At 42.5% G+C, this 104003-nt stretch overlaps 2 protein-coding genes, 2 long non-coding RNA genes and 1 pseudogene across 22 annotated transcripts, besides 3 other annotated features; 3 read left to right on the top strand and 2 right to left on the bottom strand.

Moving 5' to 3' along the window:
• Window positions 1-680: 680 nt before the first annotated feature.
• Window positions 681-4600, bottom strand: LOC105377938 (uncharacterized). The gene is made up of 2 exons (XR_942860.3): window positions 4455-4600; window positions 681-808 (listed from the first exon to the last, which is right to left on the bottom strand). It is a non-coding gene; the product is annotated as an uncharacterized LOC105377938 (long non-coding RNA).
• On the top strand, window positions 3504-55430 carry SLC22A16 (solute carrier family 22 member 16). 11 transcript variants are annotated; one of them, XM_011536206.3, is made up of 9 exons: window positions 3504-3595; window positions 23100-23217; window positions 26510-26589; window positions 33127-33244; window positions 37342-37873; window positions 41270-41397; window positions 44156-44265; window positions 48847-48946; window positions 55032-55430. In XM_011536206.3, the coding sequence occupies exons 1-9, from the start codon at window positions 3543-3545 to the stop codon at window positions 55242-55244; spliced, it is 1452 nt and encodes a 483-aa protein (XP_011534508.1). In that variant the 5' UTR covers window positions 3504-3542; the 3' UTR covers window positions 55245-55430. The 11 variants fall into 11 exon arrangements, with proteins under 11 accessions (XP_011534508.1, XP_011534511.1, XP_011534510.1 ...); XM_011536209.4 differs by lacking the exon at window positions 26510-26589 and adding an exon at window positions 6708-6876; XM_011536208.4 differs by lacking the exon at window positions 26510-26589.
• Window positions 24427-24939: an enhancer, noted in NCBI's record as "NANOG hESC enhancer chr6:110776381-110776893 (GRCh37/hg19 assembly coordinates)". NCBI's record gives its function as "activates a minimal SCP1, AML or CMV promoter by ChIP-STARR-seq in naive H9 embryonic stem cells {active_cell/tissue: H9 hESC(naive)}" and the evidence as "EXISTENCE:reporter gene assay evidence [ECO:0000049][PMID:30033119]".
• On the top strand, window positions 39824-40045 carry RN7SL617P (RNA, 7SL, cytoplasmic 617, pseudogene; annotated as a pseudogene).
• A 4556-nt stretch (window positions 55431-59986) lies between the features above and the next one.
• LOC105377936 (uncharacterized) lies at window positions 59987-64473 on the bottom strand. The gene is made up of 2 exons (XR_942856.2): window positions 64330-64473; window positions 59987-60569 (listed from the first exon to the last, which is right to left on the bottom strand). It is a non-coding gene; the product is annotated as an uncharacterized LOC105377936 (long non-coding RNA).
• Window positions 64474-64541: 68 nt separating this feature from the next.
• DDO (D-aspartate oxidase) lies at window positions 64542-91796 on the top strand. 9 transcript variants are annotated; one of them, NM_001368172.1, is made up of 6 exons: window positions 64542-64650; window positions 66651-66826; window positions 71675-71783; window positions 75167-75343; window positions 86775-86910; window positions 91285-91796. In NM_001368172.1, the coding sequence occupies exons 2-6, from the start codon at window positions 66655-66657 to the stop codon at window positions 91321-91323; spliced, it is 633 nt and encodes a 210-aa protein (NP_001355101.1). In that variant the 5' UTR covers window positions 64542-64650; window positions 66651-66654; the 3' UTR covers window positions 91324-91796. The 9 variants fall into 9 exon arrangements, 8 of the variants coding, with proteins under 8 accessions (NP_001355101.1, NP_001355099.1, NP_001355102.1 ...); NM_001368170.1 differs by lacking the exon at window positions 91285-91796 and adding an exon at window positions 69540-69607 and having other exon boundaries at window positions 86775-88333; NM_001368173.1 differs by lacking the exon at window positions 75167-75343.
• Window positions 70542-71041: an enhancer, noted in NCBI's record as "H3K4me1 hESC enhancer chr6:110730279-110730778 (GRCh37/hg19 assembly coordinates)". NCBI's record gives its function as "activates a minimal SCP1, AML or CMV promoter by ChIP-STARR-seq in naive H9 embryonic stem cells {active_cell/tissue: H9 hESC(naive)}" and the evidence as "EXISTENCE:reporter gene assay evidence [ECO:0000049][PMID:30033119]".
• Window positions 71042-71543: an enhancer, noted in NCBI's record as "H3K4me1 hESC enhancer chr6:110729777-110730278 (GRCh37/hg19 assembly coordinates)". NCBI's record gives its function as "activates a minimal SCP1, AML or CMV promoter by ChIP-STARR-seq in naive H9 embryonic stem cells {active_cell/tissue: H9 hESC(naive)}" and the evidence as "EXISTENCE:reporter gene assay evidence [ECO:0000049][PMID:30033119]".
• Window positions 91797-104003: the final 12207 nt, after the last annotated feature.

The following is a 104003-nucleotide window of genomic DNA, read 5'->3' as shown; positions in this document are numbered from 1 at the left end:
ATCACTCTTGCATTCTTGTGATAAATCTCATGTGCTCATGATGTACTTGTCCTTTTAAATATAAAGAGACATCCAATTTGCTAAAGTTTTGTTGAGAATTATTGCATCTATGTTCATATAGGTATATTGGTGTATAGTTTTCTTGCCTTGTAAGGTCTTTACCTGGTTTTGATGTCAGAGTAATGCTGGACCATTCAGTGATTTGGGACGTATTCACTCATCTTCAACTTCCTTGAACAGTTTGTGCAGAATCAATATTATTTCTACCTTAAATGTCTGACTCTGGGGCTTTCTTTCTTTTCTTTTTCTTTTTTCTTTTTTTTGAGGCAGGGTCTCACTGTGTCACCCAGGCTGGAGTGCAGTGGCCCAGTCACGGCTCACTGCAGCTTCGACCTTCCAGGCTCAAGTAATCCTCCCACCTCAGCCTCCCAAGTAGCTAGGATAACAGGCGTGCACCATGATGCCTGGCCAAATGTTTTGCATTTTTTATAGAGATGAGGTTTCACCATGTTGCCCAGGCTGGTCTCAAACTCCTTGACTCAGGCGATCCTCCTGCCTCAGCCTCCTAAAGTGTTAGGACTACAGGTGTGAGCCACTGCACGTGGCCAACCCTGGGGTTTTCTTTGTGGAAACATGTGTTAGTCTATTTGCATTGCTATAAAGGAATACCTGAGACTGGATAATTTATAAAGAAAGGAGATTTATTTGGCTCATGGTTCTGTAGGCTGTACATGAAGCATAGTGCCAGCATCTGCTTCTGTTGAGGGCCTCAGGAAGCTTCCAGTCATGGCAGAAGATGAAGCGGTCCCTGAATCACATGGTGAGAGAAGGAACAAGAGAGAAGGAGGAGGAAGTTCCAGACTCTTTCAAACAACCAGATATTGTGTGAACTCATAACTGAGAATTCACTCATTACTGGGGAGGATGGCACCAAGACATTCATGAAGGATCCATGATCCAAACCCCTCCCACCAGGCCCCACCTCCAACATTAGGGACTACATTTCAACACGAGATTTGGAGAGGACAAACATCCAAACTATATCAGAAGGTTTTTAATTGCATATTCAATTTCTTTAATAGATGTAGGCCTATTTTGGTTATCTATTTCTTCTTGAGTGTTGTTAGATTGTATTTTTCAGTAATTTGTCCATTTTATCCATATTGTGACATTTCTATCTGGTGTAATAAGAATAGTGTTCATATCAAAGTTCAATTTCTCCATATCTTTTCCAGGTAACTCTCCCTTTGGTGCTTTGAAGCAATATGGCGTCTTGACTGGCTGCCATGGCCCCCACCTTTCCTCCTAGGCTCAGCCCTTGACATAACTACTCCTCACTACCCTCTCATCTTCCCCCCACCTTGTATCCCTCTAGCATTCCTCACCTGAAGAACTTAGGCTTTCTTAAGTCTCTTTAGTTAGCAGGAAACTATCTAATTTAAAAACCCTCTCCAAGTTGTTTATTACTTAAGGGATTAGTCCTTCCAAGAGTATTTATGTTTCAGAAGAGAATGTCTAGATAGGATTGTGCATAACAAAAATAAGTCAATTTTTAATGGTGTTATTGTAGGCTCTGTGACAAGTAGGGGAGGGAAGCACTTTGGGAAATGGACTCTCCTCTCTTTCAAATATTATTCAAGTACAAGTTTGCGCCTGTTACTCTTCTGCTTTAAGACTGTCTACAGGGAGTTCTCCTTGTCCTTTGGTCAAAGTAAAATGTTCAACACAGCCTTGCAAGATCCTGCCGCTTCTCGGAGCCATCAGACCCACTCTTGATGCTCTGCTCTGGTAGAGCTCTGCCCTGGCCCTCAAACTGTTGGACTTCTCTGAGAAAGCGATAGGTGTGCTCAGATTTTAAGGATGAGGTGGAGAAGTTCAGAGAGAGGGCATTTGCTATGGAACTGAGGCTACCAAAGTGACGAAGAGAATGCATCCCTGTTCTCTAGGAACTCAAGGTTTAGTGGCCTTATAGAGTGGAATAGCACGCCAACAGTGGGGCCAGTGACTGCCAGGCTGACTAGAGAAGGCAACTCTCACTGTGGATATAGTCGGAAACTGGCTTTTCTGCTTCAGCGCTGTGGACCAGCAATTGACCTTTCTTCCCTAAAGTTCATTCACTTGATACCTTCCAGAAGGAAGGTCACCCCCTGCCTGGGTTGGCTATGGGCCAAACCCCTGCCCACTCCAAAGTGTGGCTTGGAATGCCATGGTCTGCTTATTAAAAATCAGATTTCGGGAGGCCAAGGCGGTCGGATCACGACGTCAGGAAATCGAAATCATCCTGGCTAACACGGTGAAACCCCGTCTCTACTAAAAATACAAAATATTAGCCGGACGTGGTGGCGGGCACCTCCCCGCTACTTGGGAGGCTGAGGCAGGAGAATGGTTTGAACCCGGGAGGTGGAGCTTGCAGTGAGCCGAGATTGCACCACTGCACTCCAGCCTGGGCGACAGAGCGAGACTCCGTCTCAAAAAAAAAAAAAAAAAAAAAAAAAAAAAAAAAAAAAAAAATCAGATTCCTGTTCCCCAGGCATCCTGAATCATCAGGGATGGAGTCTCAAAATAAATGTACATTTATTTATTTTTTATTTTTGTATAGACGAGGTGTCGCTATACGTTGCCCAGGCTGGTCTCAAACTCCTTGGCTCCAGCAATCCTCCTGCCTCGGCCTCCCAAAGCACTGGGATTATAGGCCTGAGCCACCACGCCGGCCTAATTGTACTTTTATTTTTTTGAGACGGAGTTTCACTCTTGTTCCTCAGGCTGGAGTGCAATGGCACGATCTTGGCTCACCGCAACCTCCGTCTCCAGGGTTCAAGCGATTCTTCTGCCTCAGCCTCCCGAGTAGCTGGGATTACAGGCATGTGCCACCACGCCCGGCTAATTTTGTATTTTTAGTGGAGACGGGGTTTCTCCATGTTGGTCAGGCTAGTCTTGAACTCCCGACCTCAGGTGATCCGCCCGCCTCGGCCTCCCAAAGTGCTGGGATTACAGGCGTGAGCAAGTGCGCCCGGCCTTAAATGTACCTTTTAAACCAAGTTCTGCAGTAGATTCTTAGGCATTAAAGTTTGAGAGCCATGTTTCTGAGGGGCGTCATGCTGAAGGCTATATATTCTTGCGGCCCCCGGACCGAGCCTAGCCCTTGCATTCCCACCCTGGGCTCTCTCTCAGCGACAACTTTTCCCAGGCGTCGGGGCTTCCCTCGAGCGTGGCGACCCCGCAGACATGGTGCCAAGAGCCAGGGTGGGCGGCGGGGCGGGTGGGAGAGCGGCGGCGCTGGGGGCGAGGGCACCATGCGACCGCGGGCGCCGGGACCACAGCGCGCCGGGAAGGAGGCCGAGGCGGCAGGAAAAAAGCCGAAGATACTTGGGGGGACCGAGGGGCCAAGCGACGGAGGGAGGAACAGAATACAGCCTCGCGCTGGTCCCGAGCACTGGGACGCGCGGGGAGAGCAGGAGGCCGGGCGGGGAGGTTCGGGGCGGGGCGCGCTACCCGCAGTCCCCGGAGCTCGGCTAACTCGGCGCCCAGTGCACGGCCGCACCATGGGGTCCCGCCACTTCGAGGGGATTTATGACCACGTGGGGCACTTCGGCAGGTATGGGGGAGGGGCCCCGCGGCGCCACGCGGGAGGCGGCGCCGAGGGGTCTGTTTCTTTCCGTTGCGGCGGGGTTCTCGCGCGGCGCTCGCGATCCGAAAACATCTCCACTTCCTCCTCACCCCGCGCAGTCGGGACACGGGCGTCCAGACGCCGGCCCCTAGCTGGGCTTCTCCTCTAGGCCTCTGGCAGCGGGACCTGGCATGGTGAGCAGAGGCGCTGGGCTCGCTCGGAGTGCGCCTGTTGCCGGGCAGGAGGGACCTGGTGCGTGCTCTCCGCGGCAGCAGATGCTGGAGGCATCTGGCTGGAGATCTGGCTCGAGGGGCCAGATCTCACTCGTAGGGGGTGCCTGTGCCTGGCCGCCCGTTTCTCTAATCCGCCGCCACTTCCCTAGACGGCTGCTGCCCAGTTCTGCCCTGCGCCTCCGTAGGGCCTCCCTCTGTGCCTGGCAGGTGTTCCCCAGGGACAACCGTTAGTCAGAGTTGGTTGCCGTTTATTAAAACCTAATACGTGCCAGGTACACTGTACCTGGCGCTTACACATAGTTCTTCATTTGATGTTCACCGGGACCCTGCAAAGGAGGTGTTCAAATCCTTATTTTAGTGATTGGGAAACAAGCTGGCGGGGTCAAGGACTCATAGCCAACGCATGGTGGAACCACGTTTAACCTCCGTACACCCTCTTTTCATTTGTCAAATTGATTTAAAAAATTTAAATTATTCATTCGTTCGTTCACTCATGGACAGAGCTCCTCTATCTGACTCAGAGTGTTTTGAGAGGGGAGGTAGCCGGGTGAGGGGCCATGCAGCGTTATGGCCGGAGATTTGGAGCTGCGTCTCGATCCTGGCCTGCTACTTACCTCTGATATGATTCTGGAGATACTTTGTGTGTCAGTTTCCTATCCAGAAAACGGGAATCAGGCTTAGCAAAGAGATGATGTGGTGCTGTTCTTCAAGGTGGAAGGTTGCATGCGTTTTGGTTTTGATTCCCAGTGTCTGCAAAAAGGAGCTGTTAGGACAGAGGAAACGGGCAGGAAGCCCCAGCTGTTCCCTTCTTCCTCTGCTTGCATCATTGAACGCTGCCTTGTGCCTGGCTCGGTCATAAGCCGTTGGTACATGTTACTTCCTTTAATCTTCACTACAGCCTTATAAGGTTGGTAGTATCACCCTCTTTTCACAGATGAGAAAACCAAGGTTTCTGCCTAAGCACAAATCTAATACTAGCAGGGCAGAATTGGATGCCATTGGATGCCCATCACCTCCACAGCCCACACTCTCAACCATGATGCACTCCTGAGCACGGTTAGGTGACGGCTCCTCAGCTGGGCCAAGCTCTTTATGTATGATCTCATTTCATCCTTCTGGAAGCAGAATAGCACAGAGGTTAAAAGATCAGTTTTAAGGCTGGATGTCTAAGTTCCCACTCTGGCGCTACCACACATTAACTATACGGTCTTGAGCATTTTATTTACCACTTTCTTATCTGTAAAATGGGGCTAATAATAGTACAAATGTTTTCAAATAGGAGTAGTGAAAATGTGTATATGAGGACTCTGCATGCAGTTTCTCATCCTTACAGTAACTCAATGAGGTAGGTGGTACTTACATCTTAGTTCCCCTGTGTTTTTTAGGGATTAGCTGAGGTAATTATATTAGTTGGTGTTTGACTAAAGTGCCCAATCAAACAGATTCCTCAAATGGAAGTTTATGCCTCTCCAGTAACTGCCCACAGCAGGATCTGTGCCACGAGACCATTCAAGGACCCTGGCAGGTGGGACAGCTCTGTCATCCACTGCATGGGGCTCCCTGTCTGTGCCTGGAGCAGCTGCGCACCCATGGTGACAGCTCACTACGGTGAAGAGGGGGCAAATGGGTTTGAGGAGACAGCTCTTAGCTGGCCACCATAATGTATGCAAAAGTCTTATTATTCAGTAAGTTCTCAATAAGTCATGGCTATTATCATTACCTGAGTTCCCATATTGGTGGTCAGGGTTGACTCGTGAAAGCAGCTTACAGGAGGGAAAAGGGTAACAAACCACTGCTTATATAGCAGAAGATGAAGACTGTGTGACTGCAACACAGTACCACATTTTTCTCAGGTATTTGTTCTAATTGGTATCTATTCTTTATAAACAGAAAGGAAAGTTATTGTGATGATTATTTAGTCCTCTCTTTAAGGGATCCTAGTGAAAGTGTTAAGTAGAGCAGTGGTCCCCAACCTTTTTAGCACCAGGGACTGGTTTTGTGGAAGACATTTTTTCCACAGACCTGGTCCCTAACCTTTTTAGCACCAGGGACTGGTTTCGTGGAAGATATTTTTTCCACAGACCTGTGGTGGGGTCGGGAGGATGGTTTCAGGATGGAACTGTTTCACCTCAGATCATCAGGCATTAGATTCTCATAAGGAGCACTCAGCCTAGATCCCTCGCATGTGCAGTTCACAATGGGGTTCACGTTCCTATGAGAATCTAATGCCGCCGCTGATCTGACAGGAGGTGGAGCTTAGGAAGTAATGCTCGCTGGCCGCTGCTCACCTCCTGCTGTGTGGTCCAGTTTCTAACAGGCCATGGACCAGTCTGGTCTATGGCCTGGGGCTTTGGGACCCCTACAGTAGAGAACCCTGATTACCTCTCATTTCTCATTGGTCATTTCTAGAATAAGGAAGCACTATTCTAGTCACCTTTAAAAGGGGAAAACAGGCCAGGTGCGGTGGTTCATGCCTGTAATCCCAGCACTTTGGGAGGCTGAGGCAGGCAGATCACGAGGTCGGGAGCTCGAGACCATCCTGGCTAATGTAGTGAAACCAAGTCTCCACTAAAAATACAAAAAAATGAGCCTGGCATGGTGGCGGGGGCCTGTGGTCCCAGCTACTTGGGAGGCTGAGGCAGGAGAATGGCGTGAACCCAGGAGGCAGAGCTTGCAGTGAGCCGAGATTGCGCCACTGCACTCCAGCCCGGGCGACAGAACGAGATTCCGTCTCAAAAAAAAAAAAAAAAAAAAAAAAAAAAAAAAAAAAAAAAAAAAAAAAAAAGGGAAAACAGGATACCTGAGAAGAACTAAAATACCATTCCAGGATTTCTCCTGAAACCATATCGTTTCCATAAACTTCACAGCTTAAGCTCCATATGAAAAGAAATTGAGAAGACTGAAATTTAGGCACCTGTGTTGGGAGGATCTGAACCTGGATCCCTGAGTTAGTTGTCCTGGGTTAAGAGGAGAGACGGTTTAAAAGTTTAGAGTTGGAATGTGGAGCCTGTGGCAGACCTTCATCAATGGATAGAGGTAGGGTTTTGTTTTGTTTTGTTTCAGTATATAGAGTTTTTCTGGCTCTTTTTTGACTTCAGTGTGTGAACATCATAACATCTATCATTTATATACAGCTACGGTGTGTCATAGAGTGCTTTCCATGTGTTAACTCATTTCATTCCCACAAAGCCCATAGTTTAGATGAGGAAACTGAGGCACAGAAAGGCTAAGGATCTTGCTCATGGTCCCTGGTGGTAAGTAACAGGGCCAAGATCAAACCTTGGCAGTCTGGCTCCAGAGTCCATGCTCTTAGCCATGATGGACTCCACCAGTTATGCTTTTATATGGAATGGTATAATCTAGGACTGAAAGCAGTTTTCTTCATCCGTCACTCAGATTGCATGGGTCCATTCCCTGGGGCTTCTGGCCGCCCTTGCTTTTCCTCGCCTCTGGGTTTTCTGCCGATTGTGTTTGTGTGATTATTTTTCCATTAGAGTGTCATATCTATAAGCCTGTTGTCCTGGTGGACCCCTAGGTTGGGTACATGCATGACACCTCTGAGGGCCAAGAATCTTTGTAAAAGAGAGAGTGATGTGTTAGAATGCTAGACGCCTAAGGAAATGGGGCTTGGTTTTTTTTCAAGAGGTTATTCTTGCAAAAGGGAAAGGGAAATTTGAATTGAAGGAGTGCTTAGGACCTTTCTAGCACATGGAAAGTGTGTTTATGTGAACTAGCATGGCTTGATTGGGGGCCACTTAGTGGTTTATTATTTTGGGGGTATAAAATATGAGAGTGAGAGAGGCAGGAGGTAAGCTTACAGTCATCTCCATGAGTGTTTTTGCAAAGTTTGGGTATCAGAAGTTTGGGTTTTGCAGTGCAGAGGGTGGATTGGAGGGGCAGCGAGTGGGGCAAGGGGGCCAGTGAAGACCTAGATAAGAGCCCAGGTGAGAGAGAAAGAGGGTCTGGAGAGTGGGAGTGTGGGCAGGGAGAACCAGACAGTTTTAGCAGGTGGAGTTGATGGGAGCTCTTGGCCCTAAGGCATGAAGGAGAAGTGAATGGGACCACATGCCCCTCCTAGCCCACCCCATGTCCCATGCCCTGGATTTCTAGTTTGTGTGGGTGATGGTAGCCTAAACTCAGAAAGTTACCCTCCAGGCGGGGCAGGCCTAGATATCGAGCTCAGTTTGAGATTGGTTTACCTTGAGTTCCTTGTGGGAATTCCAGGTGGAGACATCAAGTGGGAAGTTGGGTAGATAATCTGTTGCTCAGGGAAAATGCCCCCTTGTCAATATGGATCAGGTGGCCACCCAGGGCTGCAGTCCAGCTGGACCAGTGCCTTGTGGACAGATTAGGCATGCCTGGCACCTGTTCCAGCTGTGCCTCAGCAGGGGTGTTGCTGAATAGTTTTCCCTCTCCCTGGGCGCTGTAGATAGAAAACTTTTAAATTGATATATTACATATATGCAGAAAAGTGTCCACCATAATCTACAGCCTGATGAGTTGTCATACAGTGAACACACCTGTGTTACCCCCACCCAAATCATCTCCTCTTATGCCTTCTCCCAAGCCCTACTCCGTCCCTGTCCCCCAAGCTCACTACTGTCCTTACATCAACGATACTAAATGTTACATAAGTGGGGTAAAAGGCACTTGCCCTTTGGCTTCTTTTGTTCCACACTGTGTTTGTGAGATCCACCCATATTGTGTGTCACAGAGGTTAGTCGATTTTCACAGCTACATAGTATTTAATGGCACAAATATTTCACGGTTCATTCATTTACTGTCAACAGACGTTTAGACTGTGTCCAGGTTGGGCTTATATGAGTTGCCTTTCTTGCATTTGTCTTTTAGGGTAGGGTTATATTTTGCTTAACGACAGAGATACTTCTGAGAAGTTCATCGTTAGGTGATTTTGTTGTTCTGCAAACATCACAGATTTTATTTACACAAGCCTAGATGGTACAGCCTGCTACACATTTAGGCTCTATGGTATAGCCCACTGCTCCTAGACTACAAACCTGCACAGCATGTTATTGTACTGAATACTGTAGGCAATTGTAACACAATGGGAAGTATTTGTGTACCTAAACATGGAAAGGGTGTGGTAAAAATATGATATTAATATTATAATCTTATGGGACCACTGTTGTATATGTGGTTCATCATTGACCGAAACGTCGTTTTGTGGCATGTGGCTCTACCTGTGTATGCATTTCGCTGGGTAGATACCTAGGAGATGCTGTCACAGGCGGTGCATGTGGTCCCCTGCCAGAGAGTTTTGCAAAATGGTTATAACAAATGTCACCCTCACAAGCTGTTTATTGGTTTTTCAGTTGCTCCACAACAATTGTCCAGTATTTTGAATGTCAAACCTTGTACCAGTACATAGTTTAACCAGAAAACTAGATATCCTGGGGCAATGTTTTCATCCGTATCAGCATCTCCTAAGAAGCTTCTTAAGCTTGTAGGGGCCTTGACCCCACCTTAGACCTCCTGAATCACGATTGCTAAGAGGGGGACAGAAAAGACAAATCCTAGCTTCAGAGGCCTGCCAGGGTGGGTGCTGTGTTGGTGTATGTGTGTGTGTGCACAAGAGAAAAAGACACAAAGAGAGAAGGAGAGGGGAAGAGAGAGAGAGAATAGTTCTGGTGATGTGGTGATGACTGTGGGGGTCACTGGCTGAGGAAGAAAAAAACTGAGGCCAGGAAGGTAGAAACTAACTGAAGAAGCTGGTAGGATCTGAAGACTGGACGCCTGAATGGTGCTGGAAATGGGGTCAGTGGGAAGGATGGGGGAAGTAAGAGGGTGGGAGGTCATGCTCAGAACCTGAGCTTTTCAGTGGTGGAGCTGTTCCAGGTAGAGACTAGTTAGGGAACAAACCCAAATGCCTCAGGTAAACTTTAGGCAAGTTAAACATGCCTGCTGTTTGCAGGGGCTGTGTTGTCGTTTGCTGAGTTGAAATTTCAGGGATGGGAGTCAAATAATTATAAATATGTGCACCATACGTACATGATTTATGTTCTATTTCCAGTCATATTCATATGGGATTGTTATTATAGGGTGCTCCTTAGGCTCTCAACAAAATTTAGTTTCAAGAGGACCTGATTTTCATGCCTCTTATTGCCATGGTGTCTAGCGGGTAGATGCTGGCCCACCACAAGCCACACTGTAATGATCTGGATGGGGTGATTCTCAGACTAGGAATACTCCTTTAGTTAAAAACTACATGCTACCCTTTCCCTCTAGGATCTCCTAGGAGTATCTACACTTTTATCATACTTTCACCATAATTTCTTTAACCAGTCTCCTGTCAATGGACATTTCAGTTTTCTATGTTTTGCAGTTGCAGACACTGCTGAAAATAAAATTTATAAATTAACTTTGGGAGAGTTGATATCTTTGTGATGTTGACTACTGGTTACTTTTAGGGAAGTCAAGTTTTATTATTAACAAGAGCAGACAATAACACCCATTAGTGTAATGTCTTTTAGCAAAGCAGAGACAACTAGGTGCTTGATTTTACAAAAAATTAGTACATATGAACTGTTTCCTTAAGCAAGATTAATTTCCCACTTTATTTACATCAGCGATTCACTAAGCAAAGATTTTTTTTAGTTTGTCAGCTGGCTCACAAACTCTGATGTATGTTGGGATGATTAAATGAGATAATGAGTGTGAACATGCTTTAAAGTATGATCCAATATAAGGTGTTAGTATTTATTTATTTTTGAGACAGGGTCTCTCTCTGTTGCCCAGGCTAGAGTGCAGTGGCACGATCTTGGCTCACTGCAACGTATGCTTCCAGGTTCCAGCTATTCTCATGCCTCAGCCTCCTGAGTAGCTGGGACTACAGTCACCCGCAACTGCCTGGCTAATTTTTGTATTTATAGTAGAGATGGAGTTTCACCATTTATAGTAGAGATGGGGTTTCACCAGGAGTTCAAGGCTGGTCTTGAACTCCTGACCTCAAGTGATCCGCCTCAGCATCCCAAAGTGCTGGGATTATAGGCATGAGCCACTGCGCCCGGCCTAAGATGTTAGTATTATGCACAGTGACCAAGACAATGCTGAATAAGCTGCCACGTACAGTACAGGCAGGAGTGAATAGAGTAGAGTAAAGAGGGGAGAATTGACTTCTGCTGTGTAAGATGAAGCCCATCTACAATCTGTGCAATAGAAGCAGACTGGATGGCACTGTAGGGTCAAGGAGTCTCTTAAGAGAGCCATTCTTATTGCCTGGAAGATGCCTCTTGAGAAAATGACAGGGAAGGAAGAAACACCTTCTGAATGGACAAGCCTGCTTCCCAAGGGCAGGTGACCCACCAGCCATGCTAGGTGCTCACCCCCATGAGGCCACAGGCAATATAGCAACCCCAAGGCTCTGTGGTGACACGGCAGCCAGTGCAGGGGCTGGGGACGAGGGATTCTGACCTGCAGGTGTGAGGGTCAGCACCACTCATCTTCAAGCCAAGATGTTAGCCTGTGGGGTCTTTTGAGCAAGAGCAACACCGGCCTGTCTTCTCAGCCTACTGTTCCTGCCCAACCCCTCTGTCTAGGATGGACTGAGGCTGATTTCTTTTTTTCTTTTTCTTCTTCTTCTTCTTCTTCTCCATTTTGTTTTTTTTTTTTTTGAGACAGAGCCTCGCTCGCTTACCCAGGCTAGAGTGCAGTGGTGTGATCTTGGCTGACTGAAACCTCCGCCTCCCAGATTCAAGCAATTCTCCTGTCTCAGCCTCCTTAGTAGCTGAGACTACAGGCACGTGCCACTATGCCTGGCTAGTTTTTGGCATTTTTAGTAGAAACAGGGTTTCACCATGTTGGCCAGGCTTGTCTTGAACTCCCAACCTCAGGTAATCCACCTGCCTTGGCCTCCCAAAGTGTTGGGATTACAGGCATGAGCCACCATGCCTGGCCTGATTTCTGATCATTTTACTACTGGCAGGGACATATTAATGTTTTTGGAAAAAACAGAGCTAGCTCCCATTAGCCCATCAAGCACTGGGGCTCCAAGCTCTTCTGTTGGCTGCCCATCCCAAAGAGACCCTAAGAATAGGAATTAGTGTGTTCTTTCTCATCCTGGAGCTAGAAGAACACTACTTACTTCCCGCCTGCATTTTGCTTTGTAGTTTTCTTTCGTGGACTAGCTAGCTACAAGGGCCAATGCCATAGATAGAATTCAGTTTTGAAACTGTGGCCAACATGACCAGCCTGTGGTGTCCTGATAGCCACAAGACTTCAAATTCATTCCATTTAACCTATTATTTATCTACATGAGGTTCTATGAGAAGTGAGGAATGGTGGCTACATGCCAGCCTGGCAGTTATCTGTGAGGACTTGGAGAGGTCACTAGGTTGTGATAGTCTCCAAAGTGGGGTGTGTTCACCAGTGGGCGGTAGAGATGATCCCTTGGACTGCCACCAGAAAACACCCATTTTATATATGAATGTGTGCATAGAAGTCAATATGTACAAATAGAAGTTTATATTTCAATATACATAATAAGTTAATTTAGCATTATATGAATATGTGTGTGTATACATGTTCACTTTATATGTCTACATGCACATCTGTGCACACATACACTTTTTAAAATTTAACTGATGGGGGACCCAGGCTAAATTTTTGGATACACTGGCCTATTGAACATCTCTCTTTAGCAGAGTACTGAGTATGAGTCAATTTCAGCACTGTTCATTTTCAGCCCAAGGTATTCTCCAGCATTCTATAGCCACTGCACTACACACTGTGCTGGGTGCTACAGGAGATACTAAAGTGACTGAACCACAGTTTCTGCTCTGATGAGACTTTAACTCAACCTTTTATAGGACTTCTGTTGTTGGTTTGGTAGAGAAATAGAAAACATTCACCTGGTGTTCTTTAAAAAAATCAACATAAATAACAGAATGGTACTTCAGCTGCATATTGTGTTCATAGAAGAGAAGGAAGAGAAGGAAAAGTGGGGACTAGAAAATGCATAAATGAGTGAGAATGGGAAAGGCGGAAGCAAGTAAAAAGACAGGACTGAGAGAAGCTGGCAGTGAAGGATAAAGAGACTGAAAATCGGCATTTAGGTTGGAGGGAAAAAAAACGCAGAGAGAGAGGAGTATGAGAGGAACAGGCTAGACCAGCAGGTCTCAAAATGTGAGAATTCTTGTAGGTCTTTGAAGTCTGCAAGGGTAAAACTTTTTTCTAGCAATACTAAGATATTAGCTGTCTTTTTAAAAACTCTCATTCTCTCATGAAAGTACAGTAGAGTTTTCCAGAGGCTAGATGATGTGTAATAACTCATCAGATTGAATGCAGATTATCTATCTATCTATCTATCTATCTATCTATCTATCTATCTATCTATCTATCTATCTATCACATTTTCTTTATCCAGTTAACCACTGATGGACTCTTAGGTTGATTCTTTGGCTTTGCAATCGTGAATAGTGCTGTGATAAACAGACAAATGCAGGTGTCTTTTTGATATAATGATTTCTTTTCCTTTGGGTAAATACCCAGTAGTGGGATTGCTGGATCAAATGGTAGTCCTATTTTTAGTTCTTTGAGAAATCTTGATAATGTTTTCCATAGGGGTTGTACTAATTCATATTCCTGCTAACAGTGTATAAATGTTCCCTTTTCTCCACAGTCTCACTAATATCTGTTATTTTTGACTTTTTAATAATAGCTATTCTGAATGGTATGAGATGGTATCTCATTGTGGTTTTAATTTGCATTTCTCTGATGATTAGTGATATTGAGCATTTTTTCCTGTTTGTTGGCTGCTTGTATGTCTTCTTTTGGAAAATGTCTGTTTATGTCCTTTGCCTACTTTTTAATGGTTTTTTTTTGTATTAATTTGAGTTCTTTATGGATTCTGGATATTAGCTCTTTGTTGGATGCATAGTTCGGTTTGCAAATATTTTTCCCATTCTGTAGGTTATGTACTCTATCGATTGTTTCTTTTGCTGTGCAGAAGCTTTTTAGTTGAATTAATTCCCATTTGTCTATTTTTGGTTTTGTTGCATTTGCCTTTGAGGACTTGGTCATAAATTCTTTGCCTAGGCTAATGTCCAGAAGAGTTTTTCCTAAGTTTTCTTCTAGGACTTTTTGAGTGTCAGGTCTTACATTTAGGCCTTTAATTCATCCTTAGTTAATTTTTGTATATGGTGAGAGATAGGGATCCAGTTTCATTCTTCTGCATATAGCAAGCCAGTTTTTCCCAGCACCATTTATTGAATAGAGAGTCCTTTTCCCATTGTTTATTTTTGTTGATTTTGTTGACGATCAGTTGGTTGTCAGTGTGTGGCTCTATTTCTGGATTCTCTATTTTGTTCCATTGGCTTGTGTGTCGATTTGTGTACCAGTTCCATGCTGGTTTGGTTACTATAGCCTTGTAGTATAGTTTGAAGTCAGGTAATGTGATGCCTCTGGCCTTGCTCTTTTTGCTTAGGATTGCTTTGGCTATTTGGGCTCTTTTGTGGTTCCATGTGAATTTTAGAATAGTTTTTTCTAATTCTGTGAAAAATAATGCTGATTCTATAGGAATTGCATTGAATTTGTAGATTGCCTTGGGCAGTATGGTCACTTAAATGGTATTGATTCTTCTAATCCATGAGCATGAGATGTTTTTCCATTTTTTGTGTCACTTCTGATTTCTTTCATTAGTGTTTTGTAGTTCTCCTTGTAGAGGTCTTTTACTTCTTTGGTTAAGTGTATTCCTAGGTATTTTGTGTGTTTGTGTGGCTATAATAAATGGGATTGACTTTTTGATTTAGTTTGCAGCTTGAGTGTTGTATAGAAATGCAACTGATTTTTGTACATTAATTTTGTTTCTTGAAACTTTACTGAAGTTGTTTATCAAGTCTAGGAGTCTTTTGGAGGAATCTTTAGGATTTTTCTAGGTATAAGATCATGTTATCAGGGAACAGAGATAATTTCACTCTTTTTTTCAGTTTGGATACCTTTTGTTTCTTTCTTTTACCTAATTGCTATGTTTAGGACTTCTAGTACTGTGCTATTTAGGAGCTGTAAGAGTGAAATCCTTGTCTTGTTCTAGTTCTGAAGAGGAATGCATTTTACTTTTCCCCATTCAGTATGATGTTGGCTACGGGTTTGTTATATATGGCTCTTATTATTTTGAGGTATGTTACTTTGATGCCTAGTTTGTTGAGTTTTTTTTTTTTTTATCATGAAGGGATGTTGGATTTTATCAAATGCTTTTTCAGCATCTATTGAGTTGACCTTATGTCTTTTGTTTTTAATTTTGTTTACGTGGTGAATGACATTAATTGACTTGCATATGTTGAACCATCTTGGCATCCCTAAAATAAAACTCATCTGATTGTGATGGATTATCTTTTTGATGTGCTGTTGGATTCAGTTTGCTAGTATTTTGTTGAGGATTTTTGTATCTATGTTCATCAGAGATATTGGCCTGTAGTTTTCTTTTTTGATGTGTTCTTATCAGATTTTGGTATCATTATGATACTGGTTTCATAGAATTATTTATGGAGGAATTCCTCTTCCTTAATTTTCTGGAATGATTTCAGTAAGATTGGTTCTAGCTCTTTGTACATCTGATAAAATTCAACTGTGAATCCGTCTGGTCCTGGGTTCTTTTTTTGTTGTAGTTGTTACATTTTTTTGTTACTGATTCAATTTCATTACTCGTTATTGGTCTGTTCAGAATTTCTATTTCTCTTGAGGGGTTGTATGCTTCCAGAAATTTATTCATGTACTCTGGGTTTTCTAGTGTGTGCACTTAGAGATGTTCATAGTAGTCTCTGATGATCCTTTGTGTTTCTGTGTTATCAGTTGTAATGTTACTTTTATCATTTCTGATTGTGCTTATCTGAATCTTCTCTTTTTCTTTGTTAGTCTAGCTAGCCGTCTAACAATTTTGTTTACCTTTTCAGAGAACCAACTTTGTGTTTTGTTGATCCTTTGTATGATTTTTTTGGTTTCAATTTAATTGAGATCAAATCTTCTCTGATCTTTGTTATTATTCTTTTCTTCTGCTAGCTTTGTGTTTGGTTTGTTCTTGATTTTCTAGTTCCTTGAGGTGTGGCATTAATGGTTGTTAATTTGAGATCTGTCTTTTTGATTTGAGCAATTAATGCTATAAGCTTTCCTCTTAGCACTGCTTTTGCTGTATCCCAGAGGTTTTGGTATGTTGTGTCTGTTTTCATTCATTTCAAAACATTTTTTTGATTTCTGCCTTGATTTTATGGTTTACCCAAAAGTCATTCAGGAGCAAGTTGTTTAGTTTCCATGTACTTCTGTGGTTTTGAGAGTTTCTCTTGGTATTGATTTCTAATTTTATTCCTCTGTGGTCTGGGAAGATCCTAATATGATTTTGACTTTTTTTTTTTTGCATTTATTGAGACTTGCTTTATGGGCAAGCATATGGTGAATTTTAGAGAATGTTTTATGCACAGATGAGAAAAATGTATATTCTGTGGTTGTTGGGTGGAATGTTCTGTAGGTGTCTCTTAGTCCATTTGGTCAAGTTTATATAATCAAATCGACAGATCAAGCTCAATGATCTGTCATCATTGACAGCTTATTGCTGTCAGTATGGTATTGAAAGTCCCTCACTCTTTTATATGACTGTCTATCTCTTTTTGTAAGTCTAATAGTATTTGTTTTATAAATCTGGGTGCTCTGATGCTGGGTGCATATGTATTTAGGATAGTTAAATCTTTTTGTTGAATTAGACCGTGTATCATTGGATAATGCTATTCTTTGTCTTTTTTTTTTTTTTTTTTTTTTACTGTTGTTACTTTAGAGACTGTTTTATCTGATATAAGAAGAACAACTCCTGCTCCTTTTTGTTTTCCATTTGCATGACATATCTTTTTACCCCCCTTTACTTTAGGCTATGGGTATCTTTACATATTAAGTGGTCTCTTGTAGGTAGCAGATGGTTGGGTCTTTTTAAAAAAAAATCCATTTTGCTCATCTATATCCTCTAAGTGGAGCATTGAGGCTGTTTACATTTAGGGTTAATAATGATATGTGAGGTTTTGTTCCTGTCAGAGTTTTGTTAGCTAGTTGCTTTGTAGTGTCAATTGTGTAATTGCTTTATGGGATCTGTGAACTTTCTACTTATGTGTGATTTTACTGTGGCAAGTATTGTCCTTTCATTTCCATGGTTATAACTTCTTTAAGCAGTTCTTATAGAACTGGTCAAGTGGTGATTAATTCCCTTAGTGTTTGCTTGTCTGGGAAAGACTTTATTTCTCCTTCTTTTATGAGGCTTATTTGGCAGGATATAAAATTCTTGGGAGGCTTTTTTTTTTCCTTTAAGAAGGCTATAAATAGGCCCCCAATCTGTTCTGGCTTGTAAGATTTCTACTGAGACGTCTCATTAGTCTGACAGGATTTCTTTTTATAGGCGATCTGACACTTCTCTCCAGATGCCTTTAAGATTTTTTTCTTTAGCATTAAACTTGGATAGTATGATGACTATATGCCTTGGTGACATTCATCTTTTATAGTATCTCCCAGATATTCTCTGAATTTCTTGCATCTGAATGTCTACCTCTATAGCAAGATCAGGGAAATTTTCCTGAATTATTCTCTTAAATATAATTGCTTACTTTTTCTTCTTCTCTCTCAGGATTACATATAAGTCATACATTTGGTCCCTTTACATAATTGCATATTTCTCAAAGACTTTATTCATTAAAAAATTCTTTTTTCTTTATTTTTGTTTGACTTGTTAAAATAGAAAGATTGGTCTTCAAGCTCTGAAATTATCTTTTCTGCTTGGTCTAGTCTTTCACTATAGTTAAAGTTTAATATATCTATTTTGTCTTTCATGTCCTAAGTTTTTGGGGGTTGATTTTCAGCTTTCTTTTGCATCTCAGTGAGCTTTCTTACAATCCATATTTTGAATTCTTTATCTGTCATTTCAGAATTTTCATTTTAGTTAGGATCCATTGCTAGAGAGCTAGTAATGTTTGGAGGTGTCAAAACACTTTGTCTTTTTGTATAGCTGGAGCTTTTATGCTGATTCCTTCTCATCTGAAGGAGCTTGATATAGTTTGGTTCTGTGTCCCACCCAAATCTCATCTTTTAACTCCCATAATTCCCACGTGTTGTGGGAGGGATGTGGTGAGAGATGATTGAAACATGGAGGCAGGTATTTCCCGTGCTGTTCTTGTGACAGTAAAAGGGTCTCACAAGATCTGATGGTTTTAAAAATGGGAGTTTCTCTGCACAAGCTCTCTCTTTGCCTGTTGCCATCCATGTAAGATGTGACTTGCTCCTCCTTGCCTTCTGCCATGATTGTGAGGCCTCCCCAGCCTTGTGGAACTGTAAGTCCAATAAACCTCTTTCTTTTGTAAATTGCCCAGTCTTGGTATGTCTTTATCAGCAGCATGAAATTGGACAAATACAGAGCTGTTGCCTCCTATTTTTGAATTTGCCAACATTTGAATGAAACTTTTAAAGTTTGTATTCTTTTTTCACTTGAGGGTGTGGCTGTAGTATATATTGCGTATGATTGTTTGGCTTTGTTTCTGGGTGCTTTCAGGGGGCCAAGGGTCTCTATGGGTTCCTTGGTTATGGATATCATTTGTGTGGTGGCTTTCCCAGATGCTGCTTGTTGCAGTGATATGTAGGGTGTATGAGCTGACACACTATCTTCTGTAGGGCTAGGAGTGTGGAGGTCTCAGGAAGCTTATCTCATACACTAGCACTGTGCTCTTCTGACAGCAGGTTTTTTGTTTGATGATGCAGTTCAGTCTCTAGTCCAGTAAGTGACGCTTGAGGGTAAGAAGAGCTAGCTCACCCTCAGGTCATCCAAAGATGAGTGGAAGCCCCTTCCTTGATGGGGGTTCTGAGGTCTCAGGGGTAGGGGCCAGCAGGGGGCTGCACCAGCTCCTCATCCTGGGCAGACAAGAACATGATCCACTACCTATCATGCCCCTTTCACAGCACTCATAACCCTCAGTTCTTTTAAACACTGTCCTTTGGCTCCTGGCCACTCCTGAGGTCTGTGAGAAGGCTTCGATTGTGGCTACCACCAAAATGGCCTCGGGTCAGAGCCTCTTTCTCCAGTCCAGAACAGTCAGCTCTGTGGCTTGTCTGTCCTCTGTTGCAGGGACATTGCTACTTTGTGTAGGGAGCGGTAGATGGGCCCTGCCTTTTCTGAAAGCCCAGGCAGTACCACCTCACTTTCAGTGGGGATGCAGCCACTGTGAAAAGTGCTAGAAAGCCTTTCTTCAATTGCACGAATGCCAGCTTCCAGCAGGGAAAGCCTCTGCTGCATCTGCAACAGTGAATGGGTGGAGTAGGAAATAGTCCCCTCTCCATGTCCCTTCCCAGCTACTACTACCGCCCCTTTCAGAGATTGGTCCTGTGCCTGCATTTCCTTTGTCCCAAGGAGCACTTTGGTGGGCTGTGCTCCCCCTAGAAGAAACCTGCACTGAGGGCTAGATTTCTGGGGTTCCCGCAGCTCCCCAGGGTCCTGCTGGTCCCCCATGGTTGCCAAAGTCAGAGTGGTTGTGGGGTATGTTTCTGGGGGATCTGGTGATACAATATCACAAAGGCTGAGGTTGCTTGGGCAGGGCAGTGGCTCAGAACAGGTGCACAACCAGTATGGTGTCCACCATCTCAGTTCAGGCCTGAGGGGAGTGCCAGCACACCTGCATGAGTTGGTCACCTGGCACTCTATTCTCAGGAAGTTCCCAAATCACCACTGACAGCATTGCCCAGGGTCACGAAGGCAGAGGGGCTCTCCCACAATTTGGTAGTCAGCAGTTTGTTACAGGGGTGAGGTGAGAAGGGATGCACCCCTATCCACCCTTTCTGTAAGACTCCAGGCTCCCCAGGGGCCAGTCTCTGCCAGATTCTTGCTGTTTTCCTTTTCTCTGCCCCAGCTTCTTCCTGTGGGCTCCCTGGCAGACCTTGGCTCTCTTTCCTCCTCTCTTTCTCCATTTTAATTTCTAATATATAAAAGGTGATAAATATGATCCACATAAAGAAAGTCCTTTTGGAATCCTCAAAATTTGTAAAAATATAGAGGCTCTTGAGACCAAAAAGTGTGAGAACTGCTGAGCTGAGGGATGGTCAGAAGCATCTTCCAGTGAGAGGGAGCATCAGGATGCAGCGGGGTGGGCAGGTCTGCAAAGGAAGAAGGGCGATGGAGATCACATGTGTCAATGGTGCAATTTGACCTCAGTTTGATCGGACAGGACCTATTTCCTACCTCCCATTTTAATGGTTTTATAGGAATGTTGGTGATTGCCTTAACTGATTCTGTTTTCAATCTAAATAATTAAGTCACCTGTTCAAAGGTCTGCTATGCCTCTTAATTTCAGGGGTTGGAATTTTGTGGGGTAATCCAAATTTTATCTGTTCTATCCTGTTGTCCTGTGGGCATAATTGTCCTTATGCGGTGATTTTTTACTTCAGAAAATATGTCACTGTTGGTTTGAGTCTATAAATTTGGAGACTCTATTTTTTTAAATTTTTAAATAAACTTTTTATTTTTTGATAATTTTAGATTTATGGAAAAGTTACACAGATAGTACAGAGTCCCCATATGACCCTCACCCAGTTTCCCCTATTGTTAACATCTTACATTACCATATTTGTCAGAACTAACAAACTGATATTAATATGTTACTATTAACTAACTATATACTTCATTTGAATTTCACCAGTTTTTCCAAGTGTCCTCTTCCTGTTCCGGGATCCAGTCCCAGAGCACCACACTGCATTTAATTGTCTGTAGCAGTCTCTCAGTCTTTCTTTATTTTTTGTGACCTTGGCAGTCTTTAGGTATATTGGCCAGGTAACCTGTAGATGACCCCCAATCTGGGGTCTTTTTTTAAATTATTAAACTAAGGTTATGGTTTTTGGAAAGACAACAACAGAGATGAAGTGCCCTTCTCATCAGATCATAGGAGGGATACAGCATATCCACATGACGTCACTGGGGATGTTAACCTTCATCACTTGGTGACTTTAGTGTTTGCAAGTTTCTAGGTTTCCCCACTGTAAAGATACTATTTTTCCTCTTTTCCTGCTTTGTTCTTTAGAAGCAAGTTACTAAGCCTAGCCCACCCTTTAGGAGTAAATTGCGGGAATTAAACTCTACTTCCTGGAGAGAGGGAATGTCTACAGATAGTAATTGAATTCTAATGTAAGAAAGATTGGTCTCTTCTCCCTCTTTTATTTTTTCATTCATTTATTTATATGAGTATGGTGTATTGTATTTGTCAGGCTTCTCCAGAGAAAGAGAACAAATAGGATACACACACACACACACATACACACACACACATATATGAGACTTATTATAGGAGTTGGCTTACATGGTTATAAAGGCTGAGAAGTCTCATGACCTACTATCTGCAAGCTGGAGAACTAGGAAAGCTAGTGGTGTAATTCAGTCCCAGACTGAAGGCCTGGTGTAAGTCTTCATCTAATTCCAAAAACCCAAGAACCAGGAGCTCTGATATTTGAGAACCAGAGAATATGGATGTCCCAGCTCATGCAGAGAATAAATTTGCTCTTCCTTCACCTTTTTGTTTTATTCAAGCCCTCAAGTGATTGGATGATGCCCACCTCAACTGGTGAGGGTGATCTCTACTTAGTCTACTGATTCATACGCTAATCTCTTCCAGAGACACTCTCACAGACACACCCAGAAATAATGTTTTGCCAGCTATCTGGGCTTCCCTTAACCCAGTCAAGTTAACACATAAAATTAACCACACAGTATGAATTCATGTATATTTATTTTATGCTTTGGGATATACTATGCCATTTATTTTGTTGCTCAAATTGTTTCAGCTTCCAACTGGCTGTAGGGGCCAGCCTTACAGGGTCTGTGGGTTTTTCTCCCCATGTGTGGAGACGAGAGATCGTAGAAATAAAGACACAAGACAAAGAGACAAAAGAAAAGACAGCTGGGCCTGGGGGACCCCTACCACCATGACACAGAGACTGGTAGTGGTCCTGAATGTCAGGCTGCACTGTTATTTATTGGATACAAGACATGGGGGCAGGGTAAAGAGTGTGAGCCATCTCCAATGATAGGTAAGGTCACGTGGGTCACGTGTCCAGTGGACAGGGGGCCCTTCCCTGTTTGGCAACCGAGGCGGGGAGAGAGAGAGAGAGAGAGGAGACAGCTTATGCCATTATTTCTGCATATCAGAGACTTTTAATATTTTCACTAATTCTGCTACTGCTATCTAGAAGGCAGAGCCAGGTGTATAGGATGGAACATGAAAGCAGACCAGGAGCGTGACCACTGAAGCACAGCATCACAGGGAGATGGTTAGGCCTCCAGATAACTGCAGGCAGGCCTGACTGATGTCAGGCCCTCCACAAGAGGTGGTGGAGTAGAGTCTTCTCTAAACTCCCCTGGGGAAAGGGAGACTCCCTTTCCTGGTCTGCTAAGTAGCGGGTACTTTTCTTTGGCACTGACGCTACTGCTAGACCATGGTCCGCTTGGTAACGGGCATCTTTCCAGACACTGGCATTACCTCTAGATCAAGGAGCCCTCTGGTGGCCCTACCCGGGCATAACAGAAGGTTCACACTCTTGTCTTCTGGTCACTTCTCACCATGTCCCTTCAGCTCCTGTCTCTGTATGGCCTGGTTTTTCTTAGGTTATGGTTGTAGAGCTAGGATTATTATAGTATTGAAATAAAGAGTAATTACTACAAACTAATGATTGGTGATACTTATATATAATCATGTCTATGATCTATATATATCTAGCATAACTCTTGTTATTTTATATATTTTATTATATGGAACAGCTCGTGCTCGGTCTCTTGCCTCGGCACCTGGGTGGCTTGCCACCCACAGCTGGCCACTGGGAACTTTTTCAGGTTGCTACTTGGGCCCCTTTCATATGCCCTTATCCTTTTGTTTTTTGAGTATTTCCTTACTTTATGGTATTGTAAGATATTCCAGGCTTATTTTGTATTCTTCTTTTCCTGGCTTTAGAATCAGCCACTTTTTCTGGCTCCTCTCATTGGAGAATGGTATTTAGAAACTAAGATCTGGGCAATGGGTGTGCTTGCTGCTCTTGGGATGTCATTGCTTCTAGGCCTTCTCAGTAGATGGAGCTAAGTAATATATGTATATATACTAACCCACAGATATAAATATGTCTATAATTATTTCTATATTTATCCATTCGTGTATATGTTAAGATAAACATGATGGAGACCCTTCAAATTTGCTTATGTTCTTTTTCAGCCTATAGACCAGATATAATAATTAGCTTTTCTTCTCTTGCAGATTCCAGAGAGTCCTCTATTTCATATGTGCCTTCCAGAACATCTCTTGTGGTATTCACTACTTGGCTTCTGTGTTCATGGGAGTCACCCCTCATCATGTCTGCAGGCCCCCAGGCAATGTGAGTCAGGTTGTTTTCCATAATCACTCTAATTGGAGTTTGGAGGACACCGGGGCCCTGTTGTCTTCAGGCCAGAAAGATTATGTTACGGTGCAGTTGCAGAATGGTGAGATCTGGGAGCTCTCAAGGTGTAGCAGGAATAAGAGGGAGAACACATCGAGTTTGGGCTATGAATACACTGGCAGTAAGAAAGAGTTTCCTTGTGTGGATGGCTACATATATGACCAGAACACATGGAAAAGCACTGCGGTGACCCAGTGGAACCTGGTCTGTGACCGAAAATGGCTTGCAATGCTGATCCAGCCCCTATTTATGTTTGGAGTCCTACTGGGATCGGTGACTTTTGGCTACTTTTCTGACAGGTAAAATCAAATATTTAGGATTGTTGTATCAGTGTAGGGTTTATTTTCCTATCTGGTTTTCTTGGGACACAAGGAATTATGTTTAAAACTTGTCATTTTTATACTTCCTATCTAAATACCTACCTCTTTGCTGATCCATTATTTAGGGATGTATAATGATAAGGATAGGCTCTGAAGACAGTATACCTAGATCCAAATCCTGGTTCTACCACTTATTAACTGTGGACCCCAGGCAAATTGCCTAACTTACCTGTGTTTCAGAATCTTTGTCTATAGGCTGGTGATAAAAAATAATATCACTTACTTCAAAGGATTATTGCAAAATTAATACAGAAAAAAAGTACCCTGGACATATAATCACTCAATAGATACGGTTTATTACTTTGAATATTTTCTTCTCTTTAAATAGACTTGCTTTTTAATAGGAGTAGCCTGATCCTAAGCAGTATATCTGTAAAATTATGGGCTTGATATAACAGCCCCTTTTAGTCTTTTTGTGCTGCTGTAACAAAATACCACAGACTGGGTAATTCACAAACAATAGAAATTTATTTCCCATAGTTCTGGCGGCTGGGAAGCCCAAGATAAGGTGCCAACAGGATTGCTGACTGGGAAGGCTGTTGTTTGCTTTCAAGATGGTGCCTTATTGCTGCATCCTTTGGATGGGATAAATGCAGTGTCCTCACATGGAAGAAGGGATGGAAGGGCAGGAGAGTGCTCCCTTCAACCTTGAGCACTTTTCTAAGGGTGCTAAGGGCTCTACTGTCATGACTTTATCACCTCCCAAGGCCATCCCTCTTAATAGTGTTGCACTGGAGATTAAGTTTCAACATGAATTTTGGAGGGAATACTATCATTCAAAGCATAACCTGGCCATATATTTTTAAAAATTTACATTAAAATGAATATGTAATTCTTAAAATAAAGCAAAGTTTATCTCTGTATGAACATGGACCATACCAAAGCACAGAGATGAACTTATTTGGTCTCCATAGTTGTGGATTTTACAGTCATATGGTGGGCACTGAGGACCTAAAGACAATAGCTTAGATCAGAAATCCCTGCCCTTGAGGTATACCAGTCTAATGGGGCTGATAAACATGTCAAAAGAAAAATTAAAGGGCTTTGTTATGGGCAGGGCCATACCTCTCATAGTATGTCAAAGGTGCTAGGTATTAGTGTTTTCATTCAGCAAGCTGTTATACAAATTATCACTTGGGGCTTTTCTGTTGAAATGTGTTCACTGCTTGACTCTTGAAACTCAAAATATTTGCAACTACTTGTATGAAATGTACTAAAATACATTTGCTGTATGACAAAAACGGGATATAAATAATGCTTATAACACAGTCAGAGTACAAAATATGTTAACTGAAAATAAATTTAGTTCCTTTGTCTGAACTTGGTATAGTTATATAGACATATATTGAACACTTACAGTCACTTTGATAGATGCAGAGATGTGTGTGTATATATATATATAATATATAAATAAAAAATATATTAGTGAAATTATATATATATTTCACTAATTATATGTACATATAATATAAATATATTATATGTACATGTAATATATAATATATATTTATATATTATATATATTATAATATATATATTATATATAATATAACATATATTATATATATTATAATATATATATTATATATAATATAACATATATTATATATATTATAATATATATATTATATAATATAACATATATAATATATATATTATATATATTTATATATTTATATATATTTATATATATAAATGTATATAATAATATATATATTATATGTACATATAATATATATAAAATATATATACAAAAAATATATATAATATAAAATATATAATATATATAAATATATATAATATATATAAAATATATAATATATATAAATATATATTATATATAAAATATATAATATATATAAATATATATTATATATAAATATTATATATAATATATATATTAGTGAAAGCAAGTTTATTAAGAAAGTAAAGGAATAAAGAAGGGTCACTCCATAGGCAGAGCAGCCATGATATATATTTTTTAAAGTCCTTGAGAAGTTGCATACCATTAACTGGTATTCATTTGGATGGGTAGCTTGAATTAAAATTACTTGGGAGCTCCAGAAAAACCTTAAGCTAAAAAATTGGTTTGACATGGTCCCTGACTCCCAGTGTCTGTATTCTCTCGGCGGAATTTGTTGAAAGAGACAGCCTCCTTGCACCTCTTGTAGTCTTCTATACTTCTTGCTGGATGTGCCAAGATGGCAAGTCCCTGACCACTTTTTTATGTGGGCCATTTCTCAGAGTTGTCTATGCAGCCAGTACCTTAAAAGATGAGTGCTATGGCTTAGATATGATTAGTCTGTTCTCACCAAGGCTCATGTTGAAATTTGATCCCCAGTGTGGCGGTGTTGGGAGGTGAGGCCTAGTGGGAGGTGTTTGGGCCATGGGGGCAAATCCCTCATGAATGAATTGGTGCTGTTCTCATGGCAGTGAGTGAATGAGTTCTGGCTGTCACAAGACTGGATTAATTCTCGCAGGAATTGATTAGTTCCTGCAAGAGTGGATTGTTTTAAAGTGAGGACACCCCTCAGGTTTCTCTCTCTTTACATGTGTCTGCTTCACCTTTGACCTTCTCTGCCATGTTGTAATGTAGCATGAAAGCCCTTGCAAGAAGCCAGTACCCTTGATCTTCCCAGCCTGCAGAACTATGAGCTAAATAAACCTCTTTTCTTTATAAATTATCCAGTCTTAGGTGTTCTTTTATAGCAACATAAAATTAACTAATATGATGAGATAATGTCCCCTCTCTGCCACAAAGAGTAGGCTTCCTAACTGCTTGGTACAAAACCAGTGGATTCCCCACATCCAGTGCTCCTCCTCTCTAATTCAACCCACTATCTGTGAAGTGTCATCTGGACTCATTGTGGGACTTGGGGATTAGAGGACCTGAGACAAAGATGCTGCTGCCCTACTGCTTGCTAACGAAGTAAGTAATGAAGTTCTTTGTCTCTGACCCAAACATCTTGTGTTTTTGCCAGCATCCCTTAAACAGTACAGATTAACATATTAACTTAGAGTAAAATAAAATTGAATATTCTTTGTATACCCTCATCTTGGGCCTGAGAGGATTCTCATAAATTATTTTTCAAGGTGAATAAGTAGCTCAGTGAAAACCAAAAGACATAATTAAAAGGGACCATGAGTGAGAATCAACAGAAACAACTGGCAGCAGAAGCAGACTTCTGCACAAAGACTTCAAATACTAGAATTATCAGGCACAAATAATAAAATAACCACACTTACTATTTTTAAAGAAATAGAAGACAAGCTTAAAAATATTGATAAAAACTGGACATTGCATTAAAACTGACATAAAATTGAAGAATACCCAGGACATCTAGAAATACAAAGTGAAATAAGTGAATAACAAATCACCTGCAAAGTTTTAACAACCTGTCACACACAGCTACAAAAAATTCATGAAATGGATGATAACTCAGAAAAAGTCATCAATATTAAAGCTCAGAGAGACAGAGAGGTGGGAAATATGAGAGATTAAAATTTATGGAGGCTGAAAAGAGAAAAGTTCTGAAATCTACTTAATATTAGAAACTAATCAATGGTATTTACCACATTAACGTATTAGAGGACAAAATTCATACAATCAACTCAATACATATAGGAAAAGCATTTGATGAATTTCAAAATCCATTCATCATAAAAACTAAAAATAGAAGAATGCCTTTAACCTGATAAAAGGTTTCTACAATAAGGTTTACCATGAATATCTTACTTGTGAAGTTTAAAATATTAATTTCTTTTTTCTTTCTTTCTTTTTATGTTTAGAGACAGGGTTTTGCTATGTTGCCCAGGCTGTTCTCAAACTCCTGGGCTCAAGCAATTCTCCTGCCTCAGCCCTCCCAAGTAGGTGGGATTACAGGCATGCACCACTGCACCCAGCTCTTAACTGTGAAATGTTAAAAGCTTTTCCTTTGAGATTAGGAACAGACGAGGATGTATGAAACATGTCTTCTACTTAGCATTGTACTGGATAGTCTAGCCAGTGCTGTAAGGAAAAAGAGAGAGAAAGAGGTAGAAGGAAAGGAAGCAAGGAAAGAATAATGATTGGAAAGGAGAAATAAAAAGTCATTATTTGTAGTTATTACAATTTTGTATGAAAAAAGTCCTACATATGAATTATTAGAATTAATGAGCATTTAAAATTATATTTCTATATACCAGTAACAAATATATAAATTTTAAAAATGTCATTGCAGAAACCTAAAAATATGAAATATAAATGGTTAAATATAACAAAAAGTGAAGAAGGCCCTCTGTGGAGACAATTATAAACTTGAAGAATCAAATCATTAAAGTAAATAGATATATCACTAGACAAACAGATTGAGGCTCCCTTAGAGGTTCCTGGAATAGACTTGTGCATTCATAAACATAAGTATAGACACATAGGCATTTTATATTAGCAGGAAAAGGATCAATCATTAAGTGGTGCTGGGACAGATGTCTAGCTATATAGAAGGAAATACAACTGGATTCATTTTCTAACATTTTACAGTACAACAGCAGTTCCAGAAGGACTAAACGTGCATATGTGAAAAGCAAAACTATACGATTTTAGGAAGATAATTTAGGAGAATATTTTCAGGACCTAATGGAAGAAAGGGTGATTTTTCTAAAACACAAAAAACATTGATCATGAAAGAAAAAATGGATAAATTTGACTTCATTACAGGAATTTATGTCCACCAAAAGACACCATTAAAAGAGGAAAGACATGAATGTGTGCACACAAGAGAGAGAAAATATTTGCTTTACATATAACTAAATTATTAGTGTCCAGAATAGTCAAAGGATTTTTACTTACATCAATGGGAAAAAGACAATCCAATAGAAAAATGGGAAAAAGATTTGAAGTCACTTCATAGAAAAGAAAATCCAAATGGCTAATGAAAAGTTGAATTGACAGTGACATATAATCACACCATTTACTTTTGACCAGTTGTCAAAAGTCAGAAGTCTTGTAATACTAAGTGTTGGTGAGGATATGGAGTAATAGGATCTCTCATCCTGCTGGTGTGAATGCAAACTGAGAATCCAAATTGGGTTAACCTTGAAGACTGATTTGGTATCATATAGAGTTGGTGATGTGCACAGCCACATGCTCTGGGGCATATACCCTGAGCATGCTCTTGCACAGGTCCACAGAGGTACATGCATAAAAGTGCCCTCACAGCATTGTTCCTAACAGCCCTGCACTCTAAACAACCCAGATGTCCTTCAATTATCTCATGGACACATGTATTAAAATATATTCTTACAGTAGGATATGTGGACATGAAAATGAATGAGACACAGCTACATGAAACAACATAGATGAATCTCCTATACATAATGTTTGATAAAGGAAGCAAGTCATAAAATAATACATGTGGTATTGTCCTGTTATAGAAAATTTAAAATCATAATAGCAAAACTTACCTATACTGTTTATAAGCAGTAACCTGTATTGTTTAGCATTGCTTATAAAAGTAGTAAAATGAAACAAAAAACAAGAGATTATCACCAAAATTAGAAAAATGTTTCCTCCTAGAAAGGGCAAGGGATTTGTAGTCACAAAGAGAGGTGCAAGAAGCTATCAGGAGGCTGGCAATCATCTCTTTCTTGCCTTGGGTTGTGATTTCTAGGCATTTGATTTTTTATTATTCTTGAAACTGTACATATTTTATGCATGGTTATATATGTATAAAATATTATAATAAAAAAAGCAAAGAAATAAGATCTGATCCCACCCTTAAGGAGCTAACAGTGGAGAATATAGACTTTTGAACTGACAATTTCAATGAAATGTAGTAAATGCTTTTTTTTTTTTTTTTTTTTTTTTGAGAAGATGTCTAGCTCTGTTGCCCAGGCTGAAGTGCAGTGGTGCGATCTTGGATCACTGCAACTTCTGCCTCCCAGGTTCAAGTGATTCTCCTGCCTCAGCCTCCCGAGTAGCTGGGACTACAGGCATGTGCCGCCATGCCTGGCTAATTTTTGTATTTTCAGCAGAGTAGGGGTTTCACCATGTTGGCCAGGCTGGTCTTGAACTCCTGACCTCCAGTGATCTGCCTGCCTTGGCCTCCCAAAGTGCTGGGATTACAGGCATGAGCCGCCATGCCCAGCCGGTAAATGCTTTTAAAATAATAAAAACTCGCATTTATGGACAATTTATTATACACTAGGTACTATTCTAAATGTCTTATATATCATCTCATTTAATTATTTAAAGAGGTCTGTGAGATAGACACTATTGTGCCCCCCCCTCCTTTTTTTTTAACCAGTAGGGAAAAGGAAGCATAGAAAGTTCACATGGAAAATAAGGGATGGAGCTGGGATTTGAGCCCAGGCCAGCATCCCCAACTACTGCATCACACTGTTTCTGAATTTTTGCTATGAGACCCCAAGGAATGATCAATGGAAGTTGTCAGATGGAGAAGGCCCCCAAGGGAAAGGAATAGCTTTGTGTCATGAAACAACCTGGCATGTTCAGAGAATTGTGGGAAAGTCAGTGTGGCAGAAGTAGAGAAGGGCAGATTGTGAAAGGAAATGACAAGAGACAAAACCACAATGGGGATTATTTTATTTCTAGGAAGTGTGGAAGGTGTACTGACATGAGGTTAGGAAGACCAGCTGGGAAGCTAGTGGGATGAATGATGTAAGAAATGGTGAAGACTTGAGTGAAAGCGGGAAAAGCAGGGAGGAAAAGATGAAGACATATTTGGGAGGCATTTCTAAACTCACATAATCTGATGACGAATATGCAGGAGGGAGCGGAGGAATGTATTAAGGTTTAGAAGCCTAATGGAAGGAGATTTTGCTAACCAATTCAGGAAATACCAGGGAGAGAGCAGTTTTAGAAGAGAAGGGAACACGTTTGGATATATTCCAGTGAGCTTGTCCTATCCCTATTAAGAAAAACAAAGTCCTATCCCTATATTAAGAAAAACAAAGTGAAGATGTGTTCAAAGTTAATACCAATTACAACAGCAACAAGAGATTGCAGCTCTGCAGGACATTAAAGCAGAGAAGAGCAACTGGGGCCAGATGGTGGGTGGGGAGTTAATAGCCCATACTTAGGAATCAGAGCCAGGGAAGTGGATGAAATCACAAGGGCAGAGTGTGCAGCAGAGGACTTTAGGGAGTCCAGCTTTGAGGCAGGCGGGTCATCAGGGAGGTACAAGCAGAACCAGGTGAGAGGGATGTTTTACAAGCCAAAGGACAGCAGGGGTCTAACGAGTAGGCATGGTCAGTGGCATTAGAGAGGACAGGCAGAAAGGACCAGGAGAGGCAATGTGCAGGTCCCTGGTGACTGCAAAATGAGCTCAGAAAAGTTGGTTGCACCTGGTCATCATTGGCTGAGGAAACATGTAGGAGTTGAGGAAGGAAATACTCCCTTCTGATATATCTGTCAAGGGAGGAAATGCAACGTGGCTAAAGGAGCAATGGGGTCAAGAGAAGGTTCTTGTCTTTGGTTGGAGGAGACTAAACTGAAAGGAAGAAGTCAAAGGAGAGGGAAAAACAAAGGAAAAAGAAGTGAAGGGTTTCAGAGGAAGTGGGAAGAGGCACAAGCCGATACAAAGATTGCAAAATGATATTTGGAGAGAAAGGGGCATGTGTCTTCAGAGAGGCAGGAAGAGAAGGCTGAATGCAGATGCAGGTCATGTTGGTAAGTGGACAGAGCAGGAAGTTGTGGGTCTTCCTCTTTGATGGTCTCTGTTCTCTGCAGGAGATGGCTGTTCATCTACAGAGAGAGAAGTTGTTTGAGGTGGGAGAGAGGGTCAAGCAGTGATAGGTAAAAATAGTTTTAGGTGGCATTCAGGGATAAAATTAGATTGGGGAACATTCATATATAGGGCCAACAATCTCTACTAATGTGCAAAGGAGCAAAGAAGGCTGAAGTGTGAAGATGATGGTTTCTTATTTATTTGCATATCCTCTGCTGCACCAAGCAAATCTGTTGGTTGGACTCTCCAGACAATATTCTTTTGCCTTAAACTATTTGTCAGAGACAACCCATAGGAAGAAAATATTTGCTTATTATATATCTGATAAGGGTCTAGTATCCAGAATATATAAAGAGCTCTTACAACTCAATATTAAAAAAGCAATAGACTAATTCAAAAATGGGCAAAGAATTTGGATAAACATTTCTCTAAAGAATATATGCAAATAGCCAATACGCGCTTGAAAAGATGCTCAACATCATTAATCATTAGGGAATTGTAAATAAAAACCACAATCAGATACTACTTCACAGCCATTGGGCTGGCTATAATAAAAAAGGCAGACAGTAACAAGTAGTGGGGAGAATGTGGAGAATCAAAACCCTCATACATTGCTGGTGGGAATGGAAAAATGGGGCGGCCATCTTGGAAACCAGTTTGGCAGTTCCTCAAAATGTTACACATAGAGTTACCATATGACCCAGGAATTTCACTCTAGGTATATACCCAAGAGAATTCAAAACCTAAGTTCACACAAAATCTTGTTCATGAATGTTCAGAGCAGCATTATTCATAATAGCCAAGAAGAGGAAAATGAGCCATCAACTGATGAATAGATAAAATGTGGTTTATCCGTATAATGGTGCTACTCAGAGAGAAAAAAGGAATGAAGTGCTAATACATGCTACAACGCAGAAGAAGCTGGAAAATCTAATGCTAGGGAAAAGAAGTCAGACACAAAAGGCCACATATTGTTTGACTCCATTTATGGGAAATGTCCAGAACAGGCAAATCTATGGAGACAGAAGGTAGATGAGTGGTTGTCAGAGACTGGAGGGAGCAGGGAAGAGGGGGTGGCAGCTTCTGGGCACAGAGTTTCTTTTGGGAGTGATTAACGTATCCTGGAATTAAAGAATGATGATGGTTGCACAACCTTGCAAATATACTAAAAACCACCAAATTGTCTACTTTAAAAGGTTGAATTTTATGGCATTTGAATTATATCACAATTTTAAAATCTGTCAGATATTATTTGTTTTTTAAACAAAGAGATGCCTCTTTCAATTATGAAAAGATAGGGCAAGTAAGCACATTATTCTAGAAGAAGAAGGTAGCAAGACCTCTGTTTTTAGAGGGGCTTGGCAAGAGCTGTCATAGCCTTAGTGGACAGAGCCAGCCTGGCAGGGAAGATGATCCCACAGAGAGCCAAAGTCCTGAAAGGGAGAGGACAAATTCTCTCCTCTCTTCCCCCAATCCCAGGTTAAAGGGTCCTGCGGGGATGACTCAGAGTGATCAGGTATGTATATTAGCAACTCAGGTAAAGGCCTCTCCACTGAACAGCTGGTCTTTTAAAGAAGCCATGGAACTTATGGTTTGCTCAAAATAAATAAAAGAAAAACAATCAATACATAAGCTATTCAAGGTATATAGGTAATGCCTATCTTTTATGAATTGGAGTGGATGTTTAAACTGTTACAACTCTACCTTTCCTCTTCCACTGTGTGACTCTTATTTTTCAGGCTAGGACGCCGGGTGGTCTTGTGGGCCACAAGCAGTAGCATGTTTTTGTTTGGAATAGCAGCGGCGTTTGCAGTTGATTATTACACCTTCATGGCTGCTCGCTTTTTTCTTGCCATGGTGAGTTGTGTTTTTTACTTCTTTAATTCTGCTGCAGTTTTTCATAGGAAACCTTAACTCTCATCATTTTGCTCATTTAAGATCTAGTGAGCGAGATCAAGGACTCATCTTTGTCCACTCCACTGCAGAAGTCTGCCTACAGAATACCAATGCCTTATGTTTAGAATGGAACTCATTAAAGTGAAAAATTGTTGCTGGCTAGGCAGAAGTGTGTTTGCCTCTGTGTCGGGCATGTGGTCCACATGTCACAATTACTGAGGCATTATTTTCTTTCTGAGTAATCATATTGGTCTAGTCAGGGCCTGTTCACATGAGCAAACAGACAGTTGAGGTGTGTGGTTAAAGTCACTTGTATAATGTACAGGAAGAATGAAAACAGGAGGGCATTAGGTCCTTATGTTACCAGGAACGGCAGTTTAGTGGAAAGGGCACGAGTTTGAATACCAGCATTGTCATATATTGGCTTGTTAGTTGTATGATCAGTATCCTCTTTGAACCTTTGGTTGCAGTCTGTAAACTGTAGAAAAGAATCTGTGTTTATTATTATTATTCTCAGGATTCAGTGAGATTAAGTATAAACAACCGCAGTACAGCACCTGATTACAATGGTAACTTACTAGAAATGGACTAGCGAGCAAGGAGGCTGTTTCCATGCTCAGTGAGGCTTCCAGATAGATTTCCAACTATCAAGCAACATCAAGAATAATAGAGGGAAGTTTCCATCTGGAGGAGGAGCTTGTGATCTTGCTAAATGCAGAGCAGCAGGTTGGATGGTCTGAGGGTCTGGAGAGAAGCAAAGGGCTTCAATCTCTCTGCACCCCCTCAGAGAACAAGATGGGGTGTCAGTTTTGGAGTCTTTTTTGATGGATAGAAAGGGTTTCTAGCAAACCATACAGTTGGCCAAGGATAAGGAAGATGCATAAAAATAAATCTAGGAGACTGGAAGGTGTTGTACCTCATTAAAAAGTAAATATATATATTTAGGAATGTAAAGAGTTTTAAATACAAGATAGCAACCAGTAGTTCTGTTTCCACTGAGGACATAACTCTGTGACTGTAGAGTGAGATTTCACGAGAGAAACCTTCTGGTGGGACTGAAGGCTCCACAAAGGCACAGGTACTAAGAAAGTATAAACATCATCTTTTGGAAGACTTAAGAGGATATTTCTGAAAATATCTGTTTCAGTCTTGCAAAATACCACGCGTTGGCTTCTATACCCAAGGAAACAAGGCCACACCCATAGAATACATCCGTGAAATGTGGCCTTAATTTTCTGTGACTGTTTCCGTTGATGTTCATGGGGAATGGATTTGTGGGGGAATTCTGTGGATGGGAGATGCAGGCAGATTCATTTACTCAACACATTTATTGATCTGTCTACAGAGTGTAATGCTAAGTAAACCAGACCCAGCTGTCTCAGTAAGTCTAGTAGGAAAGGCAAGACGTTGATCAGCCATCTTCAAAAATAAATAAAATGTTGACAGTGAGGGCATAACATCAGTGGGTCTGGAGCGTTCACCAGGGTCTGGAGGGTCAAGGGTTTTCTCACTGTGAGGGATGGGTGAGAGAAGAATATTCCAGCAAAGATAGAAGTGGATGAAAGGGCCCTGAGATGAGAAAGAAAAGCCGGAATGTCTGGAGAATAGAGAGGAGGAGAGACGCATTGATGAGGCTGAAGGGATCAAGGCGGTTAGGTGGGGCTTTGTAGGATTGTCAGGATTTTGCTCTATCTCCTAAAGGCAATGGCAATCCACAAAAGGGATTCCAGGAATTCTGGCTGCTATGAGGGGGTGGATTCCGAGAAGATGTGAGTATTATTATCAGTGGAAGGGATGGGTGTGAGTGGATTCACAGAGTGTTTTGGAGTTAGTTGTATATGGATTTTCTGAATCCAATAACAGAGGAAGTTGTAGCTGACTCATGAGAAATAATTAGCATTGAAAAACCTGACAGGGACAAATATTACAGCTTAATTTAACTGGGAAATTTATAGTATTTGAAAGTTATCACAATCTTTGTTAATGTAACAGCAGCGCTTACCAAAAGCGACTTCTGGATTGTTAGATGTAGGGTCCCGATGATCTGAGTCTTGCCATTACAAAGTTGCACAGGGAAATAAAAGCTGTTGTCACAAAAATATTAAACTGATTATGAATACAGTAGTCCTCATCAAGCACCTCCCTGCCTCCTGCTAGTGTCAACCCTTTCTGACAGCAGGAATATCCTTGTAGGCCGGCCTCTTTGTGACTGTCCAATGCAAGGAGAAATTGCAGTTATTACAAGGGACACATGTTTACAAAAAGTCTTTAAAAGCAGTGAGGGAACAGGGGAACACTGCCTGAATCCTGCCCACAACCTTTGGCCAGTGGGGATCTGGCAGAGAGACCTGTTAACTTTTGAAGAAATTAACATCTGCAAGGATAATCACATAATGAGCCTTTGAAAGAGTATGATTCAAATATCTAATGATTAAGAGAAGCCTTTGGGGAGTGGTGCTCTCGAATAATTTTACAAAAGTTAATTGTATGATTTGTGTTGTAGAAGTCAAATATGAAAAAATTTTGTAGAAAAAATTCTTCCCCTCCTCCTCCCAAAAAACCCATCAATGGACTCATTCTTTGTTTATTTCAAGAATGGTCACATATTATATTCTAATCACATATTGTAATCTAATTTTTATTAAAGATAGTCATATTTCCAAAATAAAGTTTTTCCCCAGTTTTCCTTCTTGTGGTAAAGTACATATAACACAAAATTTACCATCCTAACCATTTTTAAGTGTACAGTTGAGTGATATTAAGTGCATTCATACTGTGGTGCAATTATCACCACTGTGCATCTTCAGAACTCGTTTTCATCTTGCAAAACTGAAACTCTGTCCATTGAATAATAACTCTCTGTTCCCTGTCTCCCTAGCCCCTGACAACCACCATTCTACATCCTGTCTCTATGAGTTTGGCCACTCTAGGTACCTCATGAAAGCGGAATCATATGATAGTTGTCTTTTTGTGACTGGCTTATTTCCCTTAGCATAATATTCATTGTATGCATAGACTACATTTTTCTTATCTATTCATCTATGGACGGACCCTTGGGGGGTTGCTTCCATGCTTTAGCTGTTGTGAATAATGCTATGAGCAGGCATGTGCAAACATCTCTTCCAGACCCCACTTTCAATTCCTTTGGGTATATACTCAAAGGTGGAATTGCTGGATCATGCTGTAATTGTTTTTTGAGGAATCGTCATACTGTTTTTCCTAGAGGCTGTGCCATTATACATTTCTCTCACATATTACACATGGGTTCCAGTTTCTCTACATTCCCGCCAAAACTTGTTATTTTTTTTTTTAATTAGCCACACTAATGTGTATGAGGGGGTATCTCTTTGTAGCATTGAATTGCATTTCTCAATGATTGGTAAAAATTTGTATTTCTTCTGTTTGAAATGTCTGTTCAAAGCCTTTGCCCATTTTTGAATTGGATTGTCTGTGTTTTTGCTGTTGTTGGATTTTAGGAGTTCTCCATAAAATCCCTTATCAGATATTTGATTTGCAAATATTTTATCCAGTTCTGCAGGTTGCCTTTTCCCTCCATTGATAGTGTTCTTTGATGCACAGTTTTAATTTTCATGAAGTCTAATTTGTCTTCTTTGCCTGTCAAAATAGAATTTTAATTAAATCAGTTTTTCTTACCACTAGTTAGCGTAAATTTTTTTGTCTCCATTTAGCAGTTAGGATTTAACAATAAGGACCTCCTGGATACAGATAACTTGATGTATGCATTTACAAGGAATGGAGAAATACATCCACAGTATAATGAAATATTTAGATGACACAAAAGACAATGTCTAACATTTATATCATAAATAATCTCTCAAGTTTTGCCATTTGGGGTGGGGAGGATGAGGGAAGATGAAAGGACCTATAAGAAAAAAAGATAGATCGGATTGAATGTCATTTTATACATCTGATAGGGGTTTCAGAAAGCAAGTCTTTGTCATTTTCTTTTTTGCCTATATGTGATTTGCAATGGGGTCAGACTCCTCAATAGTTATAAATGTGACCTTGAATATAAATCCCTATTATTTGTTTTTCAGGTTGCAAGTGGCTATCTTGTGGTGGGGTTTGTCTATGTGATGGAATTCATTGGCATGAAGTCTCGGACATGGGCGTCTGTCCATTTGCATTCCTTTTTTGCAGTTGGAACCCTGCTGGTGGCTTTGACAGGATACTTGGTCAGGACCTGGTGGCTTTACCAGATGATCCTCTCCACAGTGACTGTCCCCTTTATCCTGTGCTGTTGGGTGCTCCCAGAGACACCTTTTTGGCTTCTCTCAGAGGGACGATATGAAGAAGCACAAAAAATAGTTGACATCATGGCCAAGTGGAACAGGGCAAGCTCCTGTAAACTGTCAGAACTTTTATCACTGGACCTACAAGGTCCTGTTAGTAATAGCCCCACTGAAGTTCAGAAGCACAACCTATCATATCTGTTTTATAACTGGAGCATTACGAAAAGGACACTTACCGTTTGGCTAATCTGGTTCACTGGAAGTTTGGGATTCTACTCGTTTTCCTTGAATTCTGTTAACTTAGGAGGCAATGAATACTTAAACCTCTTCCTCCTGGGTAAGTAGTTACAGTATATTTAAATTTGGCAGTGAAGTGAGATTTCTACCATTTGTGTGTGTGTGTCTGTTTCTGTGTGAATTTGAGAAAAAGAATGTTTTTAATAGGCCCTTTAAAACCAGGAACAATACTGCCAACCATATTATTATGATATCTCTTAGTGTTATGTTGTAACACATGTACATATGAGGGGACTTCAACCAGTTCATGGAAAAATGGCATTAAAAGACAAAAATTTAAAACATAAACTTTCTCAACATGATTGCCATCAAGGTCAAGACACTTTTGTACGACATCAGCCATTTATTCCATCCTTAAAAAACTGAGGGTCCTGAGAATGTACCCATGTCAATGCAGTCTTATTTACACTATTAACTGAAGAAAAATGGGTGCCGCGTACAGACTTTTTAAGATTAGGAAACAGAAAGAAGTCAGAATGAGCCACCATGAGAACTGTTAAGGTGGCTGCCTAGTGATTTCCCATCAAAACTCTTGCAAAATTGCCCTTGTTTGATGAGAGGAATGAGCATGCCCATTGTCATGGAGGAGAAGGACTCTCTGGTGATGTTTCCCAGGCATTTTTCTACAAAAGCTTTGGTTAACTCTCTCAAAACACTCTCCTCATAAGCAGATATTTTCATTCTTTGGCCCTCCAGAAAGCTAACAAGCAAAATGCCTTGAGCATCCCCAACAAACGTTGCCATGACCTTTGCTTTCGACTGGTCCACTTTTGCTTTGACAGGACCATGGCCCCCCTTGGTAACCATTGCTTTGGTTGGGCTTTGTCTTCAGGATCAGACTCGTAAAACCGTGTTTCATCTCCTGTTACAATTCTCCAAAGAAATCCTTCAGGATCTTGATCCCACTTGTTTAAAATTTCCATGGGAAGTTCTGCCCTTCTCTGCAGCTGATCTGGGCACAACTGTTTTGGCACCCATTGAGTGGAAAGTTTGCTCAACTTTAATTTTTCAGTCAGAATTCTGTAAGCCAGACTAATTGAGATATCTATGGTATTGGCTATTGCTTCTGCTGTTAATCTCAGTCTTTGTCAATTAGGGCATAAACAAGATGTATTTTTTTCCTCAATGTGGATGCTCTGCCACTGTGGTCTTCATCTTCAATATCGTCTTGTCCTTTCTTAAAATAAGTTATCCATTTGTAAACTGCTGATTTATTTGGGGCTTTGTGCCCGTAAACTTTTCATAAAGCATCAATGATTTCACCATTCTTCCACCCAAGCTTCACCATAAATTTGATGTTTGTTCTTGCTTCAATTTCAGCAGAATTCATGTTGCTCTAGTGGGAGCTCTTTTCAAACTGATATCTTATTCTTCTTAGTGCCTCAAACTAGCTCCTCTTCAGACACGTTCTAAGAAGTTAGTACAAATTTCTTTTAGTGCAGAAAAAATCTGAAAACACATGCATAGTTTTTTCATAATATGCACTTTCCATTAACTTTTTTTTTTGGAAAAGGAGTCTTGCTCTGTTGCCCAGGTTGGAGTGCAGTGGTGTGATCTCAGCTCACTGCAATATCCGCCTCCTGGGTTCAAGCGATTCTCCTGTTTCAGCCTCCTGAATAAATGATATTACGGGCACATGCCACCATGCCCAGCTAATTTTTATATTTTAGTAGAGACAGGGTTTCACCATGTTGGCCAGGCTGGTCTCGAACTCCTGACCTCAGGTGATCCACCCGCCTTGGCCTCCCAGAGTGCTGGGATTACAGGCATGAGCCACAGCACCCCGCCGTCCATGACCTTTTTGAAAACTCCTTGTATTTTCCATTTGAAAAAAATGCATCAGAAGAATTTAGTCTCTCCCTTTCTGCCTTCTCTCCTTGCTCACCTTCTTCACACCCATCCCCAGCCCAGAGCTCCTCCCAGGGGTAACTTCTATAATGTTTGGGTTGTGCCCTTTCAGATCTATTCCTATGCATTTGTGCCAGACATTGTGGCATGTGCCTGTAGTCCCAGCTACTCGGGAGGCTGAGGAGGGAGGATTACTTGAGCCCAGGAGTTCTGGGCTGCAGTACTCTATGCTGATCAGGTGTCCACACTAAGTTCAGTATCAGTATGGTGACCTCCTGAGAGCAGGGAACCACCAGGTTGCCTAAGGAGGGGTGAACCGGCCCTGGTCGAAAATGGAGCAGGTCAAAATTCCTGTGCTGATCAGATCTGTTTCTACGCATTTTCATATATTTGTGCATATTAATGTTTTATATTTTAACATAAATGAGATCACTCACTATATATTGTTCTTTGTAAGTTGCTTCCCTTTTAAAATTTAATATGCCTTGGCTATCTGGCACCTCTCAACCTTCAAGTGTCCTTAATTTATAAATTTTAGTTAGTAAAATAACTTTTAAATACATGCAACTATAATTTATGTTGTTGTACTTCTTTCATTTTAATGGCAGGTTAAATCACTTTAGATAGCTTGAGATGTGACTCCTAGTGTAAACCAAATTTAAACTAAAACGTGAGAGAAATATTAGAAACCTCTTTTTATCCATCTAGTCTTAACTCCTGCTTATTGCTGTGTAGGCTGCCTGTATTTTATATTATCCTCAAAACATCTTGCTTCTAAATTTTTATACGTAGACATCGTGCCATCTCATTAAAGTGCTCTGACGGCACATCTGGTTATTTTTTCTGATTTCCTCAGCAGACACATCCGTTTTTGTTCATTATAGCTCAGCAGGAATTATGAGAGAAGTCGTTTTAAGAAAAAAAGATTTACTCTTTTTTTTGAAGCAAACTAACAAGTTTATAGAAAGAGCCTGTCTTGACTTCAAACTCATTCTCTATGACAATTTGAGATGGTGCAGTATCCCTAGAACAGAGTGGCCAATGGTAGGTGGGGTGGAGTGTGGATGCAGAAGCTTAGGAAGGCTAGAAGTTTAGATCTTCATGACATAGTTTTTTACTTTTGCCAAAGACATAAATTGTCAAAAAACTGGGCAATCTCATAAATACAAAAATGTTTCCAAAGACAAACACACATGGTTTTATATTATCTACCGTTTTGGATTTTTCACTTGTACTCTTGCAGATGGGTGCTTCTGTTCAATAATTCTCGGCTGTGAAATTTTTGAACAAGTTTTTATCTCCTGAGACAGTTTGGGGCTGGTGGGAATTTGGGCTCTGGCTTTGTGCCATTTGCAGGTGCCAGGCGGATTATGAGCATTAGAGCATTTCACAGGAAACGCTCATCTTTACTGTAGTGAGTTTAAAAGTGGCGGGGCTGGCTGCCTCGCAGCAATTCTTAGAGAGTTTCTAAAGGCCCCAGAAGTGAGGAGAGGGCTGCTCATGCCTTTTGGGTAGTGGGTTAGAAGACGGGGGTCCCCTTTTGCAGTCGGGTACCTAGACTTATAGAGGGCTGCTTGCTCAATGACAGGTGTAGTGGAAATTCCCGCCTACACCTTCGTGTGCATCGCCATGGACAAGGTCGGGAGGAGAACAGTCCTGGCCTACTCTCTTTTCTGCAGTGCACTGGCCTGTGGTGTCGTTATGGTGATCCCCCAGGTGAGTTATCTTCTGTTTTTTATAAGACAGTTATACTGTGACAGTTTGATGGGAAGAATTTAGCTTATTACAGTTAAGTATGAAGGTCAATTCAGAGTATGATTTGGGCAGAGTATATAATATTTAAAAATCTGTTTTCTTTAAAACATTCTTTTTCTGTTATATAAGTAATATATGTTCATTTTAGAAAATTTGAAGAGAAAAATGTAAAAAAAAAAGAAAAGCCTAACCTGGGTGCAATGACTCACACTTATAATCCCAGCAACTCAAGAGGCTGAGGGTAGGAGGATGGCTTGAGTTCAGGAGTTCGAGGCTGCAGTGAGCTCTGATCACTGCCACTGTACTCCAGCCTAGATGACAGAGTGAGAACTCATCTCAAAAAATAAAAAATAAAAAATAAAAAGTTCATAATCCTAATTCCCAGAGATGACCAGTGTTGTATTTTGTAAACGCAATAATCTTGTGTGAGGAAAGTCGATCACACCTTCCAGCATCATCATACTGAACATTCACTCATTTATTCATTCAGCAAACATTTATCCACCATCTTTTATGTGCCAGGTGCTGAGAACACACAGTGCATCAAGTTTCCGTAAATGTAACGAGAGGGCGTCTGGCACCCGTGTGTACTCTTTTGTCTAGGGTGGTCGAGGATGGTGCACCTCTCGGAGGAGGCGACATGTAATCAGAAACCTGAATGAGGGAGGCAGCCATGGAGACATCTGAAGGATATGAGTCAGATATTCAAGACTGGTAGAGTTTCAGTACACTGTTTTTCATTGCAGGAGATTAGTAGTTTCCAATGTCTGGTACGCATAAACACCCCAAGGAGCTTGTTTTTAAAAACAGTTTCTTAGTGAGAAACACTACCCAGAAATTCCTGAAATGACTTTCACATTCCCATATTTTGGCAAACTGCGTCCCTCAAAATACCTCTTGCATCCAGAAGTGCTTCCCCTCTTCCCAAAAAAGATGTTTTCAGATCTGTATTTTAATTCTTGATTTGCAAAATGTCACTATAACAGTACTTAAAATATTTTATTTAATGTTCTCCTGTGATTATATAATCATTAAGCAATAGTATATCAACATTTAGAGCAAAGCATTTTAAGTTTTGCATATCGTTTGAAATTTAATTTAAGCTAACAAGTGTCTTCCTTTTATAGTAGCACTTTACTTAATGCTTAGGATCGGTGAGCCAAATATTTTATGTAATGAAATTTCCAGGTGATTGATACACAACTAATTGAATGCAATAAAACTACTCGGGACAAGGAGGTCTCTGCCAATTTGAGAGAACTTCATCCACACCTTTAAAAAAGTAGTTTGTAGTGATGGTAGTTGAGTAGATGGCAGCTGCCTTTAAGTTGGTGAAGAGTTGGGGAACACCAGAACCTTTGAGTTCTACACTAATAGGGAAGATGAGAAAGAGGCTGATGGAGATTTCTAGAAATAGAGCATTAACCCACAACGACAAATCTCTCCCCTCCAATAAATTTTTCCCCAGGTGATAATGTCAACACAATACAAATACTAATTTAATTAACAATTGTTAATTAATTTAATTTACAATTGTAATTAAGGTGACATTAGCTCTTTAATAGAGGCATCCCAGAATCTCAGTGACTTAACATAAAGGATGTTTGTTACCTGCTCATAGAAAGTTCCATGTATTTGTACCTAGCTGGCCAAAGTGGGAGTGGTGAGTGGGTGTTTGTGTCCATGGAGTCATTCAGGGATGTAGGCTGACAGAGGCACTGCTGTCCTTAACACATCAGCCGCAAGGCCACCCTGGGTCTCAGCATCCAGTTGGCAGATGGGGGAGGAGGGAGATTTCGGAATATAGGGTGTCTTTGTTAGTTACCTTTGGAAGTGGAACACATTAGGGAGAATAAAAACCGAGGTGGAGGTAAAGGTTTTGCCATTGAGGAATGTATCAGCTGCAAACAAACAAACAAATGAACAAAACAGTCTGTACTAATAGTTACCACTTTCAAATATTTTCTGAAGATAATTTATAAGCCAGGGATTACTGCCACAAAGGGCACAATTTGTTTTGTTTGTTTTTTTTAAGAAAAGTAAATAGATTAAATAGAGACAAGATCTCACTCTGTCACCCAAGCTGAAGTGCAGTGGTGTGATTATAGCCCTCCGTAATCTTGAACTCCTGGGCTTAAATGATCCTCCTGCCTTAGCTTCTCCAGTAGCTGGGACCACAGGCATGTACCATCACACACAGCTAATTTTTTTGTTTTTCTGTAGAAATGGGGTCTTGCTATGTTGCCCTGGCTGGTCTAAAACTCTTGGCCTCAAGTGATTCTCCTGCCTCAGCCTCCTAAAGTGCTGGGATTACAGGTGTGAGCCATTAGGCCCGGCTCACAATTTGTTTGTATGGCTCCTTGATTCATTCTGCTGGATCAGTCCCAGAAGGAGTGGGGAAATTCTTGGTGCCACCAGCACTATCAGGGCGTGTCTCCTTCCAAAACAGTCTTCCCAACTGGCTTTCGTCACAGTTCAAACCCTCCAAAGTGGATGGGGAGAAGAGACACACTGAAACTTTCCTCCACATTTCGTAAAGATGGAAAGCTTTCTCAGACTGTGAGTAGAGTTTAATACATTCAAACAGAAAAATAAGGGTCTTCATTGTTCTGAAAAAATACTGAAGGAATTAGAATGTTTTAAGTAATGATTTTAAAGATTTTCTATTTTCCTTTAAAAATACCACTTGTGATGATCTATTCTGCTAAATTTTTTTCAGAAACATTATATTTTGGGTGTGGTGACAGCTATGGTTGGAAAATTTGCCATCGGGGCAGCATTTGGCCTCATTTATCTTTATACAGCTGAGCTGTATCCAACCATTGTAAGGTAAGGATGAATTGTTTTCTGGTTGTTTTCCTATTATCTTTCACTTGTGTGTCATTTCATTGTATTTGGCCTTTACATGTAAATGCTTCTTTTTTATAGAAGTTACCTGGATCTCTGAGATGGGAAAATGACATGCTGATACTCATTTTGAGTCTGAGGCTTTGTACCCTATTAGTGAGGATATTAGACGAATTATTTTGAAATAACACTCTATTATTCCAAAAACATTTTAAGTTTCAAGTACCATAGACTTCCACTGAGTCTCTGTATTGACTCAAAGGTAATTTCTCAGGATGTGTCTCTCGATGTTCTGATGCCAATTGTGTTAGTCTGAGTGGGCTGCTGTAACAAAATACCACAGGCTGGGTGGCTTAAACAATAGAAATTTATTTTCTCACAGTACTGGAGGCTGGAAGTCCAAGAACAAGGTGTCGGCAGGTTTGGATTCTCCTGAGGCCTCGCTCTGTGGTCTTCAGGTGGTGCCCTCTTGCTATGTCCTCAAGGGGTCTTACCTCTGTGTGCACCGCTGATGTCCCTCCCTCTTCATATAAGACACCAGCCATATTGGATTACGGCCTCACCCTAACAGCCTCATTTTAACTTAATCACCTCTTTAAAGACCTTATCTACAAATACCATTACATCATAAAGTACTAGGGATTCAGACTTCAACACTTGAACTTTGGGAGGGACAACTTAGCCCATAACATCAGTAATCATTGGCTCCCTGAGATTACCTTATCTGGAGGTTCTCAAAGCTGGCAGCTCGTCAGAGTCATTGAGGTATTTCATAAAAAATATCAGTCTTGGGTCCTTACACCAGACCTGCTGGATCAATCCAAGAATGACACTGGGGATTTTTTTTTCTTTTTTCGAGATGGAGTCTCATTCTGTTGCCCAGGCTGGAGTGCAGTGGTGTGATCTTGGTTCACTGCAAGCTCCGCCTCCTGGGTTCAAGCAATTCTCTTGCCTCAGCCTCCAGAGTAGCTGGGATTACACGTGCATGCCACTACACCCGGCTAATTTTTGTATTTTTAGTAGAGACGGGGTTTCACCATGTTGGTCAGGCTGGTCTCGAACTCCTGACCTCGTGATCCGCCAGCCTTGGCCTCCCAAAGTGTTGGGATTACAGGCATGAGCCACCACGCCTAGCCGAGACTCGGGATTTTTAACAAGTCTGCAGGTGACTCTGAGTTGCCACCCTGCCCGCCCCACCCGCCCCCCCGACACCCTTTGGGAATGTCTGATGTGATTCCCACTGATCTGGGAACCTCAGGGACTTCCAAGCTTTTACAAAGCTTTTCCAAACACATTTTACTTGGAAACTCTTTATGTGGTGAAGAGGACGGAGGTCCTTTGTGGAAGCTCTGTTGAGTACCTGGAATCCCCCCAGTGCTCCTGCCTTCTTGCTCCAGGGGGCTGCAGCAGAACTTCCAGGCCTTAACAGTACATCCTTTGTAAACCACACTTCTTGTTGCAGCCCTCATGTCCAGATAAGACAGCTGAGACCAGGGAGATCAAGTACCTGGTGCAAGACACACAGCTGGGACCCCAGCTATAAAGGGAAGGGATCTTTTCTCTGATTCTCCATTGGATTTTATTTTATTTTTTTTGAGACAGAGTCTCACTCTGTTGCCCAGGCTGGAGTGAAATGGTGTGATCTTGGCTCACTGCAACCTTACCTCCCAGGTTCAGGTGATTCTCCTGCCTCAGCCTCCTGAGTAGCTGGGATTGCAGGTGTGCACCACCATGCCCGGCTAATTTTTGTATTTTAGTAGAGACAGGGTTTCACCATGTTGGCCAGGCTGGTCTCAAACTCCTGACCTCAAGTGATCCACCCTCCTTGGCCTCCCAAAGCGCTAGGATTACAGGTGTGAGCCACTGCGTCCGGCCCGTCAGACTTTTTGACTCTTTTTTTTGCAAAATGATCCTGTATTTTAAAGTGTAAATAGTGATTAGGGTCACACTGCTGCCAAGAGACACTTGTCCCACAGATCTCCCTCTGTGAAATTCCGTAATAGTTTCCTATCTGCAGTCCTCCCTTAAATCCTCCAAGTGGCATTTTCCTAACACCTGCTTTATCAATGGAAGTTTTCATTTTCTAAGGGAAAAAATTTGTTAGCTTGGATAATTTCTTAGCCTATTAAAGACCCAATCTTAATGGCAACAAATAAACAAACAAGATATTAAGGTTTTTCACAGGAAACTTATTAAAAAATCTAACTGCTTAGCTAGTGGGTTCATCCCATTTAGGAGTATGTTATTTGTCATGTGTTACAAGTGTGAAAGGCAAGTGACTTTCTATAGAGATAAGTCCATATAACACCAGCCCAGAGATGCCTCCTCCTTGTCTCCACAAGCAGGAGGGATGTAGGACCTAGAAAATCCATTAGTCAAGAGATAGCATAAATCCTTCCCTAGGAATTTTCCATGCCCACACACCTGCCTGCTGAAATGCTAGGGCAGGCAGCCCTGTGGACCAGGATGGGTAAGTACATTTGTGTTGACTGTAGATAGATTAATGGATATCTAGATGGATGGATGGATGGATGGAGGGATGGAAGAATGGATAGATAGAGTAGGTACACATATATATCTAAGAAAAAAGTTTATCAGACTAATATGTGACCAGGGGTATAGAATAGCAGAGGAATAACTCCCTATGTAATTGTCTATTAGCCCAGTTGTCTGAGAGTAGAGTTTTTCTTCTTCCTCCATACTTCCCCTCTAGGTCACCCAGAGTGCTATTATTAGACCACTCTCGCAGTCTAATAATAAATACATCTTCTGTCCATTTTACAGGTTGTGGAACTGGAATTCACACAAGATTAGGGTCGTGGCCAAAGGCATCTGGCTAGTCAGTGACCCATCAGAACTCAAATCCACATCTTTTGGCCCTATCTGTCACCCAGTGAAATACATGAGAATTTTTATGGGAGACAGTGCTTAACATTAGCGGGGGATAAGTTGCTAGCAGTAGAGCTTTAGTAGCAGAGGGGAAGAAGGTATTTTGGGGTAAGGGCTTTGTGGACTCTTCTCAGATCATATTGTGAAAGTGGCAGCCCTGCACAGATGTACAGTAGCAGACAGGCAGAATAACAGATTACATTCTAGCACTTACAGGCTGACAATGGTGGAGACTAGTTGAATGCAATAGAGAGTGAAGTTGCATAATTGCCAACTTGCGTTGTGGCTTTGGCTCCGTTGTGGCTGACCCAGGGAAGAAGCTGCTCTAAATCAGGGAGAATATCTTTGTCATGTCCTGTGGGACCCTTCTGGCCTCTCAGGTGGATTTCTGCTCAGCCAGGAAAAGCTTCAGATTTTCCCAGTTCAGAATTCAGATTGGACCAGATCCATGCAGTGCCTGGCACATATTAGACTCTTGACACACATGTGCTGAGTGAATGCATGTTATATGCTAAGAAGGTGACAATCCCATCAAATAATGTCAATGTGCATTGCAATTATGAATATTATAGTATTTTTTAAGATCTTTTCTTTGTTGGCTTGGTTGTTGGTTTACAACCACAGGTACATGACCTCAAAAAAATCCAATATGTAAATATTTAATACAGGAAATCTTTAACCAACTCTATGAGCTCCCTAAACACCCTAACACTGCATGCAAAATTTTACTTATGTATGATTTCTTTCTCAGAAGAATGCCATACTTTTTATCAGTTCTTTATAAATGTGTGTGACTGGAAAAGATGAGGCACCGTTAATTTATAGAGGTACTTACTCACATAAAAGGACAGTCTTTCCTTACTAACATTCTATACATTTTCTCTAAGTAACCTTTAAAGAAAAGCACATTAAGATATTCCTTGACTCTAAAAAGTTGAAATAGAACAGTACACAGGTATACAGATACTTTGTTCTCTCAAATTCCCACTCCCTACCTGAAACAAATTCCTGCTCTAGAAGACCTTATTATTCTTAATGTTAGGCTGGATCAGTACACACAAGGGCCTCACCTGCACAGCAGATGAAGAATGGCTTACCTCCACACTCCTACCTCTTTTTTGTCATGAATTGTCTTGAATTATGTGCATGCTTATATACACCACTGTTTCACAAAATGTAGGTATTGTGATTCTTGAAAAATTTAAGTAAAATTATTTTCAAGCTTACGTTTTTTTACGGTCATGTGTTGCTTAATGATGGGCACCGTTTTGAGAAATGCATCCTTTGGTGATTTCGTGGTTGTCAGAACATCATAGAGTGAACTTACACAAACCTAGATGGCCCAGCATACTACACACCCAGGCTATGTGGCACAGCTTATTCCTCCTCGGCTGTGACCCTCCACAGCATGTTACTGCACTGAATACTGCAGGCAGTCGTAACACAATGGTAAATATTTGTGTATCTAAACATATTGAAAGATAGAAAAAGTCGAGTAAAAATGTGCTATTATAATCTCGCGGGGCCACCGAGGTTGACTGAAACGTTGTAATGCGCTGCCTGACCACCCTTATCCTTGCTGGGGAGCGTGGGAAAGGAGCTGCAGGAAGCAGGTCCCTCAATCCCTGGGTCACTTGTGCCTTACTTGTCTCAGCCTCTCTCCTCTGTTTCCAGATCGCTGGCTGTGGGAAGCGGCAGCATGGTGTGTCGCCTGGCCAGCATCCTGGCGCCGTTCTCTGTGGACCTCAGCAGCATTTGGATCTTCATACCACAGGTGTGCTTCAGTTTGCAGACCCTCCCCAAGGGGGCACGGAGGCAGTTTCTAATTGCCTATTAGCAACTTCTCTATTGTTATTTACTGAAAGCCAGTACATCATTTCCTAATGGGGTTTGTAGAAACAACCCCATTACCAACAGCTGGCCAGTTGGTGAGTAGGGTGGTGGCTGCTGTGCGATTGGCCATTGGTGGCCTTCCACCACTGCTGAGCTGTTCATTACAACTCTGCCTGCCACAAAAGGGCATGTCCTCACCCTTGCCTGGAAGCCAGGCCTGGGGAAGGGAGAGCTCTGGTCTCTGTCCTCCTCAGGGCATCTGCCCCCACCCGCTGGCCTGGCCTTGCCTCTGTGTTCCCACTGAGTGCCTGCTGGGCAAGGCGAATTCTGGGGGCTGCCTGCTCCAAAAAGATTATGTGATGCCTAATGGAGAGCATTAGGAACCCATGGTTCTCAGTTGACCTGAACCTGAGGGGCTCCAGCAGTGTGAGCCATTTGCCTGGCTTTCAAAGAGTGAGAGCAGGGACGCTTAGTTTGCAGATCCTCAGGTAGGGGCTGAGAGGCTGGGAAGGCACGTGAGCACTGCTGCACCTGGCTTTAGTGGACTCTTCTGCTCAGGAAGAAGATGCGGGATGGGTGGAGGGCAGGTGTGACTTGCCAGCCTGCAGCTCCTCCCTCTCCCTCCCCTCCAGTGCCTCCTTTCTCTTTTCTGATTGCCCCTTAGACTCAGGCTGCCGGATTCCCTCCCAGCCTCCTCCCCGCCCCCTGCATGCATCACCTCTCATCCTGGCTTCAGGCGAGGATTTCCTCCAGCCTCATGTACATTCTCCCTGGATGTTTCACCACAAACTCAATGTCTCCCAAGTAGAACTGGCCAGTGACACCTGTCTTCCACTTTTGGTTAAGGATAGGTCAGTGGCCTCAAGCATGACACTGTGGCATCGGCTTCTTATTCATCCTGTTCTTTCATCACCAAATCCTCACATTCTCCTTCAAAACTACCCCTGCATGCCTGGTCCCAGTGCCTCCCAGTCTTCTCCTTGCGCTTCATCCCCCACCCTGTCTGGGTAGCACAGAAGGCACCATGGCCATGACCCAGTGCCCCTGTCAGCTTCAGAATAAAAGTCCAAACTCAGCTGATATCCAGGGCTTTTCCCGATTGACCCCCTGCACAGCTCCCCTGTTCTATTCCTCATGCAGCTTCCCCTCCTCTCCAGACTCAGCCCCACTGCAAGCCTTCCCTTCTCCTCCCTGTCCTCATCCCACCTCCTCCCCTTCCATGCCACTGCCCAAACGGCCCCTCCAAAGACAGCGCTCCTCTCTCATGTACCTGTTAAGTAGCCTTCCAGGTATCCGCTTTCCAGGAGGCCAGCCAGATCTAGTGACCCCGCCTCTCCTTTTCTCAAGCATGTCTGTACAGCATTTAGTGGGTGCCTCTTTCAGTTGCTGTCGCAGTGTGGCTTTATTATTTGTGCGTGTGTCTTCATCGCCCCAGTCAGGCTGTTGTGCTTTGCAGAGCAGGACATTTGCATCCCCACAGCTGGGCCTAGCCAAGTGTTTCCCTCAGCTTGTGTGCCACCCATGCTGTCATTCACCTGCTATTTTAAATCAAATAGATTGACTTTTGGAAATTAGCTTTGTCCTAAACAATAATATCAGTGAAGTCATGGGTGTTATACTAATTATGTGTTTTTCTAAAAGACACTAACGTAATCTCACAAGTAATAAAACAGTGCTTGGTATCCCCTGGAGTTGCCTTGTACACACAGCAGGTACACATACGGCTCTTCGGGAATCGCTGGCTTGGCATGAGTGTCTCCCATGTCCCCGGAGCAGGCGCTCAGTAAAGCGCTTGGATGTGCCATTGGGGTGTTAGATCCCAGCCACTTTCTCAGACTGACTCTGAGGTTAAGAAACCATGTGGGCTGTGTGGGAGGTGTTTTGGGGGAGTCTACCACCCTTTTTAGGTCATGAACTTTTCTAGAAGAATCTCCTTTGTGCTAGCACTTGTTTTCCTTATTATTTTTTTTCAAAAAAGATAAAATGAGAAAGTGTTTATTAAAATAATAAGTTGAAACATGCAAATATAAAATAGATAAATTTATAAAAGGTAATTACCAGAAATAAAACCAAATAAATATATTTTTAATGGATTTCTGTAAGGCTCAATTAAGGACTACGGACTCAGAAGGGATCTCTAATTTTATTTAACAGATATTTAAACAAGCTCCTTTTATTTTTATTATTCTTCTGAGACAGAGTCTTGCTCTGTCGACCAGGCGGGAGTGCAGTGGTCTGATCCCAGCTCACTGCAACCTCCACCTCCCAGGTTCAAAAGATTCTCCCGCCTCAGCCTCCCAAGAAGCTGGGACTACAGGCGTGCGCCACCAAGGCTGGCTAATTTTTAAAATATTTTTTAGTAGAGACGGGGTTTCACTATGTTGGCCAAGCTGGTCTCGAACTCCTGACCTCAGGTGATCTGCCCATCTCGGCCTCCCAAAGTGCTGGGATTACAGGCATAAACCACCATGCCCTGCCTAAACAAGCTCTTTTTGAACATGCTTTACAAAAATTAGTCTTCATATAATGCAGATACTGTTGTTCTCTTCATTTTACAGATGAGGAGACTGATGGACAGAAAGTAGTTATTAGCCCAGGGTCACGCGCCTTAAAGGTGACAGAGCTGGGATTTGAACCCAAATACCATGCTCCTTTGCCTTTTACACAAGGTCCAACAAACAATCTATACAAAAGTGAGCACAGAGCAGTCAGCTCCTTGTCCAGCCTGTCCCTGAGTGGCCCATCCCTTCTCTAAGACAGCTCTGGCCACAGGGTGTGGTGTATATTTATGGAAGTAGTCTGTGAATGTGCTTCCTTTGGATCTAAGGAGTATTACCTATTGTTTGTAATGAGTCAAAAAAAAAATCAGATTTCCCATTAAACTTGTTTATGGATGTCAAACTGCCTGGGGAGCCAGTGTTTTCATTTTGAGAAATGAAAACTCTGATCTGGAAGATGTTTATATTTTCTCTTTTGAAAAGAGGCACATGAAAAATCACTCGTTCTGATGCTTTTGTTATTAACCATTATTTTCTAGTAATCTAAAAAAGGTGGACACGTAATTAGCTTTTTATGTGCTCATTAACTCATTTGGCAATCGTTGACTGAGTGTTGGTTTTGAACTAGCCACCCTGCTAGGTGCTAAGGAGCAGATGAAAGAAATAGCCTGTCTTGAGAGATGTACAGTCTGGTGGGAAGGGCAGGAGAGCAAATCACCACCAGTCCCGAAGAGAAGGGCTGGAGTGGGGAAATGCCAGGTATGGTGATTTAAAAGATACAACAGCAGTAATGATGGAATATTAAGAAACATCTTGTTTTTCAATATATAATAGCAGTAGGGCAGGCGCGGTGGCTCACACAAGTAATCCCACACTTTGGGGGGCCAGGGGTTTGGGACCAGCCTGGCCAATATGGCGACACCCCGTCTCTACTAAAAATACAAATATTAGCCGAGCGTGGTGGTGCGTGCCTGTAGTCCCAGCTACTCGGGAGGCTGAGGCAGGAGAATCGCTTGAACCCGACTGCCTGACTAGTCTTACTACCAAGCTAAGAATATATATATATATGCATGCAGTAATGAGAGCTTACATGTATTGGCTACTTACTGCAGCCAGGCGCTGTTCTAAGTGCCTTTTGCGTAATATTTAATTTCATCCTCTCAACAGTCGTTTGCGACAGATACTATTCTTTCATCCATTTTACAGAAAAGGACTCTGAGGAGCAGAGAGGTTAAGTAACTTGCCCAAAGCCACACAGGTAGCAGGTGGCAAGTACCCAGGCAATGTGGGTATGGAGATTATAAAAGGGTCAAGAACATTTCTTTTTCTTTCTTTCTTTCTTTTTTTTCTTTTTTTTTTTTTTTTTGAGATTGGGTCTCACTCTGTCACTGAGGTTGGAGTGCAGTGGTGCAATCTTGGCTCAATGCAACCTCTGCCTCCTGGGCTCAAGAGATTCTCCCACCTCAGCCTCCCAAGTAGCTGGGACCACAGGCATGTGCCCCCACACCTGGCTAATTTTTATATTTTTCATAGAGAATTTCACCATATTGCCCAGGCTGGTCTCAAACTCCTGACCTCACGTGATCCGCCAGCCTTAGCCTCCCAAAGTCTTGGGATTACAAATGTAAGCCACTGCACCCAGTCTTTGAGAAGTTTTTTTTTTAAGACGGAGTTTCACTCTTGTTGCCCAGGCTGGAGTTCAGTGGCACAATCTTGGCTCACTGCAACCTCTGCCTACTGGGTTCAAGCAGTTCTCATACCTCAGCCTCCCAAGTAGCTGGGATTACAGGCATGTGCCACCTCGCCCGGCTAATTTTGTAATTTTAGTAGAGACAGAGTTTCACCATGTTGGCCAGGCTGGTCTCGAACTCCTGACCTCGGGTGATCCACCCACCTCAAGCCTCCTGAAATGCTGGGGTTATAGGCTTGAGCCACCATGCCCAGCCCTTTGAGAGCTTTTCTTTTTGCCAAGGGAAAATAGCCAGCAGAAAGGAAAAGATCAAAAATATGTGAGAAGGAGGTTGGACGATGGATGGAGGGAGATCTCTGAGGAGGAGGTGAGAGGCAGTGGGGTCTGGAGAGTGTGAAAGGATCCGCCTGGCCTCCCTCCAGGAGGAGGGAGGGGTGGGAAAGGGGGGACTTATTTCAAAGTTTGGTTTGGGGTTTGGGGGATTGTGGGGAGCTGGTCAGGGAAGCAGGAGTGAGGAGGAGGTGGAGAGGTATGATTTGTTTCCTGCCTGACTAGGCTTACTACCAAGCTAAGAAGAAAAATTCCATTCTGTTCTGGATCTTCCATTTGATTCTATTTTGCTTTTAGACTTCCTCAGTGTTTTTCAGATCCTGACTTAGGGCTCTTCTGGGGTTTCTAGATCACTGGATATACTTGCCGTGTCTTGAGAGACCAGAAAACGTCTTTAAAATTCCTTTGGAATGTCACTTGAAATTCTGCTACTGCGTCTGGGTTAAGCTTACTCATATATTTCGTATATTTCTAAGAATTAGGTTATCAGTGCTCTGCAAAACAAAATGAAAAACTGCCTTCCCAGGTCTCGTCTGTTATGGATGTGATCTGGCATCACTTCACACTTGCTCTATGTATTTTATGATTCTCATTTTCAGAGGCTATAAACATACCAAGTGTGTAGATTTATCAGAAAAGCCACACCTTAATTTATTTTTATAGGGTCTTTCCAGCAAATATATTTTGCTAAAGGAGTTTGAATTAAGTAAGGACAGATTGTGTTTTTACGGATTGTATAGAGATTTAGCTCTGTTAATAAAAACCACCCAGCATCTTCATGATGATAAACAGAGAATAGATATGCAGACTTTAATTTTTAATGTGACCTGCATTTTTAAAAGCAAACGCCTTGGCGCTAGTCTAAAAGGCTGCCTTTTATGTGTCAAAATCTGGAAAATAAAGAAATCACACCGAACTGTATAGGAAATTATATGGATCCCTGCCCCATAAAGTAGCAATTTGTTTTCACTGCCTTTGTTTAGCTTCCCCCAAATTCCGTAGATTCTGGTTGATTGAAACCTGTTTTCATTCATTCATTCCCTATCATTTACTGAACCCTGATAGTGTACTGATTATTGGGGCAGGGACAGGGTTGACTAAGACAGTCCCTGCTTGGCATGTCCTGACCCAGGGCTCAGTTACTTGTCTTCTCCACAAGATTCTGGGGTCTGGAAAGATGGGGTAAGTGTCTTTTTTCTTTCTGACCACAGCTCCTAGGACAGCACCTTCAGGAGTAATAATGCAGGCAGTAGCTGGCAATTAAGGAGGCACTCCATGGTGGGTCATGAAGGAATGAATGAGTGAGTGATGAGATTAAACCTCGTTGATGAGGAAAAGAACTCGAAGTCCAGCACAAGTAACCAAAGATCTCACCGAGTAATCACAGTGACAACTGTTATGTCAAATTCAAATCCATTACCCTCTGAAAACAGTTAGGAAATTCTATTCTCCGAAGGGTTCGTTCCTTTCTTGATGTGTCACTTATCATTATTTTTAATTCCTTCTAGTTGTTTGTTGGGACTATGGCCCTCCTGAGTGGAGTGTTAACACTAAAGCTTCCAGAAACCCTTGGGAAACGGCTAGCAACTACTTGGGAGGAGGCTGCAAAACTGGAGTCAGAGAATGAAAGCAAGTCAAGCAAATTACTTCTCACAACTAATAATAGTGGGCTGGAAAAAACGGAAGCGATTACCCCCAGGGATTCTGGTCTTGGTGAATAAATGTGCCATGCCTGCTGTCTAGCACCTGAAATATTATTTACCCTAATGCCTTTGTATTAGAGGAATCTTATTCTCATCTCCCATATGTTGTTTGTATGTCTTTTTAATAAATTTTGTAAGAAAATTTTAAAGCAAATATGTTATAAAAGAAATAAAAACTAAGATGAAAATTCTCAGTTTTAAAAACTGCTTTCTTATTGCTGCAAAATATTTTTCAACATTTGTTTTTCTATGTAGTTGATTCTCAACCTTTCCCCACCACCCCCCTACCATGCATGCCAGAGGGAGTTCACCTATTTCTTTTTTTTCTTTTTTCTTTTTTTTTTTTTTTTGAGATGGAGTCTCGCTCTGTCGCTCAGGCTGGAGTGCAGTGGCGGGATCTCGGCTCACTGCAAGCTCCGCCTCCCGGGTTCACACCATTCTCCTGCCTCAGCCTCCCGGAGTTCACCTATTTCTATCCCGCCAGTGCCACCCCTCCACGGCTTCCCAAAAGAAGGGGCATGTGAGAATGCATTTCTTTTGACAAAGCTCCTTGCAGATTCTATTTCTGATATTTTTTCCCCTCTTATGAGAATCATAGCTCTAAAAACAAGTCTTATTCAGAAATGCCCTCTCAAAAAATGCTTGCCTTCACAATTAAACCATAAAAAATCAGAGCTACAAAAATGATGCCGTGCTTCCCAGAACCTTGAGCCAAGAAGGCTTGAATGTGCAGACAGTTGTGCTTGTGTTTGGTTCAGATAAGGGACACACACCTGCCAGGCTCCAAGAGTGAGCTTTCTAGTCTGGTATTCTTATTTTTCCCAAATTTACCAAATTCTCCCTGTAAGTCTCCTTTACAGCCCACAGAGGCTATGACTTTTTAACCCACTGCAAACTTTTTCAGTTGGCAGATCATCCAGGAAACTGACTTTAAGTACCATCTGGATTTGTTGCCATTGTAAAAATGTTTGTAAGTATTCTTGCCTTTAAAAAAATAATTTACATGAAGATTTTACTCTTTTGTTTTACTATACTTTTTTTCCCAACTCTACTTAAAACCATAGTCTTTCAAAAACATTAATATCCTGGACACTTCAACTGCAAATTATGTAATCATCTTATCTGTGGAAGAATGCATTTCAGATTTACAGTCAGTTTCCCATAGGTTTTGGGTTTTTCCTTACTGTGGTTTCATCATAATTTCATTTTTTATTGTTGTTGCTCTTGAGATTTTGCTGTTAGGTATGTCTTATATCCTGCATTTGAATTGGTGAAACATTAGCATTATCTGCAGAGGAAAGTAAAAGAAGGCAGTTATATAGATGTTGTGAGTTTGAAAAGCATTTCCAAGGGGGAAAAAAAGGAGGGATTTAACCTGAATTATTGATTTTTTATATGAGTTTAGTTCCTTGGGTAATTGCTTAGTTCTTCACTTGGTCTTTCCATTAACAAAGGAAAAATAAAGCCAAAAACTTTTCTTCCTTTATAAAAGAAAATAACATATATAGGATTTTATGGAGAAAAAGGAGGAAGACATTTATTGAGCCTTTATCTTATTTCTTATTTTGTCTCTTTTTTCTTTTCCCTCAGCCCATTTTTCTACTGCCATTAAAATTTTTCCTCTTAGTTAACATTTGATACTTTCTTTCTTTCCTTTTTTGAGACAAGGTCTAGCTCTATCCCCCAGGCTGGAATGCAGTGGGCTCACTGCAACTTCCGCCTCCTGGGCTCAAGCGATCCTCCCACCTCAACCTCCCGAATAGCTAGGACTGCAGGCACCTGCCATCATGTCCAGCTAATTTTTGTATTTTTTGTAGGATTTGTATTTTTTGACAGGATTTCACCATGTTGCTCAGGCTAGTCTCAAACTCCTGAGATCATGCAATCCACCAGTCTTGGCCTCTTGAAGTGCTGGGATTACACAGGTGGGAGACACCACGCCTGGCAACACTTTCTTGACTTTACTTTTATATTCTGTTAGTTTGCTAAGGTGATCATAGCAAAATACCACAGACTGAGTGGCTTAAACAAGAGAAATTATTTCTTCACAGTTCTGAAGGCTGGAAGCTCCAGATCATGGTGCCAGCATGGTTGGTTTCCTCTGACACTTCTCAGGCTAACAGCTGGTTGCCCTCCTGCTGTCTTTTAACATGGTCATCTATTTGTGTATACACACCCCTGGCTGGTATCTTTCCTTCTTCTTTTAAGGCCATCAGTCATATTGGACTAGGGCTTCACTCCAATGACCTCATTTTAACTTAATCACCATTTGAAGATCTCATCTCCATATATGGTTGCATTCTGAGGATTGAGATTTCAACATATGAATCTTGAGGCATTTCTTTACATTTTTATTGCCCACTGTCTTTGTCAGCTTGAGCTGCTATTCAAAAAATACCACAATCTGGTCAGCTTAAACAACAGAAATGTATTTCTTACAGCTCTTGAGGCTAGGAAGTCCAACATTAATGTGACAGCAAGGTAGGTTTTATTCCAGGGCTTTCTCTCTTGACTTGTAGGTGGCTGCCATCTCACTGTGTGCTCACAGGACCATTTCTTTGTATGCACAGATGTGGAGAGACAGCAAGCTCTCTGGTGTGTCTCTCATCATAAGGGCACTAATCCCATACAAGGGCCCCACCCTTAGGACCTCATCTAACTCTAATTACCTCCAAAAGACCCATCTTCCAATATCATCACATTGATGGTGGGTAGGGCTTCAACATACGAATTTTCAGATCATGACATCTACATATGTATGACTGTATCAGTCAATGTCTAGTCAGGAAAACAGAAACCACTGGAGATAATTCAAACAGAGAGGAATTTCATGCACAGTTAGTTATAAAAGTGTAGGAAAGACTGGTGGAACAAAATGCAGAAGTTACCTAGGGATCAGAAAGCCGCTACCATGGCTGGGTTGGGAGCCCACAAGCCTGCACTTTCTGCTTCCACTGCTCGAGCTGAAACCACATTTCCGCTGCTGACCAGAAACCTAGGAGCCCACACCCCCACTGATTCTACTGAAACTGCCTATTATGCTTTCAACTGGAAGGGGTTGAATTTTTAGATTAAGTTAGGGAAAATTCACTCTTTTTTCTGGTATTGACTCTTCTATCCATTATCATGGGTTATCTCTCTCCATTTACTTAGGTCATCATTAATATCTTTTAATGAAGTATAATTTTTTCCATAAAGGTTGTACATGTTTTTTGTTATATTCTTATATGTAAATTTCCATTATAATTAGAAATGAGAAGTTTCTAATAATTATATTTTGTGACTGTATATTGCTGGCATAAAATACATTGATTTTATATGTTGATTTTGTATCCATCAACCTTGATTAAAGTAGTTTTAATTCAAAAGGAAAAAATTTTCTTTATTGGGGCAGGGTGCAGTGGCTTATGCCCATAATTCCAGCACTTTGGGAGGCTGAGGCAGGTGGATCACTTGAGGCCAGGAATTCGAGACCAGCCTGGCCAACATGGTGAAACCCCATCTCTACTGAAAATACAAAAAAACTAGCCAGGCATGGTGGTGTACACCTGTAAGCCCAGCTACTCAGGAGGCTGAGGCAGGAGAATTCCTCAAACCTTGGAGGCAGAGGTTGTAGTGAACCGAGATCATACCATTACACTCCAGCCTGGGCAACTCTGTCTAAAAAAAAAAAAAAAAAAAAAAAAAAAAAATTTCTTTTTCTTTACTGGAAGAAAAATTAGGCTTTTTGTTTGTTGTAAAAATTCACAAATGTTTATCGTGCAGGAAGCCAAACATACTTTGTTCCTTCAGCATTTCTTAATATGTGTAACCTTCTGATTTTATACTTGGAAAATGGTGATGATCTATAATAGTTGGAACCTAGTCATAACACATCCGATCTGTCTCTGATTGCAAATATTTCAAGGAGTACTTTACCATAGCATTACAATGAATGGAGGACAAACCACACACAAGTAGGTAAGATTCAGATAGGTGACCTTGTTTCTCAGTTCTATGTCACTGAGGTTAATGCACTAACTTGACTTTGACAGGCTACGAAGTGTGAGAGGCAATGGAAGCCTGGAAATAAAAAAGCCCTGACTATAAGCATTCCTGCTTAAGCAAACCAATCTCTCTTTACCCCAATCTTCTCATTTGGAAATTCAGGATTATCATACAATGTCCCTCTGGGAATGGGAAAATTAAATGAAATAATATATCAACACCATTTAACGCCACTCTGCACAGTCCCGATATTTTACAAGGCTATTTCTCCATTCACTGTATGTGATTCCACCCTCATTAGGTGTCCTGCCCAGTCTTGGTCTTGGCCAGTGGGCATGGGGGCCCCGTCTATCAGTGCTCCACATGTGTCGCTGTCCTGACTGTGCCCTACCACACACTGTTGTCCTCCCTCATGGACTCTGCAGTTTAGCTACCTGGAGATACTTCTGCAGTTTCCCTTTTGCTCCAGTGGTTAGTTCCAGTCCATGATAGCTGTAGGCAAGACTCACTGAAGCTAATGACGCATAAACTTCAGGCTCCTTCAGTTGGACAGGCTCCTGTGATGGAGCGTAGTAATGGGTCCACTTGGACATAAGCTTTCACAGAATTTTGTACATTTTGCAAAAGTAAGATCTAGTCACTACAATCAGCTGAGACCATCATATTTTTCCACTTGGTTTTCCCTTCTATCACATTCCTCCTCTGCCAGATGTTATCAAAGTGGTCACAGGCATTCTTTTCTTTTGTGATTTTGTATTTTTTTCCTCTTAAAAGGGCTCTTGAAACTGTACAAACTTCAGACCCCACAAAAGCTGAATCTTTCCCCTGAATCACTGTTAAAAGGTGTGTTGTTAGGGAGGTTCATACTCAAAATATGCTCCGAATGTACTCAATTAAATGCTCTGTTCTGAGGGGCCCACCTGTGCCCTTTCTCTCATTCCTATCAAATATGTAACGAAAACATACTAAGTGCAAAATGGTGTAGGCAAAGCAGGTACTTAATAAATTCTTGTATATGGTGAAGAGGAGTATTTTCTTATCGAAGATGGTAAAGCTGACTATGGCAGCCAACGTCTTTGGCAACTTCCCCCAACAGAATGTCTGGAAGTTTCGATGTTTGTTGTTTTACTTGAATTTGCCAGAAGTCAGTGATGGCTGCTGTTTTTATGTCTGAAGTCTACAGTGCACCAACGTTTCACTGGCAACTGCTTGTTCTCTAAGTAAACTTTTTTTTAATTCCCAGCCTCTCTCTGGGCTCACCCATGCCAGTTGGTGTCAGCCATTCTGCTGAAATTGAGGATCTGAAGAACATCTTAAGCAATTCTTGGGTAAAAGATCCACTGTCAGAGATTTTATCTGTAGGAACAAGTTGGGGGAGCAGGTGGTCAGCATGCTACCTGATTCTTGATTAGTTAGCAGTTTCAGGGGAGCAGGTCAAAAGTACACCAACCCACCCTGGTCAATGTTTAACTAGAATTCTCCATAAAGCCTGGCTTATAATCTCATTAACCCTATGAGGACGATTTCACTGTCCTACTTCCCTGCCCCAAACTGCTGTACACATGGGAATCCCTGGCCCCTGAGCCTGATATCTTCAATAGTCTTCTGATGAACGCAGGCTTAGGTCCTGCATTTACTGGCCACAGACACACCAGCAAGGCTAACACCCTGCAAGCCAGAAACACCCATGGAGAGCACAGCAAGAGGGGGAGGGTGGCTAGAGAGACCCTAAATGTGCTGCAGAGGTGAGGCCCTGGGGACCTCTGCAGCCCAAGTTTAAAAGTCTCCGAAGAAGCGTTGGGAAGATGATGAAGCCCAGCTCCCCTGCAGTCTCAGGGAGATCACGTCAACACTTCAGACCCCAACCACTAACCTGGAAAACAACACTAGATTCTCCCCAGGTGGTTCCTGAGGCCCCTTTTAGAAGTTACCCTCAATGATACCTAAATCAGTTTTCCCATCCATTTTCTGAAGGACCCTTCACTTAAGTCATAGTGCTAGAGCTCTGCGTTTAAAAAAAAAAAAAGGATTTATTAGTCCTATCTGTATAGACTCTGCACTACTACAGAGAAGCTTTCTTTCTGGGTTTCATTTCTGAGTATGTCCTCCTCTTCTTGCTTTTCAGGAAAACATGGAGTCCTAACCTGGGCGGGAGGAAGAAAGAGCCTTCTCAGATCTCTTCCGTGGCTCCCATTACTTTTTGAACACAGTCTTGCATCCTAGCCAGATTTCCAGCACTTTCACACCCTGGTCTTGCACAAACCTCCCCATGAACCCCCTTCTCTTTCCTCAGGTCACTTTGAACTTCCTGCCTCTGTGGCTTTGTCTCTCCAGAGATTTTTCTCCCTCCTCTTGTTTGTCCATCGAAATCCCACTGATTGATTAGGGCCTTCCTCACTTCCCATGTACGCTCCTGGACTAGCCACTTGGGTCCACTGTACTCCTCTCTCTCCTGATCCTTCCCAGCACCTGCAGTATGTGCTGTTGGTTAGAGGACAGTCTTATTCTGCCTTGTTTCCTTTCTTGAGGGAGCAAACATCTCAGAAGTTCTTAAATCTTTTATAGCCCTTGCAGTATGTCTTGGACAAAGTGGCTGCTCCATAAATGTTTGTTGATTGATTTTTATAGTAGGTGCTCAATAAAATATGTATACCACCTGTGATACTGGGAACTATGTATTTGGTCTTCATTCCCATTTCCTGACATATAGCTCCTAAAACCCTTGGAATCCTCAGAGTGATAAGAGTGTCTTTTGTATGCTAATGAGATATCTGGTGGCTGGAGCCCTGTAGTAAGCTTCAGGATGGGAGCTGGTCATCTGGAAATGACAAGACATGATTAGAGAGTGGGGACTTTCAGCCCTATCCCCAACCTCTAGGGAGAAGGGGTTGAAGGTTAAGTTGGTCACTAGTGGCCAATGTTTTAACCATCATGTCTACATAATAAAGCTTTCATTAAAAAAAAAAAAGGAAAAACACAAGACTGTGTTTAGGGAGCTTCCAGATGGCTGAATATGTGGAGGTTCCTGGACGTTGTGCCCCCAGAGAGGGCACGGGAGCTCCTTGCCCGTTCCCATATGCCTAGCCCTGGCCCTCTCTTCCACATGGCTCTTCATCTGCATCCTTTGTAATATCCATATTAATAAATGGGTAAAGGTAAGCAAAGTGTTCTTTTGAGTTCTGGAGCCACTCTAGCAAATTGAACCATTATTAATTGAACCTGAAAAGGGGCTTGTAGGGACCCCGATTTATAGCCCACCAGTCAGAAACCCACAACCTGGGGCTTGTGATTGGCATCCAAAGTAGGGTAAGTCTTGTGGGACTGAGCCCTTAACCTGTGGGATCTGACACTATCTCCAGGTAGCTGGTGTCAGAATTGAATTGAATTAGAGGACATGCAGCTGAAGTGTCTGCTAGGGAATCTGCAGAATGGGATGCTTGGTGTGTAGGGAGACAACCCCCACACACCTGGTCACAGAAAGTGTTCTGTATTCAGTGACTGTGACAGTATTGAGCATAGCCAGAGAAAAAGTTGCTTTTCCCCACCACCCCCTCACCGGCCCTCAGACCACCTTACAAAGAATTGTACATATCTCAACTTATCAGAGACCTACAACAACTTGCAAGGGATTCTTAGTTCATTCTCAGTTTTCAGATGGGCAATCCAACTCAGAAGTCAGGTGATTTGCTCAAGGTAAAAATGCAGGTCTCTTGAAACCAAAGTTTGTGTTTTGGTTAAGGGCTTGAGCTTTGGCTGGGCACAGTGGCTCAAGCCTGTAATCCCAGCACTTTGGGAAGCCGAGGCGGGCAGATCACAAGGTCAGGAGATCGAGACCATCCTGGCTAACATGTTGAAACCCCGTCTCTGCTAAAAATACAAAAAATTAGCCAGGTGTGGTGGCGGGCGCCTGTAGTCCCAGCTACTAGAGAAGCTGAGGCAGGAGAATGGCATGAAACCAGGAAGCAGAGCTTGCAGTTAGCTGAGATAGAGCCACTGCACTCCCGCCTGGGTGACAGAGCGAGACTCCATCTCAAAAAAAAAAAAAAAAAAAAAAAAGAGCTTGAGCCTTGACGTCAGATATCCAGACTGGATTTTACCATTTAAGAGACCCTGGACCCTTCCTTACTGTCTTGGAGCCTCAATGTACTCATATACAAAATGGGGATAGTGATAATAGTACCTACTTCATAGGGTGGTTGTGATATATGATGTCATACATGTGTCTAGCACATGGTTAATGCTACATATACATTATTGAAAATATTATTGTCACTAATTTGACACATCACACTGCCTCCCTGGAAACAAACTTGTTAACTGTGCCTCATGCCTAGAGCTCAGTAGACACTCATCAAATATTGAATCCCTTCTTTGAATATGTGGGCTAAATCAGGGATCCCAAATCCCCAGGCCACAGACCACTACCAGTCCGTGGCCTGTTAGGAACTGGCCTCACAGCAGGAGGTGAGCCGTGGGTGAGCAAGCAAAGCTTTGTCTTCATTTATACCCACTCCCTATCATTTGCATTACTGCCTGAGCTCTGCCTCTTGTCAGATCAGCTGAGGCACTAGATTCTTATAGGAGCACAAACCTACTGTAAACTGCGCACACAAGGGATCCAGTTTGTGTGCTCTTTATGAGAATCTAATGCCTGATGATCTGTCACTGCCTCCCATTACTTTCAGAGAAAACCATCTAATTGCAGGAAAACAAGCTCAGGGCTCCCACTAATTCTACATTATGTTGAGTTGTATAATTATTTCATTATATATTACAACGAATAATAATAAAAATAAAGTGCACAGTAAATGTAACACACTTGAATCATCCTGAAACCATCTCCCCATCCCCAGTCTGTGGAAAAATTGTCTTCCATGAAACCAGCCCCTGGTGCCTAAAAGGCTGGGGACTGCTGGGCTAAAGAATCATGTGGTTCTATCCTAGATTATCTCCTGAATAGTGTTTCCAGCTCCAATCAATCAACAACATTACTCAGCCCTCACCCCCTCCTTCCTGCTTCCCCCACCAGCTGACCCAGCAGAGCCAGGCACCCGGCTAACTGTGGGCAGCCAAACGAGGTTGGAAGTTGGACAGGCTCACCCATTATTCACCATACCTACAAATCAGCTGGAGAAAGCCCAGGCTGGCGGCCAGACAGAGGGCTCGTGGGCCAGAAAGGGAAGGGCTTGGCAGAGACAGCGCCATGGAGATGACAGGTTGAGGTCACTTGCTCCTTTCTCCGGGGCAATGGGTGACAGAGACAGCCATGCAGGCCAATGGAAAGGAAGACCAGGGGGAATGTCCTGAATCAAGTCACCAATGGGAATCAGTTTCGCTTTCTCTCTGTCTCTCAGGGCATGAGACCAGCCAGGCACTGGGAAACAAGGTTTGGTGCCAGAGATTTTGGTGGCTTCCAAGACTGCTTTTTCAGAGACAGGTACTTGAATTCTTGCTTTCAGCTGAGGGGTCGTTCCGTCCATGCTCTGGGAGTTTGGGAGTGTGTCTGAATAGGGTCAGGGGACAGTGATGGACAGGCCACTGTGCCAGGACACACCACATTGCTCGCTCACTCCTCCTCCCTGGCAGCTGGTTATTCTTAGCCACAGATTGCTTGCCCTTTCAACTTAGTTTATTAGAGCTGTTTTGAGAGAGTTGCTGGACATGGGAGGCTGATGTGAAACAGCGAAGTCAATAAGGTCACTGGTGGCTGCAGGACAGCTCTACTCAAGCTGGCCCCCACCAGACTGCTCTGGCCTGGGCCCGTTCCCTTCTCTTCCCTCAGCCCTGGCAGGCCCACTCTCTCTCAGCTGACCAGCCCACTGTACAGCAATCAAATTAACGTATCAAATTAGCACAGAAATGCATAGACTGCTCGAGGAATAGGAATATCACACTAAACTTCATTGGAGGGCTTTAAAGTCTCATAGTGCGAGAATCTTCAGAACTGGAAGAGAAAGCAGAGGCCACTAACAACCAAGCCCACGTTTTTCCTGCCAACAGCCCTTGCTGAGGAAGCTGCCCAGCCTTCCAGAGGAAAGGTGAACCTCTGTGTGTGGGTGGCCATGGTTTGTACCATGTGGCCCAGTACCCTGATTACTGTGCTTTGGACAGAGAAGGGCAACTATGCCAAGGGCACATTCAGAGGCTGGTTTAGCCCAGCAAGTTGGCCTGGTGCTAGAATTTTGTCCAACAGGGGATGCAATGACCAACTGGTACAACTGCATTTTCTCTCTCTGGAGTTTAAACCTGAGCCATACAGAAAGAGTCAGAGCAGGAACAGATGGGGAAAGCCAAAAACAGGGAAGCAAAGGCAGGCGGGGATGCTGACAGTGGAGCAAGGCTCCGTGGGTGAGGGGTGGGACAGAGGGTGCCAGCCTCAGGACACCTGGCCCGGGCTCCGGGATGTCTGTCCCCTGCATTTCCATTCAGACTCTCCCAAGGAGCCCCCTTTATGAGACCGCCTCACTGGGTCTCTCTTATTTACCACCCAAAGGAGCAAGTAATCCATCTGTTCTGTGTTACAGATGAGGGAGTGGAGGCTAGGAGACCACGGACTGCTCCTCAGGTTACAGAACCTGTCCAGGACAGACAGGGGGCCGGTGACAGTGGCAGATGGCAGAGGAGACTGAGTTCAGCTGCTGAAACTTTCTGTAATGTCCTTATTATTAGAAACAACTTTGTAGACAGAGTTGAGTTTTGAGTTGCTCATGGGTCATGCCCCTCACCACTGCTCCTCAGGTAGTTCTGGGAGCAAAGACTACAGCTCTGTGGTTTTCTGTCAACCTTCCCTAGGTTGTGCCCATAGGGAAAATGGTTTAGGAAAGGGGGATGAAGCCGGGCATGGTGGCTCACGCCTGTAATCCCAGCACTTTGGGAGGCTGGGGCCGGCGGATCACAAGGTCAGGAGTTCGAGACCAGCCTAGCCAACATGCTGAAACCCTATCTCTACTAAAAATACAAAAATTAACCTGGCGTGGTGGTGGGCACCTGTAATCCCAGTTACTCAGGAGGCTAAGGCAGGAGAATTGCTTGAACCTGGGAGGCGGAGGTTGCAGTGAGCCGAGATCTCGTCGCTGTACTCCAGGCTGGGCAACAGAGCAAGACCCCCTTTCAGGGGGAAAAAAAAGGGAAGGGTGAAGAATGAGTAGAAAACTCCTCCAAATGCAGACCTACTTACTGGCTAGGTGTTCTAAAGGCAAATCCAAGCCAGTTTTGTGTTACTCTCTAAAAGCCCATGGAGATCTTGTTGCTTATACACCAATATTTAATGGAAAGTGAGCTTATGGGGTTATCCTCTTTATCTCACAAGAAACACCAATAGGCTAAGTCTTATTCTGAGTGGCTGAAGACCTAAGGAAAAAACTGTCAAGACCAAACTTTGTCTGGATGGGAAAATCCTTAAAACAAGGGGTATAGCTCCCATTTCCCTCCTCACAGGCTCATGGACACAGCACGGATTGCAGTTGTCGGGGCAGGTGTGGTGGGGCTCTCCACGGCTGTGTGCATCTCCAAACTGGTGCCCCGATGCTCCGTTACCATCATTTCAGACAAGTTTACTCCAGATACCACCAGTGATGTGGCAGCCGGAATGCTTATTCCTCACACTTATCCAGGTGAGAGATTTCAGCTCCTCTATCAGATACAATAGATGTCAGATAGAATGATGTTAGTGGAATTCTATTGACAAAAGACAGCTGGCTATAGGTGTAAGTGTAATATGCAGGTTTTTTTCTTTTTCCTTTCCTCTTTTTCTCTTTTTTTGAGACAGGGTCTCACTCTGTCACCCAGGCTAAAGTGGAGTGGTGCAATCTTGGCTCACTGCAGCCTCAACCTCCCAGGCTCAAGTGATCCTCCCATCTCAGCCTTTCGTGTACCTGGGACTACAGGTGCACACCATCATGCCTGGCTAGTTTTTGTATTTTTGTAGAGACAAGGTCTTGTCTTGTTGCCCAGGCTGGTCTTCAACTCCTGACCTCAAGCGATTCATCCCCCTTGGCCTCCCAAAGTGCTAGGATTACAGCCGCCATGCTTGGCCATAATGTGCGGTTTTAACATCCTGTTGGTTCATCTCTTAGGACAGCCTCAGTTATGCTGCAGGACAGAAACAACATCCAAATCTTAGCAGCTTAAAAGGCAAAAGTTTGTTCTTGCTCACACTACATGTGGATTGAGCATCAGCAAGGGGCCAGCTTGTCATCAGGGACCTAAGCCGATGGAGCAGCTGTCATCCTGATTGTCATCAGCGCATGTGCCCAGGGGCGGAGGGGAGGGGACCTCTGAGGTTCTCGCCTCTGTGATTAAACACTCTGGACAGGAAGCGACTTTCAACGCTTCTGATGATGGCTCATTGGCAGAGCAGGCCACATGTCTCCACCCTCAGCAGGAGGCCAGAAAGTGTGATTCTATAGTTCCCGGAAGATGGATAGCAGAAGCATGGGATGAACAGTACTGACAACTACATGATTGGCGGCTCTGTCTTTCCACTGATAACAGTAATGACTATCAAGTCAGAAATTACTTGTAAGGGAACTAAAATTATCCTAACTTCTAAGCCTGTATAAGAACAATTATCAATATGTTTGTAATCAGTCAATCATAATTAGTTAATATGTATTAAGACCTGAAGATGCATGGATTTTTTTTTTTTTTTAAGACAGAGTCTTGCCCTGTCACCCAGGCTGGAGTGCAGTGGCACGATCCTGGCTCACTGACTCACTGTAACCTTCACCTCTGGGGTTCAAGAGATTCTCATGCCTCAGCCTCCTGAGTAGCTGGGACTACAGGCATGAGCCACCACGCCCGGCTAATTTTTGTATTTTTAGTAGAGACAAGGTTTTGCCATGTTGACCAGGCTGGTCTCAAACTCCTGGCCTCCCAATCCTCCCACTGGTGGGGCATGGTGGCTCACACCTGTAATCTGCTGGCATGCCCCACCAATGCATTGATTTTTGAACATGTCCATGCGTCCTTTCCTTTCTGTATTTTCCACTTGAAATGGGGGAGGAAGAAAATAGCATTAAATAGAAACCAAAATCACGCTGCAGTAATGAAGTTTATACTCACTGTCCCCATTTCCTCATTTCCACTCTATTTTTCCTCTTTAATTTTATTTTTTATTTTTTATCAAAGTTATATATGCCCATAGTTTAAACCGTCCTCCCTTCTGAAGTCCTTTTCCCTCTTTCTGGAAAAGTTAATATGCTGGACCTCCCAGACTGGTCCTCCAATTCTTTTAGCTTTGTCCCCCTCCTATTTATCTCTCTCTATTTTACTTTCTGGGAGACTTACTCAGTTTTATCTTTTACCTTGCTATTGAATTTTTTATTTCTACTATAACATTTCTAATATTCCAAAGCTCTTTTTTGTTCTCCGAATTTTCATTTGTTATAACATCTTATTTGTGTTAGAAGATTGCAATGTCCTCTCTTATCTTTATGAAGATACTAATAACAGTTTTTAAAAACTTTCTCCCTGAATAGTATCTGAGTATCTGTCATCTCCAAATTGTGGGAGGTTTTTGTTTTTGTTTTTTGATTTTCTCATTTTTCATGATAGAGGTTTTTCTTGGCCGTGTGGTATTCTTTACCTGTCTGCTGATGTTTATGAGTGGACCCTGAACAGCAGATGGGAATTTCTGAGTGTTTGCACAGGGCTTGTTGCCAGTGAGCTCACTGGAGTAAGAGGGCAGGGCCATTTATTTGGGGACATCTGTGATGTCATTCAGTTTAAGTTTTTCTTCTTGGGCGGGTCCTGTTTCCCAGGGAAGAGGGTTCCATGTCCTGCCTGGGGAAGATGAAGGCCCGGATGCCAGCTGGCATTTGAGAAGGTGACAGGGGAAGAGGCTGGGGTCCTAGCATCCAGTTTGCATGTGTTTCCTTAACACTCCTTTTTTCAGCACGGCATCCCTGCCTTTGCTGGTGCTTTGTGTTTTCCAGTCCAAAGACCCCTAAGAAAGAATAGACATATCTTTTATTAGGGTGGTAATAGCAGCGACCTTGGCATTGCAGGTCCAGGAGCTTGGCTGGTCAGCTCCTGGGAACTGCCTCCCAGGAAACAAACACAGGCACCTGGTGTATCCACCAGATGCCAGCTGATATAGTTTGGCTGTATCCCCACCCAAATCACATCTTGCATTGTAGTTCCCATAATCCCTACGTGTCGTGGGAGGAACCTGGTGGGAGGTAGTTGAATCATGGAGACAGTTACCCCATGCTGCTGTTCTCATGATAGTGAGTGATTTCTCAGGAGATCTGATGGTTTTATAAGGGGCTTTCCCCACTTTGCTGAGCTCAGCTCTCATTCTTCTCTTCCTGCCACCATGTGAAGAAGGACTTGTTTGCTTCCCTTTCCACCACGATCGTAAGTTTCCTGAGGTCTCCCAGTCATGCTGAACCGTGAGTCAATTAAACTTCTTTCCTTTATAAATTACCCTGTCTCGGGTATGTCTTTATTAGCAGTGTGAGAACAGACTAATACACCAGCTTACACTAAGTGCTTTTCTTGTGACGAGAGTTCTTGGGACCATTTTCCAGGCTCTCCCTTGCCTGTACCAGGCCTGAGTGAGTGTTCAGAAGGCTGCCAGCTAGTCATGGAATCATCCCTCAAAGACAGTCACTCATCTGAGGGCTCATAGGGCCATCGAGGCCAGAACTGTCTCTTTGGCCAGGTGGCTGGTTCTCCTGGACCAGGGTTTTTCTCTCTGTGATGCTGCTAGATAAAGACTTTGGTCTTCTCTTTGGGTTTCTTTCCTAGACACTATTCAGATGAGCCCCAGTCATAACTATCTCCTGTGCTCATAAATGTCAATACCATATGGAGACCATGCCTGTCCCATAGGGTTGTTGTGGGGATTAAATGAGTTGATACATGTAAAGCATTTAGAACAGTACCTGGCACATAGTAAGTGCTATATCAGCATTTGCTATTGTTCTCACCATTCCAGCTATAGTTCTGTTTTACCAGGACTTGAACATGAATTAGGTCATCAGGCTTCCTAGACCCACTGCTGGATGGGAATTGTCTGTTCTTTGGGATGACTTCTGCAGCATGTGAATCTCAGCCACTATTTTGTTTTTAAGGTTTGGGGTGAGAACAGGGAGTTGCATTTTAATACAACCTCACACAGTGGCATAGATTGTTGGGTAAAGTCTATTTGAGGCCAAATTTAGTTCTCTCTGCAGCTTATTATTTATTTATTCCTTATTTCTAAAGCAGCATCCCCACTGTGAAATTTTGGAATATAGTGTTAATTTCACATGGGCACATGTTTAAAGATGGCAGTACAGATTCGCTACTAAAGAAATATTTATTGGCTCTATAACAAGCGAATTGTCTGAAAATCCCGCTACTGACATGACTTCAGTGACCTGGGGGCTTCACCTGGGAAGCAGGATGTCTCCAAAGATCTTTCTATCTGTTCCTTGAATTTCAGGGACACCTCTCCAAGTGGAACCAACTTAGCATCCTCTCTGCCTCAGTTCCCTCATCTCCTCTGTGGCTTCCCTCATAGCAGCCCCTGAGGCTTATTGTTCCCTGGTCCCTGGCCTAACCCTAGCCAGTCTCTCATGATCCTTCTACAGGAATCAGACGGCCACATACTTCAACCACAGCTGGATTTGTCTGTGATTTTGGGTCATTCCTGCCGTCTCTGTGCCTACACTGGACACTTATTTTGAGGCTTAAACGCTGCCTCTTGTTTCCTCCCCAACAGGCCTGGCACTCTTCCAAAAGTTGTGTCTGGGTCCAACCCCATGTGCTCTGGCAGAGGTGCCTGGGGGATGGTATGGTCCCTGCACGCCCCTGCTGGCTTCAGGAGTGCTACTCTGGCTGGCACCTGATTCCATGGTGTGGAAGGTAATGGCAGCCCCTGCTGGGAAGTCTGGCCTGCAGGGGGCTCGCCTCCAGCATGCAAGCCTTGTTTCCTTGTACCAGGAGGCAAGCCCCTGGAACTCCCCATCGAGGTGCAGTCTGTTCTCTGTCCCGGTTGGCCTGGGCCCCACAGACCTGCCCATGTCATCCACTATGTTTTCAGCCCCCAAGAAAGAGGCCCTCTGTCCTTGGTCCTATTGTCTCAACTGTGTGGCCAGCTGGATCCCACAGCCATGAACTAAGCTCTGCTCAGGTTGGTTATAGACCTGCCAAGGACCTCTGGAATATACCTAGTACCAAAAACCACCTTCCAACTAGCTCGCATGCCGGGTTTTGCCCTTATTGGCCTGTTTTCCCTCCATTGATTAATCATATGAGCAGATTTGGACAGCATGTGTCAACATGCAAATCTCTTGTTGCTGACAGATCCTCTGCCACAATGTGGCACTTTATATTAATGTTCCTCCCTGCCTCCTTATTTTATTTTTGCCTCCTTATTTTTTTTCCAAGTTTCTAGGAAGGAGCTTATTTGAAGCACTGTCATTATCATCATTTTCCTTTCTGTTCCACTTTGCTTTTCTCCATGATTACAGATACACCCATTCACACGCAGAAGCAGTGGTTCAGAGAAACCTTTAATCACCTCTTTGCAATTGCCAATTCTGCAGAAGCTGGAGATGCTGGTGTTCATTTGGTATCAGGGTAAGTGAAGAAATTTGAAGTTATTTTAGAGTGTAGCATGATCTTAACAGGCATTAGAGTTCAACATAAAATATTTACTGAGTAGCTGTTGTGAGCAGAGTGCTGACTTAGATGCAGGAGGATTCGGAAAGAGCATTATAGGCTTTACCCCAAAGAACTGAAGAAAGACAAGTTATGGTATTAGACTTTTTAACAATAAACAACAATCAGAGTTTCTCATCACAAATACGATTGATTTTGGGTTTCCTCAGAGACCATGCAGTGATTTGCAAATTTGGTTAAAAAAACACGCAGGAGGTAAATGCTGGATTTGGGTGATGTGGGGATGGTACAGCCGATGGAAAGCAAACAGGTATGATGTTGGGATGGCTGCAGAGACCTAAGGGAGAGGGACTTCTTATTTATTCGGTGTCCTTGGAGAATGAGATATTCCAAAGAAGGAAATTTTGTAGGTCACTAAACTTGCCTTTTGAAGTGCCATGTGGAAAAAAATATTTCTGAAACTGTTAGCACACTTCTATTTCATTTTTAATGTATAATTTCAGTAGGCATGCATAATTAAATGAAAATTTGAGAATAAATGCTATTTGACATTTCTATTAGTAAGACGAGCACTTAAAACATGACATCTTTTAATATCTTCTTAAACTGAGATCACTTAATATTCTATCACTTTCAATTTACTTCTCAGTGTCATCATATGATGTAACATACATGTCATTGGTGCATGTTACACTTGTAACATACATGTGTTATCCTGTGTGATAACACAGTCTTTCTGCGGCCTTCTGAAAAAATGTGTCTTATCTCCTCTTTTGATGTCAGGCTGCCCACTGGGGTTTTTTGCTAGTCTAGTGTACACACTTGCATTGGGTGAATTTCTACCCTTTTTCTCTTCTTGTTTTTCCTCACCATCACAAACACCAAGATGATGCTGATGTCAGTAATTTCCCAAAGCCCCTCCCCAAAGTAGCAGTTTTGCTTTCCTATCAATCTATGGATTGATTCTTCTGTATAACTAAATCTGGAGCCAGTTGATGAGCCAAGTAGAAAAAACATTTTCTTTGATTTACGGTCACACTCTTTGTCCAAATCCAACATGAGTCCGTCTAATTCACAAATTTTGGCTCTAAGTAATTTTTGGAAACAGCCATGTCCAGAATTAAAATCCCCTGTGCATCTTTGGCGTAAGTATATAGCCTTACTCATCTATTTATTCCTTCAAAACAACATATTCAGCATTCTTCAGTATCAGGTTCTTTCTTAGGTATTAGGGATATAGCAGTGAGCAATTTAGTAATACCACTTGGCATATGCTTAACAAATATGTGTTGAGTTAATTTTTAAGGAAGACACAGTCCTGCCCTTATGTAGCTTATGGTCTCTAGGGAATGCAGTAAATCAAATGAGTTACCAAATTCACTGGGACATGAGTTACCAAAAGGAAGAGGCTAGGGTGCTATGGAAGCATATGTCTGGAGAAGAAACTTGCTCTGGGAAGTGATGAGAAGCCATCCAGATCAAGGTGTTTCATCCGAGACCATCAGGAAGAGTGTAAGTTAGTCTGGTGATGTTGTAGAGGTGAAGTGGGGGCGGGGCAGGGTGGGAGACGAAGGAGACAGCATTCCAGGTGGAGGAAACAGCATACACCTAGACCTGAGTCTAGGGCGACTGTGGTGTGTGGGAGGGACTGAAGGAAGTCCAGAGAAATGGGAAGCCATTGAGGGAGTTTACACAGTGAAGTGACTGGTCATAATTGCATTTCAAAAATATGTTTTCTATAGTGTGGAGAATAGATTTGTGGGAAGAGTTGATGATGAGATAGATTGGGTGTGGACTGTAGAAACAGAGAGTAGATGGACTTGAGAAATGCCTAAGGGGAGATTTGATAGGACTTGTCAGTTGATGGTGTATGAGAGGTGAGTAGGGAGAGAGAATCAAGGATGATTCTTGGGTTTCTGGCATTAGCACCTGCATGGATGGGTACCATTTTCTGAGTTAGGTAGGATTGGGAAAAGAGTGGATGTGTGTGTGTGCATGCATGCGTGCATGTGTGTGTAAATGCATGAGACTTCTAAGTGGACTTATCTAGTGGGGAGTAGGTAACATGGGTCCGGATCTGTTTTTGGAGCTCAAGAGAGAGAATGGACTGGAGATATAACCTTCTAAGTGCTCAGGACTGGAAATGTAGCCTTCTAAGTGTCTGGCCTGTAGGTCATGGTGAAGATATGGAAGAGGGCAAGCTAGCCCAGCGCAAGAGTGGGCCAGCACAGAACCCTGCAGTAAAGGACATTTGTGTCTTCATGGGGACTGCTCTGAATCAATTACCTAGAGATACATATTCCGATGGGGGAATTATTAGCAACTATGCTTAGCACTCAGATTATTTTCCTTGCTATTTTTGAGCAATGATGATTTATAACTTTTTTTTTTTTGAGGCAGGGTCTTACTCGTCTAGGCTGGAGCGCAATGGTCCAATTCAGTTCACTGCAGCCTCGACCTCCCTGGGCTCAGTTGATCCTCCCACTTCAGTCTCCCCAATAGCTGGGACTACAGGCTTGTGCCTCCACACCCAGCTAATATTTGTATTTTTTGTAGAGATAGGGTTTCACCTTGTTGCCCAGGCTGGTCTCGAACTTCCCCTCGGCCTCCTAAAGTGCTGGGATCATAGATAGGTGTGAGCCACCATGCCTGGCATTATAACATTTATTCATTTACTGATGAAAACAACCCAATATTTACAAATCTAAACATTTGCATAGCAGCTATTAGTAGTACTATTACAGCCTTCTTGTTAACAACCAAATCTAGGCAGGAGCTTTTTAGAAAAGGAGTATTAAATTCCATCTTTAAAAAGCATGTTACTTTTAAGATGTTTTATTTGCCCAGTCACCAACATCTGCTATTTAGCTACTGAGTTATCTGAACCTAAGAGAATAGTAAAATAGATCATTTTCTCTTTGTGTTTATAGAAACTAAATTTTTAAAATGTTCTAGGCCAGCTGTAGTGGCTCATGCCTGTAATCCCAGCACTTTGGGAGGCCAAGGTGGGTGGATCACTTGAGTCCAGGAGTTTGAGACCAGCCTGGGCAACATAGTAAGACGCTGGCTCTACAAATAATTTTAAAAATTAGTCAGGTGTGGTAGCAAGCGCCTGTGGTCCCAGCTACCCGGGAGGCTGAGGTGGGAGGATTGCCTGAGCCCCAGAAGTTGAGGCTGCAGTGGGCCATGATTGTGCCACTGCACTCCCACCTGGGTGATGGAGTGAGACTCTGTCTCAAAAATAAAATAAAATAAATGCTCTAGAGAATGTCATGTGAAGTTTACTAGAAATATGTTATTTCACAAATTTCAGGAAAAAATGTTCACTTAATACGTTTGAGTTGGCAGATATTTCAGAGCACTCCGACTGAAGAAGTGCCATTCTGGGCTGACGTGGTTCTGGGATTTCGAAAGATGACTGAGGCTGAGCTGAAGAAATTCCCCCAGTATGTGTTTGGTCAGGCTTTTACAACCCTGAAATGTGAATGCCCTGCCTACCTCCCGTGGTTGGAGAAAAGGTCAGTTGAAATGCTCCCTGATATTTCCTTATCTGTCATAGCCATAAATCACTTCGTAGCTATTCATAAAATACATACTGAAAAGTCTCTGGCATCCCTCAGAGCTCTTTCGCGTTGCCTTGCCACTCACAAATGGCTAGGGCTTTGTAAAACAATCTGAAGACAGTGTTTATGTCACAAGGACTAAGTCACACCATGCTTCTAGTAATTTGTCTTCTATTTTTGGTGTGCACTTCGATGCCTGACTTATTCCCTACCCTTCTTGCCCCAGGTAAAACCCTCTTATTGAAACAGTATCTTAGTTTTCCTCATCTGTAAAATGGAACAGTTTGGAGAATATATTTCCAGCTACAGAATGATATGATTTACTCTAATTCTTTGGACGAGAGAATCTTTGCTTATTATAAATTATTTTTGAATTTTTTCTCATTTTTGGTAAAGCAAAAAAATTTCATTATTTCCTTTTGTCTTAAATAAGAACTCTGAAACTAAGGACCTATCCAAATTATGTCACTCCTTCCTCATTAAGTTCAGCCCGTGATACCTTGAACTTGCATTTCGGCTTACTTTTCAGGACTTTCAGGAAACTAGTACTTAGCTTCCAGTTAGGAAACACATCAAGAGTATCTTCATTTGAGATACATCAGTAAATCTGTCTTTAGTTTAGTCTGGACTTGCAGGCATGTTGAGAGTTGTGAAATATTGATCCTTTCAATTCCCATATGTGTATATTTTGGTAAATAGGAACGATGTGAATTATTGTGTAAATGTTGGGAAAGTGACTTGAAGTAGGCCAGGGCAACAGTGATCTGGTACCAGATGTAGGTTATAGGATAATTGATTCATATAATTCATTAATTACACAACTTTTGTTGAACGCTTATATATATCTGGCATTATGCTAGAAGCTGGTAAAAAAGAAGGATAAAATATGATTTCTTTTTAAAATAATTTCATGGTCTATTGTGGATGACTGTGTGTGTATGTGTTTGCATATTAATTAACAATGATGGTAACACACATGGTAAAATAAAGTACAGACTTATGCAGGTTAGAATGGGAGCAGAAAGGAGGAAGCCTAGATCTGCTAGGCACATGTCAGTGGCATCGTAATCTAGTTTTGTAGCTTTTCAAGTGCTCTTCTCACTTTTACCTCTTAGCAATTTATATGGGACATTTTGCTTCTGTAAGTTCTAGTTTCATAAAACCCATGCCTTTTCTGGCCTTGTTCACCAGCCCATAAACCACTGTTCATATGCCAAGTTTGGACTTGTCTACATCAGCTGATAAACGTATATTTTGAGCTATCACATGATGGAGTTGCCCACCAGCCAACAAGCAAATTTTAGCAGCATCACCATCTTTCCTGAGTGGCAATAGTGTGTAGTGTTGAATTTTCCCCCTTCTAAAAATGACTAGAAATACAAAATTAGAAGCATTGATGCTAGTGATAAGGAATTGAGGCATCATATAACTTATCTTAATAAAATCCAGAATAAAATAAAATAAAATAAACAAAAAAAGTTAAAACATGTGGAAAAAGGCAATAAAATAAAATAAAATTTAGGTAAGTGGAAATTATTAGGCATGGCAAAAAATGGCAGAGTTTCCTTTCAATACAATGCATAACATTTTTAGATTATGACTCAAAAAGAGCTCAAAATGGAAGAACATGTACAAAATATTGTGATAAAAGGTGAGGTGTCATTAAGGAGTTTAACTTTTTTTGGTATTATTAGTGGTTTGGGCTGAAGTTTCATTATTGCCACCAAGTCCATTGTGTGGCTTTCTCATCTTGGATTTTTGTCTTAATGATCAGTAAGCTTTCTAGAAAACCTGGCTGGAGCCCTGTGGTCTCCAGCAGATCACGGAGAGGCAGATGAGTGAGAACCTAAGAGTGTTGTTCTCCCTCAGAGACATGGTCAAGGGCTGATTAAGGGCTTTCCTGCGTGGGGATGGCCAGGGGTATGTGTTAGGGATGGTAATGGACACAGAGCTAAGGGAGGTAGAGAAACTCTAACAAACTCTTCATACAGATTCCTAACATTTTGCTTCATTATTTTCGCTTTCTTTTTACTCCTTATACATATTTTCTTTCAGAACCATTTGAAAGTAAGTTGCAGTTTTCCTCTTGTGGCTCAGGCTGAAGTGCAGTGGCGTGATCTCAGCTCACTGCAACCTCCCGGGTTCAAGTGATTCTTCTGTTTCAGCCTCTCAAGTAGCTGGGATTACAGGTGCCTGCCACCACGCCCAGCTAATTTTTGTATTTTTAGTAGAGACAGGGTTTCACCATGATGGCCAGGCTGGTCTCGAACTCCTGACCTCAGGTGATCCACCCGTCTCGGCCTCCCAAAGTGCTGGGATTACAGACATGAGCCACCGTGCCTGGCCCCATGTTTAAATATTTAAATACTTGCTCTCAGAACAAGGGTATCCTCTTACATAAACACAGTAGTATAATAAAATCAATATCATTATATTGATACAACACTATAATCTATGGACCTTATTCATATTCTGCCAATTGTCCATATAATGTCCACATGTAAATATAAATACACACAACACATAATTTTTTCCAGTCCGTGATCCAATTACAGTCACACATTGTCTTCAGTTGTCATGTCTCTTTAGTCTCCAGTCTGTCTTTGTCTTTTATTACATTTACAAGCTTGAATAGTACAGACCAGTTGTTTCATATAATAGAATGTCCCTCAGTTGGGGTTTGTGTGATGTTTCCTCGGGATCGGATTGAGGTCCTGCATGTTGGGGTGAGAATGCATAGAAGTAATGTTGAATCCTTATTGCATCATAGCAGGAGGAAGATGATATCAGTTTATCCCCTTATTGGGGCTGTTAACTTTCATCACCTAGAATGCCAGTTATCTCTACTGTGAGGTTACTACTTTTTCTCTTTGTAATTACTAAATATTTTGTTGTGATATACCTGAAACTATGTAAATATCCTATTCCCATGAAACGAGTTCCTATGAAAGTAGTACTTTCACCTACGAGTTTTAGCATCCATTGATGATTTTTGCCTGAACTATTTATTACTGTGATATTTTCCAAGTGATCATTTTATAACTCCATCTATATAGTTTGCTTTCTACTGTAAAGAAGTTTTCCTTTTCCTATATGTATTTATATCAGGATGAACTCATTGGTACCTATTTTATTCAATGGATTATAATTTATCCCCCCCATCATTTTGATGTTCAAATTGTCCAAGATTAGCTGAGTAGGAGCCCCTTCAAACTGCTCTTGTGTCTTTTTGATATGTTCACTTGATTTGCTTTTTTTTTTTTTAAAGCACTTTTTTACTTTGGGGCACAACAAAATTCCACACACCCCAAATTTGGAGAAGAAAAACATTTTCTTTTCATGAATATTTTCCACCACCTTTCCCTTAACACAAACCTGCTGCAATGCCACAATTTAAATTTATGAATTTAGTGCAGAAAGAAATTGTCTTTTCTCTTTTCCTCTGTCCCCTGAAATTTTCACTCTGTTGCAATGTAAATCCTGATTTGAGGTGTAGCTAAAGAACACACCTCTACCACAACCACCTGGAAGTCCAAGTTGACATTTAGAATTTCTAGATTCCTAAGAGTCCTGCATCTTCACATGGCAGCAAAGGGGCCCAGGAGCATGCCGGGAAGCACCCTCGCTCTATCCATATCTTCCCTGAAGACAGTTGTCCTTGGCCACTCCTTGGGCTCCGGGGTGCACACAGTGGCACAGTCTGCCCCCGGGAGGAAGACAGTGCAGGTCCTGGAAGAGGACAGGGAATATGGGGATCCTGGGTCCCCAGAAGACGGGCTGGAAGTGAAGGGAGAGGGCTCTGGCTGGGCACATGCCCGAGCCCCACACACTCACTGCCTCAAGAAGAAAGCATGGCTGGAGAAGGGCCAGACAGGGGTCCTCTGGGTGCCCAGCTGAAAGAAGGTGCGGCTCAGATGAGCCAGAGTAAGTTTTGAGTCCTAGTGATAGCCTTGAGCTTATGGGTAATCAGGGAAGGCGGTGTGAAGCGTTTCTTCACAAACTTTCTCGGGCCCAAGCTTTCATTGAAGCATTGGCTCTAAAGTCTAGAAGTGAAATGCAAATGCTTAACTCCTCCTGGGAGAGAGGGCTCATTGCTTTCATTTTGCTTTAAGGGCCAAATTGTTGATAAGGCCCTGGGGAGATGAGGAGAGTTCTGATGGGGCAGGGAGGGGGCATGAAGGCCCAGGGCACCTGAAGAGGTGTCACTGTAGAAGGGGGCAGAGGCAGGGACGCCAGCCTCCCCCCAGCACACAGTCACCTCCTCTGAGGAGTCCTCATAAGTCTCCCAGTTGGCCTGGTGCCGCCCTGCCTCGTGGGCAGCGTCCTCCTCTGCGGGGGCTGGAGGTCCCCACGCGGGCCCGTGATGAGGCGCCAGTCCCCGCCCCGGCCCGCTCCTGCGCACCCTCCCAGCTCCCACTACTCCGAGAGAGAGTGTTTTAGCTCCGGGCAGCCCCCGTCATTTCCACACCGAATCAAATGTTATCTGAACAATGTCTTCTTCCTGCTTCCAAAGCATCGCCTTCTAGAAGACAGGCCCCGTAGTTCCATCATCTCTGTGTTTTCAGACCTGACCCCTGACTGCGGCAGGAAGGCCTGGGTCAACCCTGCCACCCCGTCCTGGGCTGCGGGCCTGCGGTCAGCATTTCCCGCCACTTAAAATGACCCCCAGCCAGGGGGCTTGGGGCTGCGAGGACGGCAACGCCATCGGCCGGAGACCGGCGGAGGGGGCGGTGCCTGGGAATACGCCGCCTCCCGGCTGTGGGTCGGTTATGGGCAGCGGGGAGGAGAGGACCGAGGGCTGCCCTTTTACCCGAGTCCTGGGGAGACCTTCTTCAGTCCGTTTGTTTGATACGCGTGCCCGCCAGGAAGGCGGCTGAGATGTGAGTGCCTCAGACAGAAGGCACAGGGTGTGCTGCGGCGGGAAGACTTCAGAGCCTCTGCTCCTCACTCCCTTGTGCTCCTGAGACCTGGCTCCCTCCTGACCCCGGTGTGGGGCCTCCACAGACAGCGCCCGGTGGCCCCTGGCCATGCAGATTAGCTCCCTGCAGCCCGGAGCCTGCGTCCGACCAGGCTGGTGGAGGAACAAGGCCACGTGTCCCCTTTCCTCCCTCAGGAGGCTTTGCAGCACGGGACTCCTCTCAGCCCAAGTCCGGCCTTTCAGGGCGAGCATTTCAGGCGGGGTGGGCGGGAGGGCCGCGTCCCGGTGAGGGGGCGACACCTGGGGCTCCCTCTGGGCTGCCACCCACTGACCTCCCGCCAGGCGACCCACATGGGACGCCACACAATCTCTGTTTGCTCCTCACACTCAGGGTCTATTTTGTTGCCACCTACGCCTCTTCCACACAATGTGAGTGTTCAGCCTTCAGTGTTCTCACTCAAAAATAAGCATTTGCTCAGCAAGCCACACAGCAATGGCTTCAGCTTAAGCACGATTCTTCTGAAATAATACAAACTTCCACAAAAAAATTTTGTGCTACAAATTAGATCTTTATTATTTTTCAAAAGATAGAAGAGATCATCTTGTTCTCAAACAAAAAGTAAAACAATAATGCCCAATAATATACAGAAGAAACACAAACAAAAACCCCACAGAGTTTGAATCACCCACACAGGTCATATTTCATATCATATTCTGCCAGTGGAGTTAAATTCTGCTGCTTTATTACTGGCTCCTTCCAGGAAATGAGTCAGCGAGGCATTAAGTCTTCCTCCAGGCAGCCCATCTAAATCAATCCTCCCAGAGGGACCAGGATTGTCCTGCCTTTGACAACATTCAGGAAACTGGGTGGCCCATTTCTGTGCTGGGCCCTGTAACATGGACACGTTGATCTCTTTCCAAGAGGCCATGCCTTATCCTGTGTCCCCAAGGAGGCCCTATGCTGACCGCAGCACTGGCCACACTGAGCTACTTGCCCTGTACTTTCCTCGCCCCTCCTCTGATTAGGCCTCTCTGTAACTTTCTCTGGGGGAGTCCTCTAATGCCCATCTTTTTCTTCTCCTGTATCTTGTGTTCTCCTGCTCGGCCTGACTCACAGCAATGCCTGTGAAAGAAACTGGCTTCCTCAGCACCATCATTAGCCCCATTAGCCAGCCATGTCTGCCCTGGAGCTCACCAGGAGCTCGTCTTTTCCCCTGTCCCCGCTGCCAGCCACAGGCTGTCCGCATCACAGCCCCCACCTCCCTGTTTAGTGCTACCTGAGATTCCTTTCTCGCCATGGCTTCAGCTTCAGTGGAGTATGGGAATTGCCTCTGATTCCAAGAGCAGAGAGGGGATGAGGGGACTCTGCTCCTGGGAGGCCAAGTGTGTGTGTGTGTGTGTGTGTGTGTGTGTGTGTGTGTGTGTGTACGCATTTAAGATTTGCTTAGTGGACCCTTATTTTCCTCAGGGGCACAGCCAACTCAATTTACCTCCTTGCTGAAACTCCCAGTGAGGTGAAGGAAAGGCGCTGAGGATGACCATCCTCCTTGTTTGTGGGTCAGGTTGATGCAGTCCAGCAGAGGGCTAACTTAAGCTTGGGGAAATGGACACTCTCATGTTTTAGGGTGATGACCAGAGGATGCTGGGGCTATTTCGTGAGCCCTGCTTCTTGAGTGCCCCTAACCCTATTTCCTCATGGGAGGTTGGGACAATGGTATTCTCTCTCTCCAGGATGAGGTCTTGCTCAGTTGCAAGAAGCCCCAAGAGGAAAGTCATCATGCTTCTTGTACCTCCAACCATGTCACCCCAAACTTCCAGAATAACTACCTCATATGGTCATAAAAGCAGCCTGGTAGGCACTTGGTCACCTAATTTAACATCTGACTTTTGGGTACAGTTTCCTCCTATGCACTGGTGCCATCTTATGCATTACCCATGGGATACATAATAATGACTGGGCATCACTATGTGGTTGCATTACAACAACATAAAGGTGACCAGTCTCCAGGCACATTTAGTGAGTTTTCCTCTGGGATCCAAGGCCTGGGAGCAATCCAGCACAGGAAGCCTGACAAGGCCCAGCCACTAGGATAGCTTAAGAAGTCACCAGGCACAAGTTGGACTTTTATCAGTAGCTTGACCAGCAGGGAACCCTTGAAATGGAAAAGAAAAGACATTTGCACTTATTGAATTCTTGCATAATCATCATAAAAACCCTATAAGTTAGGCATTCTTATCCCTAGGAAACAATTTCAGTGAGTTTTAAAAATCTGCTGATATCCCAAGGCTGGCAGATTCTCTTATTCCCCCAAATTATGAAAATAATTCTGAGTTTTAATTAATTAGGATATCTAGAGCACAGAACATAATGTTCAAATATTAACACATGGAATCTACAATGTAAGAATTTAAAAAACCCACAAAATCAAAATAATATTCAAATAATGATCAGTTAAAACTTTTCAAAATTGAAATATCATCCTTAATGAAACATAAGTGATATACAGGTATGGAGGATAAGAATACACATAGATAATGCACTGGGTCTTGTATTTTACAGTAGCATGAAAAACCCCTAAGCACTTTTTTAAAAATAAAAGGTCTTTATTGAGCAGCTATAGTGTGTTAGACACAGTGTTATGCTTTTTCCAGATGTGTCTCATTTCATTTTCACAACGAGCCTAGAGAGTCAGTATTACTACCCCCATATTATGGATATAAGATTAAAGTTTAGAGAAGTGGAATAACTTGGCCGAGGTCATATGAATGGTAAAGGGTAGAGGCCTCCTAAGCTCTTTTTAAAGTTCTTTTCTTCGTGTTCACTTTTTGGAAGATTATAAACACACAGAAACATGCTGCTCAGTATTACTACAAAACTCCAATTTACTTTTCTTTCTATGCCAATGTTAAGGGGAAAAACAACCTTTACAGTTATTTTACCTTTAAAAACATTTATCTATTATTACATGTTTAAGAACATAATTTAAGCTTCTAAATTGGTTATTCTTACTGAGAGAGCCAAAAACAATCTGTCCCCATAAAATTTGCTATATTTAGTACTTTTTATCTATGAACAGTTTTACTTATAAAACAAACAAACAAACAAACAAACAAACAAAACAGTAGCTCCAGCTTCATTCTCTCTCTTTTAACTACTTTTAATTACATCAAAAAGTAATCCATTGGCTTTATTGGTTCTCTGTGGCCCCAAAGTGTAGATGCTTGCCAGATTCTTTTCTTTGGTTTCCTTGTCTCAGGTAAACAATATACTCCCTTCCTTGGATTTTTAGAATAAAAAGCAACCGAATTTAGGTTCTGTTGTTTGAAGCATTGATGCTGGCAATGCAGCTTGCATTTAATAGGAAGTGCAGTGCAGGTTCATGTGATCTCAGAGCAAGCATAGCCTCTGAGTTCTTCTTGCCTCCTAAGGGTGCTGGGCACAGTACAAGCCCTCAACAAATACTTGTTGAATAATCAGTGAGTCTAATCCAGAGGTTTCAAACTGTTCTTGAAACTGCTCGGTGGACATACTTCAGAGGTCTCTGCAGAGGGAGGGAGTGTGAAGAGACTGAGCAGATGGAGCTCTGCCCAGCAGCTTGACCTTCAGTCAGATGCAGAGAACTGCAAAGATGCTGAGATGACAGCCTGTGGCTTGTACTTGATGGAATAGGAAGCTGAGCTATTGGGGTCAGGGTCTAAGATGCCATTGAGTAGCAATCTTGGTCTCTTCCATGCTCATCAACGTGAGGCATTCTCTCTCTTTCTCTCTTTCTTTCTTTTTTGAGTTGGTGTCTTGCTCTGTCTCCTAGGCTTGAGTGCAGTGGCGGGATCTCGGCTTGAACCTCCACCTCCTCGGTTCAAGGGATCTTCCCATCTCAGCCTCCTGAGTAGCTGGAATTATAGGCATGCACCACCATGAACATGAGACATTTTCTAGAAATGCAATCCAGCATCAGAAGGCCAGTTTTCTGCTGATCTTAACACAAGTTGCAGTTAAACTTTCCAACCAGGAAGTGGGGCGGAAAGTTAGAATCACTTCAAAGAGTCCCTCCTTGCTAAGTTAAAATTAGTTGTCAAACCCATGCCATCATTGACCACCATTGCAGAAGTTTCTGTCTTTTTTATTATTTTCCTTCACATTAAACCTGTTTATCTGGCCTTGAAAGTAGATAGCGCTCAGAACTGCTGTGATGATCACTTCTGCTCTCTTAGGGGCATGCAGGATACAAGCATTCTGCCTCCATTTTCAAGGTCAGCCCTTCCCAGTTTCTCCCTGAAACGGCTTGGATTGCGGCAGTCAGAGAGAGAAGATGCCAAAGTTCTGCCACCCTGTATCTCTCTCCAGACAAAAAGAATGAATAGGATGTGTAAGATCGGCAGGGTGAGTTGGCAGGCAAGCAGGAGACCCAGGAGAGCCAATGGTGTAGCTCTAGTCCAAAGGCCAGCAGGCTTGAGACTCAAGAAGAGCCAATGTTTTTGTTCCAGTCCAAAAAGAGGAAAAAGCCAATGTCCCAGTTGGAAGGCAGTCCAGCGAAGGAATTCTTTCTTCCTTGGAAAAGAGTCAACTTTTTTGTTTTATTCAGGCTTTCAACTGATAGGATGAGGCCTACCCACATTAAAGAAGGCAATTAGCTTTACTCTGCCCACTGATTTAAATGTTTTTCTCATCCAAAAACACTTTCTGCAGAAATACACGGAGTATGTTTGGCCAAATATCTGAGCACCCCATAGCCCAATCAAGTTGACACATAAATTAACCATAGCAGGTCCAAACCAGGATTTCATATTGTCTTTAGTATTGGCTAACACTTACTTCCAGTCCACTTGGTGTGGGGCACTTAGCTAGGTCATAGGGATGGTAAGAAACATAAGATACAGTCTCTCCCCTTGAGGAATTCGTGATTTATTGATATCGGTCCTCTAAGATGTATTGTGATTGACGACTGTTCAAAGTTGTGGCCATTATTTTATTGTAACCTCACAACCATCCTGTGAGACAGGCAAGGGAGGTATCCTCCCCATGATGCAGATGAGGAAACTGAGATTTGAAGTGAGGTGAGTTGGCCAAGAGCTCAAAGCTAATGTGAGGCAGAGCTGGGATATAAAGCCAGGCTTTCTGATTTCACACCACTTCTCCTGTAGAACTTAGTCCATTCTGCCAAGCATTTACACTTCTGTCTGCCAGTTCCTCTGTCAGCCCTTGACGAAGGGCACTGTCACTCACACCCTTCTGGTCCCTCTTAGCAGTGCCCCGCATGCAAGCATTCGGCCTGCGTCTATTGAACAGAGCTGCTGATAGTCTCTTTCTCTATTCTACAAGTGACCTGTGAATAAGATTACATGTCCTGGGGGTTATTGTTTATTGGGTAGACTTTCCATTTTGCAAGATTAAAAAAGTTCTGGAGGCCAGGCACGGTGGCTCATGCCTATAATCCCAGCACTTTGGGAGGCAGAGGCAGGTGGATCGACTGAGCTCATGAGTTGCAGACCAGCCTGGGCAACATGGCAAAACCCTGTCTCTATCAAAAATACAAAAAAATTAGCCGGGCATGGTGGCACACACCTGTGGTCTCAGCTACTCAGGAGGCTGAGGTGGGAGGATCACTTAAGCCAAGGAAGTCAAGGCTGCAGTGAGCTGAGATCACGCCACTGCACTCCAGCCTGGGTGACAGAGTGAGACCCCATCTCAGAAAAAAAAAAAATATTCTGAAGATGGATAGTGCATATGGATGGTGATGGCGGTTGCACAACAAGGTAAATGTGCTTAATACTACTGAACTTTACACTTAAAAATCGTCAAAATGATAAATTTTATGTTAAGTGTATTTTACCTTGATTTAAATAAAGACTACAGGTACTGGATAAACCATTTCTTTTCACTATTGATATAGTTGGTCCAAAAAATATAGTAATTACCAACCACAGCTGCCATTTAGCTCATCAGCTACAAATATTTTGTGTTCTTCTCGTGCTAACATAGTTGTGGACATAAAGCTGGTGGGGATATGACCCCTGTACCTTTTAGTTAGGGAGACCAGGCTAATACAAAGGATCATGCAAGAGTTAACAATATGAGATAAAATGTTTAAGGTAGTAAATTTAGGTGTTAAATAAGTGGTATAAATAAGAAATGCTTGGACATTTAAAATACCAAATCAACTTGGCATTTATTCAGCATCTAGAATAATGTAGGAATTTTACAAAATTTTAAAAGGGCAAAGCATATAATTTCCTTTGTTTTGAATTTTCAAGTGGTTTCCATTTAGATTCAACTTTAGAAATCCCCAGTTCCTAGGATGTGAAGCAGTTGATGGCTAGAATTTGGCCTGACTGGGCCCTGGAAGCTCCTGAGGTGTTTGTTCATCAGATCATCACCTAATTTTTGTTCCTGGGTTCCTTTTCTTTATTTCCTGGAAGTAGTTGATCAGGTCGCTAACAAATATTCACTTCATGGCCTCTCTTCCGTAGGATAAAGGGAAGTGGAGGCTGGACACTCACTCGGCGAATAGAAGACCTGTGGGAACTTCATCCGTCCTTTGACATCGTGGTCAACTGTTCAGGCCTTGGAAGCAGACAGCTTGCAGGAGACTCAAAGATTTTCCCTGTAAGGGGCCAAGTCCTCCAAGTTCAGGCTCCCTGGGTGGAGCATTTTATCCGAGATGGCAGTGGGCTGACATATATTTATCCTGGTACATCCCATGTAACCCTAGGTGGAACTAGGCAAAAAGGGGACTGGAATCTGTCCCCGGATGCAGAAAATAGCAGAGAGATTCTTTCCCGATGCTGTGCTCTGGAGCCCTCCCTCCACGGAGCCTGCAACATCAGGGAGAAGGTGGGCTTGAGGCCCTACAGGCCAGGCGTGCGACTGCAGACAGAGCTCCTTGCGCGAGATGGACAGAGGCTGCCTGTAGTCCACCACTATGGCCATGGGAGTGGGGGCATCTCAGTGCACTGGGGCACTGCTCTGGAGGCCGCCAGGCTGGTGAGCGAGTGTGTCCATGCCCTCAGGACCCCCATTCCCAAGTCAAACCTGTAGATGACATAAAATGACAGCAAAGAGACTGAGAGACTGTTGATCAAAGCACAGAACAGGTTCAAATAACTTTTCCACTGCATGAAAGTTTAATTAGACATTTCTTTGTTTTCAACATTAGAAGTGGTGTAACATGTAAGCTGAGCACGGTGGCATGCCTATAGTCCCAGCTACTTGAGAGGCTGAGGCAGGAGGATTGTTGAGCCCAGGAGTTTGAGTGCAATCTGGGTAACATTTTTTAGAGGTGCCAGTTCCCACCTCTAAAAAAAACACCAACAACAAAAGAAATGATGCAACATGTAGGCTTACTTAGGAAGTCCAGCATTAATGGCATAGGGCATAAAGCTCTATTTTTTGTTAAAAATACTTCTTATAGAGTAAAATTTATTTAGAACTGATGTCCAAGGACCTATGCAGATTTATATGAATGTTGGAAGCTATAGAGATTTTGATATCATTTGGCTTATAAATCCACAGGAGGAGATAATGTATGGAAAACATTTAAATCACTGTCAATTGCAGAGCTGCCTGTGATCTTCTTAGGTTATAGCCAAGTCAGCAACATAATTCCTCTAAATAAAATTACATTGTGCTCACACAGTGCTGGATTATTACATTTAATTGAAGACAAAGCATGCTTGCTCCTAGTACTAGCAGCAAGCTTTTCCTCCCCTCAGCTGGTAATGATGGTAGGAGACAGAGATGAAGTTGCCTATGTATGTCATATCAATTCAATAGCTGCCTGGGGTCAAACACCTAGGGGTTGTACATTCCATTACTGTAAATGATTGAGAGCTGGTTTGTGGTATGGTTGGCTTTGCCTAAGCATTTTTGAAGATGAACAGCATGTGCAGCCAAAGAACTAATTTGCTAATTAAGGTGGAACAATCATTCTGAATGAAATATAATCAGAGTACTCCGCAGTTTGTTAAGAAGTATTGGGGAGGAGGGGAATGTGTCTCACAATAAAATGAGTTGGAATTGTTGAGTTAAATGAATTTAACCTGTTTTTTGACTCAGGCCTACTCAGAGCCTCTAATGTGTGCACGTGTATTGTGAATCCTCTAGAGAGCTTGGGTGGACGGAAAATGAAGTGCTGGTATTGAAGTAAAGAGGCTTGAGGAGGCTGGGCACGGTGGCTCACGCCTGCAATCCCAGTACTTTGGTGCAATCCCAGCACTTTGGGAGGCTGAGGTAGGTGGATCACTTGAGTTCAGGAGTTCAAGACAAGCCTGGCCAACATGGTGAAAGCTCGTCTCTATAAAAATACAAAAATTAGCTGGGCATGATGGTGGGTGCCTGTAATCTCAGCTACTCGGGAAGCTACTTGAACCCGGGAGACGGAGGTTGCAGTGAGCTGAGATCGCACCATTACACTCCAGCCTGGGTGACAGAGCAAGACTCCGTCTCAAAAAAAAAAAAAAAAGGCTTGAGGAGAAATGGATTTAATTTTAATATTTGGGGAAGACGACTTCTGTTAAATGATACAGTAAGTTATATTTTGGACATCCTGAGTGAGATACAGGGTTGCCAATGAAAGTGTGGGAAAGAGAAAGCTCTTAGCACAGCTACAGCTTTACTGTTGCGTTCATTCAGAACTTGCATATGATTTTGTTTGCAGAGAACATTCTGCTGGTAGACAGTGAGAGAAGCCCACCAGTGTTTTATGCAGTCATAATCATTCCTTGCAGTATTAACATTCTCAAGTAAAATCAAGTGTGGGCTCTTTTCTATAGATTTCCACCAGGGGGTGGTGTTGTATCAGATTCAGATACATTGGTACATTCAAAAATTTAGAAATGACTAGAAATGAAAGATGGATACCAGGTATATAGAGTGTGCGTGCTTCTTTTGAGGTTTTGGAGTTTATATACTCCAAGTGCAACTCTTCTGAATTCTGTTTTAAGTATTTGAGAAATGTATAAGTTTAGACAGACTGGAAACACATATGCATCATACATAATCTGTGAGAAATAAAAGGTTATGATAAAACAGCATTTTTTAAAGGAGGAAATAATTTTTTAATAGTTAAAAATAAAAATGAAGGCCACTGTTCAGAATAGGTAGAATTTCAGTCATTTCGAAGCAGCTTTAAGTGTACTCCTTTGTTCACTATGCCTGTGGTTCAGATCCTGTGGCATTTTTATTGTGTGTTGTGGGCTCACCTTCTATGACCTTTGCCTATTTGTTACTCTAGTTCAGCTTCACTCTGCGTTTTATATTTCTAAAGTGCAATGCTACAAGAGTGCAAGACTGGAGGCTTCTTGAGAAAGTGGTTGTGGCTGCATGCCCTGATTTCATTTTCACTAATTGCTAAATATTGTTCCCAGTGTCTCTGAAACATTATTCATTTTGGTCAGTAGCTGCCAACCTGGGCTGCAACTTAGAATCACCTGGGAAGTTTTTAAACAATGTTGATGCCCAGGCCTGCTTTATGAAATTAGAATCTTTGGTGGGTGGGGCGGAGCTGCTGCATCAGTGTTTACTTAAAGCTGTCCACAAAGTTCTGAGAGCCAGGGCTGAGAACCACTGAGCACTACTTCCCTCCCCTCCTTCTAGGCCCCCACTGCTAGCGTCACCATTATCCTTCCCTTCCTTCCTCGCCATCTTGGGGCATCGAGCTCAGAGGGATGTGCTCACTTAGGCAAGTGTGTCCTTAGGCACTTCTGGGCAAGGTGGCCTAGAGGAATTAGCTGTCCCAAAATAGCTCTCTAGAAATACTGGAATCACCTTGCTGGCTATCAGTCAGCTGCTCCAAGACAGCTATCTGTCTTTATCTGAAAGACAACAGACTGAATGTACAAATGGACAATGGCTAGACCACATATAAAAATAGAACTCTGGCCCACAAGCTGCAGCAACCTGCCCAGGAAACCAATTCCCTTATCTACAATAAACAACACAGGAAGCCAGCCTGCTACACAAGTATATCAGACTTGCAGGAAGCCATATTGCCATCTCTAGAAATAATCCAGAAAGATAAACAATAACTTCTGTAACAATTCACACAAAATGGCCAGGACTTGATTAATAATTGACAGCATCCCTAATTTTTGCCCCCACCTCTAACTTAGAACAAATCAGAGAAAAAAAATATGCTTGCCCCCACTTCTAACTTAGGACCAACCATATAGGATGCTTTGCTTCTAGTTAACTTGCCTACAGTGTCCCCATGCCTATCAGGACATATGTGAAGTCTTCTCTTTTTTCTGTTGTGAAGCTTTCTCACCCCTCTGCCTACCTTTGAATCTCTGCCAAATGTAAGTGTGATGGGCTGACTCCCTTGCTATAGTAAAATCTAAAGAAATAGCCTTTGCATTTCTCATTTGACTGGTATATTAGTCAGGGTTCTCCAGATAAACAGAACCAGTGGGACATATGTAGACATATAGAAAGAAATTTCTTATGAGTGTTGGCTCACACAATTATGGAGGCTGAGAAATCCCATGATCTGCTGTCTGTAAGCTGGAGGCCCAGGAGAGCTGATGCAGTTCTAGTCCAAGCCTGAATGCCCGAAACCCAGAGGAGCCAGTGGAGTAAGTCTGAAGGCCACAGTGCTGAAATCCAGGGACAGGAGAAGACAGATGTCCTAGCTCAAGCAGAGAGCAAATTTGTCCTTCCTCACCTTTTTCTTCTATTCAGGCCTTCAACAGATTGGATGATGTCCACTCACATTGGTGAAGATAATCTTCTTTACTTAGCTTACTGATTCAAATGCTTATCTCTCCCAAAGATATCCTCATATATACACCCAGAAATAATGTGTTGCCAGCTAGCTAGGCACCCTTAGCTCAGTCCATTTGACACATAAAATTAACCATCACAGCTTATCTTCATTTACTTCAAAGATTTCAATGTTTATATAAGTTGAGGTCTTCCTGGGTAATCGGTGCTACTGCCTGAGAATAGACTGCTTTATTTTTTCTTTCTTGTTTTCTATTTCAGAACATCTTTTATTTTTTTCTGAACATGAAGAACAACTGATTTCCTTCTTAAATCTCTGCTTTCAAGTGTCTGGCCTTTGTGGCTGAGTGTCTGCCTGCTGTGTCTGTGACCCAGAGGAACGAGGCTGCTTTGAGCCCTGTCATTGCCAGCGTGTGCTTCTTCAGCAGGCAAAGGTTATGCACAAAGTTTTAGGATTTTTTTTTTAACTTTTGGGATTTTATTTGCTTAGGAAGAAAAAAAAAAGTTTAACAGAAAGGCCATAGCCCAGGTGGACACAGTTGTATAGAAGAAAGGCTATTTTTAAAAATGACATATATTCTTCCTTTTATTGAATAATGCATTCAAATCAACTGATATTTGAACCGGTTTTTCTCAATCAATTAAAAGCTTTTAGAAAAAAGGAAGAAAAGGATGGTGGAACATGTGTCCACTGGGAGTTGTAGTTCTTAGAAACCTGTTTCAGGACTTTCGTAACTTGTCAAATATTTGAAATAAATGTAGCATTTTTTTTATTTCTCTCGTTTTTCTTCTTAAGGGTGTGAATGATGGAGACACATTTGAAACCTGCTTCCTCAGGATATCATTCACTCAAGAAAAGCCAATTGAGATCTTTAAGTGGTCCCTTTCTTCTTGAAAAATCTCAGCAGTTTGCCACAAGGCCTGGGGGTTTTATTATTCTAAGTAACTTTGCTGCCAATAAATCACAGCCCTAAGTAGCCAAAGGGAATGCATTAGCCAGATCTCTTATAAATATAACCAATGCTTCTTCAATTATTAGCAGAACAATTGACTTCCATCTACTCAAGGCACCTGTCAACCTGGCCTGCAGCCATGATTCCCACAATTCCACCTCCCAGAGCCTGTTCCCCTTGAATTATAATTTTTTTTATACTGGTGCACATTCTATGGTATGAGCCCAGGACCCAATTTTTCATGTATCCCGGTATTTCTCTTCCTTGCAGATCCAAGTCGTCTGTCAATGGAACTCAACCAGTGTGGTTGAAACTCCACATGGTCTTTTTGCTCTGCCCAGGACTCCTTTCCTGGGAAATCTGCTCAGACCTGGAAGATTCACTGTGTGGGCAGTATCCCTCAGGCCCTACCTCTCTGGTTACAGCTTATTGGAGCAGAGGAAACTGTCAGGTTTAGGCCCCATTGCAGGTAACAGAAACCCCCTAAATATTTGCTTAAACAAGGTGGTCATGTATTTCACTCACATAAAAGAAGCCTAGATACAGGCAGTTTAGGGCTGTTGTGAGGTCTCCAATGGTCATCAGTGATCCAGGCTCCTTCCAGCTCATACTATGCTATTTCAAGGGTGTGGCCCTTGTGCTCACATCCAAGATGGCAGTCAGAGCTCCAGCACATCATTATATCCACTCTCCAAGGACAGTTCCCAGAAGGTTCACATAACACCTTTGCTTGTATTTCACTTCATAGGATTTAGCCTCAGGGTTACACTGAGATTCAAGGGAAGCCGGGAATGTAGTCTTTTGTCTTGGTGGCAATGTAAAAGTCAAGGTTTTAGTAGGCTCTGCAAAAGTATCAAACTATAAATTGAGTTAGGTCAGTGTTTGGGCTCTGAAACTGAAACCCCAGAATATGGCACATTGACATGCTGAACTGAAGAAGTCTCAAGGTCTGTCTGACCTTCTCTACCCCAATCCTGTCTCTCCCAAAGTACAGGATGCAGCTGTTCTCTGAAGTTCCATTATCTGCCTGAAGTCCAAACCACCAAAGAAAAAAATCAGTTACCTCTGGTACCTTCCCTGAGTTTTCATGAACTGAACTCATATGACAGGAAGAAAGACTGAAGTCTGTCAACACACCTGGACAGACTTCTGTCCCAAACCATTGTCTGCTAAGCAGACCCAACCAACTTTGTCCCAGGCCATTATATGTTCTTTAAACCCACTGAATTCCCCTAAAAATCATTTACAACTCCCCTAAAATCATCCACACTTCCCCATCTTCCTTTCCCCTAAGAAGAAGGGTATAGAACCATCTGTACCCCATTGGATCATGGGGACTCACTCTAATTCACCCTTGTGCATGTTAAGAAATTTGTATGCCTTTTCTCCTATTAATCTGCCTTTGATCAGTTGATTTTCAGTGAACTTTTAGAGGGTGAAGAGGAAAATTTCCCTTGGCCCCTACACTAGTCAGATTAAGACTTTGTACTAAGAATTTCCTGTTGATGGTAGGCTCTGGAGACGTGTAGACTGGGGCTTGGCAATCCAGGTTGTTTAGGTTTACACAGTGGAAGCCAGGCAAGAGAGAAGAAGAGGAGAAAAGGCAGAGATGGAAGCACCAGGGCCCACGTACTGCTGGGGAAGCAACGAGAATGACCTTGGTTCTGATCCAGCCCTATTTCTTATCTTCTGTCTCACTGAACAGTCGATTCTATATTTCTCAGAAACCCCACATTTAAAAAAAATGCTTTTAAAACAATTATTGTTTTAAGAAAGTAAAAAAAAGTGGGAGCTGAAGAATTTCAGGTTCCCAACAAAGTAGTTGCTTTTTCTGTAATAATTTCAATAATAAGAATGCTTTTGATAGCTGTAGAGTAAAATCTAAACATCACAGATCAAATCCAGCATTTAGCAACTTTTGCTTAAAAATATTGTCCCTTCTTTTCCTATCACTAATGTGATATTTTACAAGTCCTTTTTTCCTTTATTGTTATAACCCATTGTTAAGATAAATAAGGTCAAAGCTACCCAAACAAAGCCTTTGCATTGCTTAGGCAACAGTTTTTTGTTTTTGTTTTGTTTTGTTTTTTCAATTGGTGCTAGCTTCTAAATGTATTGTTAGTTCCTAGTCAAGATCTTGTTATAACCAATGGTGACCTCAGTAATGCAGATTATTTTCTTTAATTAATAGAACTGAGTTATGGCCAATTTGTGTGGCAAAACTCATATTTTAGGAGTAACATCTGTATTTAGTTTCTTGTTCATGGATTCTATTGGGGGAATATTTTATCATAATCCTCCTTTTTCCTTGAGCCCATTAAGTGGATTCTTTCCTTTCAACCAAAAACCCTGTATAAGTCAATTGATAAAAAACAAGTGGATCACTGTGATGGAAAAGCAGAGTTCAACTATCCACTAGACCAAAGGTCAGCAAACTGCTTCTGTAAAGAGCCCAATGGTAAATATTTAAGGCTTTGCAGGCTACACGGTCTCTGTTGCAACCACTCAATTCCTCAACTTTACCATTGTAGTCTGAGAGTGGTCATAGCTAATGCATAAACAAATGATCATGGTGTGTTTCAATAAAACTTTATTTAAAAAAAACAGGCAGTGTACCATATTTGGCCTGAGGACTATAGTTCACCTTATATTAGACAATAAGATCTGTGTGCTCAGGGAGATGTCTGATTTAGCACTTTATAGCCAGCTCAGGCACCAAGCCTGGTACTTGATAAACATTTATTGAGTGACTAGGTAAGTGAACTATTAATGCAACATCAATGGATAGATTATCCCAATTTAAATTTGATTTTTTTAAAAAAGCAAGCCCCATTCAACAAGCTCTTGTTTTGGCCTGCTGATTGATTTTCCTTAAAATGTAAAAATCTATCTACTACTAAAATTTCACAGCTTGAATATACCATTGAGAACACATTCATGGCCTAGATTCTCAGGCAGCTGAATTATCTAACCAGCTAGAAGGAACAGGCTGTAGAAAACTTTCTTCGGAGCAAAGCCAGCATGTGTATGCCTTCACCCAGGTCTGCATATCTTCCTGGCATTACTCTACTAAGACATGAAGCAGGGTACATGAAGCAAGGGCCATGAAGCAAGGTAAGGGTGCCTCTGGTAAAGGAGCAGCTGAAAGCCATGTCTCTTCCCTGTTTTTATGCCTTCTGCAGCCTCCAGGCCTGTTGTACCTAGGATTTGGGTCCTGCCACAAGAGCAACAAGATAATAGATTTTTTTTCTTTATTTCTTCTAAAATAAGAATTGGGATACATGTGCAGAACTTGCAGGTTCGTTACAGAGGTATATGTGTGCCATGGTGGTTTGCTGCACCTATTGACCTGTCCTCTAAGTTCTCTCCCTTCAACCCCCACCCCCCAACAGGCCCCTCTCTGTGTCCATGTGTTCTCAATGTTCAACTCCCACTTATGAGTGAGAATATGCAGTGTTTGGTTTTCTGTTCCTGTGTTAGTTTGCTGAGGATGAAGCCTTCTAGCTTTATACATTTCCCTGCAAAGAACATGATCTCTTTCCTTTTTATGACTGCATAGTATTCCATGGTGTGTATGTACCACATTTTATTTATCCAGCCTATCATTGATGGGCATTTGGGTTGGTTCCATGTCTTTGCTATTGTAAATAGTGCTGCAATAAACATACATGTGCATGTGTCTTTATAGTAGAATGATTTATATTCCTTTGGGTATATACCCAATAATGGGGTTGCTGGGTCAAATGGTATTTCTGGTTCTAGATCCTTAAGGAATCACCATACTGTCTTCCATAATGGCTGAACTAATTTACATTCCCACCAATAGTGTAAAAGCGTTCCTATTTCTCCACAGCCTCACCAGCATCTGTTGCTCCCTGACTTTTTAATAATTGCCATTCTAACTGGCGTGAGATGGTATCTTACTGTGGTTTTGATGTGCATTTCTCTAGTGACCAGTGATGAGTTTTTTTCATGTTTGTTGGCCACATAAATGTCTTCTTTTGAGAAGTGTCTGTTAATATCCTTTGTCCACTTTTTGATGGGGTTGTTTGGCTTTTTCTTGTAAATATGTTTAAGTTCCTCATAAATTCTGGATATTAGACCTTTGTCAGATGGGTAGATTGCAAAAATATTCTCCCATTCTGTAGGTTGCCTGTTCACTCTGATGATAGTTTCTTTTGCTGTGCAGAAGCGCTTTAGTTTAATTGGATCCCATTTGTCAGTTATGGCTTTCGTTGCAATTGCTTTTGGAGTTTTAGTCATGAAGTCTTTGCCCATGCCTATGTCCTGAATGATATTGGCTAGGTTTTCTTCTAGGGTTTTTATGGTTTTGGGTTTCATATTTAAGTCTTTAATCCATCTTGAGTTAATGTTTGTATAGGGTGTAAGGAAGGGGTCCAGTTTCAGTTTTCTCCATATGGCTAGCCAGTTTTCCCAGCACCATTTACTGAATAGGAGATCCTTTCCCATTGCTTGTTTTTGTCAGGTTTGTCAAAGATCAGATGGTGATGTGTGGTGTTATTTCTGAGGTCTCTGTTCTGCTCCCTTGGTCTATATGTCTGTTTTGGTACCAGTACCATGCTGTTTTGGTTACTGTAGCCTTGTAGCATAGTTTGAAGTCAGGTAGCATGATGCCTCCAGCTTTGTTCTTTCTGTTTAGGATTGTCTTGGCTATACGGGGTCTTCTTTGATTCCATATAAAATTTAAAGTAGTTTTTTCAAATTCTGTGAAGAATGTCAATAGTAGTTTTGTGGGAATAGCATTGAATCTATAAATTACTTTGGGATCTATGGCCATTTTCACGATATTGATTCTTCCTATCCGTGAGCATGGAATGTTTTTCCATTCGTTTGTGTCCTCTCTTATTTCCTTGAGCAGAGGTTTGTAGTTCTCCTTGAAGAGGTCCTCACATCCCTTGTTAGCTGTATTCCTAGATATTTTATTATCTTTGTAGTGATTGTGAATGAGAGTTCCTTCATGATTTGGCTCTTTGCTTGCCTGTTGTTGGTGTAAAGGAATGCTTGTGACTTTTGCGCATTGGTTTTGTATCCTGCAACTTTGCTGAAGTGGCTTATCAGTTCAAGAAGCTTTTGGGCTGAGATGATGGGGTTTTCTAATATATAAAATCATGCCATCTGCAAACAGAGACAACTTGACTTCCTCTCTTCCTATTTGAATACCCTTTATTTCTCTCTCTTGCCTGATTTTACTGGCCAGAACTTCCAATACTATATTGAATAGGAGTGGTGAGAGAGGACATTCTTATCTTGTACCAGTTTTCAAAGGGAATGCTTCTAGCTTTTGCCCAGTCAATATGATATTGGCTGTGGGTTTGTCATAAATAGCCCTTATTATTTTGAGATATGTTCCATCAATACCTAGTTTATTGAGAGTTTTTAACATGAAGCGATGTTGAATCTTATCAAAGGTCTTTTCTGCATCTATTGATGCAGGGGTTTTGTCTTTAGTTCTGTTTATGTGATGGATTACATTTATTGATTTGCACATGTTGAACCAGCCTTGCGTCCCAGGGATGAAGCCAACTTGACTGGGGTGGATAAGTTTTTTGATGTGCTACTGGATTTGGTTTGCCAATATCTTATTGAGGATTTTCGCATTGATGTTCATCAGGGATATTGGCCTGAAGTTTTCTTTTTTTATTGTGTCTTTTCCTGGTTTGGTATCAGGATGATGCTTGCTTCATAAAATGAGTTAGGGAGGAGTCCTTCCCTTTCAGTTGTTTGGAATAGTTTCAGGATGAATGGTATCAGCTCCTCTTTGTATTTCTAGTAAAATTCAGCTGTGAATCCATCTGATCCTGGGCTTTTTTGGGTTGGTAGGCTATTAATTACTGCCTCAATTTCAGAGCTTGTTATTGGTCTATTCAGGGATTTGACTTCTTCCTGGTTTAGTCTTGGTAGGGTGTATGCGTGCAGAAATTTATCTATTTCGTCTAGATTTTCTAGTTCATTTGCATAGAGGTGTTTATAGTATTCTCTGATTGTATTTCTGTGGGGTTAGTGGTGATATCCCCTTTATCATTTTTTATTGTGTCTATTTGATTCTTCTCTCTCTCTTCTTTATTAGTCTAGCTAGTGGCCTATTTTGTTAATTTTTTTTTTTGGTTGTGAATTTCTTTTATTTATTTATTTATTATTATACTTTAAGTTTTAGGGTACGTGTGCACAATGTGCAGGTTTGTTACATATGTATACATGTGCCATGTTGGTGTGCTGCACCCATTAACTCGTTATTTAGCATTAGGTATATCTCCTAATGCTATCCCTCCCCCCTCCCCCCACCCCACAACAGTCCCCGGAGTTTTTTCAAAAAACCAGCTCCTGGATTTGTTGACTTTTTTTTTTAGGGTTTTTTCATGTCGCTATCTCCTTCAGTTAATCTCTGATCTTAGTTATTTCTTGCCTTCTGCTAGGTTTTCATTTAGTTTGCTCTTGCCTCTCTAGCTCTCTTAATTGTGATGTTAGTGTATTGATTTCAGACCTTTCTAGCTTTCTGATGTGGGCATTTAGTGCTATAAATTTCCCTCTTAACACTGCTTTAGCTGTGTCCCAGAGATTCTGGTACGTTGTCTCTTTGTTCTGATTGGTTTCAGAGAACTTCTTGATTTTTTCCTTAATTTCATTATTCACCCAGGAGTCATTCAGGAGCAGGTTGTTCAATTTCCATGAAATTGTGTGGTTTTGAGTGAGTTTCTGAATCCTGAGTTCTAATTTGATTGCACCATGGTCTGAGAGACTGTTTGTTATTATTTCTGTTCTTTTGCATTTGCTGAGGAGTGTTTTACTTCCAATTATGTGGTCAATTTTAGAATAAGTGCCATGTGGCACTGAGAAGAATGTATATTCTGTTGATTTGTGGTAGAGAGTTCTGTAGACGTCTACTAGGTCCACTTGACCCAGAGCTGAGTTCAAGTCCTAAATATCCTTGTTAATTTTCTGTCTGGTTGATCTGTCTAATATTGACAGTAGGGTGTTAAAGTCTCCCACTATTATTGTGTGGGAGTCTAAGTCTCTTTGTAGGTTTCTAAGAACTTGTTTTATGAAACTGGGTGCTCCTGTAACGGGTGCATATATATTCGGAATAGTTAGCTCTTCTTGTTGAATTGTTCTCTTTACCATTTTGTAGTGCCCTTCTTCGTCTCTTTTGATCTTTGTTGGCTTAAAGTCTGTTTTGTTAGAAGCTAGGATTGCAACCCCTGCTTTTTTTTTTGCTTTCCATTTGCTTGGTAAATTTTCCTCTATCCCCTTATTTTGAGCATGTGTGTGTCTTTGCATGTAAGATAGGTGTCCTGAATATAGCACACTGATGGGTCTTGACTCCTTATTCAATTTGCCAGTCTGTGTCTTTTAATTGGGGCATTTAGCCCATTTACATTTAAGGTTAGTATTGTTATGTGTGAATTTGATCCTGTCATCATGATGCTATTTGGTTATTTTGCACACTAGTTGATGCAGTTTCTTTGTAGTGTCTTTGGTCTTTATATTTTGGTGTGGTTTTTGCAGTGGCTGGTAATGGTTTTTCCTTTCCATATTTAGTGCTTCTTTCAGGAGCTCTTGCAGGGCAGGCCTGGTGGTAACAAAATCCCTCAGCATTTGCTTGTCTGTAAAGAATTTTATTTCTCCTTCGCTTATGAAGCTTAGTTTGGCTGGATATGAAATTCTGAGATGAAAATTATTTTCCTTAAGAATGTTGAATATTGGCCCCCAATCTCTTCTGGCTCATAGAGTTTCTACTGAGAGGTCTGCTGTTAGTCTGATGGGCTTCCCTTTGTATGTGACCTGGCCTTTCTCTCTGGCTGCCCTTAACAGTTTTTCCTTCATTTTGACCCCGGAGAATCTCATGATTATGTTTCTCAGGATTGATCTTCTCATAGAGCATCTTAATGGTGTTCTCTGTATTTCCTGAATTTGCATGTTGGCCTCTCTTGTTAGGTTGGGGAAGTTCTCCTGGATAATATCCTGAAGTGTGTTTTCCAGCTTGTTTCCATTCTCCCTATCTCTTTCTGGTACTCCAATCAAGTGTAAGTTCAGTCTTTTTACTAAGTCCCATATTTCTTGGAGGCTTTGTTCATTCCTTTTCATTCTTTTTTCTCTATCCTTGTCTACATGTCTTATTTCAGTAAGGTGGTCTTCAAACTTTGATATCTTTTCTTCTACTTGGTCAATTCAGCTGTTGATACTTGTGTATGCTAAACGAAGTTCTCGTGCTGCGGTTTTCAGCTCCATCAGGTCATTTATGTTCCTCTCTAAACTGGTTATTCTAGTTAGCAATTCCTCTAATCTTTTATCAAGGTTCTTAGCTTCTTTGCGTTGGGTTAGAACATGCTCCTTTAGCTCAGCGTAGTTTTTTATTACTCATCTTCTGAAGCCTGCTTCTGTCAATTCATCCATCTGATCCTCCATCTAGTTCTGCGCCCCTGATGGAGAGACATTGCAATCATTTGGAGGAGAAGGGGCACTCTGGCCTTTTGGGTTTTCAGCATTTTCTCACTGATTCTTTCTCATTATTCTGAGTTTGTCTAGTTTCAGTCTTTGAGGCTACTGACCCTTGGATGGGGTTTTTGTGGGGGCCTTTTGTTGTTGTTGTTGTTGTGGCTTTCTGCTGGCTTGTTTTTTTTTCAATAGTCAGGCCCCTCTTCTGTAGGGCTGCTGCAGGTTGCTGGGGGTTCACTTCAGGCCCTATTCATCTGATTCGCTCCCATGCCTGGAGACGTCACTCAAGGAGGCTGGAGAGTAGCAAAGATGGGTGCCTGCTCCTTCTTCTGGGACCTCTGACCTTGAGGGGCACCAACCTGATGCCAGTAGTATCACTCCTGTATAGGGTATCTGACAACCCCTGTTAGAGGGTCTCACCCAGTTGGGCAGCACAGGGAGCAGGACCCATTTAATGAAGCACTTTGTCCCTTGGTGGAGAAGGTGGGCTTCACTTCAGGGAAACCCACTCATCTGGGCTTCCCAGATTCCTCAGAACTACCAGGACTCCGGAAAGGCTAAGTCTGCTGGTCTGCAGAGACTGGGGCCACTTCTCCCTCTAGGGGCTCAGGCCCAGGGACATCCAAATTCTGTCCCTAAGCCTCTGGCTGGCATTATTGGAGATCCTGCAGGGTAGCCCCGCCCAATTAGGAAAGATGGGTTAGACCTGAAGAGGCACTCTGGCCGCAGACTGCCACAGGTGGTGTGTTGGGCTGTGGGGATAATTCTTGGGACCAAACCACTCAGCCTCCCTGGCTCCAGCAGGGGAAAAGTGCAGCCTGGAGGTATAGAGATGGGTGCCGCTATTCCCCTGCCCAGGAGCTTAGCGTGTTAGGCAGTTGTGAGTCCCAGTGCTGGCTGCTGCCCCGCCCCCAAAGAGCTCAAAGGGCTTAGACAGCAGGCAGCCGCAGCCCCTGCTGGTCACTCCTCCCTCAGGGAGTTTGGTAGGCTTAAGCAGATTCCAGCTGAGAGGCCTCAAAAATCTGCATGTTCCACGGTTAGGATGCTAGGCCCGGTAGCGTGGGTTCATCAGTGAGAACTTCCGATCCGTGAGTTGCACAGTTCTGTGGAAAAAGCACAGTTTCCCCTGCTGGGTAGAGTGCTCACTCACTGCTTCCCTCGGCTGGAGGAGGGAGGCGGTGAGTGAGGGGGCCCAAGGGTTCCCCTTCCCTGTGTGGCTCTCAGGTGGGCTGCCCCACCACACTGCTCTTCTTTCTCTCTGTGGGTCACGCCAGCCTTCTAGTCAATTTTGATGACAGAACCTGGATACCTTGGTTGCTGGTGAAGAATTCATACACTTATTATGGCTTATTTTGGATGGGAGCCTCTCAGCACTGCTGCTTCTAGTTAGCCATCTTGGCCCCCAAGATAATAGATTTTAAAAAGTCAGACCTGTGTCAACAAATTGCTTTGGCCAGAAAGCCTTCTGTTGAGGCTGTTGGCTTGTCTCCGCCTGGCCCTTCCCACACTGCCCCAGCGCACTGCTGTCTACCTGGCCCACCAATAGCCCTTCAGTATGTCGGATCTTCCCCAGGGCTTGCCTTTTCCTGGCACTCACTCAAATACGAGTTAACTTCCCTGAACAAAATCCTCTGGACCAGGGGTCTTCAATCCTGACTGTGCATTAGAATCACCTGGGCAGCTAAAACCAACCCAAAACCAACCAACTGAACAAACTAAAAAACATACCTGGGCCCACTGCCAGACCAAGAGAGTTAGAATCTTTATGATACAGACGGCAAGTATTAGTATTTTTAAAAAATCTGCTCCCACCCCCACCTTGGTGATTTTAATGTGCATCCAGGATCGAGAACCACAGATTTAGATTTCCAGTCCTGGTTATATATTAGAATCACCTGGGGGGTTAAACATATACAGGTGCTTAAGCTCTATTCCAGACCTCTCAGATCAAAATCTCACAGGGTGGGAACCAGGAATGTCTATGTTTGACAGCTTCTCTGGGAGCTTCCTGATGAACAGCTAGGGCTGAGAACCAGGCCTTAGGCCATGCCAAGAGCATACTCGTGGGCCTGGGCATGGGCATGCTAGAACCTCAGCCACCTGAGCCTCTGAGGAGGACAGAAAACCTGGACTAGGCCAAAAGATGGATGGCGTTGCAGCCCTCCAGTCCAGGTCCCAAAGACCCCTGACCTGGATGCCCACCTCAGTCCCTTGGCCAGTGATGTCCAAGCCTGGCAGTGCAAGGGATGCCCATCATCAACCATGCCCAGGACACTGAATCAGTCATGGCACCGTATTAGTCTGTTTTCACGCTGCTGATAAAGACATAACTCGAGACTGGGCAATTTACAAAAGAAAGAGGCTTAATGAACTCACAGCTCCATGTGGCTGGGGAGACCTCACAATCATGGCAGAAGGTGAAAGGCACATCTCACTTGGTGGCAGACAAGAGAAGATAACTTGTGCAGCGAAACTCCCCTTTACAAAACCATCAGATCTCATGAGACTCATTCACTACCACAAGAATAGCATGGGAAAGACTCGCCCCCATGATTCATTTATCTTCCACCGGGTCCCTCCCACAACACATAGGGATTATGGGAGCTACAATTCAAGGTAAGATTGGGGTGGGGACACAATGCCTAACCAGATCAGACACCAAGGCTGGCATCTGGGAGGCCTGAGCACTTGCCAGCCAGCAGGGCTGAGGCCAAGCTCTGCAGATCTGGCTTATCTGCTGCCTGGGGGTTCTGGTATATCGCTGGTTTCTGTGCCAGAAGTAGGATCCTGTGTTGAACCCCATCTTGTTTCTTTGAGAACTTGAGCCTCTGCTTAGATCTTGCCAACTCCTTTCCTCTTCCTCCCCAGGAGCAGACTTGCTTCTTGTGCCCCAGAAGCACCAGAAGGGATTTTAGAAATATACCTCCTAGGTCCTACTATCTGAAATTCTGATTTATTAGATATGCAATATGGCTCATGATTTAGAATTTTGAAGAAGCTCCTCAGGTGATCATGATGCAAAAAAAAAAAAAGCATTGGAAATTTTGCCTCAACCTAGGATCTAGTCTTCCCTCCCACATTCCACCTCCCCCTCAAAATACTAGGAGCTCCTTTTCCTTAGAGCCACCAATTAGACTGCTTGTCTAAATAGCCAGTCCAGCTGAATTACTCATGCTCCCCTCTCCCTTAATCTGTGGTTTGCCCACGGTGCCCTAGACATGATGCCATAGGATTTTTTTTTTACCTCCTTCCCCCATTCCTGTCTTCCTAGGTTGATCAAGTTTTCTTTTAGTCCTTCCCCTCTCCACTGCCACTAGTTAAGATGTTACACTTCACTCCTTCCCTCTCTCTCTTTCTCTCCCCTCCTCCCTTCCTTCTCCTTTCTCTTTTCCTCCTTCCCTTCCTTCCTATTTTCCTTAGTAGTTAACCTAAATATTTTATATGCATACTTGACTTAAAAGGTGTAAAGTTAACCTCATCATTTTCCTCCCAATCAATATAAGAATCTTAGAATACTGTAATCCCAAGCACCTCTCCCATCTTCTATGTTATTGTTCTCTTATATTTTGTTTC

This window comes from Homo sapiens, chromosome 6 (assembly GCF_000001405.40).
Source record: "Homo sapiens chromosome 6, GRCh38.p14 Primary Assembly".
Classification (NCBI taxonomy): Eukaryota; Metazoa; Chordata; class Mammalia; order Primates; family Hominidae; genus Homo; species Homo sapiens.
The sequence above is the reverse complement of the archived record's forward strand: the minus strand, read 5'-3'. Positions and strand labels throughout refer to the sequence as shown.

Bases quoted from the DNA above. Each gene is read 5' to 3' on its own strand.
- DDO (NM_001372108.2), top strand. From the start codon at position 66,655: ATGGACACAGCACGGATTGCAGTTGTCGGGGCAGGTGTGGTGGGGCTC. The intron at 66,827-71,674 runs GTGAGAGATTTC...CCATGATTACAG, and splicing joins TATTCCTCACACTTATCCAG to ATACACCCATTCACACGCAG. The intron at 71,784-75,166 runs GTAAGTGAAGAA...AATACGTTTGAG, and splicing joins GGTGTTCATTTGGTATCAGG to TTGGCAGATATTTCAGAGCA.
- SLC22A16 (NM_033125.4), top strand. From the start codon at position 3,543: ATGGGGTCCCGCCACTTCGAGGGGATTTATGACCACGTGGGGCACTTC. The intron at 3,596-23,099 runs GTATGGGGGAGG...CTTCTCTTGCAG, and splicing joins CACGTGGGGCACTTCGGCAG to ATTCCAGAGAGTCCTCTATT. The intron at 33,245-37,341 runs GTGAGTTGTGTT...TTTGTTTTTCAG, and splicing joins CTCGCTTTTTTCTTGCCATG to GTTGCAAGTGGCTATCTTGT.